The following is a 144,179-nucleotide window of genomic DNA, read 5'->3' as shown; positions in this document are numbered from 1 at the left end:
GACTACAACTTTTCACTTAATACATTAATGATCTAGATGATGGGTACATGAATAGGAAAGGTTTAGAGGGATAAGAGCCAAATGCTGGCAAATGGGGTCCGATTTACTTAGGATATTGGGTCACATGGACGGAAGGGTCTGTTTCAGTGCTGTATATCTCTATGACTCTAAGACTATGACTCCATTCACCTGCTCAGGATATGTCCTGCATGAGGCTTTGTGATTGCTTACACTCAAGCTCAGTCGGACAGGTGAGGGTGTCCACTTCCATTGGGATGAACTGTAGCTCCCATGCATCTCTTGCCGTAAGTTCCAATAATAAAGCCAGTTGTAATGCTTGTTTGAAGTCCATTTGGGCTTCAGCTATTAGGTGCTTTTTCATGCTTACATCATTGATCGCACATACAAAATGGTCTCTCAGCACCTCTTTCAGAGTTAACCCAAAATCACATGCCTCTGTCAATTATCTTAGATTACATTCGATTCCCTACAGTATGGCAACAAGCTCTTCAGCCCAACAAGTCCAAGCCGACCCTCTGAAGAGTAACCCACTCAGACCCATTCCCTCCCTTATAGTTACCCCTGACTAATGCACCTAACACTATGGGCAATTTAGCTTGTGGGAGGAAACCAGGGCACCTGGAGGAAACCCACACAGACACAGAGAGAATTGGCAAACTCCACACAGTCTTCATCTCATCTCGTCAAAAATCCCAACACGGATTCCCCTGGTTCTCAAACTCCCAAACAAAATGGATAGTGTCCCTGAACGAGAAGAGGCTTGGGGTTGTAAAATTCCTCCATTAAATCCATCAACTCTTGAAAGGTTTTAGTACTTAGTACCTCAGGGAAAGTTGAGCTCCTTATAACTGAATATTCTTAGGATCGTCAAGCAGTCAGACAAATTACTTGTTGCATTTCATCTGCCCTAATATTGTTTGGCTAGCAAAAGTAATGCATACTTCAATGGCAGGATCAAATGAGTCGAGCTTCCCAATTACCAGAAATGTTTATCCCAACTCAAAGATGACTGTTGCCAGCAAACTTTCTTCAGAAGCATACTGTTTTCTCTCATTACCACTGAATTAACTCCACGGAGGCCAGTATCCCGTACCAAGTCATCCTTTTTTTTCACACATGCACAGTACATGGACTCTTGATTTGGAGCACAAATGGGAAAGGCCACACAAGGCAGGAAAAGTAGTAGGAAGAGGGTGTGGGAGTAGGACTCCCAATAGGAGGCTTTATCTACACAGGATCTTTAGGGATCAGACCTGATGGCAAAGTGATTGTATGATTGCTGTGCACAAATTGGCTGTTTTAAGAACACTTCATTGGCTGTAAAACACTTAGGACATCCTGGGCTCATAGAGTCATTCAACATGGAAACAGACCCTTCAGCCCAACTTGTCCACATCAACCAGACATCCCAATCTGACCTAGATCCATTTGCCAGCATTTTGCCCATATCCCTCTAAACCCTTCCTATTCATTTACCCATTCAGGTACCTTTTAAATGTTGTAAATGTACTGCTCTCCACCACTTCCTCTGATACCTTGTTCTACACTGGCACCATCCTCTGTGTGAAAAAGTTTCCCCTCTGTGGCTGTAGAGGATATTGGTGAGGCCACTTTTAGAACACTGCGTAGAATCCTGGTCATCCTTCTATAGGAGGGATGCTGTTATTTTGAGAGGGTGCAGAAAACACTTACAAGAAAGTTGCCAGACCTGGAGGGTTTGTGTGGTGGGGAGAGGGTGAATAGGCTGGTGCTCCTTGTCCTGGAGTATCAGAGACTGAGGGGTGACCTTAAACAGGTTTATAAAATCATGAGGGGTATATATAGGCTGAATAACCAAGGTCTTTTGTCAAGGATAGGGGAAGTCTAAAACTAGTTTAAGGTGAGAGGGGAAAGATTTAGAAAGGACCTGAGCCATGAAAGATTCTCTAGAAATGCAAGTCTTTACTTTTGAATATTCAGTGTTCACCTTAATAATAAAATAAACAGCAACCAAGAGGGCCAGTGAGGGAAAGGGTGCCGTTATCATTTGTGCATAGTCAGCTAAATTATAATCTGAGAAAACTCGACAGACCAGTACCAGTATAACATAATCTTGTGCACCATTACACACTGATTGTTAACAGATTTGGCTCTAATTTCTACTTTCAATATGAAGTCATTTATTACGAAAATGTAAGCAAATGTGTACAACCACACACATATACTGTACACAGACACAGGCACACACACACCACACAAACATGCCCTGCACACTCAAGCACAGGATCTCACTGATGAATTGCAACAAACGATAAATTAAGATAGCCACAAGTCAAGCTGAATGGGACTAGTTCCTGCTGATGATAATCTGAAGATCAAAATGCTTACTGATTCTGACAATAATTATTGGAAAGTAGATCAAGTTTAAACATTTCAGAAAGTGTTTATTTAGACTGGAGTTTTACTCAAATTATCTGCATTAGTCATTCCAAAGGTCAATAGTCTCTTTGCGCTACTGAACAAAAGGGAAGTTTCCTAGACGGTGACTCAGATGAAGTAAAATACGGACAGCTTTAAATGTGTCCGTGAGGGGTGAGACGGTCTAGTAGTATTTTATCTTGCTGAACTTATTTGGAGAAAAAGGAGACTAACCCACAAATATTTTTTCTACAATTCATTCAAAACTTACTTTATATCATCTCTGTTGGATGGAATTCATACAAAGAATTTAAGAACAAATTTCTAGCAAATGCTCTGTGGACAGCTGTAGTTTAATTGTTTAAATTGACGACAGCATTCAGGAGAAATGAGTCTTCTCAGCTGTACTGCTCTAGTGTTTCTACCCTGAAAGGGATGAACAGATGTGAAGCCCTAAAGCTAGGATTTTGAATTCTGGAATCAATGGATTTCTTTGCTGAGTAAAGAGACTTTATTAGTCAGACTATTGAGCACAGGAATAGGGAGGTCATGTTGCGGCTGTACAGGACATTGGTTAGGCCACTTTCGCGCACAATTCTGGTCTCCTTCCTTTCGGAAAGATGTTGTGAAACTTGAAAGGATTCAGTAAAGGTTAACAAAGATGGTGCCAGGGTTGAAGGGTTTGAGCTATGGGGAGAGGTTGAATAAGCTGGGGCTGTTTTCCCTGCAGCGTCAGAGGCTGAGGGGTGACCTTATCGAGGTTTATAAAGTCATTTAGGAGCATGTATAGGATAAATAGACAAGGTCTTTTCCCTGGGTCAGGGAGTCCAGAACTAGAGGGCATAGGTTCAGGATGAGAGTGGAAAGATATAAAAGAGACCTAAGGGGCAACATTTGCACGCAGAGGGTAATACATGTATGGAATGAGCTGCCAGAGAAAATCGTGGAGGCTGGTATAATTGCAACATTTAAAAGGCATCTGGATGGGTATATGAATAGGAAAGATTTGCAGGGATATGGGCCGGATGCTGGCAGGTGGGACTAGATTGGGTTGGGACATCTGGTCAGCATGGACAAGTTGGACCGAAGGGTCTGTTTCCGTGCTGTACATCTCTATGACTCTGTAACTGTATGACATGCCTTTGAAGCTTTCTGTCTTGCACTGATAAGGAATGATGTGAGAATACACATGAATCACCTTACAGGTTTCTGACAGAAAGCTGACAAGTTTGCAATATTTGAATCCACGGCTGCATTAAAGAATTTCTTTACACAATTTAATAAACTCTGCCCTCCATTCAATTTGTCATACAAATGGGATGATCAAATGATCCTGCATTCTCCCATGTGTTTGTGGAGAAATCTGCTAATAGGTTTTCTATTCCCATCTACAATAAGTTTACATACACTGATCAATACATGCATTGGGATTCCAATAGTTCCATGCAGTACAAGATCAAACTTGTCGTGCATGCCACTGTGTAAGTTTAATGCAAAGATATGGTGCATCAAAATGGCTACACTGATCAAATTATCACTCACAAGGTAAATGATACCTGGTCATAGGGCTGCTCTATTATTGGAAAGAGAGACGGGTGGTGTTGGTTTAACCTGGGGGTCACCACACCTCAGGCAAAGGGAGAGGTTTAAAAGGACAGTCTTTCCCAGTAGCCTCAGCCAGTGTGGAACTCAAAGCCAAGCTGTTAGTGTTACTCTGAATTGCAGACCAACCATCCAACCAACTGAGCTAAACAAAGACTGTAAATGCTGTAAATCAGAAACAAAAATGGAAATTGCTGGAAAAGCTCAGCAGGTCTGGCAGCATCTGTGGAGAGAAATCAGAGTTAACATTCTGGTTGAGTGACCCTTTTCGGATTGGTCTGAGCTAATTGACGCACGGTACTAGACCATGCAAGTTCATGAAACGGCCAATGGCCACCACCTTTTGTTCTGAAAGGTGCCCAAGCTACTTCAGATTATGTAGGAAGATGGCTGTATCTCAAATATTTGTACTAATCCTCCCATGCAGCTCCATTACGGCAAACACACAAGTGGTTTTCTCCACCAAGAGGATGCTGCAGTTAAGCCAGAGATGTTATTGCCTAAAACAAAAATGAGTAATATGATAGAAGGGTTTTAGTGCCAGTGTGTGCGATGTATATAGACTGCATGTTCCTGCAACTGGTGGATTTAATCAAACAGCACTTTGCCTAGACCATCTGCAGCAGGTAACATGCTAACTGTGCTGATTTAGCCCATGTTTGCAAACTTTAGAATACCATGTCCAACAGTGGATGTGGTACTGCTATTGGACAGCATTTACTAAATAATCCACTACACAGAAATGGTTAAGAAGTTCGGAGCTTTCTTCCAAACATGCTGCTGATGCTCAATCAATCATTAGTTTTAAATGTGAGATTGATAGATTTCTGTCAGCCAATGATATTAAGGAAATGTGGCAAAGGCAGGTACGTGAAATTTGGTCAAGGTCAGCCATGAATGAGGTGAACAGTGGAATCACAGAGAGTATAAGGGGTTAAATGGCTTTCTCATTTTCTTATTACACACTGCTACATTTTACATTGAACTGCCTGGAAGAAATGTCGCTCCCGAAACAGCCGACATTGAACAAGGCTAGGTAAAAACAATGACTGCAGATGCTGGAAACCAGAGTCTAGATTAGAATGGTGCTGGAAAAGCACAGCAGTTCAGGCAGCATCCGAGGAGCAGTAAGATCGAGGTTTCGGGCAAAAGCCCTTCATCAGGAATACAGGCCTTACTGAACAAGCCTGCCCTGCAGCTACAACACAGGCAGCCTTAACCAGGAGAAGGTCAACCTCCACCTGAGGGAGAGGAATTAGCAACCACAAGAGCTGCTCGCCAATCAATTAAAATTCTTTCCAGTTATAAACAGCAGACTTTAGATCAAGAATAGAAATAGGCCGCTTTGGTTGAGCTGGGTTTTTCGGCATATTTCGTCCCTGTGAATATCTATGTAGGAGCAAAAGAAACAAGAGCTGGAAGTTCTCAACTTTGTTCCACCTTTCACTAAGATTATGATCTGGATCTTAAGGCTGTTATGCCAGACAGTGGGTGTGTTGAGGGGGGGACACATATATAACTTGGGTGACAAGCCTACAGCCTTCCCATCTGCCATTGACCAATTCCCCATAAATATGGTTGAGAACCACACTTGACAGCCTGCTCACTATTATTGAGCTCAGTAACAGTTCCATTGACGTGAATATTACACTGTCCATACCATAATACAAATGGTGTCATCGGAAAAGTAGGAGTTGGAAGATCATTTTTTAACACCCTGGTTAGAAAGTGGAAAAGGTTGGAGGGAAAAGTTTTTCAGTGTGTGCCCTCTGTGCATCAGTGTCAACTGCTCCAAGACATCATACACCACCCTTGCCCCCACCCTTTGTCACCTCCTGCCTGGCTACCAAAAACTACGTCCCCAAAACCCTCACCTCTTTAGCCTTCCATCCAATACATGAGACTTACTCTTATCTGGAATCCATGTTGTCTTCATTCTGAACTCTAATTGCAGTTCGAATAATGCCCACTACTGAGTCCTGGCACTACTGGAGCTGCCAATCAGTTTGGTCAGCAGTATTGGTCGGGGGTGGGGGTGGAGGCTGATGGGTGATATTTTCCCACTTAGCATGAGAATTTCCAACCTCATCTAAAAGGCACCAGAGTGTGTTTATGACTTTTCCTCACTCCTCCCTGTTCCTCTTCACTGCATCCACTCCTCACTCTGCTGAATACCATTTAAATCAGGCAGCTTTCACCAGGAAGGAAAGAGCTGCCACAGATATAATTCAATGTTGGTATCAATCCTTAAAGTGTCATGCGTGACAATACAAGAAGATTTATGCACACTTTCCGCTGACACCAGGTTCTCTGGATTTATTAGAATTCAAAAATAACATGCAACTGCAGAGCCAGGGTTGTTGGTACACACTTTAGTTCCATGGAAGTTCTTTTTTAAAGGCCATTTGTCAGTCTTTATATTCTCAGCAACCAGAGAGAGTCAATTCAATATACATCAGTCCTTGTTGATAGATGTCTCCAGCTGAATGTTACTCTTCTGTTGAGCAGTCTTCTTTAGCTTTCTGATCTTTTATACTTAGCATATTGAGCTCCTTTAGAAACAGTATAATGAAACTTGGGACTGCCAAGCTCCAGTCAATGCTGAATTCCATAGAAACTCTCGCCTTGGGAACTGGGAATCACGCCAGTCTCACAAAGAGAGTTCAACACCAAAGGTCTCAGGGCATTGAGCAGCCAGAACAGTACAGGAAGCTGGATCCAGCACTCTCAGTGCAATCATTAATTATGGGAGGGGCTGATTGCCTTAGAGGGTAACAGGTAAGCGACTCCATGTTCTCTCAGTGTAATACTGCTACCCACTGCTCTTACACGGTTTGTTATGGACCAGGCCAGACCCCCCTCAAAATATTTTAAGAATGTAACCTAGATCCTAACTTTTACTTATTTTAAAGGCAGATATGAAGTGAATATTCCGGTGAATATACGATGCAACTGGTCAAACCACTCAATCTTAAGCAAAACAGAATTTATTTAAACACAATAGTTGAAACATGAAGAAGGGAAAACGGAATTTAGAATAACTGAACTAGTGGAAAACTTGACCTATTCAATACAGCAACTTAACTCAGGAGCTGTTCCAATTCCTGTAACATCCCATAAACACACCCCTTGGTAAAAAGGTAAATTCGAAGACAGGTTCTTATAAGCAGGAGGGATTTCAAAAAGAGAGGCCAGTCAAGAATTATTTGCTGAAGCATTGAAGCTTTTTGCATGGCAGCAGCTTCTGTGGCTGCTTCAACTAAATCAAACCCGAATAAAATCTGAACTGGGAGAACTGGCCACTGCCCTGCTATTGTTAAAGTAGGTGTTTCCAGACATTTTGGTATCTCTCTTAAAAAAAACAAGGACAACATAACCTTTTTAAAGTGACAGCATCATCACAGGTTGAGTGCCTGGGCACACAGCAGAGAGGAAGCCACTCAGACTGCACTGTAATCAGGTAAGTCAGCAAGTATTCAATCTGCATGCTGTCTGCCACCGGGCAAACCTGCCCAAGGAAGTGACTGTTTTTGTGGCATGTTAGGTCTCTGATCATGTGACTCACTTTAGTCACACCTTTCAAAACTAGACACCTTGTTGAGCTGTTTCAAATTCACTGCAATCTCTCCAGAGTTTGTGAGTTCTCTTCTAATGAGTAAATGTTTGTCTATTTCAGGGAAGCAAGATGTAGCTCACTAGGAGATCGGCCACAACCACATTGGGTGGCAGAGTTGACTTGGGGGGCCGAATAGTCTAATCCAGCTCATATAGTCAATGGTTTTATTTACTAGCAGAGCAGCTGTCTTCCAATTGAGGAATCTGACATGGCTGCTTTCCACAGAATGTTGGCAAACAGTATATTGGTTTGAGTTCATTTATTTTATATAAAAGCTGTGATCTTATCGACTTGTCACAGTATTTCTCATAGAATTATAAACAATACCATTCTTAGGTATGTCGCCAAACAATTTTGCACACTTTTCTTTTGCTTGCATACTTGTTTTAGAACTCATAAATTTAATGAAACCAATTACTACTGTTGGCTTACTGATGAGATGCCGATTTAGGAAACAATTCAAAATGAGCAATTTATTTTTGTATTTTATTGCCCTTTTTATGATTTATGTTTTTAAAATGGACTAATTTGCAACTCTTCTGAAAATTCCATTTACAGTTTTTATACTTTTGTAATCTTGACCCTTTTTAAGTACATGCAAACTGATTGCATAACTCTAATTCATATTATTTTAAAATGAACAAAGAGAAGCTTCACAGAAGCACAGAATTGTTACTGGCAGAGGAGGCCATTCAGTCCACCATGTCTGTGGCAGCTCTCTGAACAAGCAACTGACCTAATGCCATTATCCCACCTTCTCCCCTGTACCCTACACTTGTTTCCTTTCCAGATAATCGTCTGAATACTTTTGAATACTTTGTTTAAACCATGTCCACCACCCTCACAGGCAATGAAGTCCAGACTTTAACCATTCAGTTTCGACAAGAGACTGGATAGGCTGGTTTGTCTCCCTTGGGGAAGAGGAGGCTGAGGGGCGATCTGATCGAGGGATACAAAATTATGAGAGGTATAGACAGGGTAGATTGTGAGAATTGTTTCCCCATGGCAGACATGTCGACGACCAGAGGGCAAAAGTTCAAAATGAGAATTAAGTGGTTTACAGGTGGTTGGGGAAGTTCTTTACACCGAAGCATGGGAGAAATATGCAACCTGCTGCCTGAGAGGGTTTTGGAGACAGGTACTGACTCAGCACTTAAAAAAGCATCTGGATGAGCACTCAAAATGCCAAGACATAGTTGGCAAATGGGATTAGTGTAGTTTGGTGTCTGTTGGTTAACTTAGACCTCGTGGGCTGAAGGGCCTTCTAAGCTTTATGGCTGTATGACACAAATAAGTTTCTCTCACATTGATTTTGTCTCTTTTGACAATTTCTTTCAATCTGTGCCCTCTTGTCCTCAATTCTTCCATGAATGGAAACAGTTTCTCCATCTCTATTCTGTTCAGACCTCTCATGATTGTCAGTGCCTCTATACCATCTCCTCTTAGCCTCCTTTTCTATCGGGAAAACAGTTGTGGCTTCTTCAATCTATCATTACATTTAAAGTCTCTCATCCTTAGAATCATCTTGTGTTTTATGTCCAATGTCTTCACATCCTTCCTAAAGTACCCCAAAACTGGAGACAATACTCCAGTTGGGGTCAAACTACACTCTTATACAAGTTCAACATAATCTTCTTGCTTTTGTACTCTATGCTGCTATTAATAAAGCCCAGGATACTGTACACTTTATTGTTCAATCTGTATTACCAACTTCAACGATTTATGTACATATACAGTACACCCAAGACTCTCAGGTTCAGCATTCACTTTGGAATTTCATCCCTTTGCCCACTTTGCCTGGAGACAACCTTCAAAGTCATAGAGCTGATAGCCAATGCTATCAGGTCTGAAACGTCCAGGGAGGCTTTACTGGTGCTTTGGGAGAATTCTCCCTGGGGTCCTGGAGCAAAAATCCTTCACCCAATAACAGAAAAAGAAGCAATCTGATCTTGTTGCCTTGCTGTTTATAGAAGCTTGCCGCTTATAAATTGGAAGATTTTTTTTAGACCATAAGACCAGAAGACATAGGAGCAGAAATTAGTCCATTCAGCGTATTGAGTCTGCTCTACCATTCAATCATGGCTGATAGCTTTCTCCCTGTAACCTTTGATCTGCTTAGCAATCACGAACATATCTATCTTTGTTTTAAATATATTTACATTGCTGAAGGGATTACATTTTACTAGCTATGGATGTGGATGGTGATATAAAAATGCAAGACGTGTTTTCTTTTTCTATGTCCTCAGTTGTATGTTTTCTCAGCTGCTGCCTAGATACTATAATCTGGCCTTCTTTTCCATGCTGTGTGCCTATGTAAGCCAGCAACATCTTTGGTGATCCTGATGTTATGGGGTGGTTTTTAACTCTGGACCCTCAGTTTACCCGCCAGTTCAAATAGCCTGAGTTATTTACCTCCTCATTTACTCCCACATAAAGAGGGTAGCTATCAGAGGTTGAGAATTCTGCATCAACTAACTTGTCTCCTGATTCTCCAAAGTCTGTCCTTCATCTACAAGGCAGAGATCCGGATATGTGCAGCTCCAAGATCACTCAAGTAGCTGAGCACCATCCAAAACAAAGCAGCCTGCTTAATTGGCACCCCATCCACTAACTTAAACTTTCCAACCCTCTGCCACTGACAAACAGCGCCAGCAGTGCATACTATCTATAAGGTTCACTCCAACAACTCACCAAGCCTCCTTTGATAGCCACCTTCCAAACCCACAACTTCTATCACCTTGACAGACAATGGCAATACATGCATGATTACACCGCCATCTGCAACTCCCCGTCAAGCCCCACAGTCTTGGAACTATCACGTCATTCCTTCATTGTCACTAGGTCAAAATCCCAGAACATTCTGCTGAACATATTCTCAGGTGTCTCCACAGTGCCAATTCCAGAAAGCTTCTCTTTCTCGTTGAAGTAGAAATGCAATGTCTTGGAAAATTTTGTTGAATGCTCTCATCCCCGTCTGCCCTTTATATTATTACTATCACACTCAATGTTCAGGAATTAAATGGATCACCACCTCCTTCTTAATTTATGGTGAGCAGCAAAAATTGACCTAGCTAGTGAAGATCACATCCCACCAAACAGCTTAAAAAAACTTCTATTGCAACACAAGGCAAAGCAGTATCTTAACACGTGAGCAGGACATAGTTGCAAGGCAGCAAGGCCCTTATTTCAACACAGAAATTAGTTCCTTGATTTCTTGAACAGGATATGACTGCAATTTTAACATAGAGCTGAATCATTCAAATGAACTCCTGATGGGTCTCCCTTATTATCCCTGATATATAGAGTCATAGAGATGTACAGCACAGAAACAGACCCTTCGATCCAACTCATCCACACCGACCAGGTATCCTAAATAAATCTAATCCCACCTGCCAGCACCCAGCCCATATCCCACTAAACCCTTCCTATTCATATACCCATCCAGATGTCTTTTAAATGTTGTAATTGTACCAGCCTCCACCACTTCCTCTGGCAGCTCATTCCATTCACACACCACCCTCTGCATGAAAAGGTTGCCCCCAAGGTCCCATTTAAATCCTTCCCCTTTCACATTAAACCTATGCCCTCTAGTTTTGGACTCCCCCACCCCAGTGAAAAGACCTTGTCTGTTTACCTTACCTATGCCCTTCATGATTTTAATAAACCTCTATAAGGTCACCGCTCAGCCTCCAATGCTGCAGGGAAAACAACTCCAGCCTATTCAGCCTCTCTTTTTAGCTCAAACCTTCCAACCCTGGCAACATCCTTATAAACCTTTTCTGTACACCCTTCCAAGTTTCACAGCATCCTTCCTATATCAGGAAGACCAGAATTGAAAGCAACATTCCAAAAGTGGCCTAGCCAATGTCCTGTACAGCTGCAACATGACCTCCCAACTCCTCTTCTCAATGCTCTGACCAATAAAGGAAAGCATACCAAATGCCTTCTTCACTATCCTATCTACCTGCGACTCCACTTTCGAAGAACTATGAATTTTTGTTCTCTTTGTTCAGCAACACTCTCCAGAACCTTATTATTAAGTGTATAATTCCTGCCCTGATTTGCCTTTCTAAAATGCAGCATCTCACATTTCTCAAAACTAAACTCCATCGATCACTCCTCAGCCCATCTGGCCATCTGATCAAGGTCCCATTGCACACTGAGGTAACCATCTTGGCTGTCTACTATGCCACCAATTTTGGTGTCATCTGCAAACATACTAACTATACCTCCTACGTTCACATCCAAATCTTTTATATAAATGACATACTTGAGCTCAATGCCGCTGCCTATATTCCACCTTGCAGTAAATTCCATTCAGACATTACCTCCTGTGCTGAATTGTCTTTTTGTTAAGTAATGCCCCAATTTGAAAATTTTTCTCTTTGCTTTCCCTCTATGGCCTCAACCTTTCGTATCTCTGTAGTAACACTCTGGAATCTCTTTGGTCAGTAATTCTGCTTCTAAAGCATTCCCAATATTAATTACTCCACTATTAGTGCCACAGCTCGCCTTGGTCTAAAACTCTGGAATTATCTCCCTAAACTTTTCAGTGTCTCTACATCATTCTCTTCTTTTAAGTCACAAACCTACATTCAAGACACCACCCACATAGGTGGGGAGTTCTTGGACTAAGGGGGAACAAGACCGTGTCGAGGTATGTAGAGATGAGTTCGGTGGGACAGGAGCAGGCTGAGACAATGGGTTGGCCGGGTCAGTCAGGTTTGTGGATTTTGGGCAGGAGGTAGAAATGGGCGGTGCGGGGTTGTGGGACTTTGAGGTTGGAGGCGGTGGATGGGAGATCACCTGAGGTGATGAGGTTATGGATGGTCTGGGAGATGATGGTTTGGTGGTGGGAGGTGGGGTTCATGGTAAAGGGGGCAGTAGGAGGAGGTGTCCATGAGCTGGCGTTTAGCCTCAGCAGTGTAAAGATCAGTGCGCCAAACTGTATCGGTACTAACTTGTGCTCCCACGAGGAGGTTGAACAGTTCATCCACTTGACTAACACCTTCCACCCCGACCTCAAATTTACCTCGACCGTCTCAGACTCCTCCCTCCCCTTCCTAGATCTCTACTATAAACTAATTGACTCCCACAGCTACCTAGATTACACCTCCGCCCACCCTGCCCCCTGTAAAAACGCCATCCCATATTCCCAATTCCTTCGCCTCTGCCGCAACTGCTCCCAGGAGGACCAATTCCAATATCGAACATCCTAGATGGCCTCCTTCTTCAAAGACTGCAATTTCCCATCAGACGTGGTTGACGATGCTCTCCACCGCATCTCCTCCACTTCCCGCTTCTCCGCCCTTGAACCTCACCCCCCCAATCGCCACCAGGACAGAACCCCAGTGGTCCTCACCTACCACCCCACCAACCTCCAAATACATTGTATCATCCTTCGTCATTTCCGCCACCTCCAAACAGACCCCACCACCAAGGATATATTTCGCTCCCCTCCCTATCAGTGTTCCGGAAAGACCACTCCCTCCGCGACTCCCTCGTCAGGTCCACACCCCTCACCAACCCAACCTCCACTCCCGGCACCTTCAGCTGCAACCGCAAGAAATGCAAAACTTGCGCCCACACCTCCCCCCTCACGCCCCTCCAAGGCCCCAAGGGATCCTTCCATATCCGTCACAAATTCACCTGCACCTCCACACACATTATTTACTGCATCCGCTGCACCCAATGTGGCCTCCTCTACATTGGGAGACAGGCGGCCTACTTGAGGAACGTTTCAGAGAACACCTCTGAGACACCCGCACCAACCAACCCAACCGCCCCGTGGCTGAACACTTTAACTCCCCCTCCCACTCCGCCAAGAATATGCAGGTCCTTGGCCTCCTCCATCGCCAGACCATGGCAACACAATGCCTGGAGGAAGAGCACCTCATTTTCCGCCTAGGAACCCTCCAACCACAAGAGATGAACGCAGATTTCTCCAGCTTCCTCATTCCCCTCCCCCCACCTTTTCTCATACCCAGCTCTCAGACTCAGCACCACCTTCTTGACCTGCAATCTTCTTCCCGACCTCTCCGCCCCCACCCCCTCTCCGGCCTATCACCCTCACCTGAACCTCCTTCCACCTATCGCATTCCCAATGCCCCTCCCCCAAGTCCCTCCTCCCTACCCTTTATCTTAGCCTGCTTGGCACACCCTCCTCATTCCTGAAGAAGGGCTTAGGCCCGAAACGTCGATTCTCCTGTTCCTTGGATGCTGCCTGACCTGCTGCGCTTTTCCAGCAACACATTTTTTAGCTTCTGTCCTAATACCTGTCCTTGTGTGGCTCAGTGTCAAATTTTGCTTTGTGATTCTCCTGTGAAGTGATTTGAGACAATGTATTATATTAAATGTGCTATATAAATACGATTTGTTGTTATTGAAGCTGCAGAGGCAAACCAATCCAGTAGCAAATGGCTTTGGGATTAAAAGAAATGGATGGGCCCCATTTAAATAAGGCTCATGAGCTTTTAACTTGCATGGATCCCACGAAGGTTTAAAACACCATTTTCGATAGCTGTTCTCTGTACACCAAGCAAATCCCCATTGAGGAGTTCAGAGTGCAAAGAAGCACTTAAATCTAACACACAGAACCCTCAAGGTTGCTTAAAACCTCAAACAACTTTCAATAACAGCAACAAGAACTTACATTTGTATAGCACCTTTATAAATAGCAAAATATTCCTCACTGTTTCACTGCAGCATATTCAGACAAAATAAGACATCAAGACACATGAAAAGCTATTGAGACAGATAATCTTTGTCGAAGAAATGGATTTTAAGTAGCAGCGTAAGGTGCACAAATTGACCTTCCGTATATGGTTTTGCTCCAGGAGTATCTTGCAGAAGCCCTTACTACCACTGATGATTAATTTGGAGTATCACTGTCAGACATGTTCCCTTACACCATTTCAATATAACTTGTGGAAAATCTGAACTGGAATTGGCCGTTAAAGAGATATTTAGGTGTAGGGTATTTCTCTGTACCCATTTTGACCCAGGCACCTTCAAGACTGCAGTTGTTTCTTTTTACAAATCATATCAGTTCCAAATTTGATGGTGATCCAAATGAAAATCCAAGGCCATAATCCCAGCCAGGTTAAGCTCACACAGTACTGAGGGACTTCTGCATTGTTGGACATCCTTTCCTTTCACAAGACCTTAAGCTAAAGTCCTGTCAGCCTGTTTTTTTCCCAAAAATATATTTTGCTCATAAAATTTATAGATTACATTTCTTGGCCGTTCAAAGTTGACATTATGTGAAGTGCAAACATAACCAGTTTCTTTCAATGAAAGTTATGGAACTCTGAGGTGTTACAACAATGCAAATCTTCTTCAGAGTTACATTTCCTGTTAGAACCAATTCTGCAGATTGTCAGATTGAATGCAGTAGCAGAAGGCATCGTGGCATGTATTTATTGAATTTGATTGACTGGCTTGATCTTTTTCTTCAGTTCTCTGTCCAAATGTTCGTTCAACCCACACCGCCACAACCTCCACCACAGGTAGGGCAAGGTGGCATATCCCAACTCCATTGGCATTCAGCCAGAACTGTGAGTAAACCCCATGCTGTTGGCACCAATTTGATATACATCAGTCATCCAGCCAACAATCTGAGTCGCTTTACTATCATCAACTGTTTACATGCATGTTGTAGTCCAGAACCACGGATACTACTAACAGAGGCTCCAAATTCTTTCTAATGCATGGTTGGCCAGGAATCTTTTGCATGCTCACCAGCTGCCACTGATATCTGTTGGAAGGATTTGCAAGTTAAGCTGATTAACCATCTTCTGGATGCCCTTCTCAAGTCTTGCAGTGGGACTTGAACCCAAATATTCTGGCTTCAAGGCAGGATACACCCATTGCACCACAATACTTCCTGGCTTCATTTAACAGCTGCAAATGTGTTTTAACCAGTTGAGCGAGTAGATTTTGGTAACTGAAATTAACTCACAATGATGATTCACCTTCAGAACTTGTTTACAAATTATTAATCATATTTGCAATGGTGAACAGTGAAATCTCCAGCAGCCTCCAAATAAGCACCAGGCCCAGCTTTTTAGTGAAGTGTAGTACTATTGTCTGCCACTAGATGGAACTCAAAACAAGGTTTTAGTTTTGAGTTTCAACATGTTAATTTCAAAAAATTCATTCAAGCTGCTTGAGGAGAAAATAAGAATAGCAATATCACAGATAAAAGTCGTTGCCACGCATTTAATCCTACAAGATAAACAGTTTATAACACTATCCCAAGTGTTTTACATCTGGGATTGGGTAAAAGATCCAAAAATTCTCATTGGAAATTGAAGTTCTCTTTCAAACCAGTTGCAAAAACCTGCAACTTTGAAATCATGTGTAGTTTCATTCTTAAAGAATTCTTGGAAATTTAAATGGTGATGAATTCATAACTCGCTGAAACTAGCTGTGACATTCTTTACCCTTTAATACTTTGTACTACAGAGTAACTGCGAAACTAAAAGCCAGATATTCAAAAGAACAACGTACGTTTCATGGAATATTAGAAATTCATCCATCCAGAAATTTTCACTGTACTTAGGGTGGAGCTCGCTGACATTTAATCAAATCATTAGAAATGGTTGGCTGTCTCTTTACAGTTCATAGGTTTTGCACAGAAGGATAATGCAGCTTTAACCACACAAGGGCTATTCATTATGATTGTTCTTTTTAAATACTAGTTTCATTCCTTACTAAGTTATTAAAGTCCAGGTAGTTAATGATGACAGGACTTCAAAGTAAAAGTGAGTTATAGCTGTGAAGCATTTTGAAAAATTCCAGCGACATGATGTGGAGATAAATTAAAATTAGATTCATCCATATTTTTGTATCCTCACTTACAGTGATTTCACTATAAGATGGTCAATCCCTTCACTAGGCATCAGAGAGACAAACTCAGGCCTGTAGAGTCTTCAGATGTCTCTCCTCTCTCTCTTGTTCATCCTTTGAGGTGGAGGTGACTATGTTCACCACTAATGCTGCTTGGTTAAGCTGATCTGTATCCACAAGCTTTATCTTTTTTTAATTTCAAAAATATACTTCATTCATTAATTAATTTGATGGTCTGTACAGTTGGTCATGCCATACATACGTAAACATTTGCATACAGAGATCAGAATTTATCATTCATATATACAGGTCTGTATGTTTATCAATCATATATCCATATATTTAGCTGAGGCGTCAGCGGAGTCCAAATGACTGTGTGGGCCTCCTGTTCTTCTTAGGCAGGCAGATGTTACATGGTGGTCTTTCCCCACCGCGCCTTGGCAGCAGCTGCCCCAAGCTTCAGCGTGTCCCTCAACACGTAGTCCTGGACCTTGGAATGTGCCAGTCTGCAACACTCAGTCGGGGTCAACTCCTTTAGCTGGAAGATCAACAGGTTTCAGACCACCCAGAGAGTGTCCTTCACCAAGTTGATGATCATCCAGGCACAGTTGATGTTTGTCTCGGTGTGCATCCCAGGGAACAGACTGTAGAGCACGGAGTCCTGCGTCACGGCTCTGCTCAGGACAAACCTTGACAAACACCATTGCATTCCTCTCCAGACTTTTTCTGCATAGGCACATTCCAGAACGAGGTGTGTGACAGTCTCGTCTCCCACCCCCCACCCCACCTCCCCCGCCCCCCGCCCCCCCCCCCCCTCCGCAGCCGCTTCAAGGGCAGTGTGCGGTGCGGCTGAGAGTCCGGGCGTGCAGAAAGGATCTCACAGGCAGAACCCTTCTCACCACCAGCCAAGCCATGTCTTGGTGCTTATTGGAAAATTCTGGCGATGAGGCATTCTGCCAAATGGCTTTGACAGTCTGCTCAGGGAACCGCTCGATAGGATCCGCCCTCACCTTTTCCCAAAGGGTCTCAAGGACACTACGTGCTGACCACTTCCTGATGGACTTGTGGTCAAATATGTTTTTCTTCATAAACTTCTCCACGAAGGACAAGTGATACGGAACAGTCCAACTACTTTATCTGCAAGGAAGTCAGGATGCCCCAGCAAACGAATGAATAACGGACAAGCTTGGGATTTCCTCTACTGATGTTTTTCTCTGTACCTCTGACATGTGTTTGCTTTTGAAGGAGTGTGTTTTGTCCCAACAAGTACAATAATCTTGGGCAAGCTTCTCCCAGGAGTTGAAGTTGATATCAAACCTTCTAAATGATAGTTTCTTCACAGTTCCTTTGACTATTATGACAGCACACCCAAACTAATGCCTTGTATAGAAGAATCACTTTAGTATGCAAATGTCAAGCACTCTCGCTTGGCCAGCCCACCTTATTTGTGATTGTCTCAACATGGTTTGAGTACTTGGCAAGCTGACTCAGTGAGTGCCTCGGTATCCAATATTTTCTCCTCACGACTGATCTTCAGTAGCTTCCAAAGGCAGCTCCCATGAAGGTGGCAATCCACCTCTCACATGAGTAAAGCATGGTGTGCTGGACTTCTTGTTGATAGACCGTCAGCTTGGTAAACACACCTACTCCTCTTTGTTCCTATGCTGCTGTTCAAAATCAAAGATTTAATCCAAAGATTGAAGGCAAAATGCTGTGGATGCTGAAACAAATATAGAGATCGCTGGCAAAGCTCAGCGGGTCTGGCAGCATCCGTGGAGAAAGAAACAGAGTTAGAGTTTTGAGTCCGGTGTGATCCTTCTTGAGAGCCCTGGAAGGAAAACAGAAGGATTCAGAAGAAGAGTTGTACTGGACCTGAAACATTAAGTCTGTTTCTCTCTCCTCAGATGCTGCCAGAGATGCTATGGTTTTCCAGTGTCTTTTGTGCTTGTTTCACCAAAGATTACACATGGCAATTCTTGGAAATTCATCACAATGGTTAAGGTGAAAATGCATGTGAAAACAATTAGGAAGGAAAGCTTCTTCTGTATTGGTCTGAAGTTTAGCACAGGAATGACGAGGGGAGAAATTAAACTGTTGACATTAAGGTGAGATAATTACATTTAGTTTTCTTTTATAAACAGATACTAATGCAGCAAAAACAAATGATGATATGGCAGTACTGAAAAGTCAGTAAATAAATTCTGTCAATTTTTGTAGACCATTTTTTTCACATATCCAAATCAATTTTTCTAATGTTTTCATACGCTCATTTTAAATGAATTAGATGAGCAAACCTAATTAGCTCACCCTGGACTGGTAGGTGTTCTACTTTCCATTTAAAAGGAAATATATGTGTACAAAAAGTATGATTGATGGTAAAAGTTAATTCAGCAAATGTCTATATTAGAAAATTGTGGCTAATGACTGGCTTTCATGAGAATTAAACTTATTTCAGGGTTTTATTTCTGAAAGCACATTGGTGAAGAATAAAACTGGAGCCTAACCATTACACACTTTAGAAGCTTTTATTTGCAGAGACTTAAACAAATCTACATCCATTTTGGTCTGTTCTATATGTTGGAGCACAAGTGAATCCCCAGTTGATACCCAACTTGATACAATTACTCAATTAAGATACAATCATCAACTTATCAATTTCCAAAATTCATGTCTTTTAGTTGAGATTCTCAATCAACCGTACATATTTGTTAAATCCCAAAGATTATTTCACTCTAATCTAAAAAAAAGTCTTGAAGTTTCTGAGATTTCACAGCCTACAAGTATTTGTGACAGAATGGCAGTCAGTGGATAGTTGTGCTTTGTGTTATCCTAAGTTGTCCAATAGTTTTGTCCTGGTCCTATTGTAGGCAGTTTAGAATGTAGCCTGTGTGTTTAAATGTCTACCCTTTCATCCAGTTATTTAAACGTTTATAACAATAGAAAGCTGACTAATTGTTGTATCGATGTGGACTGTTGACTCTTGTCACAATGTTGAAGGATCTATTTCCTAAAAGTCATGGGCTGGTAAGGCCAGTGTAGGTAATACTTCCTTTATTTTTCTGTACTTGGGATTTAAATAAATGCTTTGAAATCAAAGTTTAATTCGCTTTTGGAATATTCAATATAACAAGCTAAAAACGATGAGCTTCAACCATTCCCTTTGTAATTCTTTGTATATGATCTCTGCACCAGTAAACTGGAAGCATTCACCTATGGTACTTCAATGGAGATGAAAGTTAAGCCCACCTGACCTGGCACTGTGCTTTAATGACAGACTGGCATTCCTCTGATGTAGCCATCCTGTTGGTGTGATGGCCAATGTCGTCTGCTCTTGGGCACCATCCTGAGCTAACTTTTAAAGGCTACAGTTAGTTGGTCACCACCTCTTCATTTCTTCTTTCACAGGATGTGGGCATGGCAGTAGTGAACTGTCTTCTTGAATTGCTGCAGCCCCTGTGGTGCAGACACCCATACAGCACTGTTAGGGAGGAAGTCCCAGTGACAGCCAAGGATTGGTGATATAATCCCAATTCAACATAGTGAGTAGTTGTGTATTCGTACATCTGCTGCTCTTGTCTTCCGAAGTGGTAGAGTCACAGGTGAGGAATATGGTGGTAATAGAATCTCAGGATCTTGTTATGATGCATTTTGTAGATTGTATACACTGCAGCTATTGTGTATGTCAATGGTGAAGGGAAAAAACATGTTTGGTGATGGATGAGAATCCAGTCAATCAGGCTGCTTTATCCTGAATGGTAACAAACTTCTTGAGCATTGTTGGAGCTGCACTCATCTAAGCAAGTTGGGAGTATTAATCACAGTCCTAACTTGTACCTCGTGGATAGTGGAGAAAGTTTGGGAAGTCAGGTGGTGAATTACTTACCACAGAATTCCAGGGTTCTGACCTGTCCTTGTGGCCACAGTATTTACATGGCCAGTTCTGGTTAATGTAAACCCCTTCAGAATGTTGAGAGTAATTGTAATGTCAATAAATGTCAAGGAGCGATGGTTAGATTCTTTCTTACTGGAGATGGTCATTGCTTGGCACTTGTGCAGCCCAAACTGCAGTGTGGTCTGTCGCTGGTACACAGCCATAATCAGTACAATGACTAGTTTTAAAGGAGATAAATATAAAGTTCATATATTTCCATATTGAAATACTGCATATATTTGGGTTAATTCCATAAGATATTTTTCTGGTGCTGTGAACAGATATATTAGCTTTATTAATGGCAAATCTAGAAATATGAACAGAAAAAATGTCATGCGTAATAAGTCACAGAGCAATTTTGTTTGCTTGGTTCAAAGAAAGAAATATATTTGGTAGGTTTTGAATATTGAAGGAATTATCCTGTAAGTGGTGTCAAATGAAAGCAAAATACTGTGGTGCTGGAAATCTGAAACAAACACTGAGAATTCTTTCTCCAACATTCGCTGTGTTTGTTTTGTAAGGTAATAGATTTCATTTTCTGTGGTTGAGGTGCCTTTTCATCTCCCATGAAATGCTGGAGTGCGACATCTTCTAACAATTTGCTCAGTGGAACAGTACGTCTGGGTTTGATGAAAAATGAATTCAGCAAGCAAGTACCTTAGGCAGTAAATCATGGAGTTTGGAAAAGGAAGGACATGTGGGATGGACAATGCAGAGACTGCAGCTGGCATGTGAGAAAGAAAATTAGATATTTAAAGAAGCCAGTCCTGGTGGAAAATACAGGATTACTAATGGAGACACTTGAATTTACATCGAATATAGGGATGCAACAACAGAGCGACCTCCACGTATTTTACAAAAGTCATTAAAGGTGGGTTGACAGAGCAGTTAATAAAGCATATAGTATCCTAAGTTTTAATAATAGGGGTATAGAGTACATTGGCAAAGAAGTTAAGTTGAATTTATAGAAAAGGGGAAGTAATGGTAATGTAACTGGTCTAATAATCCAGAAAGGAGAAAGTGAGGACTGCAGATGCTGGAGATCAGAGCTGAAAATGTGTTGCTGAAAAAGCGCAGCAGGTCAGGCAGCATCCAAGGAACAGGAGAATCGACGTTTCGGGCATAAGCCGAAGAAGGGCTTATGCCCGAAAAGTCGATTTGCCTGTTCCTTGGATGCTGCCTGACCTGCTGAGCTTTTCCAGCAACACATTTTCAGCTAATAATCCAGAAACCCAGGCTTACGTTTTGCAGACAATGGGTGCAAATTCCATTATGAATTCAATTTTAAAAAGCTACGGTTAAAAAAGCTGGCTATCTGTAGCATATGGGTCTGACTATGACAGCAATGGTAGGAGTGACCATTGTACAAAAGTTCTGCCCTGCATTGCGTTATGTGACATTATCGCCATGCTAAATAGGACACATTATGAACAGATCCAGCAACTCAAATCTGAGCGTCCACGAGTGGTATGGGATATCAGCAGCAGAAATGCACTCCAATGCAATCTGTAACCTCATGTCCATATACATCCCACTCTAGTATTATCCGTAAGCCTGGTTCAATGAAGAGTACAGGAGGGCATGTCAGGAGAAGCACCTAAATATGTAGGATCAACCCAATGAAGCTACAATGCAGGACAACTTGTGTAGAAGAACTCAGGGAGAAGGTACATGATTCCACCTGTAAGTTCTCCATCCAAGCCACGCACCATCCCGATTTGAGATTTTATTACCATTCCTTCATTGTCGCTGGGTCAAAATTATGGAATTCCCTTCCTCTACCCTACACCCTCAAGGACAATTGTGATTCAAGAATACAACTCACCAACATTTTCTCCAGGGCAACTTAGAATGGGCAATAAATGCTAGATCAGCCAGCGATGCACTCATCCTGTGAATGAATGACAAAAAACTTTTGCACAAGACTATTTCAACCTCACTGAAGTATTGTTTCCAGTTCTGAACCTTGCACTTCAGTAAAGATGTGGCAGCATTGGACAGAATACAAAAACGAGTCAGGAGAATGGTTCCAAAATTGAGGAAACTTCAGTTATGAAGATGTTTTTCTCAGAGAAAAGAAAGCTGAGAGGAGATTTGATAGAGGCATTGAAAATTGTAAAAATTAGGCTTAATTTCTCTAGATTTTAAAAGGCTGAGGGGTAATCTGATCAAAGACTAATATACTGGCAGGGAGATTTGCTAGAGTGTTCGGGAGGATTTAAACTAGTAAGGGTGGGGGGGGGGGGCGGCGGGAGGCAGGGGATGGACCCAAGGAGATACTGAGGAAAGAGATCAATCTGAGACTGGTACAGTTGAGAACAGTAGCAAGTCAAACAGTCAGGGCAGGCAGGGACAAGGTTGGACTAAATAAATTAAACTGCATTTATTTCAATGCAAGGGGCCTAACAGAGAAGGCAGATGAACTCAGGGCATGGTTAGCAACATGGGACTGGGATATCATAGCAATTACGGAAACATGGCTCAGAGATGGGCAGGACTGGCAGCTTAATGTTCCAGGATACAAATGCCGGTTGCTAGTAGGTGGGACTAGATTGGGTTGGGATATCTGGTCGGCATGGACGGGTTGGACTGAAGGGTCTGTTTCTATGCTGTACATCTCTAAGACAATGACTCTATATTAACAGGAAAAGGCAGGGTAGATAAAGATAAATTAATTCCACTGGTTGGGGTTCTAAATCAAGGGGGCATAGCCTGAAAATTAGGACCAGACCATTCAAGCAAGATGTTAGGAAGCACTCCTACACACACAAAGGGTCATAGAGGTTTGGAACTCTCTTTCACAAATGGCAGAGGATGCTAGATTTGTTATTAATTTTAAATCTGGTGGAGATTTTCTTTTGTTTAGCAAAGTATTAAGAGATATGGGCAAAAGGTAGGTACATGGAGTAAGGCCACAAAAGAACCACGATTTTATTGAACAGCATGTTGCTGGGAATGGAAGTTTTGAGTTATAATGATTAGATTCCCTACTGTGTGGTAACTGGCCCTTTGGCCCAACAGTCCACACCAACCCTCCGAGGAGTAATCCACCCCAACCCATTTTCCACTGACTAATACCCCTAATACTATGGCCAATTCACCTGACCTCTACATCTTTGGACTATGAGAGGAAACCAGAGCAAACCCATGCAGACACAGGGAGAATTTGCAAACTCCACACTGACAGTCACCCGAGGCTGGAACCGAACCTGGCACCCTAGTGCTGTGAAGCAGCAGTGCTAACCACTGAGCCACTGTGTCAACCACTGAGCCACTGTGCCACCCGTGATAGGCTGGATAGTCTGGGATTCTGTTCACTGGAGCTTAGGAGGTTGAGGAGTAACCTTAAAGAGTTTATAAAATCATGAGGGGCATAGATAAGGTGAATAGCAAGGGTCTTCCCTCTAGGATGGGGGAGATCAAAGTCAGGGGGCGTGGTTTTAACAAATGCAAAAATAGAAATTGCTGTAAAAGCTCAATGGATCTGGCAGCATCTGTGGAGAAGAGAAAATTTTAAAAAGGACATGAGGGGCAACTATTTTACACAGAGTGGTTCATACATGGAATGAACTTCCAGAGGAAGTGGTGGATGCTGGTAGAATTACAACATTTATAACATATTTGGATAACTGCATGAATAGGAAAGGTTTGGAGGGATATGGGCCAAATACAGGCAATTGGGACTCATTTGATTTGGAAACATGGTCGTCCTGGACTAGTTGAACTGAAGGGTATGTTTCCATGCTGTATGACTCTGTGACTGTATGATTACGACTCTATAAGAGGCTTGAGAAGCTGTATGGCCTATTTCTGTTCCTACGTCCATGACATGTCTGGACAGAGTTGATGTGAGAAACTGTGCCCACTTGTATAACCCACACAGTTGGGCACTAATAGCTATTGAAGGACTTCTGGTTGTCATGAAACTGGAAACCAGCCAGGGCTACAATGACACCGTAAATTGCTAACTAGAAGTAATGATATGAATAAATGCCCTGTATTGAAGAGGCATTATTCAGAGCAGAAAGGTCAAATTTTGTACAACTGCCCATTGAAGAATTCATTTGAAACAGGCAATGAAATAGCAAGTACAGAATCTTGTAGGGGTCTGAGTGATGTGGCTAATGGTGAGATGTGTGGCAGAATTGGGCAACAAGTACAATGAGGCCCATCTTGAGATCACTGCATGGTTTATGATTTTCACAAGCAGCATGGTGAAATCCTTGCTAGGCAGCAGCAAGATGTCAATTGATACTCATTATTACTTATTGTATGCCTTGTTAATGTCATAACTCTACTCATTCATGGTCAGACTACCATGTTGGAGAAAGTGAAGACTGCAGCTGCTGGAGCTCAGATTCGAGATTGTAGTGCTGGAAAAGCACAGCTTATGCTCGGAAAGTCAATTCTCCTGCTCCTCAAATGCTGCCTAACCTGCTGTGCTTTTCCAGCACTACACTCTCGATACAGACTACCATTTTACAAGTGCTCCAAACAAGCTAAATGTAAGGAAAACTCAACAAGGAAATCAGGGCATGTACCTGGCTCCAATCGGCTGCCATGCTGGAAACCAGGTGCCGACATCTCAGGGCACACTCCATGGCCTCCAGCCACATTCACCTCACATCTACAAACATCAGCATCCAATTGGTGTCATTCTCTAAGAACTCTCATGGTACACCTCCAATCCACACTCTGGTTGCTTCTGCACTTCAATGTGCTGGCAGCTATCATTGTCATGCTACAGCAAGGATGCTTTGTGCTCAGGGAACCGTGCCCACTAATGCTAATGCTTGGAACAAGCTATATCTCTGAGCTCTTTGCTTTCTGTCATAGTGCCCACTTATTCTGAGCCTAGCTGGATTCTCACAGCATCCCAGCCATGAACTGTATTGTCTATTTGTGCTTTTCCCCCTCAGCCAGCCATATCAAGCTCACAAAACTGTTGTGTTGCCTTGCTATTTATTGCAGAGACAAAGTTTGTTGTGATTGTCAGCAGGACGCAGTCAAGTCAAGAAAGAAAGCTGTTGTACAGTAAGTTGAGCAGCCTGTGATATTAGTCCAGGGCTTGCTCAGAGCAGTCAGAATTAACATTCTCTCCTCATGGTGAGCCAAATGAATGGCAGCCCATCACACATCTTGATTCTTTGTGCCCTATTTATGTGCTGTTTTCCTCCTGATAAGACAGGCAGGTGTTACAGTACATGAAAATGGGTAGCTCGACTGTATTTTTGGTGCAGGTGGGGAAGTGTCCTGAACAAGTGAGCAGAAAGCACAGAGAGCATGTTGTGTTAGTGGTTTTACAGTTTGGTGATGGGTGAGGGTGAGTAGAGAAGATGCTGCTGCTAACTGTAGAGCAGAGACCTTGGTGGGATGTAGATATAGTGGCAGGGGTAGAGTGAAGATGAAGTATCAAAGAGAAGATGGTGGCACTTACACAGATGAAGTGGTTATGAACATTGACTTGCAGTGCTGTGCATCCTTCCATAAGCTGCTTTAACTCAGTCTGCAACCCTAGGTCAGGTTGGCATAACCTGGTATTATGATCTCCACTGCCGGTCTTGGGGGAAGAAAAAGTCCTGCCTGTTCTGTGCCCCTGTCTCTGTGGGACACTCATTTTTCCCTGGCTGCTATGGCTGGGTAAAAGGTCAGGAAGCATACTGGTCTGCTTATCTGGGTAAATAATTGTCTTTTAGAGATGGTGTGTGTACAAACGACATCATTAGATTCTAGGATATACACTGAGTGGTAAGCTGCTGTGGGAACGACGCTTGGCAAGATGTGGTCGAGTCATACAGTCGTAGAGATGTACAGCACGGAAACAGACCCTTCGGTCCAACTTGTGCAAGTCGACCAGATATCCCAACCCAATCTAGTCCCACCTGCCAGCACCTGGCCCATATCCCTCCAAACCCTTCCTATTCATATACCCATCCAGATGCCTTTTAAATGTTGCAATTGTACTAGCCTCCACTACTTCCTCTGGCAGCTTATTCCATACACATACCACCCTCTGCATGATAAAAGTGCCCCTTAGGTCTTTTTTATATCTTTCCCCTCTCACCCTAAACCTATGCCCTCTAGTTCTGGACTCCCCCAGAGACTTTGTCTATTTATCCTATCCATGTCTATCATGATTTTATAAACCTCTATAAGGTCACCCCTCAGCCTCCGACGCTCCAAGGAAAACTTCCCCAGCCTATTCAACCTCTCCCTTTAGCTGAAATCGTCCAAAGCCTGGCAACATCCTTGTAAATCTTTTCTGAAAGGGAATCGGATGTGAGTGATGCCATTGGGGTTGGTAGTTAATGAGGTGAGTTTGGTGAGATAACACCAGAGAGTTTGCTAGGCCTCATGGTGAAAATCCCTTCAAAGAAACCTGGCCACTCAGACTTAGCCAAAAAAAGCCCACAAGATTCAATTCTAGGTGTTTTTCAGAATCTCCAGCTGGACTGTGATAACCTTCCTTTTGTTTGACTAGAAAATTGGGCCTTAATTTACTTTTCCATAATTGGTGCTCAAATCCAATGCAAGATAAAGCAATAATACATTGCTCAGAGCCTGCATTGTTTTATGCTGTGCATATTGAGTGTGTCTCATATTCGACCTCCTCTTGATTCTCGGTCTCCTTGGCTTCAATTCAAGCAATTCATATTGCATTTCCAATCCATGGTTAACAAACTTTGAACTTTCTGTAACCCAATAAAAGCTTGAGAACCTAAATGAATCAAACGATAAAGCCAATGTCAGCCTGTTGTCCATTGACATTTCAGAAGGTGCCATTGCAGTATGCGATATGAGGAAGTGGCTGTCCCCTCTCTATCTACTTGACAGCCTCATTCCTGATGAAGGGCTTTTGCCCAAACTGTCAATTTTCCTGCTCCTTGGATGCTGCCTGACCTGCTGTGCTTTTCCAGCACTCTCGACTCAAATCCCCAGTATCTGCAGTCCTCACTTTCACCCTCTCTATCTACAGTCTGCCACATTGCATTAGATTCAATTATACCAGTGTTCCTCAGGCACCTTTATCCACAGATGCAACAAGATTTAGGGAAAGAACTCCAGAGCTTAAAGTACGGATAACAGAAGGTATGGGTACTAATGGTGGTGCAAGCAAACAACAAGATCCTGACCAACTTTATACACTGTTTACATGTGATAAGTTCATATTAGATATGTTATGTTGTAATATAATTTAGATGTGTGAAAGTAGAGCGTCTGTAACTTTTGCTCCAATAGTAAAGGGATCCTTCAACCAAAAATGTCCTGTGAGTCATGGGTGTTGAAATGTCAAAAACAAAATAAGAGTCAAAGGAAAAATAATTAATCTTGTAAGCAGACTGCAGTGGGTTGCATTTTCAGATTTTGCAATGCTCCAACTGCAAACCAACTACCAAAACAAACATCTAGACCAAAAATCTTCTGATTTAGGATCTGTTCTTCAATTCATTGACTATGCCAGTGTTTTGTCGCTGTAACACATATTTTTAAAATCAATATCTGTTGAAACTCATCATGTTCTATGGCTTCATGCATCTATTCCCTGTCATAAAATGCTGAGTTACTGTCATCAAAAGAACATAGAATACAGTAGGTTTATCAAAGGACCTTTATGACTTGCAGGAAACTATTGTACAATATGAAAGTAATGAGAACTGCTTTTATCTCTGTACCATGACAGTCAGTGAATTTTAACGGTTATTTAATTATTTTGAATGTGTTTATATCAAGTCATGAACCAGTCTATTATTGCTAGCTCCATGACTCAGCACGGAAGAAAACTGCATTCGATAATGAGGTGACTGAGGAACTTTAATATTTTAAATTCTCAGGTCATCACAGTAATAAATATGATTGGTGTAGCAGATTTTCAAGGTGATAGCCATTTAATTTCTGGAGAATGACAGCAAAGAGACTTAATCTGGAGAATGAAGTTACTCAAAGCAAGGTCTTTAAGAACATAGGATCATAAGAAACAGGAATAGGAGTAGGCCATTGGCCCTTCACACCAATTTGATTGTGGCCTCAACTCCATTTTTGTCTCTGCATCACTATTTACTCTTGATTTTCTTGTTGACCAAAAAGTTGTGAAATTCAGTCATGAATACGTACAATGCCCCAGCCTTCAACAGCTCTCTGTGACAGACAATTCCAAAGATTAAGAACCCTCTGAGAGAATTGCTATTCATAGCCATCTTAAATGAGAGACGCTTTATTTTGAAATTGAACCACCTTATTCTGGATACCTGAACAAGGGAAACATTGTCTCAACCTCCACCCTGTCAAACCCCCTCAGAATTTAATTTTTTCTTTCTTTTAAACATCATTATTTAGGCAATAACTGGTCACTCTTTCCTCAGAAAACAATCCTAGGAATCAACTAATGACTCTCTGAGCCGTGATGATCAAGAAAATCTCTGATTCAATTTCTTGTTTGTGCTTATGCAATGTGTCTTCAACTATAATGCTGGCCTTGGCACCCATAGTTTAAAGGGGAAAGGTTCCAGCTATGGTGCGCATTCCTCCTCAGATAGACACCTATGTTGGATTGGCATGAGTGAATTTCATATATGCTTGGATCAGACTTGATTGTGATGTCACCTTTCCTTATCTGCCAACACTCACTGTCAAAACTATATTTGCTCATTGCCCCATTTTCTTGAGATGCTGGTTGACTGTCATTGCCCATAATGCCATCTCACCAAAAGGAGTCAACACACATATGAGAGGAAAGGATAAGAAAAGAAAACATGGGATAAATAAAACAATTAGCAAGTTAATGCTTAGAAGGTAGGTAGACTATTATTTCCCATGTTTCCCTCCAAGTCATACCTTATTCCGACTTGGAACAATATCAACATTTATTCACTGTCATTAAGATCAAGATTGTGGAACTCCCTTCATAATAGCCCCTTGGATGTACCTACATCACACAGACTGCAAAGGTTCAAGGAGATGGTACGCCACCATCTTCTTGAAGGCAATTAGGGAAGGGAAATACATGTGGGACTTGCTCTCAATATTTTATGAGTGAATAGAAAAAGTGACCAAAAATAACTAATCGCTAAACTTTAAATGTTGACATTCTGCCTTCGTAAACCCCTTAAAAATAATCCCTTCAATAGTGGCTTTATTTCCCACTTTGCAAACTCCTCATTTTTCTTTTCAGCACTCATTTCTTCACCTGTAAAACGGTCTGAAATATTGTTTTATGTGACTAATGCTCTATCACATTAAGTTCAGATTTTGCTATCTTAGTGAGTGTCTCTTGTTAAAATGGCAGACGTGGCCCAAAATTTCAAGTCTCTCCCCAAAACTCAAAACTTCCTCGGAATGGAGCTGTTTAGTCTTTACGCCTGTGCAAGTCATTGAGGCAGCTGGCCAATTAAATGCATGCGCACAGATTGACTGTTTCAGAGCAGATCTACATTTCTTTCAGATAACGAGGGTATGCCTATGGTGGGCTAAAGTATCCCTGGGGATATCATCTCGGTGGGGGTCAAATACTCTTTGGGAGGAGGGTTCATGGAGGTTTGTTTAGGATTATTTACTCTACATAAAACTTTGCGCAAGAAGTACATCACCCTCTAGAACTGTCAAACATGTAATTGACCTGATAAGTCATGTCATGAGTGTCAAACCTGTCAAGAAAATTCAAACCTGCCAAGAGCTGTCAAAATGTGTTTTTCTTACTGGAAAATAGTGCGTTTCTCAATAGCAATGTAGAACTTTAAATAACTGAACTTAGTTTTTTTTCCTCCTGAATGTATTAGAAGTAGCAAACGCTAAGTGACTTTGCATGGTATCTGAAAGGAGAAAGGTGATGTGTGAAGCTAAACACGAAGTCGGGATGGGGATCTGAAGGACTATGCGGTATGGCCAAATCAGCTTAAAGTGGTATGGGTAATATTAGGGGCCATGAAAATGAGTAGATGGGTATAGGGTGGCATAGAGTGTACAAGGAGACTTGGGGGGTGGATATGGCATGCAATAACAGGTCAGAAGCACCATAGATGAGTACAGTTGGCATGGATTGGTATTGATGGGGAAAAACAAACATCTGGAGGTGATGGTGATTGAAAGTGCTGTGATGGTGATGGTTGGAGAAATATTGCATATTTTCTTATTTTATTTTCATTGTTGAACACATGTTGGCTTTCCACTTAGCTGTCTCAGGAACAGGGAATATCTTAATCTCTTCCTGCAGTGCCTGGTCCAACTTGTAATTCTGTCCAAACCTCCCAGTGGAGAATATGAGTGATTGTTTTTAAAGGATGGGTTCAGGAGCTGGAAAATCTCTTGTCGTTGGGTACCCAAATCAAAAATAAAAATTGGAGACTTAATCTCCTTTTGTCGGTACAATGAAATGTTTTGAGATGTTTTCCGATTTTAAACGTGTCGCACAACCACAAATTATTGGTTGCAATAGGCTACCTTTCCCAACATTTCTCCATGATGAAGAAGTAAGTACAGTCAAGAATGACAACTTGGATAGGATGTTCATGGATAACCAATGGCAATGGACCACATCCAACCAAGAGGTTGTTCGAAAAATTACAGGAGGAAAGGGTGTGGAAATATACACTAATCCTTTACAAAATGTTCATCCAATTTGTGATAAACAAGGTACACTTATATCACTCATAAAAATGTTTTCCACACACTGTTCACTTTTGTCTTTGCTTTGGGAAATCTACTAAATGTAGTAAAATATTTCCAACCAGGCTTTGTCTGGTGCCTGTGGGTGCCCCTCCAATCACTGAGTCAGATGGGTTCAAGTCCCACTTTCACTTCAAAATAGAGTCTGACAGTGCCAGTACTGAGGCAGTGTTGCATTGTTGGTGGTGCTGTCTACCTGATATGATTGTAAACTGAGGATTTGTTTGTTTTCTCATGAGAACACAAAAGATTCCATAGCACAACTTGAAGAAGACAAATTTGTCCCAATGTCTTGACAAAATCTATCTCTCAACCAACATTATAAAAAACAAGTGATCTTCATAAGTTTATAAGATATAGGAGCAGAATTAGGCCATTCAGTCCATCGAGTCTGCTCCATCATTCGATCATGGCTGATATGCTCCTCACCCCCATTTTCCTGCCTTCAAGCCATAACCCTTCAACCCATGACCATTTAAAAGTCTGTCTACTTCCTCCTTAAATTTACTCACTGTCCCAGCATCCACCACACTTTGGCATAGCAAATTCCACAGATTCACAACACTCTCAGAGAAGTAGTTTCTCCTCAACTCTGTTTTAAATTTGCTGCCCCTTATTCTAAGACTATGCTCTCTCGTCCTAGAATGTCATAGAGTCATAGAGTCATAGAGATGTACAACATGGAAACAGACCCTTGAGTCCAATCCATCCTTGCTGACCAGATATCCTAACCTAATCTAGTCCCATTTGCAAGCACTTGTCCCATATCCCTCCAAACCCTTCCTATTCATATACCCATCCAGATTCCTTTTAAATGTTGCAATTGTACCAGCCTCCACCACTTCCTCTGGCAGCTCATTCCATTCACACACCACCCTCTGTGTGAAAAAGTTGCCCCTTAGATCTCTTTTATATCTTTCCCCTCTCACCCTAAATCTATGCCCTCTAGTTCTGGACTTCCCCCACCCCAGTGAAGAGACCTTGTCTATTTATCCTATCTACACTGATCTGATCATTATCACTTTACAGCTTATGGGAGCTTGCTATGTGTTAATTGGCTGCTGTGTTTCCTACTTTATAACAATGACTGTCTTATTGGCAATGAATAATTTGGGGGTCAGGACAGTCACTTCGCAAATACAAATCTTATAGCTTCAGTCAATAACCTAAAAATCTACAAAGATAACGCTGCATCTTTAAAATACTGAAGGCTGCTTATGTCTAAGAAATTTCAAGTGCCATATTTCTTATACTTCAACAAAGAAAAAGGATCATGTCCCTTTAAATATTTCAATTATGCTACTTTCTTGACCAGATATAGAAGAGCAGGGGGTGTCACTGTGAGGCCGGTTGGAATTGCGCGCCTGCTGTTTGGAGTTGCTGATGTGTGTCATTTCCTCTCCGTCAGACGAAATCCCGTGTGTGTGTGCTTGTGTGAGTGTTTCTTTAACTACAGGGCTTTCCCGAGCAATAGATCTCACTCCAATCTTTCATCAGAAAAGCCTTGATGTCAGATTCAATGAGCACGTTGAGCAAGAGCTGTAGGAATAAAAGGCCACTTGGCTCTTGCAGTTCAGTGAACTGATAAGTTCACCCATCGGACAGAAATTAGTCATTGCAATGCTGCACAATATATTGGGGCATCTTCGAGGTATTCTTTGTTTTTTTTTGTTGGATTGATGAGATCTTAAATGTCTATATTATAATATCTTAAATCATGCAGAAAATAAACCTGCTGTAAATGTCAAATGCTTTATTTTCCTCAATCATAACCTGAAATGAAACGGTCTATTTTCAAATTACATATGCTAATTCCAAACCTGGGAGGGAGGTGAGGAAGTAAAAGGGAATGAACTTCACTGGTTTATTCAATACTTTGGGGCACAGTTTACTTTAATTACACTTGTTACAATTTAGTAGTATTAAAGCTATTGTTGCAACAATACAGTGATTATTAGATTAATCTAACCCTAATCTTTATTAACATTAAAATCTGATGTATAAATGTGCAATGGGTAAAGTAAAATGAAAATTGATGGTAGTTGAATTAAATGCAAAAAAATCATTATTATGTTACATTACTGCAAGAATATTGTAGCTGGAATTGATAAAGACAGCTGTAGCTTAGAGGTACTATTCTCATTTTAGAGATTGAGATTGTGGGTCAAATCTCACTGAAGAATTTCAGTAAAAAAAATGTTTTGGATAAACCAACGTACTTAGAGAGGTGTCATCTTTCAAAATTCAGGTGGCTTAAAACTGACTGACCTTTTGGTGGATGTAAACACTCCTGGGGCACTATTTTGAAGAAGAACCAGGCAGTTATTTTTTATTTCAACTTTTTCAAACACATGTTATCACACATCTCTAGAGCAGGTAGGACTTGAACTCAGGGTTCAGAGGTAGGGATACCATCGCTGCACTACCACAGCCCCCAGTTAATGCTGAAATATTGGCCAATATTTATTCCTCAATCAGCATTAATTATATACAAAATTATTTGGTTTTATCACATTTTGGGCAACTTGGTTTGTGGCAGTTCATTCAATGCAACAATGACATTTCAAACAAAGAATTAAGTACCTAAGAAGCATAGGAGCACACAACCTAGAAGCAGGAATAGGCCACTCACTCGTCAATCCTGTTCGCCATTCTATAATTCCTGACTGATGATTTTGACTCCACTTTCCTGTCTGCCCTTTAACATTCAATTTCTATTTAAAACCATCTAACTCAGCTTTGAATAAAGTTATGATTTGGAGGAGCCAGCATTGGACTGGAGTGGATGAAGTTAAAAGTCACACAATACTAGGTTATAGTCCAACAGGCTTATTTGGAAGCACTAGCTTTTGAAGCGCTGCTACTTCATCGGGTGGTTGTGAATTTATAGCAAAAGATTACAGTGATACAATGATATATTGAACAAACCTGGATTGCCTTTCATCTTTCAGAATTGATTTGCTGGTTTTGGTTCTTTAATATATAAGTCCCAGAATTTCTTTTAAGTCACATTCTCAGGATAATTTAAGGTTTTATAACAAAAGGTGACATTTAAGCTCAGACAATACCTTAAAGGTATAAGGTTAGAGTCTGTCTGTATCCCAATCTTGAATCAGAATGGTTCTGTTTCCAAAGTGGGATTTATGAATATTATATGGATTGACTGCCTGCATTGACTGCTTCAGGTTCTGCATTTTTTGAGCAAAATATAATGTATCTGCAAATATAATTCTGAAAATACAAATTTACCCCATAAACTTATGTGTGCGCATGCGTACAGGAGAGAAAGAGAAAGAGACAGAGAGACAGAGTGAGTGTGTGCATGTGAGTGTGAGTGAACATGAAAAAGTTTGTGTTTGCGTGTGCACAAGCTTGGTAAAGTGTGTATGTGAGATGGAGTATTAGCCTGTGAGAGGGTGCGTGCGTGGGTATGAGTGTAGGGGGTATATATGTGAGCATATGAGAGAGAGTTTGTGTATGAGCGAGGGTCTGCATGAGTGTGTGAGCATGTAAACACGTGTTTGTGCCTATGTGTGAGAGAGTGTATAGTGTAGTGGGGTCACCCGTAGTGGGATATGAACAGAAGACCCCAATTGAGGCCATCCCCATGGGTACCGAACTTGGCTCTCAGCCTCTGCTCGGCCACTTTGCAGTGCTGCTTGTCCCAAAATCCGCCTTGGAGGATGGTCACCTGAAGGTCCGAGGCCGAACGTCGCTGACCGCTGAAGTGTTTCCCGACTAGGAAGAAACACCCCTGCCTGGTGATTGTTGTCCATTCATCTGTTGTCATAGCGTCTGCTTGGTCTCGGCAATGTACCCTACATCAGGGGGGCATCCTCGCTTGCAGCATATGAGATAGATAATGTTGGCCAAGTCACATGAGTACCTGCCGCATACATGGTGGGTGGTATCCCCATATCTGTGTCGACATTCTGACATGTCTTGCAGTGGCTGCCATGACAGGGTTGTACGGTGTTGTGGTCGATGTTGTCCTGAAGGCTGGGTAGTTTGCTGTGAACAATGATCTGTTTAAGGTTTGGTGGTTGTTTAAAGGTGAGAAGTGGAGGCATAGGGAAGGTCTTGGCGAAGGGCTCATCCTCATTGATAATGTGTTGCAGGCTGCAAAGAACATGGCGTATTTTTTCAGCTCTTGGGAAGTACTGCACAACTAAGGCTACCTTATCAGTTGCAACCCGTGTCTGTCTCCTGAGAAGGTAATTACGGTTTCTCGCTGTGGCACGTCAGAACTGGCAATCAATGAGTTGAGCATCTTACAAGGGCATCCTTGAGCACCTTCAGGTCTCGTCATGTTCCTCCTCATCTGAACATGCAGAATTATATTTGCAGATACATTCTATTTTGCTGAAAAAAATGCAGAACCTGCAAGCAGTCAATCCATGTAATACTTGTAAATTCCACTTTGGAAATAGAACCAGTCTGATTCAAGATTGGGATACAGATAGACTTTAACCTCACACCTTTAAGCTTTAATGCTCTAGAGATGTCTGAGCTTAAATGTCACCTTTTGTTATAAAACCTTAAATTATCTTGAGAATGTGACTTAAAATAAGTCTGGGATTTACATATTAAAGAACTGAAACCAGCAAATCCATTCTAAAAGATGAAAGACATAACAATCTAGGTTTGTTTCTTGTATCATTTTATCACCGTAATCTTTTGCTATACATTCTGTGTCTTATGGTCCTGCTTCACAACCACCTGATGAAGAAACAGTGCTTTGAACGCTAGTTCCAAATCAATCTGTTGGACTATAACCTGGTGTTGTCTGATTTTTAAGTTTGAATAAAGTAAATTTTCCAGCCTTAGCTGCTTTCTAGGGAAATGGATTCCACAGACTCATGACCCAATGGGAGACCTTTTGGAATGTCAGGAAAGGAAAATATAAATGTATTTTTAATAAACAATATTGTGTCAGGCTTGTCATATCATTTGGGTTGAAAAATGGCCATGTTAAATATTTCTCAAAACACTAGTCAAGACTTTGAGGTAACAACGGTAACAGGATCTGGGATGAGTACAAAAACACAAGAAATAACAGCACAATGGAGCATAAGGGCAGTTGAGTCTGTTCTATTATTCATTATGATCATGGGTGATCTTGGACATCAACTTCACCTTCCTGTCTGTACCTATATTCGTTGACAGACCTCACATCTGTCTAGCCTGGCCCTTGGTGGGTTCAATAACAACCTGGGGCTGAAAATTCCAAATTTCACAACCCTTTGAGTGAAGGAACTTCTCATTTCACTGGGCCCCCGTGCCTTAGATGCCCTGGACAGCAGAAGCAATTTCTCAACAAGGAGAAAGTGAGATCTACAGACGCTGGACATGAGAGTCAAAAGGTTGTGGTGTTGGAAAAGCACAGCTGGTCAGTCAGCATCCCTGAAGAGCAGGAGAGTCGAGCACAAGCTCTTCATCAGCAATCTCTCAGCCATCAACCTACCCAGCCACTTCAGAACCTGGGATGCCTCCCACTCTTCCAAAATCCAGAGAGTTTGGCTGAGAATGAGCACAGGGCCAATTGTTTACATGGTTGGGCGAACTCTATCGTCCTGGGATGGGAGTTGACCACTTTTGTTGCCCATTACTGGTTGCGGTACTGGAAGGATCCAGCACACGTGCTGGGCAGAGTTCAGCGGGAGGGAGAGGGCTGAGGGACTTGGACAGCAGAAACTTGTGCAGAAGAAGGAACGCTCGCGGACACATCGAGAGGAAGAAAGCCGCTTCTGGTATCGTATGCAAATAGTGCTTGCTGACGTTTGCGATCATGTGCTTTGGCGGATCTGCCCCTGTCGAGGCTTCCCTGTGCCTCCAAGCTGGGCTTTGCTACATTTCGCTGCTGGTTACATTGTAGCCAAGAAAGAGTTACAGAGTAGCGGCGGCTCAGCTCCTAGTATCCCCTCAGCGCAGCGGTGGGAGCAGCAGGAGGAGCAGGTAAGGAGATTTTAACCCCCTCTCTCCCTCCTCCCTTCCACACACTGCACCTCAGCCCAGACAGTGAGGAATAAAATGCAACTTAAACATGTCTCCCATGTCGTAAGTAGAGCGAAACATGGCGGCTATGCCTGCCCCCCCCCCCCCCAATCTCCTGTCAGCTGTTGTTTTATAAAACAAAAAAAATGTTTCTTCTTTTTCAAGGGGGGTGTCGGTTTTATTTCCCTTTCATCTTCTCCTGTATTTTCCGGGAAAGGTCTTTTTTTTTTGTCAGCCGTAGTCTTCTCCCTCTTTCTTCCCACCCGCCGCCCCCCCCCCAACAAACAAAGTGGAAGATTTAATAGTGAGTGTTTTTTTTGAGGGAAGCTGTGGCTATGGTGTCGCCGATTTTTTGGTTGGCCGCATGAAACAAAATGCGCGATCCGACCAGGGCCAAGGGAGCGAGACTGGCGGAGTTTGGGCGGAGATCCGGCGGGGGACTTGGTGGGGAACGGGGTGCGGGGTACTATTGGGCGTAATCGGCCGGCGGCTTGGCGGGTGGGTGGGCGGATTTGGCGTTGGCTTTGGGAGTATGCCCCCAGAGATTGGGCAGGGGCGAGAATTTGGCGGAGATTCGGTGCTGTGTTTTGGGGTGTGTGGCGGTGGTGGGAGAGATTTGGCGCGTTGCTTGGTGATGAAATGGGGCTAATGTGATGGTGCTAGTTGTTGTGCAGGTAGGGAACCGTTTGCTGCGACCCAATATTCTCTCTCTTTCCTTTTTGCTTCAAAAATGAATAATATTGATTGGGCATCAAGGCCCGCGATTGCCCAGAGGTAGGACTTTGGGTGGTCAATCTTTTCTTTTGCACCATGTACCCCCTTCGTTTGAAACCTGGAAAGGAGATCAGGCTTTTGTTTGCTAGTGTGCGTGCGTGATTTAAATTTCCCAAACTTCAGTTCAAAGAGACTGCATCCCTTCATGCTCTAACTGTACGTGGTGGCATATAAACAACACTCCCCCTTCAAAAAAATGAAAACTAGAGTTTACTATTTACGTCTGTATCTCTTTTGTAAACATCATCAAATGCGTTCAGTGTTGGATAATAAGTTCCATACTTAAAGCTCGAAGTCCAGTCATTGCTGTCTTTTCTGGTTTGTAACTGTTAGTCCCTTATGCATGGTCCTCTGGAATGATTTAAAACCATTTTCTGTTGTATCTGAAAACATGCTGATATGTATGGGTTAATGAAATGAGATCTTATGTCTTTAAAACTTGTTGTCGGGCCTTTTGGCATGTTTGTGCTCAGAGAAAAGAGCAGTGTTCATCAGCCAATGTCGGTGATTTACAAGACTGGTTTTAAAGAACACAGAAACAGAGAGTTTGTTTTGCCAAGAGTAGGCATACAGAAACAGTTTTAAAATTTACTGACTCCTTCATGAAAACAACAGGTCGTACTGGAAACAGGGAGTCTTTATTAGTCTGATAATATGCAGGCTTCTAATTTTTGTAAAAAGAATCATGAATGCCACAGCAATAGAGTAATGTTGTACTATCCTGTTTATATAGTTGCAAGTTTCAGCAACACAAGATTATTATACAACAATAGTTGCACACAACACAACCAATGAACGAACAATCAACCAGAACAAAACTATTGTAAAATCATGAATGTGCAGGACAAAAACCTGTATCAGATCACTGTCTCCATATGTGGAGTATTTTTTTAATGGACCATCCCTTCTACCCTGTTATTTGGCAATGCATAGTAACTCCCCAAGTGCAGGGAGCATTATGTAAATATTAATATTGAACTTACAATGTTTTCTTGGCCTTTTTGAGCTGCAATCCTGCCAAATTGATTTCTGCTTTTAAGAAAAAGTCCTGCATGGTTTTACAAAATAAAATTAATTTGAAAAATATGTTGTGATCCTTGGTTGCATTTTGGAAGAGGCCTGAAAACCTTGGAACTGAAGCAGCATGAGGAGCAACAGTCAAAAATTTCCCTGGCTTCACTCATTGTGTTTTTACACAGGGATAGATGAAATTTACTGACACCCATGTTACATGAATGAGTTCAAAGTATGACAGGGTGGCTATTTGCAATATGTTGAATTAAGTCTTTGTACACTTTAAATGAAAACAAGCACTTGTTTTTGATGTTGAATGTGAAGGGCCCTCATTGAATATGTCGCCAACGCTTTCAGGCTATGTGTATTTCCACATGATTTAACTAGATGGTACCTCTTATTAAAGCACTGAATTAAGAACGTTAATTGAAATTAAGAAGGATTCAATGAAAAGGCAGATGTGGACAGGCCTAACACTAAGATCCGTATGGAGGAACTTGAAATGCTGCTTTTTTTCACGTCCACTGTCTTTTTATTTGGAGGGGGGGTTCTAAAGAAAGAAAAAATAGTAAGCCAATGAGTGATGAGGCAATCTAACCCGGTGGTCAGGGTCATGGATGTAGAAAGTTACTTGAATCAGATGCAAAATTCCTAAAACATTTTAATTCTAACCTTGTCATGGTACACAACAGCAAAGTCTGGCTTTGTCATTCAGTTGGTTAGAGTACATCCAAAATATGCTTTAATAATTTGTGAACAAAAGTGCATTTTGTGATACAGGGAACTACAGTATTCAAAACACTACATGTGAAGAGAAGATGTATGCATTTCTACTGCTTTGGAAAAAAATGAGTTTTGCCACTCAATTAGCTTGTTGTGAGCAAATGTATGTGACTATTATGTCAGTTGAGGATTTCTGGCATGTTACATGTAACAATTGATAATCTGCATATTACAAGCAACCATTCACTTCTGATAAGGGCAATCTGTACTTAAAGTACCCATCTTGTGTTTACACTATTTGCAGTTCCTTATCAATTTGTGTGGCAGGTAGTGTTAGATTACCAGTTGAACTTGTGCAGTGCTTTCCTTAATTTTTTTCCTTTAAAAATAGATTAAATTTTTGTTGTCTATTCGTTTAATTGGTATGATTCTCTACTGTGTTTTTTTTAAATCACTGTCAGTGTTTACAGAAAGAATTTTATTATGAATTGGCTGCGTGTTCACAGGATGAATATGCCACTGTGTGACATGAGTTGGGGTTTAGTTCAGGTACTGGTTGGAATAAATTTGCAGCTTTCTGGTAGAACAGCAAGGCATCTTGTTATTTACGTAACGCATGTTCTACTATCTGTGACTTATATGTTCACTGTTGTTTGGGTAGTATTAGTTATACCAGATTTTGTAGTGACAAAAATTTTGAACAGTGAAATTGGGGATTATTGTATATATTCATTTCTGGTTGACTCTTTTTGAAGGAATGGCAAGTGGAATGAACAAAAGCAATGTGCAAGATTGTGTGGCCATCTCTTTCGTCATTCCTCACTTGCAGTGTATTTTTTAAAAATTGTGATCAAGTGCTCTTGCAAAAGGAATGTAGCACCTTTCAACTTTTGAAACATCAATGTTTGTTCTAAAGAAGGCTGCAACATTTGTTTCTCGCTTGTGACTAACGCTCCTTGCTGAAATGGGATGAAGTGCATGAATTTAGTGGAACTCAAAAAGGGTTGGGGTGCTGATGCCATTGGTTTTGCAAAATTTGGAGATCTGAGGAACAGATTTGTTTTCAGAAATTTGTAGATATAGTAAACAGGTTCACAGCTGTTTATCTCTAGAAGAAAGCTTGGAGCTGATTTTTTGCTATCTTTTGAAAGACTTCTGTTACTTCTCATCAGTGCACTCATTATTTCAGCAATTTGATTTGTAGATATTCATTTTAATGTTTTGTATCCAGTGAGATTAAAAATAATGCCATTCCCCTTGCCTTACTTCCTGCACTTTATAAAAATGCTTGTTGGGTGTTTGTCATCTCTGTTCTTAGGCTTTCTAAAATATATATTTGCAGTATATAAACATACCAATGTTCCTAATGAATAACTGTGAGGATAACTGACTAGTCAGGACAATCTGGATATAGTATCGTCCTTTGTAAAAGCACATCAAAGAGTCAGTACATTTCTCACTGTGTTTGTGCTGCTATAGCATTTGAATTAGTTTTATTTTGTTCTTTTGTGTAATAATGGTGTCTTTCTTTATATCTATATTGTAAACTACAAAAGTCAGCATAAAAAAAGCCAGAAGGATCTTTGCAGAGGATGTGTGATCAAATATCTTGCAGTTTTAGTTTAAAGACTGGAAAACCTTTTCCACTTTTCACTCATTTTAAAAATAAAACTGTGTACTAGTTTCTCTTTTCCTGCGTGCCCAGTTTAACTAGTTGTTTCGCTGCACTCACTCCATCTCAGCCATAGCAGGCTGTCTTTTTTTTCCCCCATGTTTTCATGTCAGGCAAAGATGGGGAGGGAAACAATCCCTCCCTTAGTATTCATTGGCATTACCACGGTCGAATCCTCACCATTAATATCCTGGGAGTCACTCATGGCTAAAACTTAACTTGACCAGGTACAGAAAAACTGGCGACAAAAGGTTAGAGGCTGGGAATTCTTTCCAATTACGCTCAAAAAGCTTAACGCCATCATCCAGGTCAAAGCAGACTGCTTAATTGGCCTCATGTTGCTACTTTTAAAGAGCTTTTCCATACACCAGTGAAACGCCCCAACATATAAGATGCAATGCACCAAGCCTCCTTCAACACACAACTGCTATCACCTGGAAGCACAAGAGCAGCAGGTGAATGGAAACACCACCAGTCTCCAAGGTACCCCTATTTACACGCCATCCTTACTTAGAAATATATCGGCTGTTCCTTCCTAATTGTTTCAAAATCCTGGAACTCTCTGCCTAACTGTGTGCCTGCACCAGGTGAACCAGAGCAGTTTAACAGGCATCACCTGTTTCTTAAGGGTCAGCAGCAGAAGAAGTGCTGGCCTGACCTGTGATGCTTCCATCCTGTGAATGAACACATTTTTAAAAAGTGTCACTGCATCTGTTATATCCTATCTGCTTGTTGGTTTCACAGCTTTACATCTGCTTAAATTTAGAAAAATATTCTGTGCTACTTTAACAGTTTCCCTCCAGTCACTCCAGTGCTCAATACAGGAAATGGTTGGGCCTTTGGACACTTCATTCACACCTTAATTTGTACCAATAAGAACTGTCAACTTCCATTAGTTCTCAAAGATGCTCACTGGGTGTGAAAACCTTTACTGCATAATTTACATAAAGATTATTGGAGATTTAAACAGAAGCCAGAGCCACCCATTAATAAAACATTTAATTGGATATTTTTTGTCAACAATGTTTTCACAGTTTTGCTAGAGAAGAAAACCAAAAAGAAATTCAAGTTTGCTGCAATGAGCATGGAGTTATAATGAAGGCTGATGAATGAGAAGTCTAACATGTGTGCTAGGTTGTGAGAGTTCAGCGTTTCAAATTGCAATACATTTCTTGTTGCCTTGACTACCGTCACACTAAAGTTTTGCTGCTAGTGCTTTTATTTTCTGAGTGACATGCTGTGCAATGTTTTAATATCAAGTTGCCTAAATAATGCATTTTGGACAATATTCTAAGTATTATTCACTCTCAATGTTCTGTGCTGATTACATTGGGCAAGCATGGCCCAAGCTGAACTCATGTTTCAATAATTTAATGCACTGCAAAAACTTAATACAGTTTAGTTCTTTGAAAGATGGCATTGTGCTCACAAGCTGTCCCATGGTTTGCCTTTTTATCACTTTGTATTTTAAATTTATTTTTGCAACCTCATGATATTTTAGACCTTTTACCTACAGGATTTGTGTGAAAATTTTAGAACAGAAATTCAGGACTAATTGTGTTTGTGTTGAGACAGAGATGTAGAAAAGATTTTTTTCCCTGCAGAAATGATGTAAGCACTAAACTATCAAGTCAATTAGACAACTACTGAAAAATATTCTTGTGACATTTAGAAACCAATTTAATTCTGATAGACCTGTGAATTAGTGAGTTTTTAATGAGGCCTGTTGAGGACATGGTTACTGTAACAGTAATGTTCAGAACAAGAGCTATTTACCATTGATAACTTTAGGTCACAGATATATCTTGGAAATGGACCTCCTTCATGTGTAGCTCATAGTATAAGGACTAATTCATCAAACAATTCAATGTATGTATTTTTTTTCTCTTGCTTCTGCTAAGGATGAAGTCTGTAACTTGGTCTGACCTGCTATTTTTGTTACAATCTTTCATGGTGTTTGGGTGTCACTGCCATGTGCAGCATTCATTGACCATTCTTTAATTACCCTTGAAACTGAACTGCTATAATCCATCTGATGCAAGTACACCAATTCTGCTGTCAAGAAGGGACTGCCAGAATCTTCCACAACACTCAAGGATTTGTAATATCATTTCAAATAAGAATGTTGTGTGGCTTGGAGCAAAATTTGCAGGTGGTGTTATTCACACACACTTTTTCCTGATTGATGTAGAGTTTGAGTTTAGAAATCACTTGCTGCAGTCTATCATATGGATAGTATGCATTGCTGCCATTGTGCATTGGTGAAAATGTGAATAATTAATTTAATGATTGGGCGCTAATCAAGTGGACTGGTTTGATTTTGATGATGTTGAGCTTGTTGATGCCATTACATCCGTTCAGCCAGTGCAGAGTATTTTATCACACTCTCGTGTTGTGCCTTTTAGACTATGGACAGGCTTTCAGGCGTTAGGATGAGAGTTATTTGCCATTTGAATTCCCAGCCTCCTCTTCTACTCCTGCATATGATTAGCCCAGTTCCGTTTATGGTCAAGAATAATCTCCAGGATGTCAATGGTGGGGAATTCAGCAGTAGTGTACTGCTATTGACTATCAAGTGAAGGTGGTTGGATTCTCTCTCAGTGGAAATGATGATGTACAAATTTACCTTCATTCATCAGCCAAACTTGAATGCTGCATCTCGACAGAGATGAGGCCAATACCTAATGAGTTACAAATGGTGCTAATCATTGCACAATCATCAGCAAATATACCCAGTTCAGACACTATTTTTGAGGGTAGAATCATTTTACAAGCTGAAAATGGTTGAGTCTCAAACACTACCCTTGTGGATTAATTTGGAAAGCATCTTTGATGTAATCATCTTCAACAAAAGTGAAATTTTATTAAGTACCCATGTTCAGATCCACCCATGGTACAGCTGATAAAGAAACACATGGCACAGATTTTAGCAGGATCTGGATGACAACTCAACTTAGCTGGAAAGTATCAGATAATGGAGCAGACTGAAGGGCCTAATTCTTTTCCTCTATCTTATGCCCTATGGTCTTTTGTCTCCAAGCACTAAGGTAATGATCATCTTTGAAAAGAAAAATTCCAGTCATCTCCCCCAATAATCAATCGAACAGTTATCACCGACATCCACTGACCTTGTCTCAAGTGGTTAGAGGAGGGGGGGAATGAGAAACAAACTGTGTCTTTATACAACTATACTGTTTAAAAAAAAATATAAACAACATTCTATGAAACAGACTGATATTTTAGAGGTCAGAAATTAACCTATTCTGATTGAATTATGCCACGATCATTTCACTCCACTTCTTGGGCATCTGGCATCTTGGTTGAATGACATTCATTTCAAAGACAGTAAAATTAATTTAGTTTATTCTGTCAAATTCTGTAACCAACATAGTTTAGACTAAGAATACTGTGTGCAGTTCTGGTCTCCCTCCTATAGGGAGGGTATTGTGAAACTTGCAACATCCTTACAAATCTTTTCCAGGGTTGGAAGGTTTGAGCTATCAAGAGAGGCTGAATAGGCTGAGGCTATTTTCTCTAGACTATCCGAGGCTAAGGGGTGACCTGTATAGAGGTTTATAAAATGAGGGGCATGGATAGTGAATAGCCAAGGTCTTTTCCCTGGGGTGGGATGAGTCCAGACTAGAAGGCATAGGTTTAGCATGAGAGGGGAAAGATATAAAAGGGACCTAAGGGGCAACATTTTCACACAGAGGGTGATGTGTGTATGGAATGAGCTGCCTGAGGAAGTGGAGGAGGCTGGTACAATTACAACATTTTAGAAGGCATCTGGATGGGTATATGAATAGGAAGGATTTAGAGGGAAATGGGCCAAGTGCTGACAAATGGGACTAGATTAAGTGAGGATATCTGGTTGGCATAGTCGAGTTGGACCATAGGGTCTGTTTCCATGCTGTACATCTCTAGGACTCTATATCATGAAGACTTTCAAAATGACTTGAGTTTGTGAACGAAAGGACATCAGCAATCATTAAAATTTAGAACCAGGTTGAAAGGCCATACAAAAGGTCGTATCCTCCTCTGCCATACACACACCCCACACCACACACCACCTCACCCTCTTTGTTTTTTTCCCCCCTCCCCTTCTCACCCCACCCCACCCCACCCCACCCCAAAAGTCCCTGAAAGGGCAGGTTCAAATGTTCACCATTGATGCTGCTACATGTGGGTGTCAAATGAAATGCATCAGTAGGAGGTAAATGAAGTGGTTATATGATTTAAACCCCCGTGGCCTGACTGATTAGCCTCAAGAGTCTCAATGGCCTGCTGCCTTTCTTATCCCTGAATTGTCCTGCTTACTCTGTTGCCAAAAGACTAGAAGGATACAAATAAGAAGCAGCCATTAAAAGTATACTTTTAGCATGGAGAGAAAACAATTGGCATAAGAATTCTAATTTATAATCACTCTTCTTACAACCATGACAGTTTGAGGGATGGAGCAGCTTGTAACCAAAAAGAATACTTTGTCGTGCGTGACCTTTTGCATAGTAACAGAATGTTCTGTGTCTTCAACAGTGATGCTTGTTGCAATAATTTACAGATGTGTGCTTACTTTCAACAAGAGGGACATCTGTATCTGATGCAGATTGTCAGGGATCAATCAGTAATTAAGTGTGTACCAGAGATACTAATTGGATAAATACAAAACAATGAAGAAGATTTTCTAGTCAGAATGGTTATGGCAGACAATCTAGTTAAATTTTATAGCTTTGACATCTATAATGTGTTCTGTTTCCAGCTCCATAACAGTGCTCATCTTCACTCCTGCCCAGTTGTTCAGCTGCTGAAACCCTCAGCCATATCTTTGTTAACTCTGGACTTGACTATCCTAATTCACTCCTGGCTGTGAACTTGAAATCATCCAAAAATCTGATGTCCTAACTTACATCAAATGCTGTTCGTCCACTCGCCCTCTGTGCACTGGCCTATCATAGATAAGTGTATATGTTGATACTTTGAAAAGTACTCCCGACATAGGTATCAACTAATGTGCAGGTTAAAAGCTCTAAATCTGTGGTGTTTGTACAGGAGGATCCATTCCTGTTCATTGGTCACTAGGTGCTGGTTACTTCCCATCCAGTTTCTGGGCAATGCCACCCATATTGCCTACTTGTTCCTTTGTGCTAACATATAAGGCACATGTAACCATGTATATCTGTGAGATGAAATTGGTTAAGGGGTGAGTAAGTTAGACAGTGAGTAAATGCCTAACTATGTATTTTGATTGAGGAAATTTAATATACAGTGATATAAAGTATATCGGCTCTTGGTTGAATAGTGCATTAATTTCAATTCTTTATCTTTGCATTCTCATAGCCTCCCTGGCCTTAGGTCCTTTGATAACTCTTTAACCTCCTTCAAATTTACAATCCTTTTGTGCTCTTCTAATTTTGGAATCTTAAGCATCCTTGATTTTAATTGATCCGCTATTGGCGTCTTCAATTCTCTGGGCCCACACTCTGGAGTTCCCTACCTGAACCACCCTCTGTCTCTACTGCTTTCTCCCTTAAGACACTCCTTAAAGCCTACCAGGCTTTGGCAGGTCATCTGGTCTTAATATTGTCTTTTATGTCTCAATGACATTATCTATTTTGTAATGTCTCTGTGAAATGCTTTGAAATGTCTTATTGTTTTAAAGATGCTACATAAATGCAAGTTGTAGTAAACTTGGAACTGTTGTCTGAAATGAAGCTTTTCACATAAGCAGTACCAATGCTCTTAAACATTTCTAGAAAGGACAGGAACCAAAGTCCATTCCAATATTTGAAATGTGAAGCCGACCCTTTGAAAGGTACCATTGTGCCTCTTGGTCACAGATTCTTTAATTATAAGCCTGACAACATTTTCTTCTATGTGTATGTCCTTTTTATTGTGGGTGGAATAATTTATTTCCCGTTTTAGTGTTTCTTAACTGCAATGTCATTTCTTTTTAAATAGTGCAAATAAAAATAGCAGCAAAACATCAGGTTGAGGTTGTTAAATGTTGAAGCAGCTGCTGAGCTGATGTTGAAACTGTATAGTAATGAACTCTCTGTTCCCTAGTGAGAATATGAGCTATTTAATTGGTGGGTTTATTGAAATTGTCATGAATTTAAATGGTTACTAGGTTGAAACTGACTAAATAGTTTGATACAATTTAAATTTCAATTGACATGCCAGTTTTAGTTCTGTCTGTTCCCATTGACTAATGAAGAGTTTAGCATTTACACTGTGATGGCAGGCAAATGGTAGGATGAAATACTTGAGGGAAAACTGTCAATTTATTCATCTTTGCACTTTTAAATCTCAAAACCAAATATTCATAATCTTTAGTTCTGAAGAACAGTGACTCAACCTAAAACATTAACTCTGATTTCTCTCCACAAATGCTGCCAGAGAGATACTGAGATTTTTCAGCAATTTCTAATTTTGTTTTCGTTCATCGTGTCATAATTGCTATTTCTTGAAGAGACAATTGCAGTCCAAATTTTGTTTGCCTATTAGTAGTTAACCTGATTTGGTTCAGGGCTTGAAGTGGCTTGTCAGTAACCTTTAATTAACACGTACACACACAGCATGCGCACACACAAAAATCAGATTTTAGTTCGTTATTTTTCCAATCATTCTTAAATCCAGTAATGTTGCAAATTAATTGTTACTAAATGCAAATACATTATCGCCAAATATGAATTTATCTTGTATTTTGATTTTTAATATAGTTGTAACATCCTAGTTAAAACATATAATGAAATTACTTCTCATTTTTTAAGAGGGTTGATTTTTCCCAGGCTTTGTAGATTAATAGCAAAGCCATTTTTAAACAGCCTCCTTGTTAGGTATTGGTATCACTTATGATCAGTGAGTTTCAAAGAGATTTGAGGTGGAAGTCCAGATATGTCATAATTTTAAGTACCTGTTCATGATATTTCAACCAAAGAGACTAATTGAATACTGACCAGAGGACTTAAATGAGGGGTAGAAGTAATGTTTCAGCTTTGGCTAAAAAACCTTAGTCTTAGTTGTAAAGGTATCAAAGCACATGAGGAAACGGTTGCAGGTGGACTAAGGTTGAAGATCAGCCATAATCTTATTGAATGATATAAGATTTTACTGCACACTTAGACCTGTTGGTGATTCAGACTTCTCTGTAATAAACCAAATCTGTTGAACATATTCTGACAAGTTCTCACCAATATTCTCCCCTTCATTCTTCTTCTAAAAAAGTTGCCAACTTGCATCTTAACTAGGGTTGAAGTCCAGTAGTATATGAATGCTGTCCTTATTAATAGGACAATAAAGAGGAACAGGAGTAGGCTGTGCTCCCATTGAATAGGATCATGGGTAATCTGACATTCCTCTTATCCATTTTCCTGCTCTTCCCCTATAACCCTTGATTCTTCTGATCAAGAACCTATCCATCTCTGCCTGAAATATACACAAGGACTGTGCCCCCACAGTTCTCTCTAGCAAGGAGTTTTAAAGGCACTCAACCCTATGAATGATGAAATTCTTCCTCATCTCAGTCTTAAATTGGGGCACGTTATTCTGAGGTGAAAGTGGGTACTGCAGATGCTGGAGATTAGAGTCAAGATTAGAGTGGTGCTGGAAAAGCACAGCAGGTCAGGCAGCATCTGAGGAGCCCGCAATGTTGTTTATTTTTTTCCCCCTGCAATCGCCCTTCATCAAGATATTCCTAAACATCGATTTTCCTGCTCCTCGGATGCTGCCTGATCTTCTGTGGTTTTCCAGCACCACTCTAATCTTGGCACTTTATTCTGAGACTATGTCCTGTGGTCCTAGACTCTCCCATGAGTGTAAATGTCCTCTCAGCATTTATGTTGTCCAGTCCCTTAAGGATCCGTTAAGTTTCATTGAGAGAGAATCTTCTTAACTCCAGTGACTAGAGTTCCAACCAGTTAAGCCTTTGCTCACAAGGCAATCCCTCCATACCAGAGATTATCTTTCCTTTTAAACTGCCTCCATTGAGATGATTTCTTCCCTTTAAATAAGTGGACCAGAACTGCTGTCAGTAATCCAATATGATCTTCAGCAGCTTGCAAAGTTGCACTAAGACTCCGTACTCTTATATTCCAAACCCTTTGAAATAAGGACCAATATTCCATTAGCCTTCCTGATTACCTGCTGTACCTGTGTGTTTTACGTACAAGTACCCTGAAGTTCCTTTTGTGTTGCAGCTTTATGCAGTTTTTATCCATTTAAATAATATTCTGTACTTTTTGTTCTCCCTTCAACAATGAACAATTTCAGTTTTGCACATTATACTACAACTTTTTGCCAATTTATTTAACCAGTTAATATCATTTTGTAAGCAGTTTGTATTCCTGCAACAACCTGCTTTTCCATCTATTTCAGTATCGTCTGCAAATTTGTCTACAATACGTGCATTTCCTTCCTGTGAGTCATTAATATATATTTTAAGCAATTGTGGTCCCAGAACTGATCCTTGTGGAACCCCATTGGCCACAGGTCACAGACCTGAAAAGGAGCCCCTTCCAACTTGTTTGCTGCCCATGAATCCATTCTCTATCCATGTCACTTACCACCTGTTATGAGCCTTGATGTAGCGAGTTAGGTTAATTATTAAATCTGAAACTGCCTTGCAACTATTCAGTGGCTAAATGAGGATGACAACTGTAACTGATAGTAAGACGACAAGCAACCTGTCGAGAGATAAGTCAAGAGTAGATTATACGTTTACATGAAACATCCTGGACATTCTAACTCCACTACATTCTGAATAACCATTTAACTCTTCAGCTACATCTCTACCTGAGATATGATAGGACTGGATTAGCAACTCTAAATATTAAGTGCCAGAGTAGTAAAGTGCGTGGCTTCGGTTAGGTACAGAGCACTGTATGAAGAAAGGAATCTCAAAATGCCTTTTACTATGTTATAACAATAAAATCCTGCATATTTCAAGATAATATTAGTGGTACACACTATTATTCGAACCTGAAGTCTTGGCGCATATTTCTATCCATTCCACCCTGTCTTCCTATTTCCCTTTGACTTACATAAAAAATATTCATTATGAATCTGTGTAGCTGAACTATACCAACACACCGGCAACGTTGGCTTTTTTGGGCTTCATTCATCATCAAAGACATGCTTCATCTGACTTCAGTGGAAGAGGTCAGTGAGAGAACCCATGCATGTGCACACTCCAAATAGAAGCTTCAATCTGTCGTTTTAGGGTAAGTGGGTTTGGCTAGCCTGCAGAGGACGAATACAGCATAGGCCAATAATCCACACTAGCTGTCTGCCTACTGACAATAGTTTTTGGATTAGTGGTGCTGGAAGAGCACAGCAGTTCAGGCAGCATCCGAGGAGCAGTAAAATTGACGTTTCGGGCAAAAGCCCTTCATCAGGAATAAAGCAATAGTTACAAACTGACAATAGTTACATAGCGGGGCAGGAATTAGAGGTTATGCCAAAGAGCAACTGTTAATTTTATTCCCCAAGTGAGTATAACCATTTGGTTGTATCACTGGCTTTGTCTGTACACTGCAGGTACATTTAAGTGTCAATTGTTCATCTGTGCTCTCCCAGCTCACCATGACTTTCTCCCTGCCCTTGGCAGAAAATATCTGATTTTGCTGAAATGATTGAGTTCTGACTCAAATCAGTTTTGTATTACATGTTAAGCAATTTAGTAAAACCAGTCAGCCAGTTTGCTGTAGGTGGTTGGCCTTTCAAAAATGACTAGGCTATTGGTACTAACAATGTTCAAGGCTGCTTACTGATTTACAACGTATACAAGCTTGGAATTCAATCCCCAGGTAGAATGCTTTAAAATTTGATGACTTTTTTTTGTAATTAGAAATATAAGGTTGGTGTGTTCAGTCGCCATATTGATGCTTCTGGTAGTGAATTGCATTTAAATGCCCAGAAACAAGGAGCAATTAATGTTCTGAAATTTAGAAAATACTTTGGTTGCTCATTTTCATGATCAGGTTACACTTTTCAAACAATATCTTTATTATAGGCCTGATTAATGAAGACATCAGGTCTTTTGCTATTCTGGCAGCACCTAAGTTTTATGTATTTGAAAGTACGGAAGTAAGTACATGGATGTTAATGGAATAGTGTAGGTTAGATGGGCTTCAGATTGGTTTCACAAGATGGTGCAACATTGAGGGCTGAAGGGTGTTTACTGCGCTGTAATGTTCTATGTGTTCTACTGTCATGTGCTTAAGGTGCTAGTTCTAAAATTGACATTATCTTTTTGGGTTGAATCTTGATTTGTTTTAAAGTCCTAGTTGCCATGGGTTTTTGCAGTGTTTCATGCCACAAGGTCCTATGGGTCGCCTCCCTATATTTTACCAAATTCACTACCTGCCCCCACCCCTGTGACACCTCTCTCAATTCTGATTCTAGCATCTCTTCCCATATTCCATTCACTGAATATCTCGCTACTCAGATATCTCAAAATTGACTAGTTTCCTGTGTGCTCTGCCATCTTTTTAAAGGCCATTGTGCAGCTTTGCATAGTTCCATGGAAAATTCAGTCCATTTTTGCAGGCATAGTCCTTGAGTGCTTGTTGGGTGCGGTGGTGCATAGTTGGGTTTTCCTCTTTTTTTTTCCCCCCAGTGACAGCAGTGAAGACCATGGCTACTATATTCTATGCTATTGTACCTACCTTCACCATGCTTTACCATTCTCAACTATTACCTGTAACAGCTTTCGTTTCTCAAGATGCATGTCCACCTGCACTAAAAGTAACAGCTGTGCAACCTACTTTCATTTCCCTTCATTCCTGCCACTCATTATAAGAGGAAAAACCACCTCATATAGGGCAATAAGTGTCAAGGCGGTGTGTAATTGCGTGACCCTTTTACGGGGCGAGCATCCTGACTCAATCATCTCCAAGTGGCTCACTGACTGCGTTAAGCCTCTGGACTAATATCAGAGACTGCCCTTAACTCACTGTTTAAGCACCCCTGAGAAAGTCCTATCTCCCTTGATTTGACTGAGGATTGCTGACCGTTGTGACAAGCATCCTGGCTTTGTAACTGCGCTAAATGATACAGCAGTGTTTTGAGCTGGTATCTCTGGTTCAGGGGATGCAAGGCAGGGAAGCTGTGATCATTTGAGTAGGCTCAGTAAGTGTAAAGGTGAACAGGTTATGGATACAACCTATTCCAGGCCATGAGGTGGTTGTGTGTTCATGAACACATACACGTCCTTGTGCGCCAGGGCAATATTCAAGTGCAGAAGCATACTGTATGAGGATTGGAAATTTACCATGAGCATTAGTAAATTGCCAGCTGATGCTAATGTCTGTGGATAAGGAGAGTGTACCCTGAGATGTTGGAACCTGGTATCCTACATTGAGGTCCTTAACAAATAATGAGTTAAAATTGCCAGGTATGGGTGGCTCAGTGGTTAGCACTGCTGTCTCACAGCACCAGGGTCCCAAGTTCAATTCCAGCCTCGGGTGACTGTCTCAGTGGAGTTTGCACATTCTCCCTGAGTCTGCGTGGGTTTCCTCCGGATGCTCCGCTTTCCTCCCACAGTCCAAAGATGTGTAGGTCAGGTGAATTGGCTATGCTAAATTGCCCATAGTGTTAGGTGCATTAGTCAGAGGGAAATGGGTATGGGTGGGTTATTCTTCGCAGGGTCGGTGTGGACTGGTTGGGCTGAAGGGCCTGTTTCCACACTGTAGGGAATCTTATCTAATCTAAACTACTCTGATATCAATGTTGAGAATTCTTAATGTCTAGCTTGTTCAGTGCACTTGGTAAGATAGGGAGTTGAATACAAATGAGTGAGTTGTTTAATAAATAAAAAGCTTTTAACAAGCTATAATCCTCTTAACAGGCAACTCACTGATGCTTAGTGAGAAACTCAACTCACGATTTAACAAATGAATAAAAGATGCAAGTTGCTCCCAACATATAATGAGCAGTGTGTAAAAGTGAAACCAATGAATGCAGTGTTTGGATTTCCAGAAGGCATTTAATTAGGCCACACTTTATTTAGACAGTTGTAACTTATGCATGATCATGAGGATCAGACTTGGGCCCTCAATTATTTACCATCTATTTTAATAATGGGAATGCAAGGAGAGAATTGGTTAGCTCAGTAGGTTGAATGGCTGGTTTGAGATGCATAGGCTCTCCTGAATCTCTCCCCTCACCCGAGGTTAAACTACCTCCAGTCATCTCTTTCTAATGAGCAAGTCCTATTGTCTGGTGGGACAATGATGACTTTACTCCCTCACCATTATTCATATAATGGTAGGACGTGATATATTTAAACTTACTGGTAATGCAGAAATAGGTGGAGAGTGTGTTGTGATGAGGATATAAAGAATTGGCATGCGGATATAGATAGTTTAAAGTGCAAAAACTTGGCTGGTGGAGTTTAATGTAGAAAAGTGCACTGTGAGGTAATGTACTGTGGTAGGCAGAATCAAAAAGCAGACTCCAAAAAGAAGTAAGACAGAGGGATCTGAGTCATCTTACGTAATAAGCACAAAATATTGGTTTGCAGGTGCACCAAGTAATTAAGAAGGTAAATGGAATTTTGAGTTCGATTGTTTAGTTGGTTGGAATTTTAAAATACACAACTCTTATTACAACTGTATTGGATGTTGGTGAAGCTGTATGTGTAGTATTGTGTACAGTTTTGGTCCCCGTATTTAGGAATGGATATACTAGCATTGGAGGTCGTTCAAAAAGATTCACTGGGCTGATTCCTGGTCTGAAGGTCCAAACCTATCAGAAACAGCTAAATAGTTTAGACCTTTAATCATTAGAATTTGGAGTGAAGGGTGATTTTATTGAAGTATACAAGATTTTGAGGGAGCTTGACGGGTTAGATGGTGAGAACGTGGAAGTATCTTGAACTAGGGGCCAAAGTTACAGAATAAAGGGATGCTCATTTAAAACTGAGATATAAAGAATTTTTTTTCCACAGAAGATAGTGAATGTTTTGAATTCTCTACTCCAGAGAATTATGAGGGCTATATCTTTTAGAGGGATATGGGCCACGTGCTGGTAAATGGGACTAGATTAATTTAGGATATCTGATTGGCATGGATGTGTTGGACCTAAGGGTCTGTTTCCATGCTATAATCTCTGACTCTATGACTGAGTATTTAAAGGAGTGTAGGGGTATGAGGAGCTGGCATGAAAGAGGATTGGAGGTTTGTGGCAGATGAGGTATGCCCTCATAGAATGGAGGAGCAGGCTTGAGGGACTAAGTGGCCTACTCCTGTTTTTTCCTATTTCGTGTTTTGTATTTCATATATTTTTATGACATTGCGATAGGCCTTTCTGGACATTTTATCGCAAATTTTATGAGAACCCAAGTCACTCGGGTCCCAGAAAGATTTCACTCTGTCTTTTTCCAAGTGTGGGTTATACTGGCATAGCTGGGCACTTAGAGTCTTTGAATGTGGTGCAAGGCTACTCAGACAAAGCACACAGTTTTGTGATAATGACAAGCAGTAGGTTAAGAAGTCCAGAAGTTTGACCCACTGTCAATGAAGGAATACAGTTTAAAGTGTATTGGTGGAAAAATACACATTGTTGAAGCTTCTCTCCATGCACACAGCAATTGGAACTCATTGCCATTGTGTTAATCCGTATTCATTCAACATACAAACAGTGCAACTTGCACAGTGGAGTTCAGTTTTGATTACACAATATAGGCCCACATAGAACATGGTGCCGTACAATCCTTGCTAGGCTGAATTCTTATAAGCATTAAGTGTAAAAAGCCTGCTCTGATTTGCTTTTCCAAAATGCAGCTCCTCTCGTTTATATAAATTAAACTTCACCTGCCACTCCTCAGTCCATTGGCCCATCTGATCAAGATCCTGTTGAACTGTGAGGTAATCCTCTTCGCTGTCCACTACACCTCCAATTTTGGTGTCATCTGCACACTTACTAACTGTACCTCCTGTGTTCACATCTAAATCATTTAGATTCCCTACAGTGTGGAAACAGGCCCTTCAGCCAAATAAGTCCACACTGACCTTCTGAAGAGTAACCCATCCAGACCCATTTACCTCTGACTAATGCACCTAACACTATGGGCAATTTTAGCATGGCCAATTCACCTGACCTGCACATCTTTGGACTGTGGGAGGAAACAGGAGCGCCCAGAGGAAACCCACGCAGACACTGGGAGAATGTGCAAACCCCACACACAGTCTCCCAAGGCTGGAATTGAACCTGGGGCCCAGGTGATGAGGCAGCAGTGCTAACCACCAAGCCATCGTAATGCCAGTTTATATAAATGATGAACAATAGTGGACCCAGTATCAATCCTTGTGGCACACCACTGGTCACAGGCTTCCGGTCTGAAAAGCAATCCCCCTTCAACACCCTCTGTCTTCTACCTTTGAGCAAGTTTTGTGTCCAAATGGCTAGTTCTCCCTGTATTCTATGAAACCTAACCTTGCTAACCAGTTAACCGTGAGGGACCTTGTTGAACGCCTTACACAAGTCTATATCAATCACGCCTACTGCTCTGCCCTCATCAATCCTCTTTGTTCCTACTTCAAAAAAGTCAATCAAGTTTGTTAGACATGATTTCCCACGCGGTAAAAACAATAACTGCAGATGCTGGAAACCAAATTCTGGATTAGTGGTGCTGGAAGAGCACAGCAGTTCAGGCAGCATTCAACGAGCAGTGAAATCGATGTTTTGGGCAAAAGCCCTTCATCAGGAATAAAGGCGTGGAGAGATAAGCTAGAGGAGGGTGGGGTTGGGGAGAGAGTAGCATAGAGTACAATGGGGGGAGTGGGGGAGGAGTTGAAGGTGATAGGTTAGGGAGGGGAGGGTGGAGTGGATAGGTGGAAAAGGAGTTAGGCAGGTCGGACAAGTCCGGACAAGTCATGGAGACAGTTACTGAGCTGGAAGTTTAGAACTAGGGTGAGGTGGGGGAAGGGGAAATGAGGAAACTGTTGAAGTCCACATTGATGCCCTGGGGTTGAAGTGTTCCAAGGCAGAAGATGAGGCGTTCTTCCTCCAGGCGTCTGGTGGTGAGGGAGCGGCAGTGAAGGAGGCCCAGGACCTCCATGTCCTCGGCAGAGTGGGAGGGGGAGTTGAAATGTTAGGCCACGGGGCGGTTTGGTTGATTGGTGCGGGTGTCCCGGAGATGTTCCCTAAAGCGCTCTGCTAGGAGGCGCCCAGTCTCCCCAATGTACGGGAGCCTAGGGAACAACTCCGGACTTGTCCGACCTGCCTAACTTCTTTTCCACCTATCCACTCCACCCTCCCCTCCCTAACCTATCACCTTCAACTCCTCCCCCACTCACCATTGTACTCTATGCTACTCTCTCCCCAACCCCACCCTCCTCTAGCTTATCTCTCCACGCTTCAGGCTCACTGCCTTTATTCCCGATGAAGGGCTTTTGCCCGAAACATCGATTTTGCTGCTCGTTGGATGATTTCCCACGCATAAAGCCATGCTGACTATTCCTAATCAGTCCTTGCCTTTCCAAATACATGTACATCCTGTCCCTCAGGATTGTCTCCAACAACTTTCTCATCGGTCTATAGTTCCCTGGCTTGTCCTTACCACCTATCATAAATAGTGGCAGAATGATACCCAACCTCCAATCTTCCTGCACCTTACCTGTGATGATACACATATCCCAGAAAGGGCCCCAGCAATCACTTCCCTAGCTTCCCACAAGAGTTCCAGGGTACACCTGATCAGGTCCTGGGGATTTATCCACTTTATGCATTTCAAGAAATTCAGCACTTTCTCCTCCATAATATGGACATTTTTCAAGATGTCACCATCTATTTCCCCACATTCTACATCTTCCATGTCCTTCTCCACAGTAAACACTCGTGCAAAATACACGTTTAGTATCTTCACCATCTCCTGTGGCTCCACACAATGGCTGCTTTGCTGGTTTTGAGGGGCTCTATTTACCCTAGTTACCCTTAATGTATTTATAAAAACCTTTTGGACTCTCCTTAACCCTACTGGCCAAAGCTATCTTATGTCCCCTTTTTGCGCTCGTGATTTCCCTTTTTATACACTTCTAAGGGTTCACTCAAATCTCTCCTGTCAATACATAATATGTGCTTCCTTCTTTTTCTTAACCAAAACCTCAATTTCTTTAGTCGTCCAGCATTACCTCCCCCTACCAGCCTTTCCTTTCACCCTAACAGGAATATACTATCTCTGGACTCTCGTTATCTCATTTCTGAAGGCTTCTCATTTTCCAGCTGTCCCTTTCCCTGCAAACATCTGTCCTAAATCAGCTTTTGAAAGTTCTTGCCTAATACTGTCAAAATTGGCCTTCCTCCAATTTAGAACTTCCAACTTATAGATCTGGTCTATCCCTTTCCATCATTATTTAAAATCTAATAGAGTTATGGTTGCTGGCCCCAAAGTGCTACCCCACTGACACCTCAGTCACCTGCCCTGCCTTATTTCCCAAGAGTAGGTCAGGTTTTGCACTTTCTCCAGTTGGTAGATCCACATACTGAATCAGAAAATGTTCTTGTACACACTTAACAAATTCCTCTCCATCTAAACCCTTAACACTATCGCAGTCCCAGTCTATGTTTGGAAAGTTAAAAACCCCTACCATTACCACCCTATTATTCTTACAGGTAACTGAAATCTCCTTGCAAATTTGTTTCTCAATTTCTCTCTGACTATTAGGGGATCTGTAATACAATCCCAATAAGGTGATCATCCCTCTCTTATTTTTCAGTTCCACCCCAATAACTTCCCTGGATGTATTCCCGCGAATATCCTCCCTCAGTACAGCTGTAATGCTATCCCTTATCAAAAACACCACTCCCTTTCCTCTCTTGCCCCTCTTTCTATCCTTCCTATAATATTTGTATCCTGGGACATTAAGCTGCCAGTCCTGCCCATCCCTGAGCCACGTTTCTGTAATTGCTATGTCCTGTCCTGAAAAGTGCCCAGATCACCTTGAAGTAGCCTTGAACAGCAAGGTAAGTCAAATCTTTAAGCAACAGGTAAAACTAGCTGTTTAATGCTACTGTTCCCATGGGCCTACCAATCCATAAGAATTCTCTCTCATTCGAGAAAGACAATTGGTGGTGGTTTAACTTGAGGGTCACTATGCCACAGGTGAGGGGAGAGCTTGATGAGGAGAATCCTTCATGGTAATCTCACTTGGCAGGAATCGATCGTACACCAACGTCACTTTGCATTGCAAACCAGCTGTCCAGCAAACACAACGAGCCATATCAAGTAGTGCTTGTCACGAGCAGTTTACTGACATGATGATTTTCAAAAAAAAAGATATTTGCTATCTCACAAGTGATTAATGTGGTAAATGAATTTCAGCGCTGTGAGATTCAAGGTGTGAAACCTGTATGTTCCAAAGATCGATAGATTGTATCAAGCAGCATATCCCTTTGCCTCTTCGCAACAAACAAGTTAATAATTGTACCTGACAAGCTTGCACTTGCAAATCTTTCTCAACGTAGTATCCAATGATATGTAATTCTGCAACTGGACAACATTTGGTGGATAATCCTGGGTGGAGAAAGCAAAATGCTGCCAACCAATTTATGATTGACAGGCTCACAGTGTGTGTATTGGAAGCTCCAAGTTAGAATAAACAGGACCCTGTTCAGATATTGCATCTGTTTTACTCCACAAAACAGCTGTTTTCTGGGAAATCCCTGACTAATCAGTCAACAAATGAACTGCCATTTTGCATCTAATAGCACTCCTCTCAGCTCTTTAAATATCAGTTTTTCCTTGAACTGGTGTTCTTGCAAATTATCCTGATGAATACAAAGCTTTAATAAAGTGTCTTTTTTTTAGCAGTACTTAAGTTCTGTACTACCAAATTACTTTAACAAAAACATGTCTATATCAGATCGGGGTTTGCATATGTGACTTGGAGGAGAAACTGAAAGTGATGGAGCCTCCATTATAATTGCCACTTTTCATAGTAATAGGAACAGGAGTAGGTCACTTGGGCAGTTGAGCCTGCTCTTCCATTCATTTAAGATCATGGTTGATCTATCTATTATCTCACCAACTCCTACCTGCATTAACTCAATAACTCTTAATTCCCCTACCATGCAAAAGCCCATCCAAATGTGTCTTGAATATTTTTAATGATGCTGCTTCCTTGAGCAGAAAATTCCATAGCTTCACTTCTTCTCTCTGGGAAAAGCAGTTCCTTCTCATCTCTGTCCTAAATCTACTCCCCCCTAATCTTGAGGCCATGTCCCCTAGTCCTAGTCTCACCCACCAGCGGAAACAATTTGCCTGCCCCTGTCTTATCTATCTCTCTTCATAATTTTATATGTTTCTATAGGGTCTCCTCTCATTCTTCTAAATTCTAGCGAGTACAGTCCCAGATGGCTCAACCTCTCCTCATCACCTCCTCTGCACCATCTCCAAAGCCAGTATACGCTTTCTCAAGTAAGGACACCAGACTGCACACAATACTCCAGGCCTCACCAACACCTTGTACAATTGCGGCAGAATCTCCCTACTCTTAAATTAAATCCCTCTAGCAATGAAAGCCAATATTCCATTTGCCTTCCCAATTAATGATGCACCTGCAAATCAATTCTTAGTGATTCATGTACTAGCACTCCTAATTCCCTCTGCACAACAGCACGCTGCACTTTTTCACCACTTAAATAATACTCTGACCCACTATTTTTACTTCCAAAGTGGTTAACCTCACACTTACCAACATTGTAGTCCCATCTGCCACACCCTTGCCCACTCACTTCACCTATCAGAATCTCTCTGCAGACCCTCCACATCCTCTGCATAGTTTGCTTTTCTACTCAATTAAGTGTCATCAGCAAACATAGATGCATTACACTTGGTCTCCTCTTCCAAATCATTTCTAAATATTATGAACAGTTGTGGGCCCCTGTGGCACCCCCACTCCTCTCCAACCAGAGAAACACTCATTTATCCCAACTCTCTGCTTTCTATGGTTAACCAGACCTCTCTCTATGTGAGTACACTCCCCGCAATTCTATGCATTCTTATCTTACGGATGAGTCTTTTATGTGGCACCTGATTAAACGCCTTCTAGAAATCCAAGTATACAACATCCCCCTTGTTCTCCTCCATCCACTGCGCTTTGTTACATCCTCAAAGAACTCCAGTCTTTTGTCCTTTGTGGTGATAAAAAGTAGTGAACTTGTTCTCGTAGTAACCATAGGTTGCTGCAGTGCATCGTTGATTGTACATGCCACACCTACTGTGTGCTAGTATTAGAAGGATGGATATTATGTTGTGTGAGAAAGAAACCAATGAGGAAACTGTTCTGACCTGCCTGTATTGAGCATCTTGTGTTATTGCAGCTATACCAATTCAGGCAAGCGGTGTATACTTTCCGATTTGAGCCTTTTAGATAGTAGTGAAGGTTTTGAATCCGGTCTGTACCACTGTTGGCGTACCAAAGCACTGTCCTGCTTTTGCAATCACACTGTCTACTTGACTGCCCCAGTTTGATGTCATCCAGCATTGACACTAGAATGTTGTTTGTGGTGACTTGAATACAAGTGGCATTAATTAAGGGAGGCTGATAAACTTTGCTGTTAGAGGCCTTCATTTCTTGATGGCAAGCATGTACATTAGCTATCATCTTATCAGGGCAAGCTTAGATGTTGTGCAGATCTGGTTGTGGGCTGCATCATTTCCACAAGGAGCTGAACACCTGAAGAGTCATCAGTGAACAGTCCTAACTCTGTCTCCACAGCAGAGCGACAGTCATTGATAAAGCACATGAAAATAGTTATTCAAAATGACATCTCTGTACTCCAGCAGTGTTGGAATATAATGAGTGGTATTCAGAAAAAATACAAACATCTTTTATGTCAAGTCTGAGGGTTTTGCCCTTTGACCTTTTTTTTAAACTTCAGGTTTAGCTGCAACTGCTGGTATACCTTTCCAAATGTTGCTTTGATAAATTAATCAAACTAACCAAACAAATTATATCTACCAATCTAATTAAAGTTGCCTTAATGTCACAACAATATTTTCATCAACACTGCTTAAATGCTATTTATTAAATGAACACACCTATCCCTGGTCCCATAGAAATGTATATTAGACATGAACCATTTTCACAGATCTTTTAAGTGCTGTGTAATGAAGATATTGAGGCGTACATTGGGATTCATGTTAACTCTGGGATATTTCATTCATTCAGATGCTTTGATTAACAAAACTAAGGTGTCCAAAATGAAATTCTAAACACAAACCACTTTTACTAATTGCACATTTCAATCCTTGTCCCTGGAAACCATATAGATATTACAGGCTTCATTTCCATTGATGTGATTAGTTAATTAACTCACTAATTGTGATGTTGAGTTGTGAAAAATATTTTTTTTTAAATTGAATGTAATATTTTTAAAAACCTATGGGCAAATTTTGCTTTTCTTGTGTGGAGCTTTAATAGAAACAAAAGATAGTTACTTATTAAGCATTGGAAATTTCAGGTCAGTCTGCGCTCAATTGCAGGGCCTGAATTCAGACATTTTTGACAGCTCAGTTTGAATAGAATATATTGGTTGGAAGAGAGAAATATGGCAAGGGATATTCTTTATTTATTTCAGGGATTAGTGTTCTTATTTATCCCAAGTTTGATTTGAGCAGGAGGTACGTTTTTGCATGGAAGTTTTCAGAGCTAAGTCATTGTTTGCTGGAAGTCCTCCAAGACCAGCAAACTGCTTTCATGGGGAGAATGGACAGAGAAGTGGCAGATGGAATGCAATGTGCAAAACTGTGAGGTTGTGCACTTCAGTAGGAAGGGTAGAGGGGTACGCTATTTTCTAAATGGGGAAAGACTTTGGAAATCTGAAACACAAAGGGGCTTGGGAGTCCTAGTTCAGAATTCTGTTTAGATGAACATGTAGGTTCACTTGGCAAATTACAATGTTAGCATTCATTTCAAAAGGGCTAGAATTCAAAGCAGAGATATACAGCAGTACAAAACCCTGATCAGACTGCATTTGGAATATTGTGAGCAGTTTTGGGGCCCTGTATCTAAGAAAATATGTGCTAGCCTTGGAGGGATCCCAGAGGGCATTTACAAGAATGATCCCAGGATGAAGGATTAAAAATTAATATGGTGGTCTTTCACTGACACACAAACACGCAGACTACATATTTGGTTCGAGCCATCTGGTGATTGCAAGAAGTAAGTATAAATGTGAAAGCCTTTCTTTTCCTCATGGAATAGGTGTAGGTTCTAGTTTCTGTGTTTTTAAAAACCTGTCTAGCCCATTGCACTATCCTGTCCCTGACTGATCTTTAAGGCTTGATCTGATCAAGTCAGAATGTTGCTTAAACAGCTTGACTCCAGCGCAATATACATAAGTATGGAAGTGGATATTTTAAAATACACAATAATGATGAAAGGTGCATCACATCAGAAGCTAATTAAGAGTAACTTTTTGATGCATAATTAAGAAATCACTGTCAAGAAAACTGAGCTGTTTTAGCCTTTTGAATTTTAAACAGGTGGTGTATGGGTTTTAGCCTATTTTTGTGAAGAGATTTAATAATTAACCATGTCAGTCCTTCCAAAACCATGATTTTAGATCAGTAACATTTGGAGACGAAAGACCTCCTGGAGTATTAATGGAGGTTTGTAGGTGTTGTGGAGATTTATGACAGGAAAGAGAAACATTGAAAGACTTCGGCTTATTTTTGGGTATAGAATAATCTTGGATTGATTTTAAACTCAGAAAAATCCAGAAATTGGAAAGCTTTTTATATAGTTCATAGATCTGACTGGAGTCAAATGCCACTGTAGTCTCTTGGACAAAAGGTGGTATCGCAAGCAGTTAAGGAAGTGAGTTGTCTCTGTGTACAAGTTTAATTTGTCAAATTTCCATATCAGGAGTGTTTGGTTAAAAATTCATATTTGCTATTCAAATCTGGGAAAGTCTCAAACCTCAGTTGTGTGAGAATTCAAGAAAAAGGATTCACAGCTCGCAGGGCAGGAGCTGAGAAAAACAGTGAAGCCATGCCTGCAGATTTGATGAGGAAGGAGCATTGGTCTGGATTTTGAGTAACTGTAAAGTGATTGGGGAATAGGTGGGATTTTGTTTTGCTGGCTGTTCTGAAATCTTTCACAATGTCTATATTTGGATAGCAAGGTTTTGTTTATTTTAGAGTCATAGAGATGTACAGCACAGAAACAGACCCTTCGGTCCAACTCGTCCATGCCAACCAAGTATCCCAACCCAATCTAGTCTAACCTGCCAGTACCCTGCCCATATCCCTCCAAACGCTTCCTATTCATATACCCATCCAGATGCCTTTTAAATGTTGAAATTGTACTAGCCTCCACCACTTCCTCTGGCAGGTCATTCCATACATGTACCACCTTTTGTGTGAAAAAGTTGCCTCATAGGTCTCTTTTATATCTTTCCCCTCTCACCCTAAACCTATGCCCTCTAGTTCTGGACGCCCCCACCCCAGGGAAGAGACTTTGTCTATTTATCCTAGCTACGCCCCTCATGATTTTATTAACCTCTATAAGATCATCCCTCAGCCTCCGCTCCAGGAAAAACAGCCCCAGCCTATTCAGCTTCTCCCTATAGCTCAATCCTCCAACCCTGGCAGCATCTTTGTAAATCTTTTTCTGAACCCTTTCAAGTTTCACATCATCCTTCCAATAGGAAGGAGGCCAGAATTCTAACGTGCAACTGAACATGTAAGTTATACTCTGGCAGGAAGAATTAAAAATGCTAAGTGAACAACCTTCCATTTTCCCATATTGCAGTCAGTCTGCCAGATTTTTACCCACTCACATAATGCTGCAAGCAGATGATGAGCTCTACAATCTTCATGACAGACCTTTCTACTTATCTTTATGCCATCTGAAAACTTAGCCAGGATACTTTCAATCCCTCGACTAAACCATTTATATAAATTGTGAAAGGTTGAGAGTACAGACTCTATATGGGATTGTATTGATCACATTTCCACCAACCTGAAAAGGACCCATTAGGATTTCTTTTGTGTCTTCTAAAGTGAAGGCAGAAGCAAAATATTAATGCATTATAATCTGCCACTTCATTATCTACTATTAGCTCTCCATTCTCATCCTCTAGAGGAATCGTACCTCCTTAACTTAGTATTCCTTTTTCTGATATCTGTAGAAATTATTGCTTGATTTGACCTGATTTAACCTTTTTTATCATTCTCTGCTGCTCTTGATATTCTGACCAGTCACCTAACCTGCCTCTCAGCTTCATGTAATTGTGTGCTCTTCCCTTAAGTTCAATGCTTTCCATAACTCCTTCAGTTAACCACTGATGATGTGTTGTCCCCTTTAGCGTTTTTTGTGGTTGGATAATATTCTAAGTATTCAGGAATATCCCCTTAAATGTCTGCCATGACTTCTCATTGGTGTATCTCCCAGCCTACTATCCCTGTTCACGTCATCTGGCTCATCTTTCATGCCCGTACAGTTGCCCTTCTTTAAGTTCACTCGATTGATCTTGAATCCATCATCTCCCTTTGATGTAAAATGCAATTATATTATGATTGCAGATACTTAGACATGACTTACAGTCTGAAGTCATAAATTAGTCCTAACACATTATATTAGACTTGGTGTATTAAAGCTTGCTATATGGTCAGTTTCAGAACGTGCTGCTCTTAGAAAAACTATCTCAAAAGCATTCTATGAACTCTTCATCAAGACTATCCTTATCAATCTGCTTTTTCCACTTTATATGTAGATTAAAATCACCCATAATTATTGCTGTTCCTTTATCACGAGCACCCACCACTTCTTGTCTACTCGTCCTCCGTTTAGGTTATTATTATGGAGTCCTATAGGTCACTCCCACTAGTGACTTCTTTCCCTCACTATTCCTCATCTCATCCAAACTGATAGTTCATTGGGATTTCTTGCACCCCCACGGTCAACTCTTAATTATTGCACCAATATCTCTTTGATTAGGAGTGCTATACCTTTACCTTGCTTCCTTTCTTTCACATTGGTCATAAATCCCCCAATATTCAGAAATCAACCTCCTTTTTTGTCCTGCAGTCACACCTTTATAATGGCTATCAAATCCATTTTGTTCATCTCCGTGTGGTAGCATTCATTAAAAACAAAATGAATTGACGCTTCCATGTCATCTAGGCTTTGTAAATAAGAAGCGAGGACAAATACTTGTAGTGAAGAAAAGTATAGTTCCCTCAACTAAGCCAACTTTCTTAAGCCAGTTGACTCTTCAGTGGTCCTTGTTATTTCCTACTTAGCATCTTGACAGACCTCTCTAATTTTGCTATTACATTGGGAACTTCGAACAAAGTGTGTTTATAGGCTTTCATTGTTCTAAGTGCTGAACACATTAGAAGTTCTGCTTCATAGTTACAGAAGAAGCTATAAGGCAGACTGTTGGGGGGAGGAGGAAGAAAGCAGGTATTCAAAGGAAATCAGGAAATGAAGTTGCACCACATCTCTGTCCTATGCCAAGTGTGAAATTTTAATAGCTCTGCTGACTGTACTACTTGGACTACATAACTGTTAAAAATCGATACATGTGAAGCATGATAAACCTGCAATTATGAGTGGAATAAACTGAAACTGTATGTAAAATGGGTACATCTTGTAAGATTTTGAAGTGCACTACAAAGCAATAACAGGTAGTGATATTCATTGTAAAAGAACAACATGAATAAAGAGTCATACAGCACAGGAACAGGCCCTTCGGCCCTCCCACCTTGCGCTGCCACATTTTGCACTTCCATACTAAAACTGTCTTCATTTACAGGATCCATATCCCTCTCTTCCCTTCCTTTTTGTGTGTTTGTCCAGGTACACCTTGAATGCTGTTATTGTGTCTGCTTCCACCGCCACCTCTGAGAATGTGTTCCAGGTCCTCAACACCTTGGGAAAAAGCCTCACACTTTCCACTCTATTCATGCTGTTCACAATCTTAAACTTCTATTAGGTCGTCCCTCAACCTTCTGTGTTCCAGTGAAAACAAACCTAGTCTATCCAAACTTTCTTCATATCTAAAATCCCCCATATCTTTTCTGTACCCTCTCCAAAGCATCCACATCCTTTGGTAGTGTGGTGACTGGAACTGTGCACAGTATTCCAAGTGTGGTCTAACTAAAGTTCTGTAAAGCTACAATATAACTTGACTATCCTTGTACTCAATGCACCTGCCAATGAAGGCAAGCATGCCTTAAGCCTTTTTTCATGACCTTCTCTACCTGCGCTCCTACCTTCAGTGATCTGTGGACCTGCATGCCCAGATCCCGCTGCATATCAATACTCCTGAGGGTTCTGCCATTCACTGTATAATTTCTGCCTGTACTTGACCTTCCAAAATACATTACCTCACATTTGTCTGGATGAAATTCCATCTGCCATTTTTCTGCCCATGCCTCAAAATGATCTGTATTCTCTGACAATCCTCCTCCACTATCCACAACTTTACCAATCTTTGCGGATGATACAAACTTACTAATTAGACTAGATAAGTTTTCATCCAAATCATTTATCTAGATCACAAACAGCAGATGTTCCAGCATTCTTCCCTGTGGAACACCACTAGTCACGGTCCTCCATTCCAGAAAGCATTCTCACGGCACTATGGTCACTACTGTTGAAATGCACCCCACTGAAACTTCACTCTCCTGGCTGGGCTTATTTCCCAAAGCCAAGTTCCCTGATTGGACTGTTTACACATTGTCAAGAATCCCTTTTGAGTGGTCCTTACAAAATCTTCCCCACCAAAGCCTGAGCACATAGACTCATAGAGTCATAGAGATGTATAGCATGGAAACAGACCCTTCGGTCCAACCCGTCCATGCTGACCAGATATCCCAACCCAACCCAATCTAGTCCCACCTGCCAGGACCCGGCCCCTATCCTTCCAAACCCTTCCTATTCCTCTGGCAGCTCATTCCATACATGTACTACCCTCTGCGTGAAAAGGTTGCCCCTTAGGTCTCTTTTATATCTTTCCCCTCTCACCCTAAACCTGTGCCCTCTAGTTCTGGACTCCCCGACCCTAGGGAAAAGACTTTACCTATTTATCTTATCCATGCCCCTCATAATTTTGTAAACCTGTATAAGGTCACCCCTCAGCCTCTGACGCGCCAGGGAAAACAGCCCCAGCCTGTTCAGCCTCTCCCTGTAGCTCAGATCCTCCAACCCTAGCAACATCCTTGTAAACCTTTTCTGAACCCTTCCAAGTTTCACAACATCTTTCTGATAGGAAGGAGACCAGAATTGCATGCAATATTCCAACAGTGGCCTTAAGGTCTCTTTGTTCAGCAACACTCCCTAGGACCTTACCATTAAGTGTATAAGTCCTGCTAAGGTTTGCTTTCCCAAAATGCAGCACCTCGCATTTATCTGAATTAAACTCCATCTGCCACTTCTCAGCCCATAGTGAGTCCCATTCAATATAAAGGAAGTTAAAATCAACTACCACAACAAACCTGGCTGAGCTTATTTTTGACATCTTTCCAAAATCTATCTACATATTCTCTCTATCTCTTACTGGCTGTTGGGAGGCCTGCAGTATACCCCCAGCATTGAGATTTCACCTTTTCTATTCCTGCGTTCTACCCAGGAGTTTCACTGCATGAATTCTCTGATATATCCTGTCTCAGTACAGCAGCAAGATACTCCTTTACCAGTAACACAACTCCCCCCCCCACCTCTCTTTACCTCCCTTTCTACTCCACCTGAAACATCTAAATCATGGGATATTCTGCTACCAGTCCTGTCCCTCTTTCAGCCAAGTCTCTCTCATCGCAGTAACGTCATAGTTCCAAGTACTAACCAAAGCTCTAAGTTGCCTATTATACTCGTCACATTGAAACACATGCATTTCAGACCACATCCCCTACTCTTTTCAGCAGTGGTTCCCTGCCTGTCTTGGTCTTAGTAAAGTTTACCTTTGTTTCTACCTCTTCCCTCATTCTCTGATCTGCTACACTACTGCTCTGGTTTCCAAACCCCTGTCACACCAGTTTAAACCCTCCCCAGCTACTGTACCAAGTATTCCCCTCCAGCAATTCAGTCCTGGTCCTGCCCAGGTGTAACTCATCCAATTTATACAGGTACCATCCAAAACTGGTCCCAATGCCCCACGAATCTGAAGACTGATGTCGTTATATTGCCCACTGCTATTGGAATCTGATTCTGAAAACTTTTGATTTTGTAACATCCTGTGCTATGTCTGAAACTTCGGTGGCTTAGTGGTTAGCACTGCTGCCTCACAGCACCAGGGTCCCAGGTTGATTCCAGCCTCTGGCGACTGTCTGTGTGGAGTTTGCAAATTCTCCATGTGTCTGGGTTTCCTCTGGGTGCTCTGGTTTCCTCGTACAATCCAAAGATGTGCAGGTCAGGTGAATTGGCCATGCTAAATTGCCCATTGTGTTAGGTGCATTAGTCAGGGGAAATGGATCTGGGTGGGTTACTCCTTCGGAGGGTCGATATGGACTGGTTGGGCCGAAGGGCCTGTTTCCACACTGTAGGGAATCTAAGCTAATCTTCTAAGCTTCATAAAATACTTAGGTATGCTGTGGCTCAAGACAATCCAACAGACTACTTATTGTAAGCTTTATTCTGTTGTAACTATGTACAATAAATTAGTTCACCTGATATTAGTCCTACTGATTAAAAATGTTTACTTCACACCAGAGCAATATTTTTAAGCTCCCTGTTCAACTGAAGATCAGATTGACATATTTGAATCTATTAGGTAAAAACAACAACTGCAGATGCTGGGAAAGCACAGCAGGTCAGGCAGCATCTGAGCAGCAGGAAAATTGACGTTTTGGGCAAAAGCCCTTCAAGAAGATTCTATTGGCAATCTGCAATATTTAAAGAAAACAGCCAACAGCTTGCACACTGCCTTTTGGACTTTACTCCAAAAACGAAAATAGAAATCTAATGCATCGGACAGTTCTCCTTGTTGCCTGAGTTAGTACATTCTCTCTGCTAATGCTATTCTACCATCTTGATAGTCAATTAGCCCATAATATTGGTGGTAGAGAATAGGGAATTGGGTAAATATTTGAATCTCTTTCGAGGGCTGTGGGGGTTGGGGGTGTGGTGTGGAGGTCAGGCCAGGGATGAGCTGGCACAGACATAATGGTCTGAAAAATCTTCTGTGTTGGATCATTCTAAATATGCTCAAAAGGGTAGTCTTCACTATACAGCTGGTGTAGTAATGAACAATTTTGATCAATGCCTCCTGGAAATCACTGACCCTAAATTTTTTTTTATTTTCTCCCTGTGCTCATAGACTTCATTTTAGTGTTGATGCTGTAATCATTTTGTTATTCCTGTAGTCTCCTAAGGGGTACAAGTTTTTGAGTGTAATTATGCCTACCTTTTGCCAGGCAGAATTGAAAAGGGCATCTAGAATATTGTTGTGAGAATGTTGTAATGCTGTGATTTTTTTTCCTTTTCATGGGATGTGGGTGTTGATGGCTAATCCATTATTTATTACCCATTGTTACTTGCCCTTGAGAAGGCGGTGGTGAATTGCTACTTTGAATTTCTCCAGCCCATAGTATGTAAGTACCCTCACAGTGCCATTAGGTAGTAAGTTATTATAGATACTCACAGCAATTTGATATAACTGAGTGACTTGCTAGAATATTTCTAGACAACCACATTGCCATCTGTATCCCATCTGGTAACTTAGAACAATTTGCCTTTCCTAAAGGGCATTAGTGAACCAAATAGGTTTTTACAGCAATGTGGTAGTTTCGTGGTCACTATTACTGGTAGTAGCTTTTTTAATCCAGATGTATTTAATGAACTGAATTTAAATTCCCCAGCTGCTGTGCTGGGGTTTGAACACCATTTCGCCAGATCATTAAACCAGATTTCGAGATTACTCATCCAGCAACAAAATCATTATGCTATTATACCCTATGTTTAAAGGAAGTGGAAAGAAATGTATTATTTATGAAAATACCTTCTTGTTTATAAACATGTAGTGTCAATATCCATCTTTCATTGATTTTCGGTTTGTGTAATTAAATTGCAGTCTTCGGCAAATCAGCCAGTTCCCACATGAGGGCAACAGCATTGTTGTCTGAGCTTTGCTATGTGGGAAAGGTCAAACAACCATATTTTCAAATAAAGCACTGTGTTGGGTTGGCTTAGTGAAAACTGTTTCTAGGATCTCAATCATAGTGCTAGAGTTCAAATTCCAGCCTTGACTGACATCTCCACAAAGCGAGTAAGGTTTTTTTGCCAATTCTCAGCAGGGCAATTTAAATGAAACTTATTGCAGAAAGTTGTTAAATTCCTTTGGTTTGGAGGATGGAGAAGGGATGAAGCTGGCAAAGGCACATGCTGCAATTTCATTTGTACATGAGCATGGATGTTTGTCAAAAGTCTACAGCTGTACTCTGTTTGCACACCAAATGGACTGCAGAAGTTAGACAGCTCATCATTGCTGCCTTGAGGGCTATTACATTGGCCAATCCTGACCAGTCTTGCTTAGAACATGTGAAAGAATGTTTTTAAAAGAAAAGGCCACAAACATTTTCTTTCTATTTTGGGCTATTGCCCACATTCAGTACCAATGAATAAGTTATGTTTTTAACACTACCTAACTACCAAACCAAATGACTTGGTTACTTGAGACTGAATGGTTTATTTTTAAATGCTTTTAAACACAGATAGCTTTATTCTAATATTTATTCAATGGAATCTAGATAATCGATACAAATGTGGAATTCTTACAATTCATTGCTGCTTTGTCGTCATTCTGATCCAAACATAACATTTCTTTGGCAAATTGGAAATGCAGTTGAAGTTCTGAGATTCAATTTTATTTTGACCAGGTTATGAAAGTTTTCATACTTAAAATCTTTTTTTACACAGTTTACAATTGGCACAAGGACTGATGGCTATTAAAAAAAATTAGTGCAAATGAGCCTTTCTTTCTAAATTGTGTAATTATTGTTAATGGTTCCTAACCATGCAGAACCTCCATTGACTATTATATGGGTCAAGGCTTTAAGGGATGAATGAATAGAGCAGTAATGGAGGTTTGGTGCTTTGAAGTTCCATTTGTTCAACTTGGCTTCAATGATCATATGTCAACAACAAAGCTTTAACCCTGGCCCCATTTCCTGCTGTCTTTGGATGCTTGCGCAAGAGTGCGCCTGAAGCTTCAAGCTAAGCTAAAACTAAACTGAAATGTCTATTGAATCCATTGCCAGATTTAGCAGTTGATGAATGTTATACATCAATATAATCAAATTAATGGTAGTTGTTCTTAACAGGAGACGGCACGGGCGGCACAGTGGCACAGTGGTTAGCACTGCTGCCTCACAGCACCAGAGACCTGGATTCAATTCCCGCCTCAGGCGACTGACTGTGTGGAGTTTGCACATTCTCCCAGTGTCTGCGTTGGTTTCCTCCCACAGTCCAAAAATGTGCAGGTTAGGTGAATTGCCGTGCTAAATTGCCCGTAGTGCTAGGTGAAGGGGCGGAATGTAGGGGGGTGGGTTGCGCTTCGGCGGGTCGGTGTGGATGTGTTGGGCCGAAGGGCCTGTTTCCACACTGTAAGTAATCTAATCTAATCAGAGACATCTAAATTATCATGTCTCTTTACTCCTCCATGATTTCACCCAACTTTGTTCTTACCTCAGCTCATCTGTTGAACTACTTATCATTACTTATTATCTGACTATTCCAATGTACTTCTGGCTATCCTCCTGCCTTCTGCAAACTTGTTCATCCAAAATTCTGCTGCCTGGAGGCAAACTTGCACCAGAGTCCATTCCCCTCTCACCCATGTGCTCACTGGTTAACATTGGCTCCCTGTTGAGCAACATCTTGAGTTTAAAATTCTCCCTCGTTTTCAGCTCGCTACATGGCATCACTTTCTCTGTTATTTTTTGTAATCGCCTCTAGCCAAGCAGCACTTCAAGATGTTTGTTTGATTCTTTCCTCTTGAATCTTCAGATGAAAGTTACTTTATCACAGAGGATTTCCTTTATCGACCTGGGCACTCAGCTCTGCAGTTCCCAAGTGAAATCTGCGTGTCTCTTCTACTTTGACTGTCATCTGATTTAATATCCCTTTTATTTGGCTTGGTGTCAAATTTTGTTTTGTAGCCATCTTGTGAAGCACTAGGACTTGCTGCATTAAAGGTATTAATAAAAGATGTTATCAAACATGGTGGTACTGGCAGAAATATCTGTAGACGTCAGGATGATTCCACCGAGGACATGTTTCAGTTTTTTTAAATTTGTAATTTTCATTGCTGAGACTAGATGTCTAAACCTTAGGTATTTTGTGGTAAATTGGGGAATCATGAGTAAATCTTGATGGTAGACTAGTGCTTTCTTGCCGCATTCTGATTCCGACTTCAGACCATAAGGACAGCTGATGGGGTTGGAGGGAGATTAGTGAAATTGATGAAGTTAGGGTTTGGAGGTTAGTTGGAAAGACATTTGAAATAGGACAAATGGCATGGATTGAATTATTGTACGTGAGAAGGTTTGGTTGTGGGATGCTGTAGAGGGGTTGATAGCTAGTCAGAAGGTGGCTTAATTTGGGGGTGCTGGGGAGGGAGATGGATCGGAGGAGGTTGCAAAGTCAGGGAAGCTAAGTAGGCAGGAAGTGGGAAAAGTTTGAGGTGTGGTGGGCTTGCAGTAAAATGATAGCTCCTATCTGCTACCATCAGGATGTGGAATCATTGGCGCACACTTGCCCATTGAAAAGAAGTCCTTTTATGTCAAAAACCCACCCCACTGTTGTTTATCCTTGATTGTAAAACAATGTTTTCTCCTGTAATAAAAAGTCACTGATTTTGAGATTAAACCTCCCAAAGGAAAGTAATAAAGCATAAAATGATGTTGTTCCTATTATTGACTGTACATTCTGACTACGATGGTGGCTCTGAAAAACTGTACTGTTTTTGTTTGAGGTGGTTTGAATTTGCTTTTATACTTTTTTGAAAATCAGACATTATTTAAACTATTATCTTTTTATTTTGAAATAAATCTTATACAGTTAGTGTCTAGACAGGTTTTGCATGAGTAGCATTGTTCACAAAGCCTTCTGCATATTTGCCAATATTCTTGTGGTGAATCTTTACGGTTAAGCTATGAAAGTCATCTGCTGTAGCTAACCTCAACATTGCTTTCCTATTTTGTCACAGTTCTGCTTTTAAAAATTGTGTCTCACAAGTAGTATTTTGATGTGAGCACTTTTCCAGCACTATGCAAGACAAAAACATGCCTCAAAATTGATATTCACAGGGCATCAGCATGTTGGAAAACTGTGGCCCAGAATTCATGGCTGAGAGTAAAGTTTCAGTGATATCTGTGACATGGCTTCCTCTTTGCTCAATGTCAGTTTAAACCTGGTACCAAGTCAAGGGGATTGAGCGGGGTTAAAGCAGCGAGTTTTGTTCAAGCATTCCCACAGACCAGAAGTAAGATGCACTGATAATCCTTTGCTTTAAATTGAGATGTATTAGAATGAAATAAACTCTTGGGACATACAAATGGAATTATAATAAGTGAATGTAATAAACCTAGGAAGTTAAAGTAGTTCCTTTTTCTTAAGAAATCAAAAATATAAAATTCTTTTTCTAGAGCCATTCGAGGCTGTTCAGCAATAATTATAATGTTAATGCATGATTTTAAAAACCCAGTTACACATTTAACGAGTGTAACATTCTCAAGTTTTGTTTTAAAGCATGATTGGTACTTGATTTCCATTAGGGTGTGATGCCAATATCATGATCAATATATTATGTTGAGGTTGTACAGGACATTGGTTAGGGCTCTTTTGAAATACTGTGTCCAGTTCTGGTTCCCCTGTAATGCAAAGGATATTATTAAGCTGGAGATGGTTCCGAACGGATTTACCAGAAATTGCTAGGAATGGAAGATTTGTTATAAGGCGAGACTGGAGTGTAGGAGGTTGAGAGGTGACCTTAGAGGGTTATAAAATCATGAGGGGTATAGATATGGTGAATGGCGGGAATATTTTCCCTAGGGTGGGGGATTTCGAGACTAGAGGGCACATCTTTAAGATGAGAGGAGAAAGATTTAAATAAGACATGAGGGGCAAATTTTTTTACAGCGTGGAATGAATTTCCAGAGGAAGTGGTGGATGTGTGTACAATTGCAACGTTTAAAAGACCTACAGATAAGGATGTAAATAAGAAATGTTTGGAGGGATATGGGCCAATTGCAGGCAGGTGGGACTAGTTTAGTTTGAAATTATGGTTGGCATGGACTAGTTGAACCTAAGGATCTGTTTCTATGCTTTTGGTGTCTGACTCTCTGATGCTATCATATCACAGCATGTGACCTGATGGTATAAAAGTCTTAGTTTCCAATTTGTTTGGGTCACTTGCAGCATGATGGCAGATGTGATGTGGGAAAAGGAGGTGGGTTTGCCTTATTTGCAAGAAATGTAATTAAATTGATGTCAAGAAATGACGAAGATTCAGATGATGTAGAATCTGTGTGGATCGAATTGAGGAAGTGTAAACGTTTTTATAAAAAAACATAATTGGAGTTATGTGCAGGCCTCCAAGCAGTAGTAAGGCTGTGGGGCACAAGGTACACCAGGAGATAGAAAATGCATGCAAGAACAGCTAAGTTACATTGATCATGGGGGATTTCAATAAGCACGTGGACTGGGAGAATCCGGTTGGAAACAAATCCCAAGAAACAATTTGTGGAGTGTCTTCGTGTTGACTTTTTGAGAGTAGCTTGTGATAGAGCCCACGAGGGAGCAGGCAGTACTGGATTTAGTGATGTGCAATGAGGTAGACTTGATAAGGGAGCTTAAGATGAAGTAACTCTTAGGAGGCAGTGACCATAATATTTACTCTGCAATTTGAGAGGGAGAAGCTGGAATCAGTTGTAACACTATTATAGTTGAACAAAGGCAACTACAGAGGAGGTGGCCAGAAATGACTGAGAGAGGAATCTAGCGAGAAAGACAGTGGAGCAGCAATGGCAGTAGTTTCTGGGAGAAATTTGGGATACGCAGCAAAAGTTCATTTCTTGGTAAAAGAAACATAGTAAAGGAGGATAAGGCAACTATGGCTGACAAAGGAAATCAGGGACATCATAAAAGCAAAAGAGAAAGGATATAGTGTGGCAAAGGGCATTGGGAAGCCTACAAAGACTAAGAGAAGGCAACTAAAAAAGAAATAAGGAGGAAAAAGATTAAATAGGAGGGTAAGCTAGCCAGTAGAGTCATAGAGATGTACAGCATGGAAACAAACACTTCGATCCAACCCGTCCATGCCAACCAGATATCCCAACCCAATCTAGTCCCACCTGCCAGCACCCGGCACCTATCCCTCCAAACCCTTCCTATTCATATACCCATCCAAATGCCTCTTAAATGTTGCAATTGTACCAGCCTCCACCATATCCTCTGGCAGCTCATTCCATATACGTACCACCCTCTGCATGAAAAAGTTGCCCCTTAGGTCTCTTTTATATCTTTCCCCTCTCACCCTGAACCTATGCCCTCTAGTTCTATACTCCCCGACCCCAGGGAAAAGACTTTGTTTATTTATCCTATCCATGCCCCTCATAATTTTGGAAACCTCTATAAGATTAGATTAGATTAGATTAGATTACTTACAGTGTGGAAACAGGCCCTTCGGCCCAACAAGTCCACACCGCCCCGCCGAAGCGTAACCCACCCATACCCCTACATCTACATTTACCCCTTACCTAACACTATGGGCAATTTAGCATGGCCAATTCACCTGGCCTGCACATCTTTGGACTGTGGGAGGAAACCGGAGCACCCGGAGGAAACCCACGCAGACACGGGGAGAACGTGCAAACTCCACACAGTCAGTCGCCTGAGGCGGGAATTGAACCCGGGTCTCAGGCGCTGTGAGGCAGCAGTGCTAACCACTGTGCCACCGTGCCGCCCACTCAGGTCACCCCTCAGCCTCCAACGCTCCAGGGGAAACAGCCCCAGCCTGTTCAGCCTCTCCCTGTAGCTCAGATCCTCCAACCCTAGCAACATCCTTGTAAATCTTTTCTGAACCCTTTCAAGTTTCATGATATCCTTCCGATAGGAAGGAGACGAGAATTGCTGGCAATATTCCAACAGTGGCCTAACCAATGTCCTGTACAGCTGCAACGAGTGCATCTGGAAAAATTAACAAACGGTGAAATTCACATCTAATCTTGGAGGAACTGTTGGGCGAAGTTCACAGCACAGAATCAATAAGTTAATTGTTGTTTTAAGTCTGTCCTAGAGAAAGGCTGCAGTAGTGAGTATAGTGGGTTCTTTCTTGATAATGTTTTTTGGAGGTAAGTCTCTTGATTAAACTTAAAATACAAGCCATAGCTCCTAATTTAACCTGGGGCAGTGTTTGTAGAGGAATAAGGCGGTGTTATTTTCTGGGTCTGTAGATTGTGAAAGAGCAAAAATGGCCTTTGCAGTGATATGTACTACTTGTCAGATGTGGGAGTTTAAAGAGACTTTAAGGGTTACTGCGGATTATATCTGCCATAAATGCTGTTGGATGCGAATCTTATCAGACCGAGTGGATCAGTTGAAGAGACAGATAGAAGTGATGAGGAATTTGCAACAGCAACAGTATGTGAAGGATGGCAGTTATAGGAAGGTGGAAAGTCTGAGATACAGTCACATAGATGGGTTAACTCGAGAAAGGGTGAGAGAGGTCAGCACCTAGGACAGGAGTCTTTTGTGGATATACCCATTTCAAACAGGTATGCTGTTTTGGAAAATGTAGGGGGTGACAGATTCTCAGGGGAAAGTAGCACGAACAGCCAAGTTTCTGGTATTGAGACTGGCTCTAATGCAACGAGGGATACATCGGGTTCCAAGAGATCAATTGTGTTAGGGGATTCTGTAGTCAGAGGTACAGACAGATGATTCTGTGGCCAGCAGAGAAAAAGCAGAATTGTGTTGTTTCCCTGGTGCCAGGATCAAGGATGTCTCAGAGAGGGTGCAGAATGTTCTCACGGGGAAGAGGGGCCAGCAGGAGGTCATTGTCCACATTGGAACCAACGACATTGGAAGGGAAAAGGTTAAGACTCTGAAGGGAGATTAGAGAGTTAGGCAGAAATTTAAAAAGGAGGTCCGCAAGGGTAGTAATATCTGGATTACTCCCAGTGCTAAGAGCTAGTGAGGGCAGGAGTAGGAGGATAGAGCAGATGAATGCATGGCTGAGGAGCTGGTGCATGGGAGAAGGATTCACATTTTTGGATCATTGGAATCTCTTTTGGGGTAGAAGTGACCTGTACAAGAAGGACAGATTGTACCTAAATTGGAAGGGGACTAAATATACTGGTGGGGAAATTTGCTAGAACTGCTTGGGAGGACTAAAATAGTAAGGTGGGGGTGTGGGACCCAGGGAGGTAGTGAGGAAAGAGATCGACCTGAGCCAGGTACAGCTGAGAACAGAAGTGAGTCAAACAGTCAGGGAAGGCAGGGACAAGATAGGACTAATAAATTAAACTGCATTTATTTCAATGCAAGAGGCCTAACAGGGAAGGCAGATGAGCTCAGGGCATGGTTAGGAACATGGGACTGGGATATCATAGCAATTACAGAAACATGGCTCAGGGATGGGCAGGACTGGCAGCTTAATGTTCCAGGATACAAATGCTACAGGAACGATAGAAAGGGAAGCAAGAGAAGAGGGGGAGTGGCATTTTTGATAAGGGATAGTATTACAGCTGTGCTGAGGGAGGATATTCCCGGAGGTTATTTGGGTGGAACTGAGAAATAAGAAAGGGATGATCACCTTATTAGGATTGTATTCTAGACCCCCCCAATAGTCAGAGGGAAATTGAGAAACAAACTTGTAAGGAGATCTCCGCTATCTGTAAGAGTAATAGGGTGGTTCTGATAAGGGATTTTAACTTTCCAAACATCAACTGAGACTGCCATCGTGTTAAAGGTTTAGATGGAGAGGAATTTGTTAAGTGTGTACAAGACAATTTTCTGATTCAGTATGTGGATGTACCTACTAGAGAAGGTGCAAAACCTGACCTACTCCTGGGGAATAAGGCAGGGCAGGTGACTGAGGTGTCAGTGGGGGAACACTTTGGGGCCAGTGACCATAATTCTATTCGATTTAAAATAGTGATGGAAACGGATAGACCAGATCTAAAAGTTGAAATTCTAAATTGGAGAAAGGCCAATTTTGACGGTATTAGGCAAGAACTTTCAAAAGCTGATTGGGCACCGATGTTCTCAGGTAAAGGGACAACTGGAAATAGGGAAGCCTTCAGAAATGAGATAACCAGAATCCAGAGAAAGTAAATTCCTGTCCGGGTGAAAGGGAAGGCTGGTAGGTATAGGGAATGCTGGATGACTAAAGAAATTGAGGGTTTAGTTAAGAAAAAGAAGGAAGCATATGTCAGGTATAGACAGGATAGATCGAGTGAATCCTTAGAGTACAAAAAAAGTAGGAGTAAACTTAAGAGGGAAATCGGGAGGGCAAAACGGGGACATGAGATAGCTTTGGCAAATAGAATTAAGGAGAATCCAAAAGGTTTTTACAAATACATTAAGGACAAAAAGGTAACTAGGGAGAGAATAGGACCCCTCAAAGATCAGCAAGGCGGCCTTTGTGTGGAGCCACAGAAAATGTGGGAGATACTAAATGAATATTTTGTATCAGTATTTACTGTGGAAAAGGATATGGAAGATATAGACTGTAGGGAAATAGATGGTGACATCTTGCAAAATGTCCATATTACAGAGGAGGAAGTGCTGGATGTCTTGAAACGGTTAAAAGTGGATAAATCCCTAGGACCTAATCAGGTGTACCTGAGAACTCTGTGGGAAGCTAGAGAAGTGATTGCTGGGCCTCTTGCTGAGATATTTGTATCATTGATAGTCACAGGTGAGGTGCTGGAAGACTGGAGGTTGGCAAACGTGGTGCCACTGTTTAAGAAGGGCGGTAAAGCCAAGCCAGGGGACTATAGACTAGTGAGCCTGACCTTGGAATCTAAAAGACGATTACAAGAGTTTCTTTAAATAAAGAAAGGGCAAAAGAGAGGCAGAAGTGGACATGGGCTGCTGTAAAATGACGTTAGCGAAGTAGTAACGGGGAACAAGTGCTTTGTGTCAGTCTTCTTGTGTGAGTAACATTCCAAAAATTCGAGAGTCGGGGTTCAGGCGAGTATGGTGGCCATCACCAAGGAGAAGGTGCTAGAAAAACTGAAAGGTATGAAAGTGGAGAAATCACCTGGACCAGATGGACTGCACCTGAGTCCTGAAGGAGATAGCCCAAGAGATAGTGGAGACATTATTGGTGATCTTTCAGGAGTCAGGGAAGGTCTCAGTGGACTGGCAAATCACTAATGTAAGCCTCCTGTTTAAGAAGGTTATGAGGCAAAAGATGGGAAGTTAGTAGCCCATTAGCCTGACCTCAGTTGTTAAGATTTTGGAGTCCACTGTGAAGGATGAGATTCCTGAATTCTTGGAAGCACATGGTAAAATAGGGCAAAGTCTATTTTCATCAAGGAAAAGTCATGCCTGATAAATCTGTTAAAGTTTTTTGAGGAGCTAATGAGCAGGTTAGACAAAGGTGTTATCTACTTGGACTTCCAGAAGGCCTTTGACAATTTGCCCCATAGGAGGCCGCTAGGTAAGGCAAGAGTTCATGATGTTGGAGACAAGGTACTAGCATAAATAGATAGAAGCTTGGCTGTCTGGCAGAAAGCAGAGGGTGGGGATAAAAAGGTCCTCTTTGGGATGACAGTTGGTGACTATTGGTGTTGGGACCACTACTCTTCACTTTGTATATTAATGATCTAGATGTAGGAATTGAAGGCATTCTGGTGAGGTTTGCAGATTCTGGCAAGGAGAGACAGGTACTGTTGAGGCGGGGAGGCTGCAGAAGGATTTAGACAATTTGAGAAAAGTGGACAAAGTAGCAGCAGGTGGAATACAATGTGGAAAGTGTGAGTTCGAGTACTTTGGTAGGAAGAATAGAGACATGGACTAATTTCTAAATGGTGATAAGATACAAATCCAAAGGAACTTGGGAGTCTTAGGTTTCTCTGAAGGTTAACTTACAGGTTGAGTTGGTAGTTAGGAAGGCAGATGCAATGTTGACACTTATTTTGAGAGGACAAGAACACAAAAGCAGGTCAGACCATATTTAGAATATTGTGAGCAATTTTGGACCCCATTTCTCAGGAAGGATGTACTGGCCCTGAAGCCCCACAAGAATGATCCCAGGAATGATGGGTTTAGCATATGAGGACTCTGGGTTGATACTTGTTGGAAGTTTAGAAGAATGTGGGGATCTAACGGAAACATAGAGAACACTGAAATGTCGCGACAGAGTAGATGTTGAAAAGATATTTACATTAGTAGGAGAGACTAGGACCTGAGGCACAGCCTTGGACAAAAGGGAAGATCCTTTGGAATGGAAATGAGCAACTTCCTTCAGTTAGGGAGTGGTGAATCTTTGGAATTCATTGCCACAGAAGGCTGTGGAGGCTTCTTCATTGAGAATATTGAAGAGAGATAGATAGGTTCTTGGTTGTTAAGGGGATCCAAGGTTATGGGAAGAATGGGGTTGAGAAACTTATCAGCCATGATTGAAAGGTGGAACAGACCCATTGCACAAAATGGCCTAATTTCTGCTTCTATGTCTTAGGATACACTGAGGGATGCATGCAACACAGGCACATCAATGCCTGTGATTATCGTACATATGTAGATACCAGGAGCTATAATAAACGTCTGTTGAATCTTGCATTACTATGTGATTTATCTCTAGTTCTAATGTTACAGGAGTGAACAAAGATCATCCTGAATTGTCCTTAAGAAGGTGATGGTGAGCTGTCTAGAATCACAGCATCCACAGTGCTATTAGAGTGAGTGCTCCAGGATTTGATTAGAGTAATAGAGATGTACAGCATGGAAACAGATCCTTTGGTCTAACCCATCCATGCTGACCAGATATCCCAACCCAATCTGGTCCCACCTGCCAGGACCTGACCCATATCCCTCCAAACCCTTCCTATTCATATACCCATTCAAATGTCTTTTAGATGTTGTGATTGTACCAGTCTCCACCACTTCCTCTGGAGCTCATTCCATACACCAACCACCCTCTGCGTGAAAAAGTTGCCCCTTGGGTCTCTTTTATATCTTTCCCCTCTCACCCTGAACCTATGCCCTCTAGTTCTGGACTCTCCCACCCCAGGGAAAAGACTTAGGATAAATAGACAATCGATGCCCCTCATAATTTTGTAAACCTCTATAATGACACCCCTCAGACTCCGACACTCCAGGGAAAACAGCCCTAGCCTATTCAGCCTCTTCCTATAGCTCAAATCTTCCAACCCTGGAACATCCTTGTAAATCTTTTCTGAACCCTTTCAAGCTTCACAACATCTTTCCGATAGGAAGGAGACCAGAATTGCACGCAATAGTTCAACAGTGGCCTAACCAATGTCCTGCACAGCCGCAACATGACCTCCGAACTCCTGTACTCTATACTCTGACCAATAAACGAAAGCATACCAAATGCCGCCTTCACTATCCTATCTACCTGCGACTCCACTTTCAAGGAGCTATGAACCTGCACTCCAAGGTCTCTTTGTTCAGCAACACTCCCTAGGATCTTACCATTAAGTGTATAAATCCTGCTAAGAATTGCCTTCCCAAAATGCAGCACCTCACGTTTATCTAAATTAAACTCCATCTGCCACTTCTCAGCCTATTGGCCCATCTGATCAAGATCCCATTGTAATCTGAGGTAATTTTCTTTGCTGACCATTACACCTCCAATTTGGTGTCATCAGCAAACTTACCAACTATACCTCTTTATGCTCACATCCAAATCATTTCTATAAGTAGTGAAAAGTAGTGGACCCAGCACTGATCCTTGTGGGATTCCACTGGTCACAGGCCTCCAATCTGAAAAACAACCCTCCACCAACACCACCCTCTGTCTTCTACTTTTGAGCCACTTCTGTATTCAGATGGTGAGTTCTCCCTTTATTCCATGAGATCTAACCTTGCTCACCAGTCTCCAATGGGGAGCCTTGTCAAATGCCTTACTGAAGTCCATATAGACCACATCTACTGCTCTGTCCTCATCAATCCTCTTTGTTACTTCTTCAAAAAACTCAATCAAGGTTGTGAGACATGATTTCCCATGCATAAAGCCATGTTGACTATTCCTCATCAGTCCTTGCCTTTCCAAATACAAGTACATCCTGTCCCTCAGGATTCCCACCAACAATGTCAGGCTCGCTGGTCTATAGTTCCCTGGCTTGTTCTTATACCTTTCTTAAGCAGTGGAACTACATTAGCCAACCTCCTGTCTTCCGGCACCTCACCTATGACCATCAATGATACAAATATCTCAGTAAGAGGCCCCGCAATCACTTACCTAGCTTCCCACAGGTTTCGAGGGTACACCAGATCAGGTCCTGGGGATCTATCCAATTTTATGAGTTTCAAGACATCCAGCACTTTCTCCTCTGTAATATGGACATTTTTCAAGATGTCACCATCTATTTCCCTACATTCTATATCTTACATGTCCTTTTACACAGTAAATACTGATGCAAAATACACATTTAGTATCTGCCCCATCTCCTGCAGCTCCACACAAAGCCAACCTTGCTGATCCTTGAGTGGCCCCACTCTCTCTCGTTACCCTTTTCTCCTTAATGTATTTGCAAAAACCCTTTGGCTTCTCCTTAATACTATTTACCAAAGTTATCTCATGTCCCCTTTTTGCCCTCCTGATTTTCCTACTACCTTTATACTCTTCAAATGATTCACTCGATCTATCCTGTCTATATCTGACATATGTTTCCTTCTTTTTCTTAACCAAACCTCAATTTCTTTAGTCATCCAGCATTCCCTATTCCTACCAGCCTTTCCTTTCACCTCAACAGAAATATACTTTCTCTGGATTCTCGTTATCTCATTTCTGAAAGCTTCCCATTTTCCAGCCGTCCCTTTACCTGAGAACATCTGTGCCCAATCAGCTTTTGAAAGTTCTTGCCTAATACCATCAAAATTGGCCTTCCACATACTGAATCAAAATATTCTTGTACACACTTAACCAATTCCTCTTCATCTAAACCCTTAACACTATGGCAGTCCCAACCTGTGTTTGGAATGTTAAAATCCCCTAACATAACCACCGTATTATTCTTACAGATCTCCTTACAAATTTGTTTCTCAATTTCCCTCTGACTGTTAGGGGGTCTATAATACAATCCCAATAATGTGATCATCCCTTTCTTATTTCTCAGTTCCTCCTAAATAACATCCCTGGATGTATTTCCAGGAATATCCTCCCTAAGTACGGCTGTAATGCTATCCCTTATCAAAAATACCATTCCCCCTCCTCTCTTGCCTCCCTTTCTGTTCTTCCTGTAGCATTTGTAACGCTAAAGAAATTGTTTAAATTTTTGACTTGAAACTATTTTTACTATATCAATGACGAAAAAACTTAAAAACTTTTAAACTTCAAATGACCAAGGCATGTTTGCTCCTTTCTGCTTTTAGTGAGGACCAAATATTCTCCTCTTTTTACTTATTTCCTTAAGTCAATATTCAGTCTCCTGGAACCACACTGAAGTGCTTTTATGATATCTGTACTGTTTTCAACTGAGAGTCTTGCTTGAATTCTCCTTGTAACTTTACCTGGACAACACCTCTATCTTGCTTTAACACATACATAATTTGAAGTCAAATTCAACAAGAGCTATCAGTCACACACACCTCATGTGGTGAACAACTTGAGGCAAAAGGCTTGATTCAACAATGTGGCTCATCACTAGTTTATCATAGTCTATAATGCTCCAGTGACACAATTATCCTTTGGAAGAATAAAAACTAATGACCTGGCTTTCTTTTCAACAGTACACTTCAGTGAACATTTGAAAGTTTTATGAAGATATGACAGTTAAAGGTTTATGCTATGTAAGGTGAAAACAAAAAAACGTTTTTTTTCCAATATTGTACGTAATTCATTACACTTAGAAATACAGCTGATATTCACGGTATCAAGTACAGGGCTGGTTAACATTCTGTCTTTCTACTCTGATTCCTGAAGAAGGGCTTATGCCCGAAATGTCGATTCTCCTGCTCCTTTGATGCTGCCTGACCTGCTGCGCTTTTCCAGCAACACATTTTTCTACGCTGACTCCTAGTTAGCTGCAGACTGATTAGGGTTGTTGCATCAAAGGGAGAATCACATTGTGTTATTGAAGTCAGGATGGTGGCAGCACAACTGATACCGAGAACATCTTCTTGGTTTTTAGGAGACTTAGTCTTCTCATGGTGGACTGAGAAGCATCGTTGTATCCAGATATTAACATTTGGCGCCTCCCTTTCAAATTTTAAATTTTATTGTCACATGTGCTCAAGTGCAGGAGTACAGTGAAAAGTGCATGATGTCACCACACATGGCATCATCTTAGGGTACCTATGATGGTACCTAGTTACAAAATAAGCTTAGGTACAATATACCAAGAGAAATTATAGTTTAAAGAGTTAAAAATTACTTCATAGAATAGTAGAAAAATAAAGAAATAGTTTATATTAAAGTCTTCCTTAGTTTATATTAAAGTCTTCCTTAGTTTATGCTAGGACAATGAAGGAATAAGTTAAAAGTTCAACAGTCTTTGAGTCCTCTACTTATCTCACTCTTCAGGGAGACCTCCACTATCTGTTCATGATGCTGCTGCTGCTGAAACTGCCACTTCTCTGATCTTCCCCCATCGCCTTGGGAACATGCCTGGGCAGGATCCACTCGCACGCTGAGCCGTGACACTGCCATGAACTGCCAAGAAGCCAGGCCGGGACCTGACAGGAGCTACCACAAGCCACACAGGGAACAAATGGGTTGGTGGTGAGGGGGGATAGGGAGGTGACAAAGAGCAGGGAGCTTTGGTTGGAGCGCCCTACTCTGCTACCATCTTGACTTCAGTACAACAATGTAATCTTCCCTTGATATAACAACCAAGGTTGATACTTTCTAGTGTGGGTCACAAGGTCTTTCTTTTAATCAACATTTGAAGGTATAACACTTTTTAAAAAAAAACAAAAGGTTGTAAAATATCATGATCCTATAAATCTCTCACCTGCATTACAAAAAGCAAATTGTTTTGAGAATAGCCACCTTATTTCAGTTACTATAAATGGAAGAATAGGTTAGCCTTTCAAGCAATGTTGGAACAAAACCAGTGTTTGGACACTCAGCACTGCCATGCCTGTAGAACTTTGATTAAAAAACTTTTGGTTTATTTTGTGTCTTTCTGATTTGTAATCCCATCCAGAGCAAACTAGGGAATCAACCTTAAGGCTTTCTGTTGTCAGTCAGTGTCAATATTTGTCATTTAAGAGTCATTCTTGCAAGCCTTGACCTGACTTTTGAATCTTTTCATGGTTCATTAACTCTGTCTGCAAGCTTGACTATCTGCATCGTGTATCTAATCGTGCCTTTCATGTCCTGACTATTCCATATGACTAGGTAAAGCTACTTTTGATCTGTTATATGCAGGTATCCTTCCACTTCCAAGCTTAGGAATTAATAAGTGCTCAAAGAATTGAATAAAGAGCAAATAAAGGATAAAAATGTACTTGAAAACCCACACCCAGCAGAGATTTAAACTAATAGTGCAGAATCTGAGCTAGTTCCAAGTTTACTTTTCACTAAACCTATTTTAATTTTTAGTGGTCACTGTTTGAACTTAGTAATTCAGCAATATTTCTGAAGGTAAATTTCCTTAATTACGAGGTACAGGTTTTCTTTTAGGTGTCGACATACAATTTGGAGATCAAATGCATTTGTTTAACGATTGTTTGTCTTGGGAAAGCTGTAATGGAAACTGAATGCACAGTTTGTACAGTGTTCAACTACGATGTAATCATGTTTGTTTAAATTTTGCTTTCCGTATATTCAATATTCATTCCACTATTTTTCTGAAGTGAACAACTTATAAATATGATCTGGAGTGTAATTTTCAGTTGTCAAGTACACCACAATATCTACAGTTTCCATTCATATAGCACCTTTCACATAATAAAATGTCCAACAATCAAAAATAGATTTTGGTTACATAAATAATCTCATGGCCAAAAACTTAACTGTGTAGGTTTTCAGGAACATTTTAAGGATAAAGAGGTGTAACAAGGGAATGCCAGAGCTCAGGACTTGGGCATCCAAAGGCAAGGCTACCAGTGACAGCAATGAAAACTGGATGTGCCAGTTATCAGAACAAAATGCACGATGATATCTGGGAGGACAATGCACCTGTAGGAAATCTCAAAGATAGAGAACGAGATGAGGCTGTGGAAAATTTGCAAGTAAAACTTGAAATGGAGGTGATGCTTAGCAGAAAGCTGAGAGCCAATGTAGATCAGCAAGAACAGGTGATCGCTGAATAGGAGGTAGCAAGAGTTATGGGCAGCAGAGGTTTGGATGACATCAAGTTTGCAAGAGGGTACAATGTCAGACATTGGCCTGGACTGCAGATGTACAGATTGTCACTGAGATTTCCGTTGAGCACGATGGTGAGCAATGCTGCCGCATGAGCTACTTTGTCATTTTGTTCTCTACTTTGTGCCTATGTAAAATAAGCTGTTTGATTGTAGAAGAAGTAACTTTAATAATAAATGTCAGCCATTGATTAGTAGGCAGTTTGACGGGTCTGAATCAGGTGGTTATAGGTTTGCTCCAAACCTGAACACACGGCTAGATTTACACTATTAGACGTGCCTCCTTTCAAGTGATGACATGTTGGAGCCCCATCTGCTCTCCTGGGTAGACATAAAAGATCCAGTGACACTAATTCATAAAAGAGCAGGGGAGTCTTCAATTGATACGACAAAAGTAGCCATTTGAGTCCTAATTGCATGGTGTTTGTGGGAACTTGCTGTGCGTAGATTGGCTGCTGTGCTTCCTACAATGTAGACAATACTTCTAAAGCATGTCTTTGCCTGGAAAGTTTCAAGATAATGAAGGGTGCTTTTGAAATACACTCTTTCAATGATTTCTTTCCTTTATTCCCTTCTGTTAGTTTTTCTCCCACCTTTCACACATGCTTGCATTATTTTTATTTTGCCATGCTAACCACATTCATTGCACTTTTATCTGTCTCTCAAGTTGCTGCTATGTGATGCTTCAATGAACTTGGATTGAGAGTTGGTAAGTGGACTCACTGTAAGATTCAGCTGCTCGTATTATTGTCTGACTTTTTAAAATTCATATTGACAAATGCAGATTATCAGCTTGTCTCTGTTCCACAGTCTTCCTTCCATAACCCCATCAACCCATTAGTCGTTATTTTAAACTTCACAATTCAACTAGTTTTCTCTTGTCTTTACCAGAAAATATTTGTCTTTTGCTGGGGTACATTTATAAAATCATTCTCCAAAGCACAGATATGGGCAGTTTAGACTATTGAGCATCTTAGCTAGTCTCACTTACCTGGCCCTACTCTGCAATTTCTTTTCCTGCCAATAATTATCCTACATCATTTTGATTCCGTCTCCATCATGCTCTCTGGCTACTTTCTATATTCTAACCACTTGCTCCATGTGTGCACAGGGCGACCCCCATATCCGTGGATTTGTTGTCCATGGTTTCGCTGATCTGCGGTTTACCACGGCTGGAACATATAGGGAAAGTTCCAGGACCAGGAGGCTGCTGGGAAGGTACATTTCCCATTTAAATGAATGGGTTCGCTCCTATCCATGGTTTTGGGTTTGCGCAGTAGGTCCTGGAACGTAACCCCCGCAGGTTGTGGTGGCGGGGGGCTGGGGGTCTACTGCATGTGTGTGTGCGTATGTATATGAACTTCTTTGTTTCTTTTGCCAGTCCCTTAAATCTTTTCCACTTTTTCATTTGTTCTTCTGCACGCACCCTCTCTTTGTGTATGGATCCTTTAATGAAGTGGCACAGTTTCTCCGAATTTACTCTATCTGAGCCCCTCATTATTTTGATTGTCTCCATCAAATGTTATCTTCTCCAATAAACATTTGAGTACAAAGAATGCTGGATGTCTATCGCCAATGAAACCCAGTTAGTTGTGGGTAGGAAAGCTAAGCTGGCTAATGTGAATTGGTGCACAGAGTTAGTGGGCAGATCAATACGGACATATTAGCAAACGTTTAGGTGAACCTGTCAGAATGCTCAAAATAAATATCTTCCTACAATAAAGAAAAGTCCCTCAAGCAAGGGCACCCCATCTGTGGTTAACTAAATTGGATAAAGCATCAAACTTGAGGAAAAGGTGTATAATTGTGCCGAGATGAGTGTCAAGGCAGAAGATTGGTCAGAAAATAAAAAGAAACCCTAGAGGATCACTTAAAGATTGATCAGGAGGAAGAAATTAGAGTATGAGAAGAAGCTTGCTAGGAATAGATAAGAGTATTTTCGGGTCTTTTAAAAAGTAAAAGATTAAGTAAAGTGAGTCGTGAGGAAGTTAATGGATGATAAAATAGCAGATGAAATTAATAAATATTCTGTTTGTGTCTTCACTGTAGAGAATAGAAAACTATTCCACTAATAGTTGTACATCATGAATGGAGAGGAGAGAGCTCCTTAGTGAAAGTACAATTCATAAGGGAAGCGGTCCTAAGCAAACTGATGGAGCTGTGGGCTGACAAGTCTCCAGACCCTGATGGACTTTATCCGAGGGTGGCGAATGAGGAACTAGGTGCGTTGGTGTTAATTTTTTAAACTTGCTTAGATTCAGGAAAGATTCAATTGGACTGGGAAGTAACAACACATATATAACCCCTCTATTCAAAAAAGCAGGAAACTGTAGACCAGTTAACCTCTGTCATGGGGAAGGTGCTGGAATTGATTATTTAAGGTGAGCATAGCTGCACACTTGGGGAAAAATGCAAAGTGACTGGAAAGAGTCAACCTGATTATTTCCCTTTGATACAATGTTTAACTAATTTATTGAAATTTGTTTAAAAGAATAACTATGTTAAGGATTAAGGGCAGCCTGGAGATATACTGTAAGAAGACCATGAAGTGTAAGACCCATACTTAGATTTCTAACAGACCTTTGATAAGGTGCCACATCAAACATTTACAGTGAAAAATAAAAGTTCATGGTAGCAGATAACATATTAGCATGGAAAGAAGATTAGGTTCTCTGTTTAGAAAATAGAGCATATACATACATGGATCTTTGACAGATTGTCATTTGTAGAATCCCACAGGGGTCTGTCCCAGGGCATTGATGACTTGGATGAGGGGTGCAAAGGCATAGTAGCTGAATTTGCAAATGATGCTAAAAAAGCTAGGAAATTTTGTTGTTTATAAAGCAACAGAAGGAAGTTACAGCCATATATGAATAGGTCGAGTAAGTTGGTAAAATCTGCTAGATGTGATTCTCCATCCTATTCCACATGAAGAATAATGTGGAAAATTAAGACGTCATTTACTTTGGCAACATGAAATAAGAAGCAGACTGTTACTTAAATGGAGAACAACTGAAGAATTCCAAGGAAGTGTTCAAGTGTTCTGCTGAATGAGCCACAAAGTTAGCATAAAGATACAGCACATTGTTAAAACAGCTAATTGAGTACAGGAGTTGGGAGGTCATGTTGCAGCTGTACAGGACATTGTTTAGGCCACTGTTGGAATTGCATGCACATCTGGTCTCCTTCCTATCGGAAAGATGTTGTGAAATTTGAAAGGGTTCAGAAAAGATTTACAAGGATGTTGCCAGGGTTGGAGGATTTGAGCTATAGGGAGAGGTTGAATAGGCTAGGGCTGTTTGCCCTGGAGCATCAGAGGCTGAGGGGTGACTTTATAGAGATTTGTAAAATCATGAGGGGCATGGATCGCATAAATAGACAGTCTTTTCCCTGGGTTAAGGAGTCCAGAACTAGAGGGCATAGGTTCAGGGTGAGAGGGAAAAGATATTAAAGAGGTTTAAGGTGCAACTTTTTCACGCAGAGCGTGGTACATGTATGGAATGAGCTGTCAGAGGAAGTGGTGGAGGCTAGTACAATTGCAACATTTAAGAGGCATTAGGATGGGTATATGAATAGGAAGGGTTTGGAGGGTAATGGGCTGGGTGCTGGCAGTTGGGGTTAGATTGGGTTGGGTTGGGTTATCTGGTCGGCATGGACAAGTTGGACCGAAGGGCATGTTTCCATGCTGTATATCTCTATGACTCTATATCTGGAATGAAAGGGTTGGCTTACGAGGAAATGTTAGACAAACCAGGTCGTCTTTCCACTGGAGTTTAGAAGAGTGAGAGGTAGCTTGATTGGTGTATATAAGGTGGCTGTGCAAAGGCCATTTCCTCTCATGGGTGAGCCCAGAATTTTGGACACTATTTTAGGATAGAGATGAGAATTTTTTTCACTGAAGGTTGAGATTTTGAAATTCTTTGCCACAAGATGCAGTGGAAATGGGGTCACAAAATATTTTAAGATCCAGGTAGATAACTTGTTAGTTGGAGGAATCTAGGATTTTTGGGGGTCAATGATAATGTGGAATTTGAAACACAGACATATCAACCATGATCCTGTTGAATGGTGGAGGAGTTCAAATGGTTGACTGGTGAACATTTGCTCCTATTTTGTATGTTCATGTGACTTTTGCATTCCAATCACAAGCCTCAGAATGGCTGAGACCACTTCAGGAGTCTTGCTTCTGACATTCAATTAATAGTTCAATATTGGAAAGGTTTGTCTTTATGGCCCATGCTTCCTCTTGGAGTCATCAAGAGAGCCGCAGTATTGCTCTTGAACAATCATTTCCTTTCTCTTCCTCTAGTCCTAAAGGCATTGGACTGGATTTTACTGTGACTGGCAAAGCAACTGTATTCACTATTGGTCTCTTTCTGCAAAGATCTAGTAATCTCTGTGCCATGGCCTTCCCTCTTGGCATTATTTGAATCTGGCATCAAGTCAAGGATATCTTCAGATGTGCATTAGTCATGCTGTCAGCAGGTGGGTTAAACATTGAAGAATTCTTACAAGTAGTAAACCAGGAAATTAAAAGCAGAAATTATCCTTTGCTTTTAGATTTTCTGAACAGTGCAACTTTCATAATCCAGAAATCTAACATGACACAAATATAATTTTATACTTTCAGACCAGCTTAGCTTCAATTATGAATTTACACTGCTTAAAACCACTCTTGCTTATTCAATAAGGTGTAACTTTTTCAGGTAATTTTACAGCAAGAGTTAACAGTTTAAAATAGAAATCTTCACCGACTTGCTGATTGTTTACTGATCCTACTCCCAAGGGGTTTTTTACAGTGAGTCCTCCTGGAGAAGTGCTAAATCATTAACAGAAACTTCTGTATCTTCATGTTTCTGTGCACATATGCAGCCTTCAGTTTTCTCTCAACTTCACTGGAGTAACTATAGTGAACGCTAACAGTTTTGCTGTCATTGCTACCACAAAATATGGGCATTGACTCTTGGCTTATGTTATGGGTTATTGTTGATCCCACTGGCACTTGAATGGTAATTATTCACGCAAACCTTTTAAAATGAACTGAAATTTTCTTGCAATTTAATTATTTCTAACACAGCTTTTTAAACTTTTCTGTGATATATCTGTTGCATGGTGACACATTACTGGATTCTCCTATCTAATCTCTAAAGGACTCGTGCCTGGTAACCAAAGCCCAACTGTGCATAATAAAATTAAACCTAGTGTAGAGTATGATGCTAGCGAGGTAGTTAAGACAGTGTAATGGTCTATCAAAGTTGGGATGTTTGGATTCCCTGTGACCCTTTCTGTGGAAACCCACAAATCAGAATTCGAGGTGTCGATGCTCGAGTGCTGGTGATATTGCAATGTCAATAATAGAAGATGACATTACTGTATTGTAATATGAGACATCACTGAAACTGGGTTTTACTTTCTACTGCACCTTCACAGTGCACTGAGAATTCTTTGTTCACGTAGATGAAGAAAATGCAGTTCCCATCTTTCTTGCTATTTGTAGCTACTGTTGTTGTTGCTGTTGCTCATAGTCACTAGTTTACTTTCATGTATTAACAAAAAAGACTTGCATTTCTACAGGCGGCTTTTATTATCATTAGGTATTCTAAAGTACCCTGGAGCTAATTAAAACTTCTTGAACTGTAAGCGCTGTTATAATCTAGGAAACACACATCTAATATGGACACCGTAGAATTCTACAGACAGCTATCTGATGTATACTAGATAATCTATTTTTAAATTTAAATTGGTTGAGGATTGTGTTTTTGAGAAAGTTCCCTTGCTCCTCTTCAAGTAATGCCATGCAGTTTTCTGCATCTACTTGAGAGGCCAGGTAGGGTCTCCAAAACATTGCACTTTTACAGTGCTGCATTTCCTCAACTTAGATTGTCATGTTCAGTTCTTGGAATGGGACTTGAATCCATAACTTTCTGAATCATAAGGTGACTCATTGAACTGAGGCTGGCACTAAACACATTTTCTCCCTTCCACTTGGTCACTGAAGTGCTTGCTGCTGCAATGCTTGTCTTTCCTCTTCAGCCGCCTCCCACTTTCATCTTTTATCCGAACCACCAAAAACAAAATCTTTTGGGGCATTCCTGAGATTGAGAAAGATGCTATAAATGTAAGATTTATTATTGCATTTCTGAACTTTGAATTGTTTGAGCTGGTTGATTTCTGATTTTATTTTTTGAGCTTCCCTCCTCCTTTTCACTGTGGTATACCTTTCTATTCATTCTTCCATCATGATGTGGCTTCACCTTAAATGTATTTAACCAACAGGCATTCACCTCAATTTCTCTCTGTGCTAGCAGTTTCTGCTTTCTAGCTATTCTCGGGGTAAAGAACTTCCTTCTGGTTTTCCTGTTTGACTTACTAATGATGATGTTATATTTATGTACCCGAGTTACGGTTTTCAAGAAAACCTCCCTACCATGATTACACCGCACTCATGGGTGATCTTGTAGAAAGAATCTTGGGCTTTGCAAAAGAAAATAGATCAGGGATGTCACTTTGAAAGATTTAGGGATTTCATAAATCATCGAATCCCCACACTGGAAACAGGACCTTCAGCCCAACAAGTCCATACCAACCCTCCAAACAGTTGTCCACCCAGACCAATTCCCCATCCCTATTATCCTATTTATACCCCTGACTCATGCACCTAAGCTACACATCCCTGAATACTATGGGCAATTCAGCATGGCCGCCAATTCACCTAACCTGCACATCTTTGGATTGTGGGAGGAAAGCAGAGCACCCAGGGGAAACCCACACAGACACTGGGAGAATGTGCAAACTCCACACAGTCGCCCAAGGCTGGAATTAAACCCAGTGTTAACCACTGAGCTACTGTGCTGCCCTTTGCTGGAAGGGTCAAAACAGAGAAGAGACTCACAGTGGAAAAAGAAAGTGATTTAAGAAGAGTTGGAAACAAGTCATGATACATGCACTTCAGTAAGAGATGCATGCAACCCATACAGAATAGGAAGAGAAAGTAGTAGTAACAAAGACTGCAGCAGAATAGAAAAGAACAAAACAGTTGCTGTAAATGAGACACTTTGTCTATCAGCAGATCAGTTTTGTACTGCAAGTAAAATTATCATTGGTAGATAAGCATTAGTTCAACATAGGTACTGCAGTTGTCTAATGGCAGTCTTTAAAAAAATCTACACTTGTTCAAAGCCCCTCCTTGACTACAGAATACAAGTTCACCAAAAACATTATTCTTGGAATGCAGTGAGCAATGGTATAATAATTTTAACTAATGATTTAGAGAGGCTTTGAAAAATATTTCCTTAAAAGAAAGGCCATACAAATTCTGCCTCCACTCATCACTGACTCAATATTCAGTTCCTGGCAATTGCACCAGCTGGTAACTCTAGCCCTGAGATATGGTCGCAGGGTGCCCGACAAGAGTAACTGAAGTTTTACTAAGTGTGTGGTTACACTTGCTCACATTGAACAAATTGAGTGTTCTAGCTCACAATGAAGAGTGCATTTTACACTTTAAATTAAACATATTTAATGTTGTTAAAGTTTTTCATTTTGCACTCATCAGGACAAGCTCAAGATTTCCAAATTTCAATGATCAAAATAACTTGCACTACAAGAGAAAAGGGTACAGAGTGCCTAGTAATTCAGTTGTAATTGTTGGGCACATTGTCATGGGAAAAGCAACCAGAAGCTGTCCTTTCCAATCTCTCAGGTAATTCAAAGGAGCTGCAAGCCTTCAACATAATCTCTTTTTTTGCAGAGGGTTGTTTCTACATGTAAATATATCACTTCCAGTGCGTATAACTGAGCCATGTTACAAGTTTGGTTACCTTAAATTGACTGTCAGTGTAGCTATTGGTGCACTCCAGTTTGTTTAGAAGCTGCAGTCCAATCAGCTAATTACACTTTGTTTCTATCTTGTGGAATTTTCTGATTTCTTACCTACATTTTGAGTACTGTATTCCATGATTCCATTCATGTTTCTGCATAACTTGTCAAATTGCCAGAGTCCATATGGATGCGTGTAATGTTCGATGAGAAGTTATTTTTGTGTGGAAGACTGTTCAGATTATTTAAAATTTATATTGCTAAACTTGCTAAAATTATTTGTCAGTGTGTACAATTTGGCACATATATAGATTAGATTAGATCACAGTGTGGCAACAGGCCCTTCGGCCCAACAAATCCACACCGACCCACCGAAGCGCAACCCACCCATACCCCTACATTTACCCCCCCACCTAACACTACGGGCAATTTAGCATGGCCAATTCACCTGACCTGCACATCTTTGGACTGTGGGAGGAAACCGGAGCACCCGGAGGAAACCCACGCAGACACTGGGAGAATGTGCAAACTCCACACAGTCGCCTGAGACGGGAATTGAACCCGGGTCTCCGGCACTGAGGCAACAGTGCTAACCACTGTGCCACCGTGCCGCCCACCATATATATTTGTGTGTAGAAGACAAATAAACAGTATTCAGGCCTTGCTCCCAGTGACGCCATATATGCTGATACAAATTGCTGAGTAGAACATTGAGCATCCATGCATTATGCACTATGTGAACTGTTTTTGCCCTTTACCCTGCAGAATGATGCTGTCTGTCATTTACCCTTGTATGGCAATGTGAGTTTACCCTTTGATATCATAGTTACTTTGCTTGAAGCTGATGATGCCAATGACGTTTTTTTTAACAATACTCAGAAGGTTACAATAGAATTTCTTTAGATAAGGGAACCAAAATTGTTCAGTTTTCCAGCAGTGGTCTGACTAGTACCTTGGGTAGTTTTAGCAAAATCTCCTTAAATTTGTACCCCATTCTCTTTGAAATAAAGGCAAATATTCCATTTGCCTTCCCTATTACCTGCTGAATTTACATGCCAACCTTTTGTGATTTATGGACAAGGACTTCCAAATCCTTCAGTTCTATAGCTTTCTGAAATTTTTCTCCATTTAAATAATATCTGCTCCCCTAGTCAACTGCATATCCTCACATTTTTCCACATGATATTCCATCTGCCATGTTTTTGCCCATTTGCTATCTGTATCCCTTTGCGAGTCACCAATAACATTTGACTACAGTAAAAATACTTCCCTCCTCCAAGCAGTTAATATAAATTGTAAATAATTACTCCACTAATGTGTGTGGCTCTCTACTAGCTACAGGTTGCCATCCTGAAAATATCCCCATCCCAACAATTGTCTTCAATTATGTTTGAGTTCTGAATGAGGGTCAGACAACTCGAAATGTGATCTTTTTCTACAGGTGCTGCTGGACTTCTCGAATCTCCCAGTACTTTGCCAGAAATCTGAAATAAAAACCACGGGTAGTTTTTTTTTGCTTTTATCTTTAGCTTATGTTAGTTAGCCAATCTTCTATGCATGCTAAAGTACTATTCCCAATCCACTAGGCTCTTGTTATATTAAATAACATGTGGCACCTTAACAATTTCCCTCTGGAAATACAAAAGTATTGTATCTACTGGTTCCTCTTTTATCTATCTTGTTACATCTTTAAAGAAATCTAATGAATTTGTCAGGTAATATTTCCACTTTATGAAGGCTTGCTGAATCTAAATCTGATTTATAATCTGTATTTCCAAATGCTGTACTATTACATCTTTATAATATAGACTTACATGTTCCCAGTAATGGATCTTGAGGTAGCTGGCATTTGGTTACCTGATATTGACTTCGTTTTGTTGAATAAAAATATTACATTAACAGTTGTCAAATCCTATGGAACTTGTCTGGAATATAAAGATTCTCAAAAGATTACAGTCAGTGCATCCACTATCACTGTAGCTACCTCCTGTAATATCCTGGGATGCATCGCATCAGGCCCAAGAAATCTACTGGTCTTTAGCCTCATTCGTTTCCCTAATACTTTTTCTCAGTGATATTTATTGTTATTTCAGAGTTGCCAATTTCTGCATGGCTTACAATCAAGAGATATTGGAAGTATTGTACAATAATTTAAAATCACTCCCTCAAGAGAGTGTATAGCTAACTAATGGAGCAATTTGCTTTCTAAGTGATCAAATAAGAAATTGTGTTAAGTTGAGGTTTTTTGGTTATTTCCACCAATTTATTTTCTTTGCTGCACATTATGCAAAGCCTGGTGCCTTCTGACAGCAATCTCTGATTAAATCATCCAGTTTTGCAAGATTCCTACCAAAGCTGAAACAGCTAGAAACATGGTGGTTTAAACTCTTGTACTTCTGTTCGATCTTCAATTAAGTGCAAATTGATGCATGCTGCTGTTTCAGATTATAAATGCCTGCCACCAAATGTAGGAGCATGCAAACATTTAAAGGTTGAGCAGCAACAGCAGCTCATAATGTTACTTCCACAGAGCACAGCCAGCCTTGTAGTTTGATATATTGAGTTTGGTGACAGTGCTAGCCATCCATTACATTTGTCTGTACCTACAGATGTTCTGTCATTTTTTTGGCTGTGTACTTGCAGTTATTAGCAATACCATGTGACAATGCTGCCATGATCTGGAATTAATGCAAATGTGGCAGGCATCTAGATACTTCCTTAACCCATCAGGCTGAAGAATGCTTTGTTGCAACCAAGACTGGAGGAGGCAACTGCTGCTACAGTCCCACTTCACCATAGATCACAACAGAAAATCCACTCATCAAATAGCCAATTATATGTTTCTGGGATGTGTGGCACTTGTGGTCAAGTAACTAGTCATGTGTAGTTGCCTCTGTAGCCTTTGCAGATGCAGAATTTGCTCAAGAAATATAGTGTTGAGATGTTCCTACGTCAGTCTCTCAGAACAACAAATAGGCTTCACCCAGAACTTAACAAGAGTTCTTTTCAGCAGTTGAACAGATCGGCTGGATAGCCGGTCATTTTTGGCATCTAGTACCCAACTACAGACTAGGTAAAAACAAGAACCTCTCCAAATCAGTCACTGTTGAAACAGCCCCAGCAGGGTCTACAGCAAAGCAGGCCATTCTTATTAGTCCTTGGGTTTTTAGGAAGCCTTGTATTAAAAACAAAACTCCAATGGTTACAGTGACATTTCAGTGACCTTTTACAGAAACCACTCCAAGTACTTCTGCAAAACTTGAACTGAATCAATTCTTCCACAATCCTTTGAAACTTAAATCCTCCAAGAAATATTAATTATGAAGTGGCTCGTAAACCTTGCAGAGTCTAAACAAAGAAGTTAATCAAATCACATGCAGAAAACAAAATTAAGAAAGAAGAAAGATGGGGTTAAAAGAGGAATGCGAAGAATGAGACTGCACGTTGTAGAAGTATATTTGAGTCTACGTAATTGAGATTTTTCGCCTTGTCAAGCATTCACTTGAATTGTTACTATTTTTTTGTTACTACTTTTTTGTTGTGTTTGATGGAAAAATTACTGTCGTGTAGGTTATGAAATTTACGTAACATTTAATTTTGTGCTTGGAAATTTGAATTAGTGGCATTTTCTTCCTGTGTGTCTAAAAGACTTGATTAATTTATGTCAGTATGGATGTAAGTTTGCTCGCTGATCTGGAAGGTTTATTTCCAGATGTTTCGTCACCATACTAGGTAAAATCATCAGTGAGCCTCTGGTGAAGCTTTGCTGTTAGTGACCTGGTTTCTATTTATCTATTTAAGTTTCCTTGGGTTGGTGGTGTCAGTTCCTGTTCTTTTTCTCAGATAGGTGGTAAATGGGGTCCAAGTTGTTCTGTTTGTTGATAGAGTTCCAGTTGGAATGCCATGCTTCTAGGAATTCTTGTGTATATCTCTGTTTGACTTGTCCTAGGATAGATGTGTTGACCTGTCGAAGAGGTGTCCTTCCTCATCTTATGTAAGGGTACTAGTGAGAGTGGGCCATGTCTTTTTGTGGCTAGTTGATGTATCTGTATCCTGGTAGCTAGTTTTCTGCCTGTTTGTCAAAATGTAGTGTTTTGTTACAGTTCTTGCAAGGTATTTTGTAAATAACATTAGTTGTGCTTGTTGTCTGTATAGGGTCTTTCAAGTTCATTAGCTGCTGTTTTAATGGGTTTGTGAGTTACCATGGTGCCAAAGGGGTCTGAGTAGTCTGGCAGTCATTTCCAAGATATCTTTGATGTAGGCAAGAGTGACTAAGGTTTCTGGACTTGTTTTGTCTGCTTATTTGGGTCTGTTGCTGAGAAATCGGCAGACTGTTTATTGGGTACCCATTCTTTTTGAATAAGCTGTATAGGTGATTTTCCTCTTCTTAGTTCCTCCCTGCTGCAGTGTGTGGTGGCTCATTGAAATAATGTTCTAATGCAGCTTCGTTTGTGGAAGTTGGGATGATTGCTTCTGTAGTTCAGTATTTCGTGCGTATGTGTTGTTTTCCTCATAGACACTGGTTTTCAAGTTCCCCATTGGCTGTTCACACTACTATGAAATCGAGGAATGGCAGTTTGTTGTCGTCTTCCTCTTTACTGAATTTTATGCCAGTAAGGATACTTTTAATGGTCTTTGAAGGTTTCTCCTGATTTGTTTCATGATGAAAAAGGTGTTATCCAAGTAGTAGCAGAGCCAAAGTTTCGATTGGATGTTTGGCAGACCTGTTTGTTTGAGTCTGCATTATTGTCTCTGCTAAGAATCCTGATATCTGCAATCCCATGGATGTTCCGCTGGTTGATCTGTAGGTTTTGTTATTGAAAATGAAGTGGCTGGTAAGGCATAGGTCCACTAGCTTAACAATGTTGTCCTTGCTGATGAAGTTGGTGGTATTTGGTATATGTGTCTTTGGTTTTTCTAATAGTGTAGTCAGTGTTTCCTTGGCCAGGTTGATGTTGATGGATGTAAACAGGGCTGTTACATCAAACTAGACCATTATTTCATCCTCTTGTATCTTGGTATCTTTGGTGTTCAGGAATTCTTGGGTGGCTGGTGTGAGTCTTCAACTAAGTGTTTTAGTCTTTGTAGCTCCTTGGCTTATCTGTATGCTGGTGTTCCAGGTAGCAAGACTATGGGTCTGATGGGGGCTCCTGGTTTGTGAATTTTCGGTAATCTGTAGAAACGTGATGTGTTGGATCCATCTGGTTTCATTTTCTGGAAGTCTCTCTTATTCAATTCTTATTCAATTCCAGATTTCTGAAGTTTTTTGAGGAGGGCTGTGGTTTGGTTCTCTCTTTGTGGGGTCGGGTCTATCACCACCTGTTGGTAAATGTCAGTATTCGCAAGCAGTGCATTCGCTTTCTCAGTGTAGTCTCTTCATCAGTATACTTTGTAAGTATATCTGTAGCCATGGTGATTTCTTTCAAAGCAACTTGATAGAGGAACAATCGTCAGAATTAATTTTTTTTGTACATTAGGAGAGCTTATGACAAAACAAGGTAAACAATTGTACATCAAAGTTTCTACAGGTAGTACTCCTATAGCGCGATTTGTTTAATGGAAATTGTGAATTGCTGACTCTTTTTATAAAGTGAATTCCCATTCGCTGTTATGCAAATTTCATCCCTGGTATAGTGTCGTAGGACAACTGGACTCCACGTTGGCATCATGTGATCAGTCAGCTCGTGCACTTATGAAAAGCTTTACAAAAGGTATTGTGAAAGGTTTGTGCTAGTGGAATTGGAAAAGCATCGTGAAAATGTCTCTCCAGCCTGAGGACAAGCAGCTGGGAGCAATCTATTAAGGTAAAGCTGAGCTAAGAGTGGAATTTCACTAGAATTGACTAACAGTGAAGGACAATGTTGAGAAGTAGTTTGAAACTTGCCTTTGTTGGTTGTATTCAGTTTTTTTTTCCCGCTGTTGTTTAAAAACATGTTTTAGATGTTAAAGAATATCTGCAGACTCATGAATCTGTTTCAGAGACTAATCACTGTGGTAAACCAACTGCAAAAAAAAACAGTACAGGGGCTTGGACATGGTCAGTTAGCTGCTCAGGGTGGTCAGAGTCAGGAAACTCCGCACATAGTGGGTGAGGGAAAGAAAGATGGGTGGCATGCTGTTACTTTTAGTGCTTGTGTGAAGATGGCCTGAGGGGGTGAGTAGGCTGTGAAGAAGAGATTCAGTGTTGGTCAGGGTCAGATGTTAAACTCCAGACAGGGAGTTTAAGTCACAGTTAAGTTAAATGAGTGAATGGGGAAAATGTTGCAGGAAATGATAGGTATAGGAGCAAAGATAGAGAGAAGTCAGTGTAAGGTATCAACGAGATGATGTTGGCACTTTCACTGGCAGAGTGGAGAAGTTCATTGATCTTCCTACAATCTGTGTGTTCGTTTTAGATATTTGAGACTGCACTGGCCTGGTCCAGGTTGGTGTCGTTGCAGTAGAATAGCGTCTTCTGTTGGCCTGGGAGAAAAGGACATCCTGCATCTCCATGCCCCTGCCCACAAAGAGAGGCACCGACTTTCCGTTGTTTGTCACGTCCAGGACCAATGTCAGAAACCATGTAAGGCAGCTCTGGACTGACCGCTCTTGTCTGGGTGCACAATACCTTTTTAAAGATGGTGCTACATCACGGATATTGGTGAATTCTGGGATATCTAGGAAAGGTGAGTTGTTTTGAAAATGGTACATGGTATGATGGTGCTAGAATGTGTGAGAGGGGCAGCAAAGGGTAGGGTAGGTAATAAATCAGATGGGTTTTGTAAAAGAAGGCAATAGACACCCCCAAGCATCACAATGTGCAGCCCGATGAAAGATTTGACAAAACTGACACTTAATTTATTTCACTAAGGTTCAGACCTTGATCTATCAAGGTGTGTTTCATTCTGGGATCAGCCTTGTGCAGTATTACCATTGGATAGGATCAGAAGACTGGCTAGAAAGTAGTGCAGCCAGCAGATATAGATGCCAATTATTTCTAATGCACAATTTTGTTTATAACACGGCATCACACAGGAACACAACAATGGTGTTAGAGGAGAACTACGTGTACCAGAAACTTCTGTACTTGTTTCTCAAGCTGGAGCGGGGAGCACACGTGGCAAAAATAAGTTTTTGTTTTTGTTTCAGTTTGATGCATTTCTGCAAAAGTCCTTATAAAGCAAAATTATTGAGAAAGTGACAAGGTAGAATACTTCAGAGTAAGAAGTTAAGCAATAGTCCCTGACCAGAATTGATTGGATAAAACTCTGAATATGCTATTTGAAGCTAGAACACTTTAAACTCAGGTGTATGAAAGCTAGAGAAAAGGCAATCAGATTTTCCAGACAGGGTGTTTAAGTCACAGTTAAGTTAAACCTATTAGAGTGTTACAGCGTCACTGGTTTGGGGCGTTTTGAGATTGTTTTACCGTGTACATCAAAATCTTCGTTTATGTTACATGTAAATAGTTGGACTTCTTCTACTTTGTTTTCATTCTTTTGCCTGAGTAAACTGCTATTTTGTTGTTAAGTGAGAAACCACTTGGCTAAAATCAATATGATCTAGCAAGCCAGCTTTCAGTCTGTGACCAAACACGTCCACTGATAACACAAGTTAAGCTCATAACAATGCAATCATTTCATGCTCATCCATGTGTTTCAATAGAGAGTCACAATTATTTTCTCCAACCCAAAATGTTTTAAGGTTGTGACTTTGGTTAGGGCAAAACTGGGACAAACATTAAGATTGACAAGTTGCAAGGGCCAGACCAGATTTGTCATCGGCTACTTTGGGAAGGGAGAAATGTGATTGTTTCGCTGCTTGCGAAGATCTTTGCATCCTCGCTCTCCACGGGAGTTGTACCTGAGGACTGGAGGGAGGCAAATGTAATTCCTCTCTTCAAGAAAGGAAATAGGGAAAAGCCTGGCAATTACAGACCAGTCAGCCTCACATCTGTCGTCTACAAGGTGTTAGAAAGGATTCTGAGGGATAGGATTTATGACCATCTGGAAGAGCATGGCTTGATTAAGTGCAGTCAGCACGGCTTTGTGAGGGGCAGGTCATGCCTGACGAATCTTATTGAGTTCTTTGAGGATGTCACTAGACAAGTTGATGAGGGTCGAGCGGTGGATTTGGTGTTTATGGACCTCAGTAAGGCATTTGATAAGGTTTCCCGTGGTAGGCTCGTTCAGAAGGTCAGGAGGAATGGGATACAGGGAAATTTAGCTGTCTGGATACAGAATTGGCTAGTCAACAGAAGACAGCGAATGGTCGTGGAAGGAAAGTATTCTGCCTGAAAGTCGGTGGTGAGTGGTGTTCCACAGGGCTCTGTTCGTGGGCCTCTACTCTTTGTAATTTTTATTAATGACTTGGATGAGGAGATTGAAGGATGGGTTAGCAAGTTTGCAGATGACACCAAGGTTGGAGGTGTCATTGACAGGATGCAGAGATGGGCTGAGAGGTGGCAGGTGGAGTTCAACCTGGGTAAATGCAAAGTGATGCATTTTGGAAGATCGAACTTGAAAGTTGAGTACAGGATTAAAGACAGGATTCTTGGCAGTCTGGAGGAACAGCGGGATCTTGGTGTGCAGGTACATCCCTTAAAATTGCCACCCAAATGGACAGGGTTGTTAAGAAAGCATATAGTGTTTTGGCTTTCATTAACAAGGGGATTGAGTTTAAGAGTGTGAGATCTTGTTGCAGCTCTGTAAAACTTTGGTTAGACTGCACTTGGAATACTGTGTCCAGTTCTGGTCGCCCTATTATAGGAAAGATGTGGATGCTTTGGAGAGGGTTCCGAGGAGGTTTACCAGGATGCTGCCTGGAATGGAGGGCTTATCTTATGAAGAGAGGTTGACTGAGCTCGGACTTTTTTCATTGGAAAAAAGAAGGAAGAGAGGGGACCTAATTGAGGTGTAGAAGATAATGAGAGGCATCGATAGAGTTGATAACCAGAGAATTTTTCCCAGGGCAGAATTTGTTAACACGAGGGGTCATAGTTTTAAGCTGTTTGGCAGAAAGTATAGAGGGGATGTCAGAGGCGGGTTCTTTACGCAGAGAGTTGAGAGAGCTTGGAATGCGTTGCCAGCAGCAGTTGTGGAAGCGAGGTCATTGGGGATATTTAAGAGACTACTGGACATGCATATGGTCACAGAAATTTGAGAGTTCGTACATTTAGGTTTACCTTGCATGAGGATTAATGGTCAGAACAACATTGTGGGCTGAAGGGCCTGTTTTGTGCTGTACTGTTCTATGTTCTGTGTTCTAAACATTTCTGAATTCAAACGACTCAGGAAAAATAGAGGAAGAAACCTGGAGATGAAATTCAATTGCAGAGCATAAAGCTTGGGAGTTAAACCAAAATGTTCTATTTGATTAGAATTGAGAACGAAGAAACATGATATTGATCTATTGGTAGTTTATTATTGCCAGGAATTGGATTGAGAATTAAACTTGAGGTAGGGAGATATTTAAAGTCATCACCTGCATCATTCCAGATGCAGCAAATCCAGTCTTCTGAGAATGGGGTAGCTGCAAATGGTGCATTTTTGCTGATGACTGAAGTGTTCCATCTGTGAGAGACAGGTTTTGTTACAAGTGACACATTCTTTAAAACTCGTTCTTTGTGGGTGTCCCTGGCTAGATGAGTATTTATCTGGAGTCACATGTAGGACAAAGCAGGTGAAGACAGCAGTTTCCTTGCCTAAAGCACATTGTTGAATGTTTTAAAAACCCATCTAGTTCACTAATGTGTTTCATGGTCATCATTAGCCTCTTAATTCCAGATTTTCTTTTTACTGAATTCTGCCATTGCAGGGTTTGAACCAAGGTACCCAGAACATTACCTGAGTATCTGGATTAATAATCTAATGATATCACGAGGCCATCACTTTCTCATACAAAGTGGTTATCTGGTTGTGTTGTGGTGGTGTTGCCTGGCTGCTGGAGTTACTGAGTAATCATATTAGTGCACGCTGATGCACAGGTGATGTCAGCACTTCCCTCTGTTAAGAGCAAGAGTCTGCCAGGTGCAACTATTGACGTTTAGGGCTATCATATCACACTTGTAAGCATCCTTGAAGCAAAGCTTTGAGCAACCTATTGATCTTCTGGCTCCAGTTACCTTACCACCTTAAAATATCCTGAGGCAGTGAGGTCACTTCTGCTTAATGAGTTCCAACATACTTTTTAAAAAAAAAATGCTTTTGAGAGGATTGCTGCTATCGTGATTTTTGTCCTTCCACACGATGCCCAGAATTCACTGTAGATCAAAGATAAAATTTATTGAGCTTCCTTTGTTGATAGGTGGATGTAGTCCAGCTCTCATAGCTGTACACTAAGGTGCTGAGAAAACAGGCCTCTCAAACCAACATTATGGTCCCCAGACTTGACTTGACATAAATAAATGAAAGAAGAATGCAGAAGTAACTGAAGTACAATAATGGTTGACTTTAAATAGTCAAAAATTAGACAGGACTGAAATAATTGTCACAGAATGAAAAGGATTTATTCTGCAATGTATAGAGAATTTTTTTTATCAGAAGAAATAGCTGCAGAATTCAGCAATATCCTGTTCCATCAGTCAATAATATCATTGTTGATCTTGATGTGGCCTTAATTCCACTTTCCAGCCTTCTCCCTCCTAACCTGAGACTGCCTTGTCAATCACCAATCTGTCTAGCACAATCTTTGAATGTATTCAATTACCTAGTCTTTGCTGTGCAGAGTGGGGGAAATAAATTCCAAAACATATAGCACTCCCTAAGAGAAGGCATTCTTTCTCATTTCCATCTTAAATGCAAGATCACTTTGTTTTCAAACTGTGTTCCTTAGTTCTAGACTTTCCCACGTGGAGAAACATTCAATGTCTATCTTGTCAAACCTCCTTAGGATCTAGTATGTTTCAATAAGATCACTACCTTCTTCTAACCTCCATTGGGTACAGATTCAACCTGTTTGACCGTTCCTCAGAAGACAACATTTCTCAGGAATCAAGCTAATGGGTCTTCTCTGAACAGCTTTCAACGTAAATAAACACATGCCACTTTAGGAAAAAGTGAGGATTGCAGGTGCTGGAGATCAGAGTCTAAATATGTGGCCTGGAAAAGCACAGTGTGTCAGGCAGTATCCAAAACTAGCACTCACTTAAGGTGAGAGGGGAAAAGTGCAAAAGGGACCTAAGGGGCAACTTTTTCAGAGGGTGGTGCATGTATGGAATGAGCTGCCAGAGGAAGTGGTGGAGACTGGTACAATTGCAACATTTAAAAGGCATCTGGATGGGTAAATAAATAGGAAAGGTTTAGAGGGATATGGGCCAAGTGCTGGGAAATAGGGTTAGACTAGGTTTGGGATATCTGGTTGGCCTGGACAAATTCAACCAAAGGGTTTGTTTCCGTGCTGTACATCTGTGACTCTATAAGAGAACGAACTTTAAAAATAATTGGGTGATACCAGAAAACTACATTGGACGCCATCTTAGCTGCATGGAGGTGTTATAAATATTTTCCTTGAACTGCTGCAGGTAATGATTGAGGATGCTTCCAAGACTCTGTTAGCCTTAGGTTTCCAGAATTCTGATGCAATAACAGTAAAGGAATGCCTGCATATAACCAAGTTAGGATGATGTGTGACTTTGGGGAAGTGGTTGATGGTATTCTTATCATCTTGTCCTTTTTTGGTAAGCAATCGAGTTAACAAATTTGTCTGTGAGGTACTGTCAACGTAAGCTTGCTGGCTTACTGCAATCTATCCTGTAGTTACTGCACACTGCTACCATGGTATACTGCTCACACCTCTTAATAAACATAAATTGTCATAAAAATCTTGCCATAAAATTGCAGTCTTTTTGCCCATTGTTGCTCTGAGAATTTGGAGCCCTTATTTACCCAGTACAAAAGCTGAACATATCTCAAAAATCATTTTTCTATGCTGAGAAGGTATGATAGGCTTTTGACAAGCTTAGACCTAGCAGTGATTGATAATTTATACAATCTAGTATCATTATGGTAGTGATTTTTCTTTATTGTTTCTTTACAGCCAATTCTAATCTGAAACAAGCTAGTTACCTGCATGAAAACCTTGTTTACTAATTGATCCAAAATTTACACTCTGCTCACATCAAAAAAATTTGTTCAAATTTCTAGTCCCAGAGTTTGATTCTTAAGAACCTGAAGATAAAAGCAAATCCAAGCATAGGAAGTCATTTCATCTGCATTTCTTTTCAAACAGTGTAGTTGAATTTGTGAGATTAACAAATACATGAGTATCATTTCAAAAGAATGGGAATTATGATTAGAATTTGGTTATCCTGAACACCATCCACACAAGTATTTAAAATATTTCACATAATTAATTTTAAGGTTTGGGAATTGATTACTGAGTAAGAAGAAGTAAAAACCACTTTAATCACGGTTAACCTAATTCTCTGCAGAGCATACTTGGACTGGATCGTATCATTAATCTGAAATGCAGATACATCTGAAGTGTTGCATTCTCGTACGTTGAATAGAGTCTACATGTTCTCTGGAAGCTATGTATCTTAAAGTGGTGTACAGACACAGAAGGATCTAAGATGCAGATGGACAAGTCATTGAAAGAATTGAAAAGTAGACACCTAGCATAAGCTAGTGTAGAACTGTGGTTAGACAGTTGTGAGCATGAATTGTGAGCAGCTCTGGTCTCCATGTTGTTTTAAAAGAAGATTGTAGCAATGATGCAAATTAATGTAGTAGCATGATACCAAAATGGAAATCATACATATCAGGGCAAGTTGGACAGGCTGTGCCTCTCTGCCCTAGAAAAGGGAAAGATGTGATTGAAACTTTTAATTTTTTTTTAACTTTAAGGTGTTTGTAAAAGAATAGATGTAGAGTAGCTGTTTCTACAGTGATGGAGGCCCCATTCATGGTCATGAATACAAGATGGGTACTAATAGACCCAGTGGGAACTTCAGCATAAACTTCTTTAACCAGAGAAAGGGTTGAGTGTTGCACTTGTTAACACAGAAAGTAGCTAAGGAGAATAGCGGCCGTGTGGTTAAGGAGAATCTGGCTAAACATATGAGGGGAGTGGGGAGGGATATAGGGGATGCTTGCAGGTGTAGAGAAAAGGGATAGAAAGAGGCTGATGTGGATCATAAATGCTTACAAGGACATTTTGGGTTGAATGGCCTGTTTCTGTGCTGTATGATGGTGGTTGCTGTTAATATGATGATCTCATTGCATAACTTGATAACTGGGAATTCATTTTGGAAAAAGCTGCCTGAAATGTTGCCAAATTCTGTAATATTGTATATCTCCTTACAGCTGGAAAGTGAACAAAAGCAACTTTTACAGAAATCAGACAAATTTGTCAGCTAACATGGACGGAAAATGTGCAAATGGAAATCTACACTGGCCTAAATTTTGTGGTCAGCAGTAAAGTCATTAACTTTGAAGAAGGCTGCTCACTCAGTGAATTTCCTTTCTCTCTCACGGCCATCCAGGATGGTAAAAGCAATTAAATGAAAGTGAAGGATATCTTCAGATGATGAGATAACTTATTGTGATTGGATAAAGATAAGGCTAAAGAACTTTGGAGAAAAAAACTTTTATCATTAGGAAGAAATTTGACATTCTATAACTATAACATCAGCTTTTACTGATGTTATAGTTTTAAAGAAAGTGAAGTTTAACAGTAATTATGAAGATACTACTCTGTTAGAAACCCAGTTAGCGCCTCAAGGGTGTAACCTTTTCAAGGGCTTTACAGTATCACTTGCAGGGTAAATTATTTGTTTGAAATGTTTGTCCTGATGAGGAGAAAAGACTGAAACATGCTTCTCTCTACAGATATACTCAAGTTCCAAACAACAAAGCAACTGTTAAAGCAATCTGGAGCGGTTCTCAGGGAAAGTTGATGGCCCAGTTGGTGTGAATCCTGACCCAAGTGATTGAGTAGACTTTTTTAATCCTTGGGAACTTTTATTTGGGCAAGATGATAGGGCTACTGTTTATTGTTTAATCTGCCATGTGCTCTCAATAGTTACTCTTTGTATATGGTATTAACAATTCTTTTTAAAATTGTACTCAATCCACCCCTCGTCCTGAATACTAAGTTTAGAATATCTTTGGAGGAATGCTGTTGTGAATGCCAGAGATCTGTGGATGCTCAGTTGAGTACATTTAAGACCAAAAAGATCACCTGTGATCTTCATAAAAAGGAAAGTGAGCTCCAGGGGCCAAATAGCCTACACCAATTGCTCAAATTAAAATCAATATGTCTGTGCATTAATTTAAATATGTTACATTAATTTAAGAAATGTTTTGGTTTGATTTTTAGGAGCTCACACTGACAGTCAGACGTCATCTTCCGTTGTTGCTGTGAAAAGTTAAGGAAAGAGCCCAAATGCTTCCCTCTTTAACGAAAGTTGAAATGGTGAGTTCTGTTTCATTTGCAGTCTACCAGAAATAATCGGTCTCCTGTCACTGTGATGCATGTAGTGATCACTCTTGCTAATCATATCATCAGAAAAAGAGCCAGACAATTTTACTGCACAGTAAGAGGCCAATGAGTCCACCATGACAGCTTTGGCTCTTTGCTCAAATAATCCCAAGTTAAATCTGCTCTCCCGCAGTAGCCGCACATTTAGTTCCACTTCAAGGCCTCTGATTCAAACATGCCATGAACAAAAATGTAGGAAAGTCATCGAGGAGGTCCAGGAGCAATCTTTTTGTGGTAATGAGGTGAAACTAACTACATTAGTTTGAGTCAAATAGTATGATTGCCCTTCTTGGAATGCAAATGAGGGGGAAAGGAATAGAAGTTTGTGCTCATATTTATGTAAGGAAAAACAGGAGGAGGCTCTTGTAGAGTATAAACAGCACATGGCCTGGTTGGGTTAAACGGCTTATTTCTGCAGTAAGGACTTAGAAAGGTTGAACAGGTTGAGCCGATGACCTTTTGAGGTCTAACAGAATGAAATCTTCTTGAAGCAATTAACATTCTGTGGGGACTTGATACTTTTGGAAATCAGGAGAATGTTTCCTCTTGTGAAGAAGACTACAGCTGGGGGGGATGGTTTAAGACTAATCAATCACTCTGTTCAATATGAAAATTAGGGTTTTTTTTCCCCTCTGGTAGTAAATTATATGGTGAATTTTCTTCTGAATGCAATGGAAGCTGGATCATTGAATTCATTTAAGGTTGAATTAAATGGTTTGTGATAGACAAGGGAGTCGGGGTATGACAATTAGATGAGAGAGTGCAGTTGAGACCACAGCTTGATCAGACATAATCTGATCATGGTCTCTCTTCTCATGTGATCTTGTAGTCAGAGAAACATAATGGACAACAGTCCAATGAAAATTACCATTCTTGGTGAAATGTGTATTGTATTCAAGCATTGTGTAGATGCTATTGGAGAGATCAGTATTTATTATTAGCATTGTTAAGGCAATTTCTCATTTTGGTTAATTCTCCTTGCCTTTGCCTGACTCTTTGGAACTCAGTTTTGTGCTGATAATCTTTCTTTCTTGAAGTCAACCAGCAAATGTTATTGACAATGGTTTCTACCCATAGAAAGCTGAGTTAATAGAGTCTCCACCTGCTTTTCACACAAATGCGATAATGAAAAACTCTGGTGAACACTCCAGATTAGAAACCTCACTGTGTACTGTTCTGGTGTCCTTACCCAAGGAAGGGGACACTTGCCTCAAGTAGGGAGTGCATTGAATGTCCATTAGACTGGCTGCTGCGATGAGGGATTATTTGACAAGAAATTGAATGCACTGTATCACTTATTGCTGGTGTTTAGACAAATGAAAAACATTCTTATTGGAATATAAAATCCTAAAGTGCTTGACAAGGAAGATTTTTACTGAAACAAACTAAAGTAATCTTTGATTGGAAGTTGCTGAATCTATATGGATGGAGGTCACAAATATCAAAAGGATAAAAGATACCATTGTGAATAGTTTTATAGGTCAACCCTTAACAATAGCTTCGTGATAGAGCATAGAATAAATCCAGAGATAATGAGGACTTTTTTTAAAAAAAGTATATTATTCATGGGTGATTTTAATCTACATGTAATTTGGGGAAATCAAATTGGTGCAGGTACCAAGGCGAAGGCCTCATTGAATTTGAGTATGTATTTAAGACAGTTTCACTGAACATTATGTTGCGGATCCTACCAGGGATCAGATTGTTTTGGACTTGGTGATACTTAATAAGATAGGTTTAATAAAGGATCTGCAGATGAAAAGTGTCCATAGCATGGTACTGTTTAGCATTCAGTTTGAGAGAGAGAAACATGGGTCAGCAACAACTGCTGAACATAAGGGTCATTGCATAGGGAAGAGGACAGAGTTAGCTAGAGTGATTGGGAAAGGAGTATAACAGAAAAGATGGTTAATGAACAATAGGAAAGGTATAAGAAAATATTTTATGACTCACAACAAAGATGGATGCCAGTGAGGAAGATGGATTCAGAAAAGGGGACAGACAAAGCTAGCAGAGAAGTTTAAAAATAGAATCAAATTTTTTTTTTCTCAATTCAGTAAAATTAGTAGTAAATCAAAGTTTCAGAAGCCAGCAAAAGATCACAGAAAAGAACAGAGGGTAAACTAATGAGTAATATAAAAATGGACAGACTGAGCTGCTTAACTATTTAAAATGGAAGGGTGAAGCCACAGGGAACCTAGGTCCCTTAGAGAATGAGGCTGGGAATAATGGGAAAACATGGAAATGGTAGAGTCGTTGAACAAATTCTTTGCATGAGTCTTCTTGGTAGAGGAATTGAATGGCATTAAAAAAGCAACAAATGAATAAACACTATTTAGTCAGCAACATATACTCGTAAAATATAGAGGTGACATACCCCGTTTAAGTTGTAGCACAGCTGAAAATCACTGCTATAGTTGTGTAGCACTTACTCATGGCAAATTATTTTCTAGAAACCTGTCTAAAATTATCCTTCACTCCCAAAGACTTGCTTCATTTTACTTTTTCCAGGCAACTAACCCCAATCCCAGAGTTGACTTCATACTCTGTTCTGGAGATTCTGTCCGTCCAGCCCAAGCTAAATAAGTTATTTCAGCTTCCTTTTAAATCCCCACAAAACTTCAGTCTTTCAAATTTGAATGCAAATTGCCACCTGCATACTGCATATTGAGCAAAAGAGTTGATGTTTTCTCTGCTTCATCTGCACAACTGCCTATCATATACTTGTGTCACTCTGGCCATATCCTGACTTGGGTATTGAGAGTTTCGTGGATGTGTTATAAACTCTGCAACCCAATACTACAGCGGGTTGCTGTGGACTATCTTCCTTTCCCAAAGCCCATCTCCTTGGCCATGTGAGTCACATGGGCCTTGGATCCTGGAAGAAACACTAGTTAGCTGGTCTTCAGAATCTCAACTTTTTTTTTCTCTCAAAATTATATGGACAGTTCAAAGTATAATGGTTTTGAAAACCTGACATTCCTAATGCCTGCCTATGAGACTTTGAGACTAATAGTACACCCAAACGGAGTACAGCACAACTGCTTTTGCTGTAATATACAAGTGTGGACACTTCATGCCATCTTTTTAGTAAGGTGACCTAGATCTCCCTGTAACCTTTAACCATCAAGCTACCTACATTTATTGTAGAGAATTCCGAATGGGTCAGATGAGACTTCATTCTTCTCGGCTTACCTTGACTTTAAAGACAGATCTCAAAAACTAACAATCATAAATTTCATATCTGAACCAGATGCATTTTTGACGACTGATGTTTTTATTCCAGACTTGGTTAATTAACTGGATTCACCTTCCCCAGTTGCCAACAAGAGATTTAAAATCCAGTGTTTACGTGATCTTTAGTCTAGGCTCTGGACTTTGGGTTCAGTAGCATTTCCCCTTTCCTTGTCATTTCCATTTTGAACAGGTCGCTGAAGAAATATTGACCTGAGAGTTTTTCAAATCAGTAAGTAAAGCAATGGGCATAAGCCTGGAACCTATGCTATCCTCTGCACCTGTCAGTAAAACCCAAATATGCTTGTTTAACTAAACAAGTACAATAACACTGCTTTCTGAAAGCAAATTCAATAACAACTTTTAAAGGAGAATTGAATATGAGCTAAAGGAGAAAATTTACTGTGTTGTGAAATAGGGCATATTGAGTATTTTAAGATATTTTAAAGAACTGTGTCAAAAGAGTCTTGGCCTGAGTGGTCTTCTGCATTACATGGTTCTATAATGTCAAGAGTTCATTAGGCCTTGGATGCACTGCATCACAGTGACATACTGCAATGGTCAAGGGTTCAGCACGTAGGAGCTTTCAACTCCATAACACTACCACATGTTGTAGGAGTTTCTATCAGAGTTCTTCTCGAGAGTAAGAGAGGTTCTGAGTAGAACTTCCCCTTGAAAAAGTTCTGCTTCAGTGACAGCATCAATATGAAGCAATGCAACGATCCCATTGTTCTCATTCATGACATCACAGGTCGCATACTTTACAACAAGCAACATTCTCTACAAAATGTCTGCATCTTACCAGCTGTAAAGAAACAGAAGGTGAAAGGATTATATTGGAATACACTTGTAAGTGAATCTGTATTTCTTAACTTTTCGATGTGCAGCGTGATCCTCAATAAGATGATATTGTACAATGATAAAAGAGTAGAAATGCATTTTCAAAATTTAGTCTGACTCATGCATGCAAAGTTACAGCTTCTCTACAAGTTCCCCATCAAATTAATTGGGATCCTTTCTCTTAGCAATTATGAATCGAGTCATCCGTTGCTGATAACAGTGAAGTGGTCCAGTCACAGACTTGGGGAGATGAGCTAATTAAGACTATGAATAGGTAAGAAGTTTCCCATTTTCTTCCTCCCTCTCTTCTGCACACGCCCCCACACAGAGACAGGGACAGGCGCACAGAGGCACACGCACAGGCACCCCTCTAATTGGTGAAAGGGCATTTCAATATGAATTACTTTTATCTACAATGCAACCTACAATGGCAGCAAGTGAGGCATACATATGTTGAACCTAGTGTGGGCACTTTTCTAATGGTTTGTTTTATAATAACTACACCACAAGAAAATGCGATTTTAAAATTAGCTTTTATCCCGGTAGTACATGTATTCCCTTTTTGATTCAACACCTCAGTGGGATGGATAGAATTTGATGGTTGGGGTGATTTTGAGGATTTATGGGAGAGGACAGGAAATTAGAGTTAAAGTCCAAGATCAGACATCTTCATATTGAAAAGCAGAGCAGATCTATAGATTACAGGGGAACCTCGATTATCCAAATGTGAATGGGCGGGCACTATTTCATTCGGATAATCAATTACTCGCTTAATCGATTTAAATGCCTTTCCTCTGGGGCTCCGTGTTTTTCAAGTCTGCTCCCCGTTCAGGAGACTGCAGCAGCACACAGCCCCCGAAACCTGTCCAGCACCGCCCCCGCCCACTCCCCAGGGCAGCCCGACTGGACACTAACAATAAGACTGCTGCTGCCTTTGTGGGGTAAGTCTCCAAATAACGCGCACGCGCGCACACAACTTTTTACTGCAGCTTTTTGACAGGTTCCACGTTTTGTCCTGTACAGGACAATGTTGGAGAGATTATCTGGGCAACGGGGGTGGGGGTTGTTAGGGTACACTCCTCTAGACCTTCAGGGAAAGTGTGAGGAGAGAGAAAGGGCGGGAGGTTAGTAAGTTGGAGACGGTGTCTGTTTAATCACTGTAAACAAAAGACGTAATCACTGCTGGAAACACGTCTTTGATGTGATGTTTCTATCGGGACCTCAAGATCTCCTTTGGATAATCCAATTTTCAGATAATTGGTGTTCAGATAATAGAGGTTCCTCTGTACATGTTTACTCCTGTTCCTATTTTTTGTGTTATTGTGTCAGTCTGCAGTTGAGACAAACAGATACATTCACATAAACCTCAACCCCACTTGAACAAAATTGTTAGAATTGTTTCAGTTGTCACTGGCCTAATTTGTTTGAGGCTCTGTCTATTAGAAGGCTGGGGTCCCTGAATGATGGATTAACATCTAGCAAGGTAAGCAATTCACCCTATTGGAGGGGAAAAGCCAGTATTTTCCTGCACTCCTTCCATTCCTCCTATCTTACATTCCCAGTTCTGGTTGGGAATAGTGGAGGTGAAGGTTGATGCTGATGGCCAATCTGTATCCCCTCCCACTGGAGAGGCAGTGGCTTAGTGGTATTATGATTGGACTGTTAATCCCTGAGGCCTGGGTAATGTTCTCAGGACCTGGATTCTAATCCTGCCATGGCAGATGGTGGAATTTGAAGTCCATATCAGAAATTAAGAGTGTATTGATAACCATGAATTCATTAACTGAACCATCTGGTTCAGTAATGTCTAAAGGTCAAATGTCCTTTAGGGAAGGAAATTGCCATCCTTACCTGTTCTTTCCTACATTGTGACTCTACAGCAATGTGGTTGACTCTTAACTGCCCTCTGGGCAATTAGGGATAAACAATGAATACTGGTGTAGCCAGCAATGCCCTCATTTCATGATTGAAATTTTTTTTAAAAGGACTTTAATATCAGAATAACCAATAGCACGACTCTTCAGATTTTAAAAAACAATGGAAGAAACTAGGTCCCTCAATCTATCAGTGAACAAGAATCCTTAAGGGATGAAACCATCCCCATAAACCAGACGTAAACACACTACATGACTGGTTCAGTTATTCATCTAATTGGCAACTGGTTTTGAATTGGGAGACAGTGATTGTAATTCCGAAAAGCTCAGCATAACTGTTTTGGGGGATGCCTGTTATCTTCAGGTTAGGAACTGATCTTCAGGTTTGTACTGGAGTCTCTGAAGCGAGCCTCTGATAGAAATTCGATCACCATGGGTCTACCCACAAATTGGTGAGACCATTAAGGTTGTAACTGTGTTTGAACATTTGCAGCTATTTGCATTAAAATAACTATTTGCTTATATATATAAACAGCTCGTTACAAAGTCATTATAATTCAGTGAGCCATTATTTTCTTAGATGAGTTTAATGTAACTAGTGTGGAAATGTTGTACCAATGACGTTCAGTTATTTGTTTACTGTTTTAATAAACTTGTTTTGCAATTTTCAAGTAGAGTCACTTAGTGTGTGTGTCTACCATTTTTGACAATTTGAAGGATTTTGTGAAGACCTGTGATAAATATTGGAGCTACACTAATCCTCATTTGAAACAGGGTCAGTACATATACTCTCATTCAAATAAACATAGTATAAAATATGGAGCTGGCAAATCTTGAATTGGGAAGCAAAGACCCATTGTTCAAAAGGTGAAGAAAAGAGCTCCAAGTTTAAAATGTTAGATATGGTCCTAGGTTGAGCTGAGCTGCATACATCTATACTAAATTAATGAGGTGCTAGAGATCTGAAATAAAAACAAAGTGCTTGAAAAACTGAGTAAGACAGCAGTGACTGTGAAGTAGAGTTACCAGTTTGAGTCCAATATGACTCTTCCTTGGAGCCAGACAAGGAGGAGGAGCAAATAGAAAATGGTGAGGGCACGCAGATATAAAGTTAACTGGAGTGCAAAATGTAATAGAGGAGGATATAGTTCAAGAGTATGTGGTCCTTCATCTATATCTCTCTTCTACTACATTTTGCACTTTCTTTGCCTTTGCTCTGGATGCCCTTACCATCTGTTTCACATGCTCCTCCTTTAAGTCCATATGCTGTTGAAAAAATTATCGCTTTTAAAACCCCCTTCAGTACCAAATAAGGGTCATAATGCACTTGAAGCGTTAACTCAGCATCTTTTTTCACAGATACTCAGCAGGCCTGGCAGTTTCTCGGATTTGTATATTTATTCCTACGCTAATCAAACTGGATTAAGTCAAAAGGTTTTAGGTTTTAAGTTGCGACATTCCCTTTTCTTTTAAAAGCATACCGTTTCAGCTTGTGAAGAAATCGAAAACCAGTGGTGGTGATAGACCAGAGTCAAACTATTGGCTTGCGTTGTAGTCTTTGGCACAGCGATTTCTATTGTTCACATGTGGTCTCAGTTCTAGCTGGCAGAGTCCATTTCAGTTGAACTGAGGGGGAAAAGAATTGCAAGTTGACACTGGGTTTGTTTCTCCTCAGAAAGCGGTGTTCGGTTGTTTACTGAAAGATCAAGTATTTATATAGCATCTCCTAACATAACAAGACTTCTAAAGGAGCATTGTTGAGCCAGTTTTGACATTCTGCCACCTTAGGGGAGGTGGCAAAAAGCTTAGTTAAAGAGCCTTTTAATGAAGGATGGTGACATTGAAAAGTTTTGGGAAGGAATTTGTGAGCTTAGGGCCTGGGCTGTCGATTGCACAACTGCCAAATGTCAAACAGATAAAATCAGGGTTGTGCAAAAGGCCAGAATTGGAGAATCATTGAGATATCTGGAGGATTGTAAGGCTGGATGAGATTGCAGTGATGAGTGACAAGGAGAACATGGAGGAAGTTGAAAACAAAGATGACCAGTTTAAAATTGAGGCATTGCTGAATTTGGTGTAAACAAGCTCAGGATTGATGGCTTTATTCTTGGTTGAGTACAGTTGGAGTTCTGGGTCTCATTCTTGACACAACAGTTAAGGAAAGATGTGAAGGCACTAGAAAATAGTTCCGGGATGAGGAATTTCATTTATGTAGATGGATTAAAGTAGTTGACCTATTTCCCTTGGAAAGGAAAAAGCTGAAGAGATTTGATGGAAATATTGAAAATTATGATGGGTATAGATAAACGTCCCACTGGTAGCAAGAGAATATAGCTGACAAAAGGGAAAATGGAGACATGAGAAAATTGTTTACCCAGTGGGTGGTTAGGGTCTGCAGCATCTGCCTGAGTGATGTAAGCAGATTCAAACCAGGCATTCAGTGGGGAATTGCCTCATTATCTGGGGAAAAAAAAATGTTATTTTATAGGCGGAAGGTAGGGAAGTGGCACAAGATCCATTGCTCACTTGGGGAGCTGACTGGCATTGCACTGTTAACAGTTCAGCAATTTCTTGAAAATGACCGAATTTCAGTTTTGAATCATTTTAGTAGAAGTCCTTATTTGAGTGGGGCCAAATGTAGGCTAATTGATGCATGTTATAGAAGGAGTTAAGTCACCTTTTGCCCAACTGCTGCCTATCTGTCTTCACAATGAGGTGAAATCCCCTGTATCCATTTGCACATGATCAAAATCACTGGATACTAGTAAAGTGACTATTTAGTCCACTTAAGATTATTGATCTAGAAAAGCCTGTAGTTGTTCACTCTCAACCACCACCAGTTGAGTTATTTGCAGGCTTCTGTATGATATTTCCATCTGAATACCATTGAAACAACATGCCCAAAATTGTCTTTCACTTCTTTGAACCTGTGTGCCTGAACTATCAGCCTGAGTCCATAGTCCCCCAGTTTGAGTCCGATTGCCAAGTCACCGTGCAGGCTTATGTCCCACTCAAGTATTGAAGGAGTGCTATGCTGCTGGTGCTGTTACTTTTGGGTAAGAGATTAAACCATTGCTCCATTGGTCCTCCTAGGTGAATGCAAAAGGATCCCATGGATTCTCCAAAAATTTGGCTGATGACTATCTTTTCAGATGACAGTACATGGTCACTTTCACATTGCAGTTTGTATGCTCCTGCAGTGTACAAATTGGTATCCCTGTTTCCTGCATTACATCAATGACTACTTATTGTGTACGAGCAAGAACTTGCATTCCTATAGATCCTTTACTATTCGAAAATGTAGTCATAGCACCTTTGTTGTTTTGTGATATCCTGTGGTCTCACAAGGCATTGTATAAAAGCAAGATCCCCTTTGTTTTATAACCTTAGATAATGCTCTGGATTTACCTTCTGTCTAACATTGCTGCTTTAATATCATTCCAAAACCAATTATTTTGTCTTCTGACAGGCTCAAGTAACATTCGTTGTCACTCTTCAATCCAAGTGTAAAGAAATGCATTCACTGAGACTGGCAGGTTATGAAATGTAACTCTCATAATGTGTCAGTTGTAACTCGTGGACAGCAACAGTGTTTAGTAAAAAGAAAAGTACCATGAATTGACCATATTTATACCTGTCAACTTGTGACTTATTTTTTCATTTCTGGTCCCCCAAGTATGCAATTTACTGTTCATAACTTGTAAAATCTTCTCCACTTGGTGAGAGCTTATATCTTTATTACTGCTACATTGCTTCTGAACACTATTTAGTGACATGGTTATGATGTATTCAAGCAGTTCAAAAAGCCTTTGTCTTATTTTGCTAAAGCTGCATTTTGCTAGGTTAAGATTATTTTCTGTGACATGCTCAATGAAAATGAAAATCTAAAGTGGCAGTCCCCTCCAATGTTGAGTTGTGATTCTTTGCAATTTGGCATAAGCTGTCTGCATCTGGAAATGGACTTGACTGCTGGCTTCAGGGCAGTGCTGTTCTCCAGCTGGTTCTCTGCAGGCACAATACCATATAAATATATCTGTTCCTCTTAAAAGGACAGCCTACTTTTCTAGAAAAAAAAAGTAATGGTAAACAAATGTATTTAAAAATAAGAATTTAGCAATAATATAATAATCATTTGATTCTATTTCTAAATAGGAATATGATCAAGGAAAGCAATATTTCTCAGTACTTGCATACAGCATGTCTGTGCTTTTGATGTTCACTTGTGGTTAGAACATTAGAATAACTGAATTGACTATCTGCAGAATTGAGATTATTTTCTACACATTCAAAGGTAGAAGGTCCAATTACTGACTACTGTACTTTGCTGTTTTACACTTCCAAAATATTTGAACCTGCGAAAGGGCACTTACACAAGCTAACTTGCTGAAAAGCCTTGGTCTAATGGAACTTCCTTTCATCTTAATCTTTTACAGTTCAGATTGCTTGTCTGGTAAACAGGATCATTGTTGTATTTTCACGGTTTATTTAATGGATTCTTTTTCGATGTTTTGGTATTTCTGTCCTGGAGAGTTGAAGATTTGCTTTTAAAACATGCATAAATGTCTGGTTCTGAATGATTCTGAAGATACTTTAGGAAGTGAACGATACTTTAATTAGAATGAATTTGTTACTAGCAGCAAGTTGTTCAATATAGCATATTTATATAGGTGACTGGGGATTTATATAGGTTATTGGGGATCTGTATAAAGATATTGACTGAATTTTGTGGAGGAAATAATGGAGAAGGTACCAACACTTGTCATTACTAAATAATATATCATCCAGCAATTTCTGATAATCACACATGCAGTGTTTAGCACAGGCGTTGGAAATTAGTACTTGAGTTGTCCTGTTTATCCCATGTTGCATTATCGGAAAGACTTAATATTCAAAGTTTTTGCACATACCCAATATACTGTGGGTTCCCGAATCATAGTATGTTGACCCCAAGTAGGATCAAAGTAACAATGGGAACTGTGAAGCAGAAACTCAGATTTTATAGTCAGTGAGGCCCCTTTAAGTGCCCATGAGTTTTGCCTGTAGTCGTTGCTTAATTAAATGAGCACTGAGGCTTGATCACAATCAGCAACACTTGTGTGGAATATACTTGGCCTCTTAGTTGCGTTTTCATGCCCATATCTTTGCCCTTTGAGCCCCTGCTCAACAACTTTCTCCCCTTACCTCTCCCTCATTTCTGCTCCCCCCCACCCCCCCAACCTCACATCTCACCCACCCAGATTTTCAGGAACTACAATAAAAACACCAGAATAGATTAGGGCTTGTCCATTCAAATGCAATTGAATTTTAAATAGAATGATGAGTCTTGATGCAGTTGCAAGATGACCAGCAGCATTTTCTAAACAAAACATTAAAAGAGCATGTCTCGTTTGTTCAGATTTTAATCATTATTGCAGATTTTCTTTTAAATTATATTTTTGTTACCTCCCTTACTACTCCTGCTCCTCTCTGAATTCCATCCTTCTTTCCTTCCTATATTTTGCCTTCTGTTTATAATTTGAAATTCAAGTTAATGTGCAAATTGATTTCCTCTGGTTCACAATCTGCATGTTCAGTAAGGATTCTTCAGTCTGATTAAAGAAATACAGTACATTGTTACTTGCCTTGTTCAGACATAGCCCCAGTAGAGGGCTCCACACTCATTGATCCTTGAATTAAAGCAAGTTGCAGTGCAGAAGACTACGTAAAGTCATCGAGCAACTGCAAAAAGAACAATGAGCATTTTTTTTTTGTTTTTAGTCAATTTTGCCAACAAATTCCAGACCTGATATGAACCTCTGATACCTTTTATTTGTAGGGAAGCTGTAGATTATAGAAATCACCAATAATCTGCAGTGGTGTTTTTCTCGCATAAAGCCAAGAGTATGGTGCTGGAAAAGCACGGCAGGTCAAGCAGCACATGAGAAGAAGGAAAGTCACCGTTTCGGGCAAAAGCCCTTCATCAGGAATGAGGCTGGGAGCCTCGGGGGTGAAGAGATAAATGGGAGGGGGGGTGGGTCCGGGGGTGGTGGGGCGGGGGAGGGGGGAGGTAGTTGAGAGTGCAGTAGGTAGATGGAGGTGGCAGTAAAGGTGGAGAGGAGGGTGGAGCGAACAGATGGGACAGGTCAAGGGGACATTGCTGAGCTGGAAGTTTGGAACTGGGGTAAGGTGGGGTGAGGGGAAATGAGTAAACTGGTGAAATCCATATTGATGCTATGGATTTGGAGTGTCCTGAGGTGGAAGATGAGGTGTTCTTCCTCCAGGCATTGGATGGTAAGGAGTGGCGCTGGAGGAGGTCCAGGGATTCTATGTCCTTGGCAGAGTGGGAGGGGGAGTTAGTGTTCAGCCACAGGGCGGTGGGGTTGATTGGTGCGGGTGTCCTGGAGATGTTCTCTGAAGCACTCTGCATAAAGTTAACTCATTGGGTATTCTCATCCATTCAGTTTTAGATGGAACGAAAACCATAACTGGAAAAATAATAACTCACAGGAAACAAATGGGTTTAGAGCACACAGAGGTCATTTCTCCCCTCCACCCCCCCCCCCCCAAACCAACGCTGCTGACCCCAGGTTATGGCAGCCCCAAGTTAATCCTTAAAACCTTGCTGTTTCACCGTAGTTTCATGTCACCCTCTGACTCAAATACTTGTGCAATTTCCTCTAACAAGGTAGAAGAATCGACCACGTTCTGGCAAAGTGTTCCTTGTTCTACCAGTTGTCTTAATGTGAAAAAGTTGTTCTTGTATCTTTTCTCTACTTCAGTAATAAGTTTATACTAATGACTTCTGATCACTGTCTCCCCAGCTGGAGGATTTTTTAAAATCATGCAGTGCAAGAAAACTAAAATAATATTTTAAAGGAAGGGATAAGCTTGTCTTTATGCAAAATCTTTAAGGCATTTCAAAGTGCTTACAACCTGTGGTATACCAATGAAATGCAGTCACTGTTTTAATATATGCAGCCGTTTCTTGCATTACAAGATCTCAAACAGCAGTGGAATAATTGACTTTTGTTTTAAACTGGTGTTCCATCAAGTGCACATTTATTAAATCACATCTTCATCCTTTGTAATCAAGTGAAAATTTTTTTTCATCTCACCACTGTTCATAATCTGAATTTCCCTTCTTGCAGCATTATGGCACATCATTATGGCTACATATGCTGTATGTAGCTTTAACATTGTTTCTGTAATAGCTGTGCCAGATTATATTGTTGCAATATGTAGTTCTTCTCCTGATGGCCTCCTAGCATTGATTTGCTTTATGTATTCCTGGTCCATTTCCTTTAACATGATGTGCTCCCTAACACAGTGAAGGATACGAAGATAGGATTTGGTCTTTGCGAAAGATGTTCATTTGGTCCAATCCTAGGTAGATTCATCTGCAACAGGCAGATTGTTGAGGAACAGCTCTGGGCCGGTTGTCCAAGTCTGTAGGTGTTCGATGCTTCATCAGCTTTTGCAAACATGGTCTGGTAATTTGTCCTCTTTGAGGACTTGGCTGATGATGCAACTGAGCCATTCTTGGAGATGAATGTTGAAGAATTCTGCCCAGAATACATACCTTTGCTACTTTGTGTTTCCTTCGAGTGGTGGTGTACCTGGAGAAGTACTGATTAATCAGCTGCAGATGCTAATTAGCAAAAAAATTTCCTTGCTCACTTATGACCTGAAAACAAGAGACCTCATATTGTGCAGAGTGACTGATGAGGGTTCCCAGTTCCCAGTTGTCCTCTGGGGTTGTTTGCTCCCAGCGAGCAGGAAACTAAGCTTACACAATCACCAGCCTTAGATATCTCCTGTCTCATCTGCAAGACAGACCCATCACTTGTATCCAACTCTCACATCAGCTATTTACCCCACTTTATTTTGCAGAAATAAATCAAAGGAGGAGGTTTCTTACCTCATTGGACTAGGAACAGACTGACTGTAAAGGGGTTTCCCACCTTGATTGCGTCCATTGTTGCTATTTGGATCTATCCTGAAATAGATAAAAATACCAAATTATATTTCTTCTTGCTTTTATGTTTCTCTCTGAACTGCATATTCTCCACTTCTAATTCACCTCCATTGTAATGTACACCAAGTCCTGTCAATGTACAAACGTATGAATTAGGAGCATAAGTTAGTCATTCAGCCCCTCACGCCTGCCCTGTTATTCCCTAAGATCATGGCTGATCTAATTACACTGGGTTTCTACCTACTTTGCAATAATCTTTCACACCCTTGCTTATCAAGCACGCATAAGAATCTATTAAAGCAGGTAACTAAAAATTTGGTCAGTCAGGTAGATTTTAAGAGGTCTGTTTATGGAAGGAAAGCTGTATGGCAAGATTTAAGCAGGGAACTGCAACATTTACTACTTAAGCCTCTGAAAGCATAGCACCAAGGATACAGATGGTGGTCAAGTATGATACAAACATCCAGAACCGTGAAAGGTGCGCCTAATGTTTTAATACACCGCAACATATCTGGTAAAAAATGCATTTAAAACATTTCCTTAGGATTCAAGTTCAACTGTTTTCAGTTGTATCTCTGCTTTTATTTAACCCTATATTACATCCTACTATTTTTGTACCTCATGTTTATCTAGCTGCTTGGTAAATACATCTGTACTTCTCAACTCAACCCTAAGGTAGCAAGGTGCACATTCACACCACTCTGGGTGGCGAAATTTCACCTCAATTCCTGATATAATTATTCCGGCCTTTGGACCTAGTTTTAGATTCTACTCTCAAATACAAACGTTTTCTCCATGTCCGCCCTATTGAACATAAATTTAAAGACCTTTCGTAAAACTGATTTAGGCTGTTTGTCAATATATTGGTTATGAAACCAAAGTGTGCACAGCATTCATAATTTGCCTTGGGATAGTAGACTTTCCACTTGTATAAAATATCAGAGCTGCATATCACACTATTGAAGTTGGATTGTTCTTTTGAAGTCAAAGTTGGGGCAACTAAAATGCATAACTCTGCAGCTTACTCACGTTCACCACAAGCTAGTATAACCTATGACTGTTTAATGTAGCCATTTGGTGGTACTTGTTCCATTCCTCAGTGCTGACATTTTGCTTTAAAGAAAACAAATGTGCCTGAACTAGAAGGATGCCAACGAAAATTGTTTTAAGTCAGAAGTCTCAACAACACCAGGTTATAGTTCCAACGGGTTTATTTAAAATTGCAAGCTTTCGGAGGGATGCTTCTTCAGATGATTTCACCTGACGAAGTAGTAAAGCTCCAAAAGCTTGTGATTTTAAATAAGCCTGTTGGACTGTAACCTGGTGTCGTGTGGCTTCTGACTTTGTCCACCCCAGTCCAACACCAGCATCTCCACATCAATGAAAGTTGGCACCTACATAACTTTAAATAGTCCTAAGGAAATTCAGATGGTCCTAATAATAAACAAACGCCACTCTAAACCCTTCATTCATTTGGACTGGTATGCCAGATATATTAGCAGGACCGTTCTAAATCTATTGTTCATGGTTGTACAAGTTTTGTTTTAATTTAAAAACACTCAATCAAGTGTTCTATATTGCAGGTTAAATTCTCCTGTGATGTGGGCCAACAAATCTGCTAGCTGGAGCTGATGGTAATAAGTGAAACTTGAGTTCAGCAAACTGGAATAGTTCTGGACGTACTTTCCCAAAGAGGCCACTGGTCTATTGAGGTTTTAAATACCAACTTAGCCAGCTGCCACTCCTATTATCAGACTGCTCATGGCTAGTAAACGCAAGTCAACAACTCCTTGCATGGTTCGTGCCACAGATGTCTTGGAGCAGGAACCAGATTTGGAGATGGATGGAAATGCAGGTGATGGGTCTCCTCACCAACTGTCGGATGAAAGCTGGCCAGCAGATAATGGGATAAATGACCAGGATCATCCGGTTTTAGAGAAAACTGCCTTAGACAATCAACAGACCAAGAAACTAGAAGGAGGCTATGAATGTAAATATTGCACCTTTGAATCACAGGACTTGAATGAGTTTACAGAACATGTTGATACTATACACCCAAATGTTATCCTTAATCCATTTTATGTCTGTGCGGTTTGTAACTTTACAACAAAAAGGTACGATACCTTCACTGATCATAATGGTAGACATCACCAAGGTGAAAATAACTTCAAGTTGAAGTTGATAAAACGCAATAATCAGACTATTCTTGAGCAGACTATTGAAGATTCCACTAACAGTGTGAATGCAGATAGAGAGGAAAATCCTCCCACTGGAATCTCAATAAGTAAAACTCCAATCATGAAAACAATCAAAAACAAAGCAGATAGTAAAAGAATCAATGTGTTGTCACGAGTAAAAGATGAATATGATGCTACGCAAGAAAGCAAGACAGAAGGGAATAGCACTGACGTTACTCACAATACTAATAGTGGATTGCTAATTCCAGAAACAGTGATTAAGGATGGAGTGCCTCATGTAATGCCATCTATACAACCACCACCAAACATCAACTTAATACCCAAAGTCATGATTCCCATGCATGGCACAAAATATAATGCTGCAATGGATGTTAACAAAAGCCTCATAGGTTCCTTTAATAAATTCCCCTACCCTACTCAGGCAGAACTGTCTTGGTTGACAGCTGTCTCAAAGCATCCAGAAGAACAAATTAAAATATGGTTCTCAACCCAGCGTCTTAAACACGGCATCAGTTGGGCTCCCGAGGAAGTGGAAGAGGCCAGAAAAATGATGTTTAATGGCACCATTCAGACGCCAACAATCACTGTTGTACCAGCACAAGTGCCATCGTCCACGAAAGGCACGCAGCAGCATGTTATCCAGACAGGAGTGCCCTGCCAATTAGTTGGTCAGACAGGCATCGTATGGACACAAGTCGCAAATGGGTCAACGGTATCCTGTTCTCCCATCACATTGGCAGTGGCAGCCAGCTCAAACCAGACCGTGTCTCAGAAGAGGAGTTTGCCGCCCTCTCAAGTAACCGGAGACCCCAAGCGTGCAAACGTAGTCCAGGTTTGTCAGCTCGCATCACAGGGGAATTCGGTTGTGTTTTCTCCTGGGGCTTCAGATGTAAACACGAGCCGCAAGAAGACCAAGGAGCAAATGGCAGAACTGAAGGCCAGCTTCGCCATCAGCCAGTTCCCCGACGATGAGGAGGTTTACCGGCTCATGCAGGTGACTAAACTCTCCAGGGCAGAGATCAAGAAGTGGTTCAGTGATAACCGCTACCGGACGCAAAAGGGCCACTCTAGCCATGCTGCTACAGAAATTGTGGTCACCATCCCCCAGGATCCTCCTCCTGGGAGCCACCCAAATCGTAAATATGGATGGAATAGTTACTCTGATTTTGCACCGCAGAAATTCAAAGAGAAAAGTATTGATCAACTGAAGGTGCTTGAGGAAAGCTTTCAATATAGTTCCTTCCCAACGGATGAGGAAAAAGAAAGATTAAGGTCAGAGTCCAAACTAACCAGGAGAGAGATTGACGCTTGGTTCTCCGAGAGGAGAAAACTGAGAGACTCGCTAGAAGGTGGGATTCTAGAAACGAGCAAAGTACCCCTCAATCCAGATGTGAAACCAGAGTCTATTAAATCAGAAGGGCAAGAGGTAGTTGGCAATAGTCACACAAAAACCTCCCATTTGGGTCCACATTATCCAGGTAAGCCCGGAACCCCTCCTCCAAACACAGGAATACAGCATATTAAAACAACTAGTCCAATTGACAAGACTCATAAGAAAAGTCAGGAACAGCTGCACATCCTAAAGAGTGCATTTGTACGTACACAGTGGCCAACAGTAGAGCAATATGACAGTTTAGCAGTGCAGAGTGGGCTGCCAAGGAATGACATTGTACGTTGGTTTGGTGACAACAGATATGCAATTAAAAATGGCAACTTAAAATGGCTTGACCAGTACCAAAGAGCAAATACAGAAAGTCACAATGGCCAGAGTAACCTCAATGGCAATGAACGAAGGGGAAATAGCAGAGGACATAAAGCAGCTGGTGTTTGGGGTGCAACAGGTCATTCCACACACAGCCGGGCTGGTAAAACCATCCTATTACAGTATTACTTACGACACCGACAGCTAAGGGAGGAAGACCTTGATGAGTTGGTTTCAAAGTCCAACATGAGCTACGAACAGGTCAGGGACTGGTTTGCAGAAAAGCAAACCGAAGATGCCATGGACACATCAGAGAGCAATAGCAGAGATGGCCAGTTTAGTGATGAGGATGAGGAGTGGGGTGAGGTAGAGGACATCAGTGAGAGGGATGAAAATGTTGCCTCTGAACTCACAGGCAGCTGGGCACACGCAGCACAGTGTGGCTCAACGGAGTTTAATGAACTGGATTCTGAAAGCATGTCTGCTGAAAATTCCACAATATAGCTAAGGTAAATTGCTTACATGTTTAACTTGATGTCCACTGCCACTCGTGTAGTTGATTTCTTTAAAGAGCTATGTTGAGACTGTATTGTACCATATCTTGTGAAACTAAGGACATTAGAGAGATAGAAATAGACCATTAGCCCTTCAAATCAGCTCCACTATTCAGAAATTATAATTGATGTCCTACTTCAACTACACTTTCCTATGTTATTGTACTATTCTTTGATTCCCTTTAATATCTAGAAATCTGTTAATTTCTGAGTTTAGGATACTTGATGAGTGAGCATCCATGATTCTCTGGGGTAGAAAATTTGAAAGGTTTGCAGCCCTTTGAAGAAATTTCTGTTTACCTTTGCCCTAAATTGACAGCCTCTCCTGGCAAATCTGTCAAAATGTCCTGTCTAAACTGCATAATTGCAGAGCAACCTGAGCCTTCATCTGTAGACAAAGCACATTTCAGCCCCTCTGCATTAGCTGTGCGCACAACCGTGAAAATCATCTCTAAGGCCTTCAGACGTTTTTCTATCTGTCTCTTTTCCCCCTGCCCCCAATCTGTCTCTCCCTCTGTCTGTGGTCAGTGTCTGTCTCTCCTCCCTTGAACACTTGATTGCTCAGTCACTCTGTCTGTCTGTGTCTCGCTGTCTCGTGCAATGCTCTCGCTCTCTCTGTCACTCTCCCTCGCTCTGTGTCTCTCTTTCTCTCGCTGTTTCTGTCTCTCTCTCTCTCTCTCTCTGTCTCCTAGTGGTCACCTAGCATTGTAGATAGTAAACCTCCATAAAGAACTATTGGAATAAATACAGGTATCTTGTGTATCTCAGTTGACCTTTTGAATTCTTTATGCCTGCACTGACTAACTGTCAACGATTTCATAAAAACGTACATCAGCGTTTTCAGTCCATTCTCAACACTCTGGTAGTTATCCAATTTCCACCGAAAATGTGTTGCTGGAAAAGCGCAGCAGGTGAGGCAGCATCCAAGGAGCAGGAGAATCGACGTTTCGGGCATGAGCCCTTCTTCAGGAATACTGAAACATGAGCCCTTCCTGAAGAAGGGCTCGTGCCCGAAACGTCGATTCTCCTGCTCCTTGGATGCTGCCTCACCTGCTGCGCTTTTCCAGCAACACATTTTCGGCTCTGATCTCCAGCATCTGCATTCCCACTTTCTCCTAGTTATCCAATTTGTCCCACTACCAATTCTTTGCTCCATAGCTCGATTTTTTTTTCTTTCAAGGGATTGCTCCATTCCTTTTTGAAAGTAACAATTAAATCTCCTTCCACCACCCTTCCATGCGATGCATGCCAGGTGATAAACACACTGTGCTTTCATTTATTTAAAAATAATTTCCCAATGTGATTGCAACTTAGGTAATGGAGATTTATATCAAACTTAGAATCAGAACATTCCTTAACATGAATTGCTGAAGAAAATAGCAAACATTTTGTTTAGCTAATGATTAAAGACAAAGCACAGTAGGTTAGAATGGAAGGGAGAGAGGCTGAAGGACTGCTTAATCTAAAGGTTGAAATATGCCTCAAGTTGTGCATTTGGCAAGCTCAATAATGAGTGCAGTCATCCCCTATTTGAACATTTAAACACTTATTTTAAAAAGGTGTAATCATATAGTCATGAATGGTGTCGAAGTTTCTTCACAACAGCAATTAGCGTTTATGTCACATCTTTGCCATATGTTCCAAAGTGCTTTACATGCACATCAAATTTAATTGCTTATGTTCTGTCAGGTTTCCCCCTCTAAGGGCAAAAACAAACTTACTTTACTATTGTCAATCATGGTGAGCAGAGAGTTTGTTTCGGTTTTAAATATGGAATTGCTGTCAAGCAATGTGCACCACCGTCCTGAACACACCCTATGCAGAGATTGCTCCAGACATTATTTCCTGCTATCATTTTATTTTATTACACGCAATGTGGGTATCCCTGGCAAGTCAGCATTTATAGTCCATCTTAATTGCCCCCGAGAAAATGGTGTTGAGCTGCCTTCCTGAACACTGCTGTCCATGGAGTGTAGCTACACCCACAGTGCTATTAGGAAGGGAGCTTCAGAATTTTGCCCCGTTGGTAGTGAAGTAACAACAGTGCAATTCTCAGTCAGGATGGTGTGTAGGTTGGAGGTCATGTATTCTCATTTATCTGCTGCCCTTGGCATCACTGGGTTTGCAAGGTGCTGTTAGAGGAGACTTTGTGAGTGCTGCACTGTACCTTTTCTATGACGAATGCTATAGCCATTAGGTCAATAGTTCTTATTGTGTGCGCTATGCCCTATTTTGTAGCAGTGATCTTCTGTTCTGGGTGACCTCTTCCGAAGACTCCCCAATTATGTTGCACCTTGGGAAACCGTTTAGTATCTTGTCGTGCATAAATACGTGTTGCACTTTCCAGCTTTCAGTGTGGTGCTTTCTTTATGCAAGTGTCAATTCTGCAAAAGTGCTATTAGGCACATTGTTAGCATTCATTTAGAGTGATTTAGAAATGGCACTCATTGTATAGTAGGAGCCAGATGTAAACAATTGCTCAGTAGATGGCATTCTCCCCTCTCTCAGCAGGCTAAGTATTCAAAATCTGCTTCAGAGGCTTGAACATGCAAGTTTAGATTGGCATTCTGATATTGAGGGAGTGCTAGATTGTTGGTGCCATCCTTTTAAACTGTTGAACCAAGGGCTCTTTGACAGTATGGGTGACACTGTTCCTGAGAAAAGACAGGGTATGAACTTTATGCCTATTGCCTATGCCAATATTTATCATTTTATCCAACGATGCTAAAAAGTCACCATCCTGGGGTTGTTTTGTCCAGAAGCTGGACTAGCCACATAAATATCATAAAATCACTGCAGTGTGGAAAGAGGCCATTCTGCCCATCGAGTCTACACCGACTCTCAGAGCTACCCATCCCACCCCAGCCCCCTATCCTATCCACCTAGCCTCCATATCCCTCAACACTATGGACAATTCAGCATGGCCAATCCATCTAACCTGTATATCTTTGTACTGTGGGAGGAAACGAGAGCACACAGCATAAACCTGTATAATCACAGGGAGAACTTGCACATTCCACACAGTCAGTCACCCAAGGCTAGAATCGAACCCAAATCCTTGGAGCTGTGCGATAGCAGTGTGAACCACTGAGCCTCATGCTTTCATTGTAGCAACAAGAGCAGGGCTAGGAATCCTGCAGTAAGTAATTCCCTTGATTTCCCAAAACCTGTCCACCCATTTTACAAGATTCAAGTCAAGATTGTGATGAAATATTTCCTTTTATTTGTTTGAATACAGCGCCAACAACACTCATGAAAAACAGTAGCAGCTGCGTGCAAGACGCCCTGCGGAAATTTACCGAGGCTCCTTAGGCTGCACCTTCCAATCTACCACCTCTACCACCAAGAAAGACAAAGGCAGTAGATCCTTGGAGACGCCTCACTTGCAAGTTCCCCTCCAAGCCATTTGCCATCCTGACTTGGAAATATATCCTTGTTCCTTCACTTTCACTGGATCAGAATCCTGGAAGTCCTTCCCTAACAGTGTCGTGAATCTATCCACATGAAATGGACAGCAGCAATTCAAGAAGGCAGCACCTTCTCAATAGCAACTAGGATTGGCAATAATTGCTGTCCTGGCCAGCGACTTCCACATCCCATGAATGAATTTTCTGGGCATATCAAATTGCTTTTAGAACTATCTGTCTGTAAATTGGCTCCTGTTTTTCCTACATTTTAGTGATATCTACATCTCAGTAGTATTTAATTGATTGTAGTGCACTTTGGGATATCCCAGGCCATAAACAACACCTATAGAAATTGTCTTTATAGGGTTCTTTCTCTCCTGTCTCCATCTCCCTTCCCCCAACAAGCACTCCTGGCTTTCATTATTTCCTCCTTGAGTATGTGCTGACTGCTCATACAATGTGTTTTCTCAAGAAATAATGACAGAAGATGCTAACAACTGCAACTTCTGAGACTTTCCTGCTGTGAATGAGTTGAATTGAAGTCTTAGTTCCTTGGGGAGAAACGGGAAGGATCTTTAATTATCAAAAACCTCAAGTTTTCGCTGGATTGATGCATTGCAGCCCAGATTGTTGGGCTTTTTCCGTTACACCTTTCAGGTCTGTGATTGGCAGTTTGAAAAGTTTTAATTGTGTAGTAGTGTATTTTTATATTGCAAAAGCAAGCCAACCTTATGTAAACTCATTAGATCAATATTATTCATAGAAAGTTGCAACCCTGTTGAACAAAGTGTTTCCTTCTAAAGAATGATAATTTTGTGGCCAACAATTATATAAAATTTATCTCATGTATTTCAAACCAACTAATCAATCCCAGTATTTATCCTTCACACAAGACTCCTTCCATTTTACTTCATCTCATTCTTCCTTCCCCCTCCACGTGCTTAGACATGACTTCCCCTTACAACCATCTCTGACTTCTAGGTTTGGTGGGATCTGGTTCCTGTTCATGAACATAATCAGGTATATTTACATGACAAGTACATACAAGAATGCCAGATGAGGATTGGACTGTGCATTATGATATCCAGATCCTATTTAGTGCCAACTGTCTCCAGGTCCTCGGTTAAGAAAGCCATTTATGTGAAATGATTGAAATCTGCAGTCCCCTCTGGAATTGTACCTTCCCCTCTGGGAAATTAAGTCTTTTCAAAAGGAGGGCAAAGAAAATATTCAAAAGACAAACAGAAAAGAGAACAAATTATTCAAGTTCCCCATACCTGTTAATAATTTCCTTTGCTTGTGGTCATGTACATATTGTCTATGTTTGGTTATCTAGGATAATAACAGTCCTGGATATATTTTATGAACTACTGCAGTCCTTCTGGTGTTGGTACTACCCTCAACATCCCTCTGCCATTACTTTATTTCATCACCATTGAACTTTCCTTCAGCGTTGAAAATATAAAATGGTTTAAAGACTGAGGACTTTGGAAAAAAAACATATTGCATTTTCTTGAAACACTTTGAGATGTTTTCTAAGTCTAAAGAACCTCTTATGAGGTTGACAAAATTTAAAACTTTTGTTCTTTACTCCTTCTCTGTTCTTTCTCACACTCCCAAAGACAGTTTATTTTTACTAATTGTTTTAAACGTTTCCACTTGTTCTTTTCCACTTTTAATTTTGTCCATTTTCTCACAAACCTGTCAGTAGGGTCTTCAACCCAAAGGTCAAGAAACAGATAATAAATATTGGTTTTTGATTTGTTTGTTCGTCTTTTCCCTGCTTGGCTCAGACTGTATAGAAAAAGTTGAGAGGGTGGGCAAGAGGTGGTGAAGCCTCATTGCAACTATCTGTGGCATATGATTCACAAATACGTTGGCAATATTTGTTGTTGCACTGTGTTTTCAAAGCCTGTAACATTTTTTCATTTCACCTTCATAGGAAACCAAATGAGAACAGTACTGACATACGTAGCATCATCTGTCTAAAGAAAAGTTACCATTTCTATTCTCTGCAACGCAAAGAAAGTACTCGAGAACTTCGGATCTGACTCTATATTGTGTGAAACAGCAACATTGAGACAGAATGAAGAACTGACTTCCGTTGAAGCATCTTTCAGAGAGCAAGAGATTTGGTTATATCCATAGTGCCAAAGTTTTACTACTGTAATCAAAAGGGTCTTTGTAAATATTTTTTTCTGTTTTTGAACAGATTTGTACAATTTAGGAGTTTTATTACATTTATAATTGGTGAAAGTTAAACTTTGCAGATCAGGGTATGCCCTTAGAGTTCCCAACAGTTTTAGATTATGTAACCACTACCAGACTCTCTTCACTTGACATCTTTTACACTCACTACTTTTACAAAATGGAAATCTGAACTCCTAGCCAAAGAAGGCTGCGATGATTAATGATGAAAATCATGTTCAAGTCCAGTCACATCTTTAGATCTTTGTATAAAATGGCAGGAAAAGAAGCACATCAGTAGAAGCTTGATATTGTAAGAGGCTACATTTGTATTGTAATGCCAACTGCTCTAGCCAGCCTTCGGTCAGCTAGAGGTGTGCAATATTGACTTATTTATGTCAGCATACTAACATAATTGAAGTTGCAGTAACTTGTTTCCTCCTATCTTTTCGCAAGATTACATATATAAAAGAATAAAAAAAGTGTTGTCCCTAGTTTGAATTTTTGTAATTATTTTTAAAAACTTAGCAAGTGTTCAAGCAGAGTTCATATCATCGCTCAGTTTCTGAATCAAATACCTGCAAAAGAGCAGTAGTAATGATGGATCACTGGAATTTACAAAGTCTAAACTCACATCTCAACTCTGGTCTCAGCTTGCACTTCTTTTACACATGTATGATGTATTTGGTGAGATTTTAACTAATTGAAAATCCAGCCACTTGCTTATAATTAAATTAGTACCCATTCGGGAGGGGTTGGGATGTACTCCTCATAATTGAGATCTGTCCCCTCATTTAAGAAAGCAACTATTGCAAAGGGTGCAGTCTGAAAATTACAGCCAGATGTGAAATTTCATACCACTTCTACACTAACAGCAGTAGATGCTGAATTAATAAATAACTTTATAACTGAGGTTTAGATTTTTGTTAGCCAAAGATCTGAAGGGATAAAGGACAAAAGTGGGTGTATGAAGTGAGGTCATAGATTTCAATATGATCTCAATTGTTGAACAGGCTGAATGACCTCCTCCAATTCTCATGTTCCTGGCTGAGAGGCTAGATTCTATTTCTATTTTAAGGGAATGCTGTTTAAAGTGTGACTGCAAAAGAAACACTTTGTTGCTAAATAAATTAGGCTGTCAACAGGTAATTGGAAAATGATAATTAGGTATAGGTTTATGTTGCAGTTAAAGGTTACGACAAGTGTTAGGTAATATCAAGCCACTCTGATTCAAAGTGCTAGGTATGTGGTTAGACATTAATTGCAGCTTAACAGCCAAAACTGATCCTATCATTTAATGTGATCTATCCTTTTACTGTTAACATTTATTTGTGGAATAAATATTGATGTATGTAAATAACTTGACAATTGAAAACATTATCCAGTTAGTTTCTATTGGGCTTATCCTGTCGGAGTACCACGTGGCCTTGCATAATAGTGCTAATTAATTTTTTTAATTGAATGGTCCATCTTATTTCCTCAAGTAGATTATTTAATAGTATGAAATCTAAATTTTATTACATTGGAATGTGCCACACCACCACAATAACACAATGTTGCAAAACCAAATTAACACTGTCCACTTTAGTAATCATTTTACTCTATGAATGATAAATTCTCAATGTATTTTTTAAATTACAGTAAGAACTTCTAGTCTGTTTGCAATTGTAAAATGTTTCAAAACCTCATTCACTAAAAAAGGGAATTTATGCAGAAGACTAATACTGTGCTGACTTGTTGTAATACACTTCTACCAAAACACAAACTTGTAAAATGAATACAATTGAGATACCATTTTGTAATCAGTCAAGTTTTAATCATAAACAAATTTAAACTTGTCAAATAGTTACAATTAACCTGGCAATTTTTATCTGGAAGAATGAATTGCAGATTAATTATTGGGGAAATTGGTGGAGAAATAGAGGGTTGGAGGTCTCATGCAGTTATAGAAATCATGTAACTTCATTAATCCCAAAGATGGAAGATAACAGAAACTTAACAAAATAACATATTCTGTTAGGCTAGTGACTGACAAGGAATGGCATTGTGTTTCCAAGTCATGACTGAGTGCGTTTAAAGGTGATAATGTTTCAGGTATCTAATGCCTTTATTGTCCAAGGTGTTACAGCTACAGGTTTAGGCAGTGTCTTTGAAGAAGCCGTTACAAGTTGTTACCTAGAGCCATTGGTGCTGCATAAAAATGGTAAACTTTCAAAATATGTATTCTTCCTTCACGTTCATACACTGGCAGCACTAATCACTTTTAGACTTAACTGTGCTTTCTAACACTTGTTATTTCACATTAAACTTTGGAAGAAATATTTACAAGTGATGGTCTGTTCAAATAAATTACACTTTAGATGCTGATGTGAAGGAGCAATTTCAAAATTTGTGTACGACATAAAACCTGAGACAATTGTGAACTGAAAGGACAGTGTAGAATTTCAAAAGGAAATAGGTTCATGGAGTGGACAGACAGATGGCAGATGCAGTTCAACACTGAGATGGGTGAAATGATGCACTGTGGTACAAAGAATATGGGGAAACTATATATAGCAAAATACTACAGATGTTGGAAATCTGAAACACTCAGAGGGCTTCAGAACTGAAGAGTCATACCAGACTTGAAACATTAGCTCTGTTTCCCTCTCCACTGATGTTGCCAGATCTGCTGAGTTCTCCAACGTTGTGTTTATGTAGAGTAGGGACTTTTACTCCAATGGGCGTGCAGAAGTAGAGACACTTGAAGGTGGCAGGATAAGTAGAGAGCAGTAAATGGAATATATAGTATGCTAGGTTTCATTAGTAACATCATAGAGTATAAGAGGAGGCTATGATGAAAGACTTCAGCTTCTGTATTGTGTATGTGAGTGCTACACTTTAGGAAGGATGTGAATAATTGGAAAGAATGCTGAAGAGGTTTGCGGAAATGGTTCCAGGGATGATAAACTTCAGATGTGAGGAAAACTTGGAAACGTTTGGACTGTTTTCCTTGGAGAGGAGAAGGCTAAGGGGAGATTTAATTGAAATTTTCAAAAATATGAGTGTTCTAGAGCAGATGATGAGATGCTGTTCCCACTAAAACTGATTAAGAATGTAATGTTAAGCTATTTTTCAAAAGAACCAAAACTGAGATGAAAAAAGACTTTTTCATATGGTGAATGGTTTGAGTTTGGACTTCACTGTCTGGCAATGTGGTGGAGGTAGGTTAAAGTGAGAGGTTCAAGAGAACACTGGGTGATTTTTTTTTTAAATTAAGATATATTTTGAAGGGTTGCAGGTAAAGCTAGTAGATGAACATCAAATCCAAGTTCTCAGAGATCCAGTGCAGACATGATGGGCCAAATTGCCACCTGCACTGCAAGAATCTTGTATTTCTGTTCTAATTCCCATGTCTGAACTTAACATAAGGTAGCCAAAAATAATAGAATGGCTGGTCCTTCACGATGTAATGAAGAGCAATCACGGTGTGTATACTTCCTTGGACGAGAAAGGAATTTGTTCCTAAATTTTGTTTTACTAATTTTCAAAAGAACATGAACTTTGCAGAGGATCTACGGGAGAAGACATCTTTTACTTAAATAAGAGCTTGGTAGAAAACACGTGTTTCTGCCATTGTGAAGTAAGCAGTAAATTTGACTTTTTCAGTGTGCTTACTTTCATTTTCTCAAATTTCTTTATGTTGCTTCTGTGATATATCCAAGTAATATTTCAGTAACTTATGAACAATTTGCATGCTGTCCAAACATATAGATTCCTCATGCAATTGGTGCATACCAAATTCTAACCTAAGTCTCCTTACTCAAGTTGATACCTCATTTTATTTGCGATCATTAGGAATATTTAACTTTAGAATTAACCTATAGTTGTCTAGCTTTTTAAAAATATCATTGGGAATGAACAGTTTTACCGTGGTTATGGGTATGTTCACTGAGCTGGGAAGTTGATTTGTAGATGTTTTGTCCCCTGTCTAGGTGACATCTTCAGTACTTTGGAGCCTCCTGCGGACTTCACAGACGCCATCATCAAACACATAGACCTAGTCCCAATATACGGCCACTACAATGAGTAACCAGAGGCAGCCGGAATGGAACCAAAGAAATTCCAAAAGAGACAATATCGCAGTGCTTCACAGGAGGCTCCAAAGCACTGAAGATACCACCTACACAGGGGACAAAACTACCCAGCTTGACAAACCTACCCACAACTACGGCAACCAGCACCTAAACTACAAATCTTTATGCAAACCTTGAACGGTTTTACATTGACCAATTCAGTGTGCCAGACTGTGAGGAGGAAATAAATTGATCATTAACTTTAAGCTATATTTTCCTCATCATTCCCAAGGAAGTTGACTGTGCATGTGAGTGATAAATAATTAAACCTTGTGCACTTTTTAAAAGCATATTCATTAAAAGCTTACAAATAAATATGAACTAAGATTCTTAACTGCCCTCTGGGCAATTAGGGGTGGGCAATAAATGTTAGCCTAGCCAGCAACGCCCTCATCGTGTAAATGAATAAAAAATAAATGCTTAACATTTTTTGTTTTGCAGTCTTTCAAAACATTGTAAATATGTTTTATTAATATTTAGTATTAATGGTTAAGCAAAAATGTCCAAGTTAGGTAAATTAGCTATGCTAAATTGTCCGTAGTGTTAGATGTAGAGGAATGGGTCTGTGTGGGTTGCTCTTTGGAGGGTCGGTGTGGGCTTATTGGGCCGAAGGGCCTGTTTCCACACTGTAAGTAATCTAATCTAATCTAATCATAATGGGTTTTTGCATGTGTTTGGTGTATCACACCATGAGTGATTCCTTCACTATAATGAACAGGTCTGTGTCTATACCATACTTGCGCTTCTGTGAAAAGGAGAAAAGTAGGGTTTTATTTTACTTGCCCTGTGCACTCCTTAAGTGTTGGAGCTGTTATAATTCCAACACAGAATCCAACATAAGTCAATTGGATCAAAATAGATGAGCACTGAATTAAGGGATGTTGTCATAGTTTTAGAATCACTACCCTTAAGTCAGGTTCCTGAATTCAAGATTCCATTCTTGCCCCCCCTCCACCTCACTCTAGAGCTATGTAACAACATTTCTTAATAGGTTAATCAGAAAATAACCAAGCACTAAATGATATTGGCCTATTTCTAGATTGATTATATTGTTAAGTAGCTTCAAGTTTGAATCTGTTCCATCCATGAACACATGGACTGAAAATATTTGTAAATACATTAAACGTAAGATTTGTTTGCAAACATCATTTTGGAATCTAAAAGATAAATTAGAAGGTGTGTGTCTGGCTTTGATAGTAAATTTCTGAGAGTTAAGAGTAAAATTCTAGTTTTCAAATAAGTTAGCTGTTGGTGAAGAGACTGTCTAAACCTTTCTGAGGCTATTTGGCCCAGCACTTAGGGTACTTTTTTAAAATTCATTCATGGGATGTGGGTGTCGCTGTGACAGGCAACTTTATTGGCCATACCTAATTGCCAGAGGATGATTAAAGGTCAACCACATTCTATGGGTCTGGAATCACACTTAGGATGACAGATTTCTTACCCTAAAAGATGTTGTGGTGAATAGAAGGGTTTTTTTACACCAATTGAAAGGGCTTACATGGTACCATTAGACTGGATTTTTATTGTAGATTTCATGGAATTTGAATGTCACCAACTGCCATGATGGGATTCAACCCCATGACCCCCGAAAATTGACCTGGAACTCTGGATTGTTAGTCCAGTGCGATTACCATTGCACCACCAAGAGTGAGGAAGTTTCACAATTTTTGCAGCTCATCATTATTGGTTTCTTAGCTGTTTTGTTGTTCTCACCTCCCTCAGATGAAAGAGTAGATTTAGGGAATTGGAAGTTCAAGTGAGTCCTCAATTCAGCCACTAGATCTAAATGGAAATTAAGAGATAATAGAGTCATAAAGATGTACAGCACAGGACAAACTCTTCCATCCAACCCCACCTATGCTGACCAGATATCCTAAATTAATCTAGTCCCATTTGTCAGTGTTTGACCCATATCTCTCTCGACTGTTCGTTTTCATATATATCCAATGTCTTTTAAATGTTGTAATTGTACTAACCTTCACCACTTTCTCTGGCAGCTCATTCCATACACACCATCCTCTGCGTGAAAAAAGTTGCCTCTTAGGTCTCTTTTAAATCTTTCCCTTCTCACCTGAACCTATGCACTCTCAGTTCTGGACTTCCCTAACCCCAGGAAAAAGACCTTGTTTATTTATCCTATCCATACCCCTCATGATTTTATAAACGTCAGCCTCCAATGCTTTAGGCAAAATAGGCCCAGCCTATTCAGTCTCTCCCCATAGCTCAAATTCTCCAACCCTGGCAACATCCTTCCGATAGGAAGAAGACCAGAACTGCACGCAATATTCAAACAGTGGCCTAACCGATGTCCTGTACAGCCTCGCCATGACTTCCCAATAAAGGAAAGCATACCAAGTTTCTAACTGCATTTTAAAATTATAATTTGAAATCTACATTCAATAAACATTGTATTGGTCTGTGGTAATAACGCTGTTATTATGATAACTGATATTTATACTTTATGAACTGAAGATTTCATTCAATATTACTCACGTGTGTTAAAACAGACTTTTTAAAAACTTCTTAACGAACAGATTAGTTAAGAAAGTGCAGAAATCAATTTACAATAATATGTTATCATGGTTCCTTTATTGTCACCCCTTCCCTCTCGCGCAGATTTTAGGAAGCCGTGACACTTTATCCCGGATATCAGGAGGTTACAGCTGTACTCTTGAATTGCATGTTGCACTTTAACGAATTCATAGTTTAAATGGGAAAATAATTGCTGCCAAATTATTTAAAACATTTTCATTCGACATGAATTCTTATTTGTGAGGAAGAAAACTTCGGGGAATTGCTGAAAGTATATTGTTTGCAATAAGAAATTCTCTTTTTTTATTTTCACAAGTACTTTTAGTCACTTTCTCCAGTTTTGTTCTCCGGTTGCTCGGAATATGCAAACTGCAAAGCAGAAGTTTCGCGAGGCGGCCAAGAGATCTTTTTGAGGTAGATTGCTGAACTGAATTCCATCCATGTACTGTATCGCACCCGATAGAAATGTTACATTGTGCTTGAGTTTAAGTGATGTTTTTGTTAGTTCATTGTAGGTAATGAACCTGCTCAGATATCGGATTCCTCTGGACTTCGCAGCGCAGTGGGGGCTCAGAGACAGGGACACCGTCACTGTCTCACATTGTTAATCAGCTGGAAACTGGTTGATTCTCCGACTCGTGTGGTGTTGGAAAAAATGCAGAAAGCGGTGAATATTTCTCGCTCCTTCATTTGTGAAAGTGGAGGTAAGTATTTTAGTAATCATTCTTTGAATGATTATAAATACAGACCCGAGTAACTATAAATATGGCTATTTCACTAACCATGCTTTAAGTCATTTCACTGACAAGTTCTTTTACGAGTGTGTGTGGGGGGGGGGGGGTGAGTTGAGGTTGTTTGATTTTGTTATACTTGTTAAATATCGTAATGCGTCACTGACAGCCCCCCCCCCCCCGCTCTCTACAGTCTTGGGCTCTGAAGGTCAAAATGACCTGAAGTGGCATAACAGTACCTCAGGGTATTCTCCTACTGTCAGATTCGACTTTAGTTATTGCACTCGATGTTGCATTGGATTCTCTTTTATCCAAGCTCTGTAGTAGACAACCTCTGTAGTTTCTGCTCCGATTGTCAGTAGTGTCTTAAATTTTAACAGTACGTGCAACCCAAGCTTTGCAGGACGCACGAATTGGTTTTCTTTCGAATTCGATCAAAATCTTGCATTTCTGTCACGCCCTTCGTCATATCGAGGTGTCACAAAATGGGTTTCAGCACTAGGTGAAGTGTTTGTGTTATAGCAATCGGTATGTGCACAGCAGAGTTCCCCAAATAGCAAAGTGAAAACATCCAGATTCTCGCTCTTTGTAATGAAAGTAAATACTGCGGATGCTGGAAATCTGAAATAAATGCGGAAAATGCAGGAGTAGTGATTACGGAGAGAGAAACAGTTTAATGTTTAGAGTACATTTTTATTTTTAAAAAAGGGGATACGGGTTCCTCTGGTTGAGCCAGTATTTGTTGCTCATCCCAGATGTCCTTAAGACGGTCGGGGTGAACTGCCTTCTGAATCACTGCAGTCCATGTGCTGTAGGCAGACCCACAATGCCTAATAAGGGATTTTGAATCAACAACACTAAGACATACATTTCCATGTCTTGTAACTTGCAGGTGGTGGGTTTCATATGTATTTGCTTCCCTTGTCCTTCTCGATGGTCGTGGTGGTGGCTTTAGAGGGCTACATGTTGAAGAGTTTGAGTGAATTGCTTGAGTGCGCCTTCTAGAATTATAGACATTGCAGCTACTGTGTCAGTGGTGGAGGGAGGAGATGTTTATGGATGGGATACCAACCTGCTTTGTCCTGGATGGTGTCAAGCTTTGATTGTTGTTGAAGCCGAACTTATCCAGACAAATTAGAATATTCCATCAACTCCTGATTTGTACTTTTACAGATGGATAACAGATTCTGGGGAATTGGGAGTCAAGTTACTGCAGGATTCCCAACTTCTGATTTCTCATAAAGCCACAGTATTTAAATGGCTAGTCCAATTCAGTTTCTGGTTGATGGTAACCCCAAGATGTTGATTGTATTAATAATGACTTCAAAATTGAAGGCGGCCAAAAAGTGATGAAGGAAGAGTAGATGGAACCAATGATTAAAGTATCTCAGAGCAAAAGTCAAAGAGAGTACTAATGACAGTAGAGTGGTGGTAGAAAAGCGATAAGGAAGAAGACTACATTAGGTGATGTTTAATTCGGTATCAATATCAAGAAAAGGTAGACTGTACTGAGAGCAAGCCCATCCAAATAAGACACTGTGGGGGAATCAAAATAGAAAACAAGTTGTTGATCTGAAATGGTTGGACTTAATGTTGACTCATCATGGCAGTGAAGTTCCTGAGTAATAGTAGCACTATGCAGTCTTTGAGACTTAATATTGAATTCAACAATTTCAGATCAGGAACTTTGGCACCTATTTGCAACCCAGAGACTACTTGCATATAAATGAAGAAGTCTTCTGAAGAAGTCATGTTGGACTCCAATGTTAACTGTTTCTCTGCCCCACTGATGTTGTCAGACCCTTTGAGTGTCTACAACATTTTCAGTTTGTTTCAGATTTCCAGTATCCACAGTTATTTTCTTCTTCGATATTGTAAATCTCTTCATGTGGAAAACATGACCTGATCACAAGTGTGGTGAGCATGAAAGTCTCATTTTTAACTTTGATTCAAGAGCTGCACCAAGTTCTGAATCTGCATGTCATGTTATGCTACTGTTCCACCAGTTGCTTTGTCTTAAAGGCCTCGTACTCAAGTTTTCTTATTTTGAAGAGCTTGCTGGATTTGTACATAGCCAGTCAAGGTTCCACAGAAATGTTCAGACTGATAATTAACAGTTTGGCTACATTTTTAATCATTTGATCATCCTTAATGCATTGCCAATCAACTTCTCTAATCCAGAAAGGGAACAAATTAAACTGAACTTTTAAAAAAATTCATTCACCCAAATATGGACATCACTGGCCCGCTGGCCTGGCCAGCATTTATTGCCCATCCTGAATTGTGCAGAGGCCAGTTAAGAATCAACCATATTGGGCCAAGGAGTGTCAGAAGGAGTTTAATCCAGATAAATGCGAGGTGTTGCATTTGGTAAGGCAAAGCAGGGCAGGAATTAGTTAATGGTAGGGTCCTGGAGAGCAACAGGGAGACCTAGGGCTCAGGTACATAGTTCCTTAAAAGTGGCATCACAGATAGACAGGCTATTGAAGTGTTTGGCACATTTGTCTTCATTGGCCAGAGCAGGAGTATAGGTATTGAGACATCATATTACAGCTGTTTAAATCATTGGAATGGCCACATTTAGAGTACTGCATATAATTCTGGTCATTATGCTTTCGGAAGGATATTATCATAGAATCCCTACAACGTGGAAGCAGGCCATTCAGCTCATCAAGTTTCACACCAACCCTCCAAAGAGCATCCCACCCCGACTCAGCCCCATGTCCTATCCCTCTAACCCACCTAACATACAAATCCCTGGACACTATGGGTAATTTGCATGGCCAATCCATCCCACCTACACATCTTTGAACAGTGGGAAGAAACCCACGCAGACACGGGGACAATGTGCAAACTCCACACAGAGTCACCCAAGGTTGAAATCAAACCCTGGGTCTCTAGTGCTGTGAGGCAGCAGTGCTAGCCACTGAGATACCATGTTACCCCAGGTCTTTTTCCCAAGGTAAGGGAGTCCAAACTAGAGGACATATGTTTAAGGTGAGAGGGGAAAGATTTAAAAGATGGTTAAACTGGAAGGAATGCAAAAATGATTTAAAAGAATGTTACTATGACTAGAAGGTTTCAGTTATAAAACGAGGCTGGGTAGGTTGGAACTTTTTTCCCTGGAGTGTAGGAGGCTGAGGAATGACGTTATAGAGGTTGATAAAATTAGGTGACATAGATGAGGTGAATAACCAAAGTATTTTCCTCAGGATATGGGAGTCCAAAATGAGACAGCATGTATTTAAGGTGAAAGCAGAAAGATTTAAAAGGGACCTGAGAGACAACTTTTTCGCAGAGGGTGATGCATGTACGTAAGGAGCTATCAGAAGAAGTGGTAGAGATGGCTACAATTACAATATTTAAAAGAAATTTGGACAGGTACGTAGAAAGGAAATGTTTAAAGGGATATGAGCCAAACACAGACAAATGGCACTAATTCAGTTTGGGAAAACTAGTTGGCATGGGTGAGTTCTGCCAAAGCCTGCTTTCAGTGTTGTATGACTCAATGACATTATTGGGAGTCATACGTAGGCCAGACTGGCTAAGGACAGCAGATTTCCTTCCTTAAAGTGAATTAGTGAACAAGATGAGGTTTTTTCTACGATTGCCAATGGTTTTGTGATTCAGCTCTTGAAATCAATAAAAGAATTTTGAGTTAAGTTCTACCATCTTTTATAGTGTGATTTAAACCTAGATCTGCAAAATATTACCTAGGCCACTAGATTAATTAACTAGCAATAATACCACTAGGCCACTATCTTCCATGCTTCAGATCCTTTTAGAAGTTGAAACATTATTCCAGTATTTCACTTTTCCTTTTGTCATTTAATCCAATATTTCCCATTCTCTCTGGGTCTGTTTGATT

At 40.6% G+C, this 144,179-nt stretch overlaps 1 protein-coding gene across 24 annotated transcripts; it reads left to right on the top strand.

Moving 5' to 3' along the window:
* The first annotated feature begins 36,778 nt into the window (after positions 1–36,778).
* Positions 36,779–133,424, top strand: zhx2a (zinc fingers and homeoboxes 2a). Of its 24 annotated transcripts, XM_072570909.1 has the most exons (14): positions 36,780–37,031; positions 81,024–81,106; positions 84,916–85,106; positions 87,370–87,411; positions 87,814–87,920; positions 94,258–94,404; positions 95,962–96,022; positions 100,155–100,324; positions 100,916–101,185; positions 108,329–108,425; positions 108,819–108,914; positions 113,240–113,328; positions 124,466–127,291; positions 132,686–133,424. In XM_072570909.1, exon 13 carries the CDS (start codon positions 124,644–124,646, stop codon positions 127,284–127,286), a length of 2,643 nt encoding a protein of 880 aa, XP_072427010.1. In that variant the 5' UTR covers positions 36,780–37,031; positions 81,024–81,106; positions 84,916–85,106; positions 87,370–87,411; positions 87,814–87,920; positions 94,258–94,404; positions 95,962–96,022; positions 100,155–100,324; positions 100,916–101,185; positions 108,329–108,425; positions 108,819–108,914; positions 113,240–113,328; positions 124,466–124,643; the 3' UTR covers positions 127,287–127,291; positions 132,686–133,424. The 24 variants fall into 24 exon arrangements, 23 of the variants coding, with proteins under 23 accessions (XP_072427019.1, XP_072427010.1, XP_072427013.1 ...); XM_072570912.1 differs by lacking the exons at positions 94,258–94,404; positions 100,155–100,324; positions 100,916–101,185 and adding an exon at positions 88,752–88,924; XM_072570913.1 differs by lacking the exons at positions 94,258–94,404; positions 95,962–96,022; positions 100,155–100,324; positions 100,916–101,185; positions 108,329–108,425 and adding an exon at positions 88,752–88,924.
* Positions 133,425–144,179: the final 10,755 nt, after the last annotated feature.

This window comes from Chiloscyllium punctatum, chromosome 5, assembly GCF_047496795.1.
Source record: "Chiloscyllium punctatum isolate Juve2018m chromosome 5, sChiPun1.3, whole genome shotgun sequence".
In the NCBI taxonomy this organism is placed as follows: Eukaryota; Metazoa; Chordata; class Chondrichthyes; order Orectolobiformes; family Hemiscylliidae; genus Chiloscyllium; species Chiloscyllium punctatum.
The sequence above is the reverse complement of the archived record's forward strand: the minus strand, read 5'-3'. Positions and strand labels throughout refer to the sequence as shown.

Coding starts and splice junctions, on each gene's coding strand:
- zhx2a (XM_072570925.1), top strand. CDS start 124,644: ATGGCTAGTAAACGCAAGTCAACAACTCCTTGCATGGTTCGTGCCACA.